This window comes from Phasianus colchicus, chromosome 26 (assembly GCF_987193195.1).
Source record: "Phasianus colchicus chromosome 26, bPhaCol1.hap1.1, whole genome shotgun sequence".
Classification (NCBI taxonomy): Eukaryota; Metazoa; Chordata; class Aves; order Galliformes; family Phasianidae; genus Phasianus; species Phasianus colchicus.
This window is the reverse complement of record NC_143461.1, coordinates 3,807,462-3,931,440: the sequence shown is the minus strand read 5'-3', so window position 1 is coordinate 3,931,440 and position 123,979 is coordinate 3,807,462. Positions and strand designations below refer to the sequence as shown.

General features: G+C 47.9%; 4 protein-coding genes and 1 long non-coding RNA gene across 18 annotated transcripts; 2 read left to right on the top strand and 3 right to left on the bottom strand.

Moving 5' to 3' along the window:
- Nucleotides 1–2,529: 2,529 nt before the first annotated feature.
- SPOP (speckle type BTB/POZ protein) lies at nucleotides 2,530–27,443 on the bottom strand. Of its 6 annotated transcripts, none has more exons than XM_031600832.2 (11): nucleotides 27,066–27,428; nucleotides 26,519–26,768; nucleotides 14,623–14,765; nucleotides 14,119–14,240; nucleotides 12,441–12,592; nucleotides 12,208–12,335; nucleotides 8,677–8,854; nucleotides 8,028–8,083; nucleotides 7,480–7,602; nucleotides 3,944–4,086; nucleotides 2,530–3,333 (listed from the first exon to the last, which is right to left on the bottom strand). In XM_031600832.2, the coding sequence occupies exons 3-11, from the start codon at nucleotides 14,698–14,700 to the stop codon at nucleotides 3,189–3,191; spliced, it is 1,125 nt and encodes a 374-aa protein (XP_031456692.1). In that variant the 5' UTR covers nucleotides 14,701–14,765; nucleotides 26,519–26,768; nucleotides 27,066–27,428; the 3' UTR covers nucleotides 2,530–3,188. The 6 variants fall into 6 exon arrangements, with proteins under 6 accessions (XP_031456692.1, XP_031456693.1, XP_031456694.1 ...); XM_031600833.2 differs by having other exon boundaries at nucleotides 27,304–27,428; XM_031600834.2 differs by lacking the exon at nucleotides 26,519–26,768 and having other exon boundaries at nucleotides 27,304–27,443.
- Nucleotides 27,444–27,446: 3 nt separating this feature from the next.
- On the top strand, nucleotides 27,447–37,133 carry LOC116233754 (uncharacterized). Of its 2 annotated transcripts, XR_016460040.1 has the most exons (5): nucleotides 27,447–27,580; nucleotides 30,193–30,493; nucleotides 31,279–33,697; nucleotides 34,341–34,484; nucleotides 35,976–37,133. It is a non-coding gene; the product is annotated as an uncharacterized LOC116233754 (long non-coding RNA). The 2 variants fall into 2 exon arrangements; XR_016460039.1 differs by lacking the exon at nucleotides 35,976–37,133 and having other exon boundaries at nucleotides 27,448–27,580; nucleotides 34,341–35,328.
- Nucleotides 37,134–37,612: 479 nt separating this feature from the next.
- On the bottom strand, nucleotides 37,613–40,892 carry SLC35B1 (solute carrier family 35 member B1). Its single transcript, XM_031600839.2, has 9 exons — nucleotides 40,678–40,892; nucleotides 40,500–40,603; nucleotides 40,274–40,404; nucleotides 40,008–40,038; nucleotides 39,652–39,809; nucleotides 39,247–39,373; nucleotides 38,798–38,904; nucleotides 38,402–38,555; nucleotides 37,613–38,097 (listed from the first exon to the last, which is right to left on the bottom strand). The coding sequence occupies exons 1-9, from the start codon at nucleotides 40,875–40,877 to the stop codon at nucleotides 38,045–38,047; spliced, it is 1,065 nt and encodes a 354-aa protein (XP_031456699.2). The 5' UTR covers nucleotides 40,878–40,892; the 3' UTR covers nucleotides 37,613–38,044.
- A 479-nt stretch (nucleotides 40,893–41,371) lies between these two features.
- On the bottom strand, nucleotides 41,372–70,271 carry FAM117A (family with sequence similarity 117 member A). 8 transcript variants are annotated; one of them, XM_090125194.1, is made up of 10 exons: nucleotides 70,139–70,239; nucleotides 66,956–67,094; nucleotides 66,443–66,582; nucleotides 49,017–49,186; nucleotides 45,637–45,774; nucleotides 44,990–45,103; nucleotides 44,523–44,657; nucleotides 43,831–44,053; nucleotides 43,392–43,512; nucleotides 41,372–42,890 (listed from the first exon to the last, which is right to left on the bottom strand). In XM_090125194.1, the coding sequence occupies exons 2-10, from the start codon at nucleotides 67,006–67,008 to the stop codon at nucleotides 42,551–42,553; spliced, it is 1,434 nt and encodes a 477-aa protein (XP_089981320.1). In that variant the 5' UTR covers nucleotides 67,009–67,094; nucleotides 70,139–70,239; the 3' UTR covers nucleotides 41,372–42,550. The 8 variants fall into 8 exon arrangements, with proteins under 8 accessions (XP_089981320.1, XP_089981319.1, XP_089981321.1 ...); XM_090125193.1 differs by lacking the exon at nucleotides 70,139–70,239 and adding an exon at nucleotides 69,808–70,057; XM_090125195.1 differs by lacking the exon at nucleotides 70,139–70,239 and adding an exon at nucleotides 69,808–70,057 and having other exon boundaries at nucleotides 45,637–45,771.
- A 68-nt stretch (nucleotides 70,272–70,339) lies between these two features.
- On the top strand, nucleotides 70,340–82,202 carry KAT7 (lysine acetyltransferase 7). Its single transcript, XM_031600841.2, has 15 exons — nucleotides 70,340–70,625; nucleotides 71,981–72,128; nucleotides 73,416–73,592; nucleotides 73,782–74,021; nucleotides 74,599–74,681; nucleotides 74,918–75,007; nucleotides 75,710–75,808; nucleotides 75,963–76,073; nucleotides 76,830–77,021; nucleotides 77,328–77,417; nucleotides 78,245–78,385; nucleotides 78,716–78,809; nucleotides 78,993–79,139; nucleotides 79,612–79,718; nucleotides 80,363–82,202. Exons 1-15 carry the CDS (start codon nucleotides 70,347–70,349, stop codon nucleotides 80,462–80,464), a joined length of 2,100 nt encoding a protein of 699 aa, XP_031456701.1. The 5' UTR covers nucleotides 70,340–70,346; the 3' UTR covers nucleotides 80,465–82,202.
- The last annotated feature ends 41,777 nt before the right edge of the window (nucleotides 82,203–123,979 follow it).

Sequence of the window (123,979 nt, the reverse complement as noted above, 5' to 3'; positions counted from 1 at the left end):
AAGGGGCAGCCAGAAAGAAATCTTTTGGTAAGTAAAAAATATTTGGTGTTCGGATCCTCAGAGAAAGCTGACTGCTTCTGGGTGTAGGGCAGCCGTACATCCCACTGCTGCTGGAGGAGGTCAAGGGATTCATTGAGGCATTTCTCCTTCTTGTCTCTCTTCCCCAGTCCCAGATGAAGGCTGCAACCCTTGTAGGTCAGCACAAAAGCAAGCAGAGGAAGCAGGAGCAAGGAGATAATAGGGAGAAGGAAGCACATGAAAGGCAGCACATTGCGATGAAAGGACTCTCTGTAACACCCTTGAGGAGGGGGAAGAGGAAGAATTACAAGCACAAATGGAGGGCTCAGGCTAAATTCTGAATCTGGACCTGTGGTAGCGGTGCTGCAGTTCAGAAGATCCAGCAAAAATCTCTCCCCGAAACACTGTTTTGATAAATATGCCATCTCCTTGTGGAATTCAAATCTCCAACTGTTCAACTGGCATGGACATCTCTGCAGTAACAACACATGCCACAGATTGTGAGTTAACTTGAATTACATTTCAGAGCTGGGGAGGGGAGGATGTCAGTGGGAGGTTTATGAACAGTATGCTCCATCTCTGATGTTGTTATAACCAGATGGCTTCAGCTGTATCATTTACAATTTAAAAAAAAAAAACAACAAAAAAAAACAAACAACAAAAAAAGCAAAGTTGACAAATAAATCATTAATTCACCTGCAACTGGAGGTGAGTTGCATCCTCCACATATCTTGTATCTCAGACCTTCCATGACAGTGTATTCTTGAAATGCACCTGGCTCTGCAGGAAGGACTGGGACAGACAAGCCTCTGAACAGATTATTTTCCTGCAGGTATCTCTCCATCCTCCAGAGCAGGCTTCCAAATCTGTATCGCCTGCCTGTAAATACCTCTCTCAGAAAGGCTGAGGACACACAATGTCAACGCCCATTTACTTTCTTCCAGGCACGTCTGCTTCTCAGGGAAAGGCTACGCCAGGGACACTCCTCAAACAGCTGGTCATTCTGCCACGACGAGGAGAAAAGGTCTCTTCCAGCAGGTTTGAATATTTCAGTAAACAATGCAGTTACTGCGGTGTAATTAGACATCACTGAAGCACAGAGATAACTTCTGCAGTTACCTGGCAATGAACTTTTCATGTCTGCATGCAATTATAAGCTAGAAATGCCGGTCTAAGTTCTGACAGGTTAGTGGGGAGCATCTCCTAATGACTAAGTGCTTTGCTTACCTAAAAGGAAATGCACGTTGAATCCAATATAAAAGGAATTAGAAGAGTTGAAGGAATAGATGCAATATGGGAATTTGTGAACCAAGAAGAAGGAAGGCTTTACTATACAGATGGTTGTGTATGTTTATGATGAAAGTCTCAGTGGGGGAACTCAAAAAAGGGCAGGGACCCTCTCATGAGTCACCATCTGATAAAAATAGATGGCAGTTAGATTAAAACGTGAACATATGAACGGAGCTCTCCTTCACACAAGGGACAGGAGGCTATAAGAGAAGTATGACAACAGAATGAAAAGTCAGAGACAACTGATATCTAATCTATTTTCTAGACAACACAGAGTTACTTCTGTAATCCATTACGTGCCCTACCTGACCATCTTAAGGTCAGACCAATTTGCCACTGCCGTGACACCACGTATTTCAGTCTAACCTTCCTGGATATCTGGGACTAATGACGACATAAATGGATGGTGTCTTTCCTACCAAGACATCCTGCACTGCTCCTTAATGTTATAAAACAGCTTATTGTACTGTTCCCCCTTCCCACATTTAAGTTCAGGTAAAAGGTTTGGATTACGAGTCAGCTTCACAGCTGCTATTAAAACCAATGTTGCCTAGTACTGTGTTAACACCCACCATGAGAAATCAAACAGTTTTGTATTGCAAATTTGTGTGCAAACTTCCTTACTAAGTCCCATCTGAGTTCCAGGAACAGCATGGCACTAACAGGACATGGCAGCAGAATGGAGGTGCACCTTTTGGGAACTGGTTTTAAGATGAGAAGTGTTCAAACTGAAGCAAAAAAAAAAAAAAAAACCACAACAGATACGACGCAGTACAAAATAGTAATTATTTATATTTTCCAAAAAAAAAAAAGTTAACAGCTATTTTGAAACTTCTTCCTTGTAAGAAGAGTGACTAATAGAAAGGAATAGGACTGGCTCCTATACAGTCGGCAAGTCAGGTACAAACAGTTGTTAAGAATCATTTAGCAACTCAGGACAGGGACTTCTGACGCAGCGATCATGAACAATAAAATTTCTTCTTTTTCTTAAAAAAGAGGGAGGAGGGAAATAAAGCAGGGAAAAATGCCAAAAAACATTTTCCACAATATCTAAAAACAGTAACCGTTGTTCTTATCAGACAGCACGCTCCAAATCAAGGATATTCTAGTCCTTTCAAAACCAATACAGATTTGCCAAAGGCTGCCTTCAGTCTATTCACATCCTCCAGAACACAGTCTCTCAGTCCCCTTTCACTTCAACCTGTCATTTTATAAAAGGTGTTTTTCTTTTTTTTTTTTTCTTTCTTTTTTTTTTTTTTTTTTTTGCAATTAACATACAAGTGCTACTAACAGAGAAACTGATCTTCTTGTTGCTGGATTGCAATAAGGAGTTACACAAATGTCCAGTTTTTAGCTCAGCTGGAAGGACTTAAATTCTCTTTTTTGATATAAATACTACTGGAGCTCCCATCAGGTACTTCCTTTCCAGAACCTCACTGGAAATTCTTTTTAACCTCGCAACGCTCTCTCCAAAACTAAAACGTCCTCTTGCTCCAGGCATCTGATGGTTTGTTCTGTGCTGCCAGACGCAGAGATGTTGTTTTCCCCAGTACCACTGCTGGGTTTATTCTGACATGGATCGGCACCTAAACCGAACCCTGTACTTAATTGACTCAGCCAAGTTGAAGGGAACACACAGACGATGCAGCGACAGGGATTCATTAGGTTGAACAGCCCCAGAGCCCCAGGCCCACCCTCCCCCCTCTCCCCAAGTTACTTGGTGCTGTTTTAAAAAGTCTGGGTGTCACGAAGCAGTCTCTTCCCCCCAACAACAGAGTATAAGCTCCACAGATTTCGCTGTCTACCTGGTGGTCAAGGTTTGAGCAGCAACAGCTGATGCTGCTTCCAGAAAAACACGTGGTGTTGCGAGAGACGGGACTTTAGGATTGCTTCAGTCGCTTACGTGGAGGTCCCAGAAAGGGACACTGTGCAGAGGCCAGAGAGCGATACGCCTCAGCCACCAAGTGAGGATGTGATACTACCATCGATTTCCAGCCCGATGTCTCCATGACATCAGAAGCATGACTAGAAATAAGAAAATAAAGATGAAGTTACTGACCGGAGACAAAAAGGATAACAATCAGGTGTTTTCCATGTGCTTGAGATACCCAACTTTTTTAGTGTACTGTTTTAAGATTGTATGCTGGACAGTCCTTCAACTGTCCAGCATCCAAGAGGATGGCAGTAGGAACATGAAGCTCATCTACTCTGACCCCTCAGCATACAACATTTTTAATCAATACAGAGAAATCGTGTTAACTAACAAAGAATTAAAACGTTTCTGGACATCAAAGCGGCTGTCAGTGACTATCTACTAACAGGCCTGTAGCAGTAGTAGTTGCAATAGTCTTTAAATATAGGGACTAGCTGATCCACTACTACCACCTAAGAGTTCTCAGGACCTTAGGAAGAAATCCAAAATATCTCACAGAGGTAGCTCTACTGTACTCTGAACTGTTCCAGTAGGACAGGACTTATCAGCCCTTAGGGCAATGGGACCTCTGAAATGCCAGATAAAAGAAGGATCACAACGGGACAGCTGTAAAAAACAAAAACTAAAACTGAAAACCAGGAAAATCTCCTCTGCACATGATTGTTCCTGAGTGGTTGCATGCTAAAACAAGAGTAAACTTACTAATTAATGAAGTCCACTGCTTGAGTTTTCAGTTGATCAGCACTATGTAGGTCAGCCAGAATGAGGATCTCAGCTGCATTTTCCACAGACAGGTTACTGCACAGTGCATCCTCACACATCACCTTCAGACGTTCCAGAGCATACTGCAAAACACAAGCCAAAGTGCAATTACAACAACAACAAAAATCTATTCAGCTTGAAGTTCTACTTGTGCTCCTTTACTCTTCAGTAACAAACTACTCTACAATGCTAAACAGACTTCTGACTTCTTCACTTTATTATATGGATTTGAACTGTACTCAAAGAAGTAGTGATCAGCAAAAAAGAAGCAATATGCACCCACCCTGAGGAAAGCAATGGGGAAGAAGCATACCCACCATAACTCTCATCCCAGGCTTCTTGTGTTACAGGTTTGCTGGTGCTGTGTTCATGCTTTGAAATGAGTAAGTATTAAAGGTGATCTGAAATGCTGCCTCAGTGATTTCAAAGTACAAAACGCTAAAACCAAATCTCATCCTCACTTTATTACTGCATGACAGTTATTCTCCAGATTCAGTGGGGACCTAATACTGAATGCTCCATAGGTGTTCCAGTGATGTTTAGGCAGCTTTCACTCAGTTCCTTTGCCATTAATGGTCTGCAATTTATGACCAACCTTGCTCAAGTACATGCTACTAATTAAATACTAAAATGCTACATAAATGCCCCTGATTTCTTGTGGCTATCCATCCTGAAATAAAACATTACAGCCTGTCTGTAAAGTCATAGCAAAAGCCTAACTCTAACTTCACATCCTCAACTGAAGCATTTACACCATTCAATGGTGCATTTACCTCAAATCTTCTTTTTCCTCCAGATCCACAGCTTTGGGTTGGATCAATTATTTGAGAAATTCAAAGGATATGCTTTAGAACAAGAGAACCTCCTAACAAATTCCACACTATTTTCTGCAGCACTTTAGTCAGTATTGAAAGAAGCAGACACACCCAAGATTTTCAAAAAGGTCTACAGTCAGAAAAGTATAAGCCACTTGTTGTCAAGAAACAAAGGCCAAACTCCAAACCTCAGCCTTTTAAAATATTACAGGTTGTGGGCACTAAGAGACTGAGATACTTCTGAAAATCTTGGTATGTGTGATCTGATTATGGAGTTTGTTGTTCTTTGGATGAAGCACAGTACAGAACAGTCTTGATCTCGTGACAACATTTCTTATTTGAGAGAGAAATGCATTTGGGAGTCCCTTCTAATTGTTTGTAAGGCTTTTCTGGACAACTTCAAGATGGCTTGGTATACAAATGCATGTTCTTCACTGTGTGTTGCCACAGTCCAAAAAGATACCAGATTTGTAAGGACTGGTCTGCCAACCTGAACAGAGAGTTGGTAACCAGCTCCTCTGCATGGCGACTGGAGGGCCTGCCATATGATAAGCACTATTACTATTATAAATTAATTTTATATTCTTATTGAGATCTTCATTCTGTTACGATTAAATTTAAAGGAATAATTTTAAATTATAAAAACATCTTTCACTTAAGACTCAGCAATAATAATTACATCAGTTGAGGCATGGCACTCATAACCAGGACAGTTTTCTCCCATCAGAACATCTGAGAAGGCAAATCAAATTTACTTCGTCTGTATCAATAACTAAAACAATTTCAAAGAAGGGGCAAACCATTATGTTACTGTCTGTCAGTAGCTTAAAATGCAGTAAACAAAGCTTAAACTATTCCCTTTGTAAATTGAATATCCTCTTCTATGCATGTACAGTTTTTATTTTGATTTTCACTACAAATATCTCAACTTCTAATTATGTACTTGGGCAAAAGTAGCCATTCTGGTCTCTCAGGTATTGAGATTTCCCCCTCCCCATCTTTCTTAATTACACTAAACTAAAAAAAAAAAGAGGAAAAAAAAGCCCTACCTAATAGCATTCCTACTCCAGAGGCTGAAATAGTATCTCCTGGGTTCAGAAGACGTGTTTTGTTTTGGTTTCAGTCTAATTACTTATTTTCCCCAAGAGGTAGGAGGAACTCAGAAGAAGCTGTTTCAGTCTCTTGAGTAAATATTAGATGCTTTATGTGTTTTCTTGAAAGACTTTTTTTATTTCTGCTTTTAAAAGACGCACAATGAGTTTAAAAGAAAGAAAATCTACATTAAAAGCCAAGAAATTCAAAGTTAAAGCCTACTCTGGCCTTAATGTACTGCTTCTTGCTTACACTTGTCTCAGTTAAAGATGGCATGTGATCTCTCAATCAACACTCTTTAAATATTGAATAAAATATGTGGCAATTACAATAATCAAGCCAAGAATCTGCCTGCATTATTTCCCATTTTAATTCTAGTTGCAGCGGCCTAATAACAACACACGGAGCATTTCACCTTTAAATCAACATTTCTGATGAAGCCCAGGTCCATAGCGACAGGGAATGTAATGGCTGTGCAGTGGTTTGCGTGGAACAAGGTTACATGCATCCACATCTTAAAATCCACCACCCTATCTGGAACCCACAAAAGAATCCAAGGACTGAAGAAGCACGGAGACTGAACTACGCTCTCACCCCCAGAGGTGGTCCCTCCAGGTCAGAGTTGAGGCACAATGGCAGGGCAGTGTGGAGGATCTTGCACTGCTGCTACCCGTGCTGAACCTGTTCGATGGATAAATTCAGGACTTAGTCTCCAGTGCTGTCAAACTGGCATCTTTCACCAGCACTAAGTTCACTTTTAAGAGAAAAAAAAAAAAAAGGAAATAAAGTTTTGGTTATATATTATGAATTTTCACTGGTTAATATGGCTCACTGGCCAGCAAAGCACTCTCTTCCATCATTGGTGCTGCAAAGGGAAGGAGGCAGAGACTGGATAGCTGGCAAGGCACTGTGCCTGCTACAGGAACAACCTTCAGTCAGAGCATCCCTGGAACCTCCCTGGCAAAGAGCCTGCAAAACCACTACAGATTATGCATTAGGGCTTTCTCCAGTGCACCCCTTGTCTCCACAACCAGCAGGGACTGCCACTGCAAAAAGAAAATAAACAACAGGACCTTCCCACTCTTGGCTATCCATCACTTTAGAGCATCTCTTGAAGCTGCTGATAACAGCCAGACCAGAAGAAGCAGCAGGCCCTGTTTGCCAAGACACAGCACCACTTTTGAGATTTGGTAACAAACGTGTTAAAAAAAAAAATTAAAAATTATTTAAAAAAATTGAATTTTTCTTCTCACTTCCAGCTCTTATAGATTATGTTGAATAAAAATGTTTTCTGAAATTTTAGAAAAAGATCTTAAAAATAAGCAATAGAAACTGATATTCCTGGTCAATATATCTGATGATATGCAGCTATACATTTAAGTACCTTAAGTGTATCTATACCACGTTCAGGTTTACTTACAAGCCACAACCAGTTGATATTACAATTCAAAGAAACTGCCCAACCACAATGATTACATGAAAACCTTACTCCAGGAATCAGAGAGCTCTAAGTAAAGCAAGGCACATGTCATTGCTTGTTCTCTGAACGGCCAGAAATCCCAACTGTACCTTGTCAGCAGCTGCCAGCAAGTCATCAGCCATTTTGTCAAGATTTGGTGCCTTCCCCGTGTAAATAAAGCACATCATTTCCTTAAAAACTTCAGGTTCCACATCATTGATTTCAACCCGATTCTGTATTGGAAAAATGAAGCTTGTTAAAATTCTGACAAGATGCTAAAGGTTCTACCCAAGATCTTTCAGTATTCGGAGATTTGCTACAAACTATTCAGAACGACTTAATTAAAAAAAACAAACAAACAAATTGATGGAATAAGAAAAACTCTGAGTAGAACTGTATATCATCTACTTTTCCCTGTCCCACCCTAAACTCTTTCCCCAGAGTAACAAAGGTAACAATTGCCTCCTTGATCCCTTCCTTCTCCCTTCAGGATAGCTGAAGCAAAGAACTGCATCTAATGTGAGAAAGAGAGTTAAGGAGGTGACAGTAATCACAAATGCCAGCTAAGAAACTTAACTGACTGACCAGAGATGTTAAGAGTTGAACAGAGTGTGCTATTCATTTAGCTGTTAAAGTTCTCTCTTCTTAAGGAACTTACCTTTTTACTCTCTTCCATCTCATGCTCAAACATGGCACTGAAAACCGGGGAACGTGCTACAGCAGGGGAGCAAACAGAACAGTTAGAGACAAGCCTTTTGCTCTTCAGGAGGAGATAAGCACAGTCTGCCAACCTCAACAACTGTCCTGCTACTTAATGCAGAAAAAAATCCCACAGCAGATAGAGCAAGCTGAGAATGGCTGGTGAAGCATACAGATTGTGACATTGTGTCATGTGGTCAGTGTAGCTGCATGCTCTGAGAATGGGTATGCAGGGATGTCATGAGGCCTTTCAAAAAAAAGGCCAAAAGAGCATACAGGCATTGAGATATCCTTCTTGATTTGGTAAGAAAATACTCTAATAATCCAGTAACTTCTCCTTACAAATGCTTTAGGGATGCATTATAGTAGACTACAGATACAAAGGACACCTCCTACCGTCCTCTTTGTGTGCAAAAAGCAGGCAATTAAAAAGGAGTAGATATATCTTCCTGCAGCACTTCACAAAACAGGCTTTTACTACAGCTCTACAGAGCTGCAGAAACCTCGTTCAAAGGAGGTAATACAAAAACCACCTCAATATTACGGTATTTCACTTGCTACTGTTATTGTTTCCCATTCTGCTAAGGCCCATCCAACTCAATACTGACCTGCTAGGATGGCTTTGTGAGCCTGGAACTCCTGGCCTGCAACACACAGGCAGCAATCTGTGAAGCGGGAGTTCTCCCAGAGTCCTCCCAGCTCATCTGCCAGGCGGCACTCCGGTACCTTCACCATGTTCATAGTGTTCTGGCCAGAGATATTTACAGAGTCCTGTACCACACTCACCTGCAGGGTAATAAACAAAGAACTCAAACTCCACACTGGAAAAGCAATTTCCTTTCAGGAACTTTTAAACTGTGTGCATAAATTAATGGCATTTTCATGCAGGATCACAACAATTTTATTATGTAGTTTCCTAGGGAAGTAGAATCTTCTTTTTCTGTTCTTATAAACATCATTCTGACCTATTTTTTTTTTTCTTCTATCAACAGTCTGAAACCCTCCCAAATCAATAATGCAGTACAGAGAGCAGTACAAATGAAAATGAAATGTACAGAGCAACCACTGCATCCATACATGCATGCAAGAGCAGTGTCTGATCAGTGCAGGACATTCTGAACATCCCAAATGCTTTTCTGCTTCTGGTTCAGTGGTAGAATTTCAAATTCTTGAGTTCAATGCTTCCAGTGCATTGAAAAAGAAGAAATAAAAACTGAATTAAAAAAGCAACTTCACGTCAAATAAGTAGGAGATTCTGGAGAAGGCTGGTAAGATTCCTGACCACCTGCTCTAAACTAGACATGGCCAGGCAGAGACCATATGCAGCCAAACCAGCTGACGAATAACCTACGCAAAGGGAACAGCTAAGAGTCTATTCAGCAGCAAACCATTATTGTTAAACATGCAGTAAATCATACGCCTTCTGCAGCAGACTCAAATTAGAAGAGATCAGAATGACTAATACTACCCTGTTATAACAAAGAGTAAAGGAACAAGCTGATTGACAAGGAAGCATATGGGAAACCATTTGCTGGATTTGCTGTCAGGTTCAGGTTAAATTTCAGTTCTATTAATAACAATGGCCAGAGGAGAACAATGGGCAGCACAGAAAGCTTCCCAGTAAAGCAAAAGGAGAAGTAAATTATGAAGGGAGAAAGATGACAGAAACACCTTATTAGGGAAAAACTGCTGACAGCACATAGCCCAACTCTTGAGGAAACCCCCAGTGGGTTTCTGAGGGTGGACACTCTTGGGCATTCCCTGAATCTTGTACAAACTATATGACACCCAAGAATGAACAAATACCAGCTGCTGCTTGTCAAAGATCACTACAATGATTAGCCACAGCAATTGAGAGAAAGGTAATATTCTCTGTCATTAATTTGACTGCTGTAACATCTTTTTGCCCTGTAACTTCTAGTAATGGACTCAAGGACAGAAGAATAGATTCAGATTCATTAAAAAGCATTTCTAAGATGCAGATCCTTTGGAGTCAGACCCTGATCACAGACCCACCAAAAAGACGTGCAAACTATCTCAAACCAACAAGTAAATCATCTTCATATATGAAACAAAGTCCGTTACCAGCATTAAAAAAATTACCACGTGGCTTTTCACAAAAGGAGTTTAGACTGGTAGACCTGAAGCACTGACCAGACTCAGGTGTCAAAGCAGCTAGTTTTGCTTAAGCTATTTTCAACAACTTAGCAAGAGAATTCCCAGCTGCTCAGAGGAGGATTACTGCTGTAACTTTGAGAACTCTATTCTTTTTTAGATTCATCAGCCCTTGTTCACCTATAATGCTGGAATATCATTTAAACAGCAAATAGTCATGCAGATGGGATATGAGCAAATCAACCCCATCTGCAGAACAGAGGTGGAAGAATCTTCAACTGTAAGCAAATGAGGTCAGACTAAAAATGATCGACAATGATCAGCGTTCTCTGTCGTGACAGCATCTTCAGCAACACATTATCTGAGTTCAGAGCTGCCCTGTGCAGAGTGCAGAAGGCTTCTTCCTTTAAAGTTCTGTGAAGCAAAGAAGGTGTAGCAGAGTTGCTGAGCAACCTTTTAGTCTATAGAAAACCCCAATATATCTCCAAATAACAAGTGTCTCATCAAGTACTGCTAACAAAACATGCTTGTTGGAAGTACAGATGTAGCAGCATCACTCGGCACCTGCGGCCAGAAGAAAAGTGTTAGGAGAGCATATGGTACACTAGCTTACATCCTAAGAGACTTAAAAAAACAAAAACAAGCTGTTGAAAGTTCTCTCCAAACTGTTTCCAAACAGCATGGCTTTCCCCTCTAATATCACTATATAAACTTAAGACTTTTTATATACACTAACCTATAGAACAAACCAAAATAGAAAACAGAAGATATCCAGGTCAAGTGAAGCAAGCAGTGGGTTTGTTCCTCATCCAGAACAAACAAAAATGCTGAGCTGAAGCATTTGAAGGGAATAATTCAATAGAAAGCAGACTTGACATGGTACTGGCTGCCACCACTGCTGTGGATTTCCCCACTCCAGCATTAATTCTTGAGTTACCACCACAGTTCTGAGGTCTGTGGCTCATTTATCATGAAAGAAAGGCTAACTGCCAAACCTAAGGAGGTGTCACTCAAAGACACTGCTCTCTTCTTCCCCCACATTGCTACAAGTGTTAAGAAGAGCTTCCTCCTTGACAGTAATGGTTTAAACAAATGACTGAACGAATACAAATCCATCAGTAGGTTTGCTAAATTAGGAGTGTGTACGTTTATGATGGCCAGGCAAAGCTACAGAACAAGCACAACAAAACTGAACGACATAACCAAACGGCTGTCAAATGTTGGACTGAAGCAGTCTTTTCAATCCTGGAAGAAAACACAGCAAAAGAAGAGGCACTACTCCCACAAAACACACTGCAAGAGATCTGAAGACGGGACAGTTTTTCTACCTGTACTTTGGCAAGAATCACAGCTACAAGAGATTTTGCAGTTAAAAGACAAGAGAAACAGACACCAAAAGCTCAGGAGACACTGAGTTAGAAAGTTTAGGTTTTCCCATCAAGGCATCTGAACATAAACATCTGTCTTTAGAAATAACTGCATACTCATCTGCAAATAGTGAAGTCTGAGTTTTGTAAGAAGTTGTAGAAAAAACAAACAGGAGCTGTGGTTACTGTGGAATTCATTTAGCTTAGCTTTTTGTTTCTGTAAGATACACAGACACAGGAAAATAAAGAAAACTTGTCCTTTTTACTCAGAAAGCAAGTAAGAGGTATGACAATTTCCACTATACAGCTAGCACTGGTTATTAACCTAAGTGAATTTTAAATTAGGGATGGTTAATATTATTAAATCAGTAGGGAAGTAATAATCAAATGTGCTTAATTTCTACTATTTTTACAGGTAAAAGACATATAAAGTAGCAAAAAAAAAATGAAAGTAAAATGCAATGAAGCACTCACAGAAGAAGCCACCCCAGACAGAGGTGCACACACAAGCAGACACAAATAAAATCTAAGTGTTAAATAAACAGCCACTGCTCCTCCTGACTCCACTGACGCCTTAAAAGCAATGATGAAAAATAAGGTCACATCTACCTGAAGCTAATGGAACTGCTATTCTTTCAGCAGCAGAGGAAGGCTTACCTCACAGAATAGAGTGAGTTTGTCATCAGGAAGAAGTCCATTGGCTTCATCTAGAAGAAAGTCTCTCCTAATAAATTTTTTGAATCCCCAGTCCTTGCCTTGCACAAATCGATACGCTCGCTGGCTCTCTGAAAGAAAGACACAGTGCTTCAAACAACAGCTGAACAACTTGCTTGATCAAACAGCAAAAGACAAACAACCGACCCCTGCAGACAGAAAGTGTTTTTACACACCCATTGCTTTTGTTTCTTCTCCTTTCGCATTCAGGATGGAAAATTTGAACTTTGCTCGAACTTCACTTTTTGGACAGCTCACCAGCAACAGATAGAGGGATAGATAATCTTTACTCTCCTCATCCAAGCCTTTAGGGTTCACACGTAAACACCTGTAGAAGAACGTAGCTGAATGAGAACAGGACCAGCTTTTGGCAGGTCATCCACAGCTTTCAAAGGAAGGGCACTGTGGAATGTTCATGATAGAAATGTACAGTCCTGATTACCAACCACTGAACCGCAAGGAAATAACAGACAGCTAAACAGAGTGGAACTGTGCTTCAGTCAGCCTCAGGCTACATCTTCAAGATGGATATTAATACCCTAGTAATAGTATGGGTAAATCATTAAAAAAAAACCACAGGGCTTGGGAAGAGTGGAGTTATGTATGGGGATGCAATGTCATACACCAAAAACCATCGTGCATAACAACTTCCACAGAAAAATAGCAGAATAGAGGCTAAAGATTCAGAGAAGTGCAAAATTTTCAAAAATTGACCATTAAAATTGCAGAGGAAGCAACTCAAAAGGAAACACCTGATTTCTAGAAGGCTGAAAGCTTTTTTTTTTTTTCCCCAGCTTTGTTTTTGAGAAAACTACTCCTTGGTTAAGAAAAGATAGTAAATGCAGGAAAAGGCTAACTCATAAGCAGTTCTATGATCTGAAACTAGACAGAATATAACAAGCAGGGACAAAAAGAAAAGAACAGGCCAAACAACCAGCAGCTCAAACACACAGTGACAAAAAAAAAAATATCAGAAAGACCAAGGCATGAGAAGGAGATCTGACTTGCAAAGGTTAGAAAATGAAGTAATTTAATAACAAAAAGCAGTCTGAGGAAAGCACAGGTCTGCCACCCAAAGGAAGGGAACACAAATCATATCTCGCACACGCACAGCCCTAAATTAAATAAGGCAGTGGATAGCTTGCTGCTATCTAGACTAAGGAAATTTAAATAAAAATGCTGAAACACTTCCAGGGGGAAAACAGGAAAGGTTTTGAACGACTTTAAAAGAGTAAAAATGTTGTCTTTAAAAAAGCAGAAACTCTCGGGCAAATGGAAATAGAGAATACAGAGATGATAGAAGGAACTCTTGTAAGTCTCTGAATATATAAAAAGCTGCTGAGAAAGTAATAGTAGAAATAGCCTGAAACTGCAGGAAAGAGAATTTAAGAGTGTATGCAAAAATTAGCTTTTTAACACATGGTGTATCAGAGGCTGAAACTGGGAGGCTGAAATAGAGCTTCACAGCCCTGGCTGTAGACTCTCATTGGCTTCCAAGAGAAGTTGGCCAAGACGAACATCAGTCATTTAAGACAGAAAATAATTTATAACAGATTATTAATCTTCCATGCTTTGCCTCTGCATTAAGGCAGGATGCAGTCTCTCTTCTAGCTGCAGCATCTACAACTTCTGATGTCTTCCATTACATGAGGAACATTTCTAAAGGACAGATCCTCACATTTGTTCTGTGTCCAAACACTGTGCTGTATGTTGTGCATCCAAGGAAGCCTGAATTTGCTTGAAGCATCAGGTTGTTTCTTTCTTTTTTTTTTAAACATACTTCTTTGTTACAGACCCCCAAACTCTTCCACACAGTTGTACAAACACAGTGAACCTCACTTCTGTATTCCTTACCATTTGAGTTTATCATTGGCTCCAGATGAAAAGGTTGAGCTTTTGATCACCTCACCCATCTCCTCTCGGCAGAAGCTGAAGTTGTTTATGGTCCACATGTAGGAAAACTTCACCACTTTAATCTTAAAACCGAGAATAAGAGGTGGTTTAGGACCATTCACTTTCACACTGGTCATAAAAGACAAAGGTCTTAGAAGACAAAAACTGAAATCCTGGAAGTTGCACAGAATCACTCGTGTAAAAGTAACCTCTAGACAGGAGGGAAGAGTCTGGAAATAGCTAGCAGCAGTAGCTGGACCACCAGAACTCCTCCTGACACGTCCACACTCCAACATGGGTGCCACAGAACAATGACTTGTCATTGCCATGGTGAATGGCAACGCCCACCGTTACCAAATCCCACATTCTCTGAAAACCCAGGACCTTGCATTTGTTTTGAACCAACCTCTTGCTGCAGGTTCTAATTTGCAGCCTCGAGAACAGCCCAACACAGCGCAGTCTCACCTGAGTGTAGCACCAGCTTTCTGCCACGGGTCCACTCGACATTTCTGCCGGAGGAGGAGGACTTGGCACCCTTGACATCGCCAGTTTGAAGATTAAACAGAATGTCACAACTCAGGGGAAGAAAGTTATGCTAGATCTTCACACTGGGAGAAAAAGAAAGAAAAGAGAACAAAAAAAATGAAACCAAAACTAATAACAAAGAAAAAGCTTCCCGACCTCTGCTAAAACTCACTGCATGCAAGTTAAAGCAATCATGCTTCTCATGTTTTTTTCTCTCTCCCCACACCTTCAGAATAGGTTGTATTATACACCAAAACATTAGGAAGTGCTCCCATATGTTTCCTGAGGTGGCAATATACCACCACTACTTATTTTTTCAATATGCCAGCTCTTCCTAGGAATAAACCCAGCCTGTCATTTCCTCCAAGGAGTCCAAAACCAGGAGACCACTGACTTGATTTGGGATTTACTGCTTACCCTGAGGCCACCACTTGAACTCCATACTCACTCCTCACTTTCATGTCAAGAGTCTCACACCAGACCTCTCTTAAGAAAGGCTCCCCTCAGTCTGCACTTCAGTTTACAGCCATTTACTTGGGTTTTGAGTTATGCTGACCTGCAGAAAGTGTGTGACAATACTGGCACACAGATATAATCCAATTTATAATATAAAAATGAGTGATTTGTTTTGGGGTTTTTCCCCCCTTCTCCTAAGGTTTAATTTCCTTTAGAAAACCACAAATAAGTTCATGTAACCGCTGAAAGAGATACTGACTTTCAGTTGCTTAGAAATACGTATTTAACCCTGCAGAGCTGCCTATTTAATCAGTGAAAATGCATCTCCCAGAACAAAACTTGAGGCCTAACAACTCCCAGAGACCTGAACCCCTGGCACTGATGTCAAACCACACTGCTTCACAGATTTCTTGCACTTGCAGTTTGTGCTGCGGATATGCAACGAGGAAAAGGCTTAAACAAAACAACATTCTAAAAAGGCAATGTCAGTATTCACCTTAGGTACTTGCTGCAGGTTTTATTACATTAAACTTAAAATTACCTCCAAAGAAATTCAATTAAACCACTGTGCCATTCAAACTAAGCCAAAATTAGCAGAGTCTAGATGTGAATAATTGGCTGAACTACCTTTCCACTCGCAACACTCGGTCTTGTCTCCAAAGGCATTTCTTTTTCACCATCTCCAGCCATGGGATTTGGGGATGGATAAAATTGAACTGCAGCACAAGCAACAGATAACCCACCATGTGCTTCTCATGGCTGGGGAGAGACACCCTTCTGTTGGTTTTAGCTGACAGGCAGGAGAGACCCAAGATCCTTCCTTCCCCTCCGAGTTCACAGAAGCACTGAACTCCACACTCAGGCTGTTTTACTGCTCTGTTCCTATCAATCTACATTATTGTACTCGTCTGTTACACTGCACAGGTTTCCCAGTCACACAGGCACAAACAACAGGGACAAAACACAACCACCAGAGGAGAACAGCAACCAGGGAAAGGATGAAGTTTCCTAAGCTCACTGAATGCAACCTGTCTGCACACAGAGCAAGGAGATGCTAAGCCTAAAAGAAAGGTTTGACGAGAAGAAAGATAACTCAGTAACAGAATATGATATTTTTTCCTTTATTTCCTAGAAATATAGTTGCTGCCTAACATACCTAGCCAAAACAGCTCTTGGAATTAAAGCCCAGGGCTCCAAACCTGTCTGGTTCTCTCCTTGCAGGGATTCAGGCACAGCTGATCACTGCAGGATACTTTCCAACAGCTGAGAGTCATCAGCCACGACTGCATGGCAACACCAGGGTTCTGTTCTGCAGTGATGCCACAAAGCTGCTCACCTGCACTGGTGTCAGAGTGACGATGAGCCTGGTTTACTTCCACATCAGAGACCTATAACATCAGGCAGGTTTCTGCAGGAAAACTTTGGTGCACTGAATCAATCAAATAACAAAATTAACACTGAAGGTGATTACAGAGACCTGCTGGAGGCTTTTAACTTTCTCAAACACACCAAATTTAGTGGCAACACCTCACTCCTGGCACAAAAATCAGGGATTAATGAGGAGACATTTGCTCCTATTCTGTGATGGTATATTGATCACGGCTGCTGGAGCACCCTGAGATGCTGAGGACTTTCCTGAAAGCAGACACAACCCTGCACCCCCACAATGTCCAAGGAGCAAACTCCCTAAGACCACAGCCATCAGTCATATAACAGGAAGTCAAGAGATTTTGAAACTTCCTGAAGAAAAATCAAAAGTTTCACAGCTATTTTCTGCATTTCCACTGGGTTTTAAGATGTCTCAAAGCATTACTTCCACCTTACTTCACGGAAGAAGTTTTAGAAAGCTGTGCTCTAAAGGCTGGACAAACGCACAAGCTTAAGACACACAAGACTATTTAATTTCCTATGAGTAACTGTCACTTCTATCTCTGATGTCCTTTCCTCCCAGATGGCTTGGACAGGCAGGTGGTAATAAAAGTTGTGACAGTGTGCTAATAGAATTGCTGCATGCCAGCACGTCATTCGTTACCCTTTTAGAAAGGCCCAAAGGAGACATAGGGTCCAGATTTTAGAGATTTCCTATTATTTGGAAAATACTTCCAGCACAGTGTGTCAAAGCTATCTGCAGACCTTTGGGGAGGCAATTTAATACAGATGAGAAAAAAAAAAAAAAGTTAAACCAGAACATATCCCTAGCTCAAACCATAATAAAATAAATACAATATCCTATTCTTTTGTTTGTTCTTTTTTTTTGTAAAAATGGCAAGGAAAAATTTGCCACTTGCCTTGCTTACCAAGCACACACACAAATTCACTGAACACAGCCTTAGGAGTGTGCCTCAGCAACGTCTGTGCGCCACTCCACCCTCAAACACTGACTAGCTCTTCTGGTATGGACCAATATTAAACACATTTTAAAAAGGAACAACAGCTGACTTAATGCACTCCATGCGTGCAGTTTCTGAAATCAGCAGGCTCCCCCCGGTGTTTATTTGCTCATAACACTTAATGCCTTACCAGTTCACACGCCTTTAGCAACAGCCCGGCAGCTCTGAAGCAGGAGCTGATCAGAAAGTGGTGCAGGCAGAGGTTTTAAGAAGACATTTTGTAAATAGCATGGATATCAGAATTCCTTACGGCCAGGAAAGGCAGGACAGACTTGAAGGGATAAGTATCAAGTCAGGAAACAAAAAAACAAAAGTATTATCTTATGGATCCTTAATAGCCCAGGTACAGCCTGCAAGTTTCTTACTTTCTTGGATATCATCACAAACAGCACTTGTTTCTGGCATACAAACACTGCATTACTGTTATTTTTAAGAGAAGAAAGAGTAAATTTTCACCTCATTTGCAACTACTTCCAGATGAAGAAATTTCCTCTAGGAATGAGAGCTCTTCTCAGGCTCTTCTCAAGCACAACAAATGTCTCGTTTCCACTCTGTCCTACTAATTACCCCCTGACTTAGCAGCCATACCCAGACATCTCAGTTCAAAACTCCATCCGCTGTAGGGATCAGCAGTCAAAACAGCAGCAGAGATTTGACCCAATAGAGCTGGGGATTATCAGCTCAACCAGTAACACTAGACCAGGTCTCAAAATGACTCAGTTTTGCCAAAGAGCACATTAATTTCTTCTCAAGATAAGTTAATTACCTTTTAAGGAACCAGTAGCTTACAATAGAAAATTTCAAGTGTATTCCTTTCCTGAGAGCATTATTCAGTGAGTGTAAAACAAATGTCTTTCAATTAACTGTTTCAAAAACGGCTGTTTGCTTAACAGACAAGCAACATTATCAATGACTATCCAAGAGCAGACCTAAACTGCCCAAAAGCAGCAGGACATGCAGAGAAAAGGAGTGAGACAAAGATAAAAGAAGCAATAAAACAAGTGGGATGAGAAATGGAAGCACAGGAAAAGACCATTATCTTCCTGCATTCTTCACAGCCTTGGGAAGGACAATGGGAAGACTCAATCTGCTGCCATAAAGAAGGAAAAAAGGCAAGTTAACAGAAGGAGCAAGGTGGTATGCAATGCCATCTAAGCAGTGGATGAGGCAGTTTTCAGATTTTAATGTGTATGCTAAAGAGGACACACTTTTCCTGCTTGGAATATCAGAGAGGGAAGCAATGATGGGCTCAGCAAAGCACTCCCAGCCTGCACTAATGGCTGCCAAGCAGCACTGATTACAGCCATCACAGATTACAGCCATCACATCACACCCTACTGCAGCAGGAAACCTTGGCCGGCTCCAAAGGCAAGCTGAAGTCGGGCCCAGGGAAACACAGAGCAGTAGAGGACACTGCTCCTTAAGTGCCATCAACTCACAGCGACACATGGAGCTTTGTGTCAAACACAGTTAGAAAATAACACAGGAAAAATCTCCATCGTAGCAGAGAAATGGGAAGGAACGGACTGGCATTCAATGGAATATGCTTAATAGGCTGAGAAGCCCATAAGGTCTCATTTGGGATGCAGAACACATAGATAACCTGGTCTGCTGGAAACACAGTACAGGAGAACTCTCCCAGAGCTGAATGTCTGTGCTTTTCTCTTCAAGCCACCATTTATCAGTCCCAATTCTGCTTGCAAGCTGCCCCGGTCGTCAGCAGCATTCAGGAACTTGGATGGGCATCTAAACTAAAAATACAGCCTTCCATTTCACTGCTATTACACCAAAGTTATTATTACATCCAAATTCATGAGGTCACAGCAGGGCCCTCTGGACACCGCATGAGAAGATGACTTTGATGCAGACACACACACACCCCTCCACCCAGTTTATTCCAGATAATTCATTGCAAGTCAGTTATCTAAAAAAACAAACAAACAAAAAAACCCGATTTTCTACATAATTAATACAATAATTATAACACAGCAGAACTCAGTTACTAAAACTGCACTTCAAAAGATTCCAAGAAAAAATCCCTTATTTTTGGAATGTTCAATTTTTTTTCCCCTTAAATTAATTCTTGTGTTATAAAGCAAAAAAAAAAAAAAAAGAAAAAAGAAAAAAGTTGGTTCATCTACAGAAGTCATCATTTGTATGAAACTATTAGAGCATGGGAAAGGAAAGAGGAAATGAAACAGGGAGCACTGCCAGCAAAAGGTCAGCACTGTAAGGAGAATCACAAGTTTTACATATATATAAAAAAAATAAAGAAGTACCAACATTATTTTGAGACCATCTACCAGCTGTTGCCCTCCTCTCCAAACATCAGATAAATACCAAACAACCAAAACCAAGGAAGACAGTTGAAGTCAGGGGTAAAAAGCAGCCAAGAGCCCTCCAGATAACCATCTCCTTTTGTAACAAATCCTCCACTTAACGTTTCTGCTCTGCAGTCATTAAATTAAGCTGCAGCTTTGCCATTCTTCTAAGATAGCTCTGTATAGTGTTTGAACAGATGCAGAAAAGCGTATCCCCTTTAATCACACCTCACCCCAACTATAAATTACCCAAAGCACGTTAGAATCACATCCACATGCAGAAGTAATCACATTCTTAAAAGCAAGCAGCCTCCCCTTACTGTGCTTTTCACCTCCGTTCTTCCTCTCATCACAAGACTCGTTAATCCAGCACCAACTTCAGGCTTCCACAACCTCTGAATGGAGCACACGCTTCTGCCTTCTTCATTTTAAAAAGGAAGGTTTTGTTACTGCCTATGAACACTTTCAGTTTAGATGATGCATTGGTGCACTGTACCAAGTAGCAATGAAACATTCCAATGGGACTGCAGGTCTGATCTCCTGCAAGCCACCAAGACCAAAATCCCCACCAAAACCTTTTATTCAGATCAACTTTCCAGCAATATAAACATCTGGTAGTCTTCATATAATGTTTTCCAGTTGCCATCTTGCATTAATATTTCTAAGAGCTCATCAAGATCAACCTGAGCTGGAATACTGTTTCTGCCACTATTATTCTGGAAATTGAGCTTTCAAGTAATAAATGTAGAGATTACAACACGTGGCAAAAACGTGGCATCCAGTTACTGGGTGCTGTCACCTGCTTGTAATTGCAGCATGACTTCAAAATGCTTGTAAGAATTACTTTCGTTGCTAAACATAAAGATTGAGTGAGTGCCAAAGAGCACTCACATGAAACCACCCTTAGAAAACAGTGTGAAATCCCACCTTTTTGGAGATGCCTGAAAATAAAGCCAGCAGCTTGCTTCATTTCAGTAGAAAGCTCATTCCAGAGCTTATTCCTAACAGCTCATAAATAGCACTGCAAACACTCCTGTTTGCCTGTCCTGTTGGGTGATGCTTCTCCCACACGTATCTGTATGGGCAGGAAGAGTCCTTTCCTTTCTTTTTTCACTTTGCTTTTCTGTGAACGGATCAAACATCAACATGAAAAGGCAAAAATAGAGGAAGGAAATGAGGACCAAATCCCAACCTTCCAGTTCCAAAACAGCTTCATTTTCCTCATGAATCAGCACTGTGTTTTCTACAGAACTCATCACACCCACTTCAATAAGGCATGCTGGTGCTGCTTAGCACCACTTTAATAACCTAACTCACATTAACATCAAAACGCTCACAGCTGACCATAAATCACACTGAAAATAACCCAATCACAGCATTCGCCTACACCCCTATTTGAATATCCTCACCATTCAAACCCAGATTATCTAATTAGTAAGACAAAGAACAAAGAAAAATGTTGGTAGCTCTGAGATTCTATATTTAGTATATTTCTAATAGAGGGAAGAAGGGCCATGGGCAGTGCTGTATCTCTTTGTATCAGTGGCACTGGGGAAGCAGGGCAGTGAGGTGCATTCCTGGCACTGTGGTTGGCATTGATGTTCATTTGTGTTTTCAGTGCAAACTCCCAAAGGAAATATCTGGGAACGAACTTTTTGTTTTGGTCATGCATTCTAAGCTGATGTTGGCATAAGCTATTTATGGAATCTTTTAAAAACAAAGGGGAAATATAAAAGTGCACAAAAATAAATTCCCAGAAGATACATAAATTTATTTTCCTTCTTGCAACAACAAGCCACCTCCATAAGCTGCTTAAAACCCAGGCTCACAGAAACCACAGTTACTGCTGCTTCTCATTCCTGCCTGGTTCTCCTTCCACCATTGGAAATAGCACTACAAGGAGCTTTCCCACTATTTCCCCCCATCAAGAGCAAAACTCAGTAAGCTACTGGGTAACATTATCCAAAAGAGAAATATCAGATACCTGCTACAAGAGACAAATCAAATAACAGAAGTTAAGACTTGCAGCTATCAGGCAGCATCGGGACTTCTCTCTCTTTCAGCTCTGGTAAGGTGGGCTCCCAGATCAGACCAACACCTTGTAGAACATTTCAGGAAGCATCTGAATAAATATTTATGACATTTAAACTTGGGCCGTTTCCCTGTAATCCCACTTGCTGAAAAGCAGAGGGCTGTAAGGTAAAATTCACCACAACAGCAATTTTCAACACTTCTCGACTCCAATGCCCATACACACACTCTATTCTTCTCCATAAGCAGCAGCAGCAACAGAACCAGAAGCCAACAGGAAACCTTAAGAAAACAGCCTGCATCTCCAAAGCAGCAATGAAATATCGTTCTCCGAATTTCATTCACCAGCCACAAGCACTTCTAGGAAATTCATCAAAGTGACGTGTGTGGTTTTTAATCACAACTTGTTGAGGTCAGACACTTCTACAAAGATGCAAGTGAGGAAACCAAGGCCCCAATGTGGCTGCTCTCATTTTGAAGTGTCGGTCGGGACAGGCAGCCCCAGCAGCTGCTCTCTGTGCACACAGCGAACACTGTGTGATGCTTCTACCATAAGATAATAGATTCTTCAGAGGGTTTAAAATATATATATGGCAACACTCCGTAACAGACAAAACAGTTCATCTGTAGGCATGATTACAGCCAAGTTAACTGAAAACTTTTACATCAATGCAGGCAGCGTCTGTTCCAGCCTCTTTATGCAGCAACACTTGGGAGGCAGCCAGGCAGCTCCTCTGCATTGCTCTACAGCAGCCCCAGACTGAGGGTGTTTGTCTCCACCTGCTCTCCAGTCTCATCGCTAGAAGCATCTCTGAGCTTCCGTTCAGACAAAGGCAAATCCTCTACTTTAAATCAAAAATCAGAATGAGTTGAAGATTTCAGTCAGGCCTCGCTAGTTTTAAAGCCTAGGCTGGAAAAACAAACTTGATAACCTTGTGAAGGCCCTCAGTGAAGTAAACCACTGCTATATACAATTACCATCTCATTTATGATTTGCTGAGCATATTTCTCCAGCAACGAGAGAAGAATGAGTGCAGAACAGTAACTAAAACCACATTAATTCATCCTGCACCTGATTGAGTGCCACAAGCAAAGTTTTACTTCTTGTTTGGCTCTGAGATCCGGAACTTCCTCTCTAGATCACCTTCATTTCCCAGATTGTTTTGCTTAAATATCAGTACTTGCCACAGCCCTAGAGAGATGCTCACCTGTTGCACACACTTGAGAGATGCTTGTTTATTGAGATAATGACAATTAGTTCTGATGGAAAGGAGGAAAAAAAAAACTACCTGAAAATTATACATTGCTGTTTAAGTGCAAGAAATCTTTTCAGGAACTTTTAGGGACCATCCCAGCACAATGACTGTTACAAGAGTTTAATGCTCAAAGTTCTGCAGCTCCCATTGGGCTTTTCAGACTGATGCTGTATTGCTGTGTTTGCTGTCACACAGGAAAGCATTCCAGCTGTAAGTGAAGCCACGTTAGCTCCAAAGAAAGAGCAGTGATTCACAGAACTCCAACTAGCAGTCAGCAGTTTAAGTACACCAGCATCCAACTACACGCCCTACATAAATTTACACATCCAACACCACAAAATGTTTCTCAATATGTAATAAATTTAAGTGTACTGAGCTCCAAACCTTCCTGTATATTTTTTAGAAACGTTATTACTAAACTTATGAGGTTCTGTAGCATTAAAAATGGTTAAGAACTAGCATATTTTCAAGTGAATATTCTAACATTCTGTATACGAGACAACTAAAAGCATATACAAGGACATTCCTTTTTGCAGGTAAGTGATTTGTTATCAGACATTGGCTCAGTTTTCTAGCACTGACACTAGTTGACATGATTCACTGCCCAAGCTTCACATCAGCCCGATTTAAATGCACGACACACAATGCCACATTGCCAGCAAAAGCCATTTTCCACGTGCACAGCCACCCAAAACCACCACAACACAGGCTCTGAAAGGCCAAACAAGTGATCTCCATTTATCAATTTGAATATGACTTTAAGAGCTGTAAGGGCCAACTACGTCTCATGGAACACAGCAGTGCCACTCCTGCCTGCAGCCAAAGAGCTGACTCAGAATAAAATGAACTCCCAAGTTTTTTTGGGGTGTTTGCTACACAGTCAGTGGTTCTGCATCTTTTGTTGTCCTAAAAATGCAGAGGGGAAAGAAAAAAGCAAACGACATCTGATGGATGCTGCAATATTCAGGTATGCATATCAGCAAAGAGGAGAATTCCAGAATCATTCAACTCCTTCCTTTCAAAAGAGAGTTCAGTAAAAGGACACCTGAGAACAGAAACTGAGGAAGAAGTACTAAATGTACCTACAGATATAGTTTATAAAAACAACAGCTTTTCCTTCTCAAGGGAAGCATATTAAAGTATGAGTACTTTAATCCCATGCTGGTTTCCTGCACTGTTATGTGTTTCCAGATCTTGGGACAAATGCTTTATTTAAGTCTCTGAGTATTCTGCACAAGACAGAACAGAGGAGCAACTCATCACCTGAGAATCAGGAATTGATACCTTCAAAATTCTCTCCATAGAGGCTTAAAGAAATAAAAACCAACATATTTATGTTGTATTTCCTCTCTGTGCCGAGCAGAAAAAATATCAGCAGCAAGAAATAGGAGTAATACAGCACGATCTTATATAATACTCTAATTGTGCAGAAAATTATGCCAGAACTAGGAGGAGAGAGGGGATTTAACAAAATTACAGCAGATACTTTCAAATGTGAGTGTAGGAATGCAACTGATAACACAGCAACAGCTCCTGATAACACAACAACAAGACATCTTTGCCAGCTGCGTGCCGAACAGAAGTAAGGAGCAGGAATTAAAGCAGGTAGTTCCAAGTTTACAGGCCAGCAGCAGAATAGAACAACACCGAACAGAAGGGTGTGCCAAGAACAAAGCTGGGAAGTCCCTCTTATTGTTGAAGTGTCTGGAAAATCACACAGGGCAACGAACTGGCTTCACAGTGGTGCTAATACCAACTCCGTCCAGATATTAACCCCCATCACCCACACCCCACCGGTCAAACTGGCTCAGGGAAAACTAACAGAAGAAATTCTGGTGAATGGAATTGTTCTTAACATTCCTCAGGTCTAATACACCCCACAACAGTGCCAGCACCGATACCATCTCTGCATTAAAGAGCACTTGCAAAAGAAGTAATTTTTTAAGAGGCTCCACTGTGATTTGGGAGCAGTGGTGGCACCGCTCATTGAGACCATGAAGCAAAACACAGCTGTCCTGCTTTCATGCCGTTCATTATCTGCAGTTATTTGCAAATCCTGGAGGTTTTTGGGGAGGCAACATGTAGACTTCCAACAGCAATAAGGATGCTGAGCTTTAAATCAGGATGTCATACTTGGCAGCAGTTTTTATGATCTCAAGGCAGGTACAGTTGTTTTGTATGACTGTCCTCTACTGATACAGTGACAGGATGACAACTCCTGATGTACTCCTGCTTGTCCTGACATCAACACCCATCCATAACAAAGTACCATAAATAAAAAGTGGCTTTTATTCAAGTTACAGTGGAACAAGTGATGTAAGGAAATCTAACCAGAGGTTAGAAAACGTCACCGAAAAAGCAGCAATCCCATTATATGTTTCACATCATTTTACTCATACAGTTTCACTATGTTTTACTAATTTGGCTTTTTTTTTTTTTTTTAAATAACCAAAGAAAGATTTTTGTTTTATAAATCACAGAATGGGCTGGGTTGAAAAGGACCACAATGATCACCTGGTTCCAACCCCCTGCTGTGTGCAGGTCACCAACCAGCAGCCCAGGCTGCCCAGAGCCACATCCAGCCTGGCCTTGAATGCCTGCAGGGATGGGGCATCCACAGCCTCCTTGGGCAACCTGTTCCAGTGCCTCACCACCCTCTGTGTGAAAAACTTCCTCCTAATATCCAACCTAAACCCCCCCGTCTTAGTTTAAACCCATTCCCCCTTGTCCTATCACTAAAAAAAAAAAAAAACAACACAAACAAGAGTGAAATCTCAATGCTTTTACACAGTTTCACACCAAACAACTGCAATAAAGTAAAATAAAAGACCACAAGATTTTTTTTTCCCAATGTGCATTCCTATCTAATAAGCGTGAGTGACAGAAAACAAGAAATCCACCCCCCCCCCCAAAAAAAAAAAGAAAAACAACTCGGGTTTCACAACCAGCTTTGGGATCACCACGGGATTCCCATTCTACCACCATCCATCACCAACGAAGCCGGTGCTTTCTGTGAGCTGCACCACCAGCAGACCCCGCTGGCAGAGGGGTCACACCAGACCCCGCTATCTGCACCCCCAGCTGCCCTCCACGCCTTCCCAGCACGATGATGCTGCACCATGGAGCCCACGAAGCACGCCGCGCTGTGGGCTCTCCCGTTTTGCAGCTGTGCCCCACGCCAGGCCGGGACCTGTCAGCCCTTTATGGCGATACGTTCCAACCTCAGCTTTTCCACTCCTCCCTCCCACCCACTCGTGTTCCCTCACGCAGCTCCCCGCACCCCAGCAGCCGCACAACTTCTCCCACTCCCCCACACGCCCCCCCCCCATCCACTGTCCCCCCCCACAACCCCTCAGCTCCTGCCCCTTCCCTCAGCTCTTACCTCCCAGCCCGAAAAGCCCCTCAGGGCGGCAGGGGGAAGGCAGAGCGGCCCGGCCACGACAGTTGCGGCGCGTGGGGATGGAGACCCCCAGACTCTGCCCCCCCGCTCCGCAGCCGGCCCCCCTAGGAGAACACCAGCAGCTGGAGCTCACTATTTGGCAGCATGTCTTCCTCCTCCGATTGGTCCCGCACGCTCCTTGTGGCTCAGTATTCCGCAGGTCCCCGCAGAAGCGCACTGCGCAGGCGCCGACCTGACGAGCAGGATATGGCCGTTCCCAGCGCTCCCCTGCCGACCGCGCACGCGCACTGCGCTAACCCCCCCACGTCCCCCCCCGTTCCCGGCCACTGCGCACGCGCGCATTCCCACACACAACACCCAGTCAAGAGCCTCGACTTCCTCCTGCGCATGCGCCCTTTGCTACCGCTCCGACTTCCGCGCATGCGTGCCCGACCCCGCCCCGCCTGCTTCGCCCTCCCCTCGTGGTTCACTTTCTGGCAGTGCGGTTGCGCATGCGCTGTATGACTCGGAGTCCCCTTACGTTTCATACCTCACTATTTGGCAAGGAGCCACTCCTGTCGCAGCGCCATTTAAACTGCCGGCGGAGAAGCGGGGGTGGGGGTTGGTAGACCTGGGTGGGTCCCTCACTTCCCAGTAGTACCGCAGGGCCGCCGCAACCTCTCGGAAGCAAGCGGCGAGGGGACGGCACTACCTTCCCCCCGTCCCTGTGGCGATTTCTTCACCCGATTCCTTCAGCTTCTTCCCCCGCACGGCCCCTCCCACCTCACCTGAGACGGACACCACTGCCTGCTGTCCCCTGCGGTCTCCTCATACCGCCCTACACTGACACATCCGGGCTCCCCACTACGCCGCCTCCCAGCGACGTGCCGCCGCCGCCGCGGGGATCACTGCGCATGCGCCGTGCGCGAGACGAGCCGCGGCGCGAGGGGCGGGGGAAAAAGGCGGGAAGGCGTCGGGTGAGGTGGCGCGTGCCGCCCTCACAGCGCTGTGAGGCGATGGCCGCCGTGGCGGCGCGTTGGTGTCAGCGTCGTGCCTTGGTGTTGTGTAAGGGTTCGCTCTCTCTCCTGCCCTACAGGCTTCTTCTGGTGGTGTGTTAGGTTTTAAGGGCTTTGCTTAGAGCTGGTGTGTGGTTTAGTTTTACGTCTTGTAAAATTTCTGCCAGTATCCAGCCTGAAAGTTCCCTGGTACAAATTAATGTCATCCTAAACGGAAGGTTTAAGAAAGGCCTCACAGCAGCTGTGTGGAAAACCTCACACTGCCTGTGCACATGGGGAGTGGGTGAGCTTGTAAGTGTTTTCCAACTTCGGTGTTTCTGTGGTGTTTCTGTGAGGACATTGTGGAGCAAAACAGATACAGCCTGACTGTGAGAAATGTTTTTACCAGATTGCCCAGAGAGGCTTTGCATCTATCTATCTATATATCATACATATACATTTAGTATATTTATTTCACATGCTGATAGTAGTGCATTACATGTTCTCAGACACAGCACCAGGTTCTCCCCAGTATTCTGGTGTGTGGTGAGCACACAGACTGCCAAATGAAAGCCAATGTTGTTAGAAGTGTGTGCTTCTGCACTGAAAAACAGCGCTCCTTTATCAGATATGAAATGGATTTGTGGTACCAAGCGATGAAAAAGCAATTTGTGACTGAAATGAGAGAGGTTTCTAGTTGATTTTGCTTTGCAAAATTCATATATGACAACACTTAAACCAAAAATGTGTTGTCTTTTTATTTCTTATCCCATTCTTGTATGGAAAATGGAGCTTCTCATAGCGCAACTGCTCCTACATACTGGGCTTCCACATTTGTCCACTACTGACTCAGACAATATTGCCTTTTTTATTGCTAACGCTTTCTGCAGCATCCTGGGTTTTCTTGGCAAGTGTCTCATCCAAATCACGACTGGTTTTTGGACCCTGCTTCATTCCTTCATTTCACAAACTGCTGCCTATGGTGACAAAACAGCAGGTAATGCTGCACAGTAATGAAGAAATGCTATAAAACTGCCTCATGGGAAGTACAGAATTGGTCATACCATTCCTATTCTGGATACACGTTTCTCCTAGAAGTTTATTTTCATTCTCTTTCCATTTTTTTTTTTTTTGGCTTTCGGGTTCCTAACACAAACTCTCAATTTCTACTACCGTGCTTGTTCTCCTCTAGCTGAAACATAAAAGGAAATTAAAGCACCAATTTTGGAGAAAATTAAAGGTTTTCCCCCCCTCTGCTGCATTAGATTAGCACTCTGAGGCTGCAGAGCTTTGATAGGAGGTTTTTTTGGGGATATGATAAACAGGAATGTCACCTTTAATTCAAGACTGCCCGTGTGTCACGTAGCAGCAGGGAGGTCAACCTCGTTTGCAGTTTATTACGTTCTTTTGATCAAAGTTCTCTTGTTCCCTGGAAGTGGAAAATTAAACTGGATATCTGTGAAAACAAAGATGTAATCTTACCACTCCTTCATATAAACAAGTAATCTAAGGGTCGCTTCTGACCTGCTGAGTGCAGGCATCATGTGAAGTCACCCTTCACAAGCTCTACCTTCTATCTTTAGCACAATTCAGTGCTACTATTAGCAGACAATTCCTAGGCATAGGTAGTGCTTGGTCCTTGGATGTTTAATGGGAGTAGGTGCATGTGGGAGTACCAAATCCTCACAGGCTTTGGGGGTATTGGGTATAAGTCCCAGTATCACCTAAATGATACAAGACAGGTTATTTTTTTTTTTCAGCATGGAAAGATCCAATGAATACTAAAGTACATAAGCTTTGGAAGTGCTTTGTGTAAACGTGAGCTTGATTTTCATGCGAAGCTGATTAAACTGATGTCCATGAAGGAGTTGTGTGCGAGAATTTTAAATAGCTCCTGCTTTTTAATATTCACTTCCTCTTTGGTTTTAATTATTTTGTTCCTACGTTTTCCCTTTCAATTTACTAAAAATCTAGAAATGTAATTAGAGAGAGGCTGAACTCAGAGAAAGCTGCCAGCATTTCTACATCATGATTAAATGTATCAGCCATCCCTTTAGTGAGAGACCGAAAAAACAGGATTCTCATAATTATCTCCCTGTTATCCAGGAAAGAATCTGCAACACGTACAGATACAGAGTTATTGAAAATGCAGCACTAATTAAAATCTCATATAGGCTTCTGATGATCAGGAGAGTATGAAAACACAGTTATTTAATTATTTCCCATATTTGCTATCTTTGTTACAAAAACAAACAAAACCATTCTAAACAAAATCCATCTCCAGTCGCTGGGGAGACTTAATGAGGCTTTTATATATGCAACAGCCAAAGAAATACTGCGAGTTACTTGATTCACCTCTTCTTATGCTGATGAGAAATCCACGAAGCACATTTTCCACATGCAATGCAGAAGGAACGCTGTGGTGCATTCACAAGAAGTAATGGAATCATTTATTGGCTTAAGGGTACTGTTTGTTTGATTTAGGATGCAAAAAGAATATTGGTATTACCAACTTTATATTATTTCATTATGAAATAGTAATATCTGTGCCACAGCCATTTAAAAATCAAATAGGTTATCCCTCCAGTCTGACTTCTGCTGGGGTCTCTTCTCCATCCTCTTGAAAATGTCACGTTCTCCCCAGCCCAGTACAAAGCTGACACTGTTATTATCTTGTTGCAGGAGTCCAGGCTTTGGCACTAGCAGAACACACTGGAGAACAGTAAGTGCTGATGTGGTTGGTGATGAAAGGAAAAGCTTCTGAGATCCGGGCTTCTTTGAACCAAGCAAGTCTGAGGATTCACCAGGGACAGGAAACTGGGGTTTTTTCTTCTGCATCACTTTTCCTCAAAAATTAATTTGCAATAGAATAGCAAATTCTGAGCTAGACAGAGTCCAGTACTCCAACTTTCCCTTAACTATGAATCAAATAATAATTAAAGATAACGATTCACTAATCCTCAGCGTTGCACCAAGGAGGAAGGTGAGTTGAATATAAATACATATAATGTCTTTAAAAAAAATGTTTTTGAAGTGTAGAGAAGTAGAGCAGCTTATTCATACTGAAATAACAATAATTAAAAATACAGAATTGGGAACCAGCACTCCTTTACATACTGGTTGTTTCACTTTGCCCAACCTTCCCTGCACTTGGCTCCAGGAGCACCCACGTCCCTTGGAACAGGAAAGGATACATTTGCTCTAGCAGAGCTACCATGTGCAAACAGCCCTACAAGGAGTACAAAACACAACCACGAGCAGCACCTCTGTGAGAAACGCCTTCCACACACACACCCAAAGCTCACTGCTTTGCACATTGCCAGTTTGCTTGCCTGCCTTTAAAACACTTTTAAGACAGTTTAACTTCGGCACTGTCGCTGTGATTCAAATCTAGTTTTAATTGTGAGAAAACAAACATTGTGTAAAGAATCTTGACCTCCTTTGGAAAGATTCTGACTTGGAAGCTTTAATTGCAGGGAATCTGTTCGTAGCGCTATTTTTACATGTATTGGAAACGTATCAAAGCTAATTTTTGAGAAGAGTAAATTATACTTTAAAATGCACAATTGTGAGAAAGTGACTCCCAAACGTCTTTGAGTTGGTCCTTTGTTTCTCGTTAGAAGCATCTCCTATCTTCCCTGATGAGCCTGCTCCTGTTTTCGGGGCTGTTTTGCTTTAAGATGCTTTTGATCCTGTATTCATTAAAACCTGATCCTGCTGCTTCCCACCAGCCCTAATGGTCTGTGAAATTATTTTCCTTTCTCTAAGATGCTGTTAACTCTGCTAGCACCTGCAGAGTAGAGGAGCTCAGAACATTGTCGAAACTCTTCGAATTCATCCAAACCACCTTTTCTCCATAAACAATCTTCAATGTTATCACAGCAATCTTCCGTAGTAGAGAAGTGGGAGTGGACTGAACAGAGTTTAAAGTTTTTATCACTGCTGTTTTCCACTTCTGCAGGAACAGAGAGATAATTGTACAAAAGACTTGGGAATCCAGGGTAAGATTCACCCTGTGGAGCACAGAGAGAAAGTATGAATGAGCTTAAAGGGCTCAAATAGCTGGGGAAGAAAAGAAAAGGTGAATCAACTAAGAAAAAGGCAGAGGACAATGAGAAGTGATGTAAAAAGGGAAATGTAAATGTGCGTTTGCAGTCTGGACCTTGTAGGGAATAACAGGTATGGATTCTGGAAGTATCCACAAACAAAGAGTTGTTCAGTGTTTCAGTTACTGAGCTGCCATTTTGTTCTGATGCTAAGTCTGGTTTTATTTTTATGCTGGTGGAAGAGGAGAGCTCTCTCAGTGTCTGGTTTTGACCACAATGAAGGTTAACGTTAGCTGTTACCGTGCACTTTATTGTACAAATTCTAGCACTCTGATTTAAGTGATGCTACTCTAGAACATTCTTACAGAACTAATCAGAGCTAATCAGTTCTTTGTTTATGCCTTCTCATTAGCAGTCCTGCAGCGACTATTACTGCATTAAGTTACTGCAGCCAGAATGGAGTAATGAGTAGTTCAATCTTTAATTTCATTTGAAGCTGCGTTCAGTTATTGCATGGAAAATTGCTTTCTGGAGAAATGATTTCAAAACCAAGCATTCAGAAGTCATGAAGCCTGACCAGAAGTAAGGTTCTCCCTTTTTGATATTTTGGATGTACCGTACATATAGATCTACAGATTGTGGTCTTGTAACATTATCCTTAGACCAGATAAAATGAAGCTCATGTTAAAACTAGGCACTAATTTAAAGCATCCAGCTGATAAAATCCAGCCCTCGTTAGTGAAGATTGTCATTCAATTGTGCTTTTTGTGTTCTGAGTTTTGGATCTCTCCAGATGTGGATGTGAACACTCCTTCCAGCCCAGCTGTTCGTACAGAAATGCAGTTAGCTGCTGGGGTGTCTGCACTGCCACGCAGGGCAGGAAGCAGGGGCAGGATCTGCCCATTAGGATGGGCCTTCTCTTTCTCAGTCCTAAGACCAAGATTTTGTCTTTCCTGCCACGTTCACTGTAAAACAAATTAACAAATTACAGCCTATCACATTCCCTAAATGAGATTTGCCAAGACCTTGGGAGAAAGTCACGCTACAGTTCTGAGAATAACTTCAATCAGAGGAGGAACTTGCACATTTTTTCCTGAAAGCAGGTCCAGCTCTTCAAAGCCGATAATGAACAAGAGAGGCTATATTTGCCTGGAAAACAGTTTGCATTGTTCTGAGAAGTGATTTTAAGAAGTTTAGCTAATGAGTGTCAGGCGATCAAACTGCCAGGAGATACAGACTCAGCTGCCTGCTTTACCCGTGACCACAGAAGATGGAGATAACGATCTCTGCTGTTTAAATGTACATGGGGGCTGTGATTCTATTGCCTTGGAATGTGTGATTTCTCCAGCCTTAAATGCCATTTGCATTTTAATTTTTTTTTTTCCTTAAAATATTTAAAACTGTACACACCTCATTGCGCAGTGACATCCAGCTGTAGCAGATTCAGTCTGAGGTAATTACAGTCCTTCCTGTTCTTCACATGCATCTTCTCACCATTGCTGAAATGCTGTTAGTTATGCACTGTAACTCTAAGTATGAAACGTTATGAGAATACCTATTTCAGACACACATCCACTCCCTCCTGCCCTGACACTCTCCACATGCTAAAATGGGACTCCAAAGCTGGCATGTTTTTCCCCAGTAGATGCCTGATTCTCGTGTACTTTTCAGTCTGAGAAATCCAATAGGAATTCTTGTTTCCTTTGCCAGAGCGCGTGGAGGCCGGCGTGTTAAGCTCACAAAACCACTGAGCCTTAACTGAGTGGCACAGAACAGATCCCAATTCTTCTTAATGTTTACCATTGGGGTGATGGGTTTTTTTTTTTTTAGTAATATCTTTAAGACTGGTAACTCATCAATTTCAAAGCAGCACTGGTAGCTTCATTATCCCTCAAACTGTTGTCATTTAAGCATGAGTCTTTACTATCCTGTGACCAGCAGATCACCACTGTCAAACACTTAATGCACCTCTGAATGCACGTGCACACAGTACATCTAACCTATTCTATATGCACTCTAAACATTATTTTAAAACATCTGTTGATGGAATTGCAGAGGGAACTCATAAAGGCAAGGAAGATGAAAGGAAAAGGAAAGCAGCTGCCAAGCCTTCCCCCTTGTGAACACCGTGTCTCAGTTAGGTATGAAATAAAACTTCACCTTTCTTTGCTCATACATCAGTGGGTTCCTCCTGGAGAGACAACAGGCACAAACACTGCCGCAGTGTTGTCTGCTGTTTATTCTCAGTGTGAGCATGACTCTCGTCTCCCTGGAACCACCAACAACTGACAAGGTTCCTAGGAGAATTCTGGCAGAAATGTTTTTGCAAACATCAACTGCAGAGCCTGTGGTTGCTGCTCTGCACAAAGCTATCTGTGTTATCCCAGGACAAGAGGACAAGCAGGCACACGCACGTTTATAGGCATATGTCTGCAATGGAGAGCTGTCCTGCTGAAGTCATTGCCTTGACGCTTCTAACAACTCCAGCGTAGTCTGCTGAACATCAAAAAATTAAGCAGAATAAAAATGGAGGATTACCTTGATTTCCACATTATACTTTTACTGTAAACCAAGGACTTTGGAAGTACTATTGCTAATTAGGCAAGGACCAATTTTTTGTTGCTTTCTTTTCATATTTCTTGAAAATTATTGAAAGAAGAGTTCCCCCTGCTGGTAACTGCCTGACTCATAAAGGGACACAGGGCTGGGACTTCAGACCCAACGAAAAAAGGCAAGACGGAGTGGCTGCCTAATTTCTCTGACCTTTGTGTTTTGCACTTGCAGGTCTTTTTCTAAGGCACTTAAATTCAAGTCCTACTCGACTGAGTTCCCTTCTCCTCAGAGAAAGGCCACTCATCTGCTAATGAAGGAGCAAGCCTTTTTGCTTTAGTAACTCCTTGGCAAGTCAGCTCCAACTGAAAACATCCAGTGAGTGTTCAGAACGTCTGCCATCTTGACTGCAAAGAGTGTTTACACCTCAGATTTCATTTTGGAAAATATTCCACTATCACAATAAAGCTATTGCTTGGAGCTGGGGAAAGGAAAATAAGTGACAAATCAAACACACCACCCTAAAAAAACCCCAAATTAAATATATTATATTATATATGATATATATAATCATTATGTTATTATTCACTTAGCTTATCTGTGATGAACTGGGAAGTATCTAAAAAAGCAGAGACGTGCAAAGCAATGCAGCGGAACAGGCAAAGCCCAAACTGCTGGCAGAGAACACGGTTGCTGCACTTCAATCCTCAACACCTCTACACTTCCAATGAGTTTATAGCCCATGCTACCACAAAACACTTATCAGCAAAACACAACTGGACAGCAATAGTTAAGTTAAAGATTCCTTTGCATGGCCATACATTAGGTGTTCTGCAGTATCTAGAAAAGCCAGAATAAATTGTAAATGTTTTGTTGATTACTCATCTCTTAGTTGAAGACAGAAAGCCTTTCCTACACTTCATCAGAAATCCGAGCATTCTGATTGAATTTCTGCCTTCTGCCCTCGGGTTGAAGACACTGCCACTGTTTATAAAAAAAGAACAAAGCCAACAAAACAGTTTAACAGCTATTCCTCTGCAAAAGGTGCCTCCAAGAGGAACTAACACTTCTAATAATCCAAAGTAACACAGGATGAAAACTTTATTAGGTAGTAAACCCGGTTCCTTTGGAGTTTCCTTGTATTTATCTGGAGATAGCTGAAGTCAAGCAGGAACACAGAGCAGAAGCCACCAGGCAGGCTTCTGAGAATGTGGTAATCAGTCTGTCACTGGGGAGAGCTATTGCAGCAGCCCTCCTGGCAGCTCAAAGCTGGAGACCTGTTCTGTGGCAGCGCTGTTAAAATCAGCCATGAAAAAAGCCAGTGCTGATTTGAAAATAGCTTCTTGAATTGCTTTTGCAGCCTCCTCTGGGATCTCACAGTACATGAGGTCTGGAGCAAAGACAGCAAGCTGTCCAAGGAAATCCAAAAGATTCAGACTCAGGGTTAGCACAAGAGTCGACTTTAAGAATTTCTTACTAAGATGTGGAGGTGCAGTGAGAACCAAGTTGGAGCCATACCAGGAATAGGCTTTAGAGCTAAAGTGGGTCAAGGCAGCCTGCAGAAATCAGGAGAGAAAATCTCCTTTATTTTCTTCCTTCTTGGCAGGCTGATCCTTACGTCTGTGCTCTGAATACAGACAAGTTGAAGATACTGGGAAAGACAAATCTTGGCTTAGAAAATAGGCCCTAGAAAGCTCCCAGCTTTTTAATTTCTGCCAGTCCTCCAGGCTGCTGTGGCATGGGGAAGAGGACAGACAGACCTGTGGGTCTGAGAAAACATCCCTTGAGCCCACGATAGCTTCTTTTCCATGGTTAAGGAATCATTTAGCAATGCTAAGTCTTATTTTTTCTTTTCTTCTTTCCAATTAGACACCCTTTCTCCTAGAGCTACAGTTAGACTCGGGGTAAGAAGAGGAGAAAAGCTCAGGAAGAGAGTGGTCTAACACATACACAAAAGTAGTTTGGAAGTTACCTCCTTTCACCCAGTCCTCAGGAAGTGACTCGGCTCGAGGAGCTGTAAATTAGGGAGATCACAAACAACAGACTGACAGCAGTGGAGAAAGACTGGTGATATCTCAGTTCCTCAATTTCTGATCACACACTTCCTTAAGAGCATTGGTGACTAAAGAACTACAGCTAATAAGCAATCTACTTCTGTGGAATCAAAATAGAGTCATTTCCATTTCATTTGCAGCAAGCTCTCTAGAGTAGAGTGGTGGTTTGGAAAAGCAGTAACTCTTAGCAGGTGATGTGTCTGAATAATTTTCCTGATCGTGTGGAGGAACATGGCTGAGGAAGTGATTTATACAGCATTTCTCAGGTGTTTGTATTTTGCACAGTGACAGAGGGTTATTCCTCCATTAGATTACTTATTTAATAACAGGAAAAACAAGTCTGCAGAACTGTGTTTCTGCTGATTCTGGTTACTCAATTTGAGAACTGGCTAAATTTAAAAGATGCTCCTCTATCCCTTAGCATCAAGTCCTACAAACAGAGAAAAGATGCCTTTACCACTAAGACAACACCATCATTCAATGCTCTCTATTGCACAGTACAAGTCATTCAATATTTCTGCTCCCATTTATGAAGTGGCAGTTAATTACCTTAAATATACTGTGAAGGATAACAGGGAAGCTGGGATCTTCGTACAGCAGCAGATGCCAGCACAATGTTCATCAAGCATCCATGGAGTTAAATCACAGAAGCTTTTATTTCATGGTTCTCTACTACTGAGAACACATTTGTTTGCTACTTATCATTTGACCTTTAAGGCAACACAAGTCAGCAAGGAGGTGAGAGTGACGGAAAAAAAACCCTTTAATATCCTCAGGTTTAATTCTGCGAGAAATGTGATGTTTGAGTAGTGCTATAGGATAACAAGACAGATTAAATGAAAAACAAATTTGAGGCCAAAAAAGTTGTAAGAAATACTGCAGGGGTGGGGGTAGAAGGGGCTGGAAAGGGAGACTTACAACAGCCGCTCAGTAAAGAGATCAAGATCCCATCTGGAGGGGCAAAAGGCCAAATCACAGAACAGATGGAGACCAAGCGACAGCTGGTGTAAACGTGCTTTCATGTGTAAAGTTTGTTCTGTGGAGAATTCTGCTCTCCAACTCTGAAGGCATCATTATGATAACAGCTCCTCCCCCCACAGCACTGGGGACCCAGCCTGCGCCCAGGAGCGGGTGTCAGCGAAAGCTCACCATGATAGTGCTTAATTAACAAGGGCCCTTTCAACATTTAGAAGCTGTTGTCACACAACCTTGGCACGAGTTTAGCAGCAGCAGAGGTTCCTGTTCCTTCCTCTGCAGGGGGAGATGAAAAGAATTAATTTTAACCCCAGTGGTTAAACAGATTTCCTGTACATTTTTACATATGCCAAGGGTTGCCTGTTCAGAAGGGCTCAGGTGAAGAATACAGTGCAACACATTATGTTAATAGCAGAGTGTCTGACTGGCTGCTCCATTATGGAAAAAAATAATCATACAGTCAACCAGAAGAGAGGGTTATCTTCAACACAGGCATTTAATCTGGGACCTTCCCAGGCTGCACCATGCTAACATCATTCCGACAGCCCTCCTCTCCTTGGAGAAAGCTGTGCTCTGCCTCCCCATCGGCAGCCAAGTATTCAAGTTAAAGTCCTGGAGAAGTGGCCATTGTTTCCTTTTCTTTAATAAAGATATGAAGTTTTTTTTTTTCTGTTAAGGCAAGAATTTCATCCTGCTGCTAGGATCTAGTACTGCACCTTTGATTACAGAAAAAAAACCATAATACTTGATTACAGTTAAAACTGAAGCAATTTGTAATTAAAAAACTAAAACAAAAAATCCAGACATTCCCCTTCTGATTACCAATCCTGAGTCCAGTTTCATAACAGACTTTGAGGTACAAGACAATAAATTAAAAGTTCATTCCAACAGCAGAGATCCACCATCTCCTCAATGCGATGTCTTCTTTACTCCCTTTCCAAATTTGGCATCAAGTCCAAGGCCTGCAAAGAGACAAAACAATCCGTGTGCATGGAAAGGTTCATCAGACAGCTGTTACACAAAGAGCTGTGTGAAAAATCAGCGTTACAGCACTAACTCAGTGATGGCCACTGCAGGTATGGGGAAAAGGAGACCCCACAGCTCTGGTGGATTTCCTGTTCCTCTTCCCCTGCTCTGCTAAGGCTGTAGCACACTCTTCCATCAGAAGCATTCCATACAATTCTATTTTCTGACCAGCATCTTTTATAGCTGCCACCCGCTGTGTGTTAACAAAAGGAAGAGCTCGGATTTGCTGCCCAGACTTACCCAGGAACACCAGGACCGTCCCCACCCACTGCATGGTGCTGATGGGATTGGCAAACAGAATGACGGATGCTAAAATGGTGAAGAACTTGCGTGTTGTGGTGATGATGGAACAGGTCAGAGGTCCGAAGTAAACCACCGTCATGAAAATAAAGCTCTGAAAAACAAACAGGTGCTTTTCATCACAAAAGATACAGCGCGGATCATATTTTCAGCCACACAGCCTAAAGCTGAAAGAATTCAACTCCCGATTACTTCCATATAACCATTTTAATTTTATGGTAGCCTACATGGAAAGCAGTAATAATTAAAGCAACAGAAAGCGAGGCAACTTTGCTCTGCCATCTCCCAGCTGTGCAAACAAACCCCAGTGAAGGCTGCAGAACAAGGGCAGTTTACCTGACCCAGCGCGCTCGTCAGCCCGAACAGCAGGATATTGTAAATGATACTGGGATAACGTTCAGTAAAACTCACGAACTCCCAGAGCTCTCCAGTGAACAGGATCCCTGCAGGAAGGGTTGGGATGAGAAGCATGAGTTATTCACCCAGAGGCAGCCCAAGCATAATCTCAGCCTACAGAGCATAATCTCAGTTCACATTCATAACGCAGCAGGAGCCAGCAGCACGGAGGGCTGCTCAGCACAGAGCTCAGGATGGGGAGTTAAGCTGTGTGTGAAGCAGTGTCCTCTGGTGGGCATCAGAAGAGCTGCACCGAACACCCAGACACTGAATACACAAACTGAAGTTCTTTTGCAACAATCGTTCCAGGTCCTTTAGGGAGCAAAACACGGCGCTGCTCCCACAGGGCGCTGCAGGGCAGGCTGTACTTTGTGCAGGGCGTTCCTTACCAGCTCCCAGGAACAAGGTGGACCAGAGGTTAACATTCAGCATCATGTGATTGGAGCCAGTTTGATAGTGAGCTCTCATGTGGTCCTGAGATACACCCGTCAGCCCATCCAAGGTCAGCGACAGCAACTGACAAAAGGAGACAGAGATATGAGTAAAGCAAAGGAACCTTCAGCTCGCTCCCCTCGTTCGAGACATCCCAAACACCTGTTAAACACCAATGATGCAACCTCAAAACAGACAGAAAGAAAGACATGCATCCTTCAAACTCGATGAGGTGCTCACTGCATGGAAGCATTTCCACATCACCTTTAGGGTATTCTTGCTGTACAAAGCTCTCACTGCTCCATCCTCCCCACAGCTGCCACCAGGCATCTCCGAGCTCCCTGCACTCCAGCAGCACTCACCAGAAGGAGCTCCCCGTAGCCAAAGATGTGGTCGTCACCCCCAGCTCCCTTTTTGGGCTTATACATGAACAGGGCCACGCCTGTGACTATCAGGAGGACGCAGAGGTACTTGGCCAGCGGGTATTTCTTCCTCAGCACAGTCACACCTAAAAGCATGACTGCAAAAGAAGCGACATCATGAAGCCCACATCCTCATGTGGGAATACAGCTGCCCATAGAACAGAACACGGGGCCGAATGGTGCACAGCTGCTGTTCCTGCAACACAGCACTGTTTTTACAGCTGAGCTCCTCGGGTTGGTCAAAGGACACGGGAAACACACAGAAATACACGCAAAGAAGCATTTAATTTGCTTACCTGGAATGGGCTTACAGGATTTGCCTAGGACCTGTCAAAAAAAAGAGCACATTAACCACCTGCATTCCCACCTCCTGCCTGCGGTGTGAGCGCGCTGACCAATGCACCTCCTGCAGGAAAGCCAACAAAGCCCCGCCACAAAGCGACAAAACCAAAGGCTCAGTGCTCAGCCACGGCCTGCAGCCCACAGCCATCAGCAGCAGCTCCCAGCCAGCGAACCGCAGGTCAATGAACGGAGCTCCGTTCCCGGAGCGGCCGACGCTCACCTGGGTCGGGTAGTTGACGAACTGCAAGGCCGAATTGCTGGAAACCATCGCGCCCAGGTAGGAGAGCGAGCAGGCGGCGTAGAGCCAGCTGTGCGTGCGATCCACCCTGACGGAGTCAAAGAAACGGATCACTGCGGGGAGAGCGGAGGAGCGTCAGGGCTGCGACGGAGCTCAGGGCGCTCAGAGCCGCAGGGCGCGGGGAGCCCCGCCGGCAGCCCGGACTCACGCAGCTTGGCGAAGGCGGCGTTGATGACGCACTGGATGAAGACCAGGCTCAGCGCGTACGTGAACTTCTCCTGCCGGGCGCCGTCGCCGTACTTCCCGCGCGTGCTGCAAGAGCGGGACACGGTGAGCCGGCGGCGCAGGGAAAGCCCCGAGCCCCGGGCCGGCCCCGCGCCGCTCACATGCTCTCCTGCAGGATGCCGTAGTAGAAGTAGCAGGCGAAGACGCCCAGGAAGCAGACGGGCAGGCGGAGGCGCTCGGGCAGCGCGGGGCCGCCCGCGTTCGCTCCCATAGCGGCGGCGCGGCCGCTCAGCGCCGGGCCCACGTCCAAAGCCACATCGCGCAGCGCGGCCGGCGGCGGCGGCGGAGCGGGCGGCCTCATACACCCGCTGTGCGCCCGCCCGCGGCGCAGGACCCACCCGGCCCGGCCGCGCCCGCCCCGCGCGCTGCCGGATCCGCGGCGGGGTTGGGGGAGAGCGAGCGGCGCGAGACGTCGAGCGAAACCATCCCGGAGCCGCGGAACGAAACCGTTCGCCTCCTCTCCGAGGTCGCCGCCACAGCGGTTCGGCCGCGATCGCGGCTGCGGGGATTTCTGGAGACAGGCGGCGCGCGGGGCAGCCCCGAGCTGGGGGCCTTCACCGAGCGCTGCTCCAGCGGTGATGCAAGCAGATGTGGAGCGCGGTGATTGGCTGCGCGGCCGGAAGGCGGGGCCCGGGTGGCGTTCCCGCCGTCGCCTGAGCGACTCGGGCGCGCTGTGCGCATGCGCAGCGCCGAGCCCTTTGGCGGCTGGACTCGCCGCGCTCCCCAACCCGGAGCTCCGCTCAGCGCCTCCCAGCGCTGCGGCGCCGTCAGACTCGGGAATATGAAATCCGGCCCCCCCCAAAACACGAGGGCCTGCGGATGCACGAAATAGTTTATTTTCTCCACATAACTGTCAACACCAGCATCTGCAAAAAACCCCTCTAAACACAACGCCAAATCTAACGTTCCTCCTTTAAGCTTTGCAATACATACATAAAATACAAACTTCAAACAGCTGCAAAAATAGTGTCTTTGGAAGAAAATAGAGTTTCTACATCAGATATAAGAAAATAGGCTTCTTCAGTACAACCCAGAGCCTTTGCAACAGAACACAACCAAACGCTGTTGTTAAGAGGCTTTTTACAATCCGTGTCCTCGTCCCATCGCTCTGCTCTCTGCTCTGCAGCCCACGAACCCCAAACCCCCCCGGCAGCCCCAGCCCCGCTGTGCAGCTCTGTGGGCTCAGGGCTGGGCGCCTCCCAGCACTGCAGTTTGTTTCCCATCCCTCCCTCCCGCACTGTGGCCGCAGCACTGGGGACACCCGGCAGGCAGCTCTGCCAATTCCTGAGCAGCCAACATCTCTCTCCTTCACTCCTTGCATTAAGGCAAGTTTTCCTCCCCCTGCGGAGGGCGGCATTTGGTCACCCGCGCTCCCCCCATTCGGCACAGCTGTCTCAGGGCTCCTCAAAGCTCCGGGATTTCAGGGGCTGAAGGCGTCCATGGAGGCGCAGGCAGAGAACGCTGCTGTCTGTGTCACACCAACGCAGATCAACAGCAGCTTCTGCTCCCCCGCCCCTGGAGCAGCCGTGCTATGAGACCCTTCTCCCCCTTCCCACCTCCCCGAGCTCAGCAAGCCCCAGGCAGCGGCTGCAGCAGGGATGAGAAGCGCTGGGGAAGCTCCAGCTGAATCCTCCCGGCTCAACCGCAGAGGCAGGGAGCGCAGCTCCGCCCACCGCAGGGGTGCCCAGCTGCTCTTCACCAGCAAAACAATCATACAGGAAATGACAATTCAACGCAGGAAAGTGCTTTCAACAGGGGAGGCTCGGGGAAACGAGCCCCTCCCGCAGCAGCGAGGAGTCCTGTGGAACGTGGTACTTCACAGCTGCTTTCATCCTTGGCAGCCTGCTGTGGTTTTCAGGCCCAGGGCTGCCCCTTGGCTGTCAAGTCCCAACCTCAAGGCACTGATCTCCATGGGATGGCCGAGATGCACTGAGGAGCCAGAGCTGCTGTTGCTGGCTAACTTTCCCAAAAGCTTCACACAACGAGAGAGCTCTGGAAGACGACGCTCTCCTCTGGCTGCCCACGTTTCCAGTGTTCATAATTGAGCGAAGGCGACTTGGAGGCGTCGCTGAAGTTATCTACAGCAGCGTCCTTCCGTGCCCCAAGGAATGGCGTGGGGGCTGAGGGCTGGCAGGATGTAAACGTGCCCGTGCCAGGGCTGGATGATGCTGGAAAGCCCCTGCTAAAGAGAAAGCCCACGTTTGGGAAGAGAGGCTTCACCAGGCTGACAGGGCAGAAGGCAGAGCCCGTGGGGTTGAAGTGCACTTTGTTCTTATCTGGGCAGGAAGGCTGAAAGGTGTGGTCAGGGCTGGAGCTGAAAAAGACACAGAGGATGTGATCAGCAACAGATGCTCCCCAAGAGCACCAAACTGCCTGCGGCTGCGGGGAGAACACCTGGGGTTGTGTGCTCTTCAAAGAGCCTGACTAAAAGCTGAATCGCTTTGCTGTGAGCTGGGCTGCTCCTCATGCACAGAGCAGCACAATGAGCCTGTTTTGTTTTGAAAGCACACTTATTTACAGGAAAAGCAGCTCTCGTTTTCAAGAGGCTGTGCTGGCTGAGAATTATCTACTGCCTGGGAAGGCAGAAATCACAACATCCTTCCCAGTGTGTCTCAGGGTTAACGTTGCAGCTTTCAGCAATTCCACCAGGATCTAAACCAAGGTTTTGCTGCAGAAGTGTTTCCTTAGAGACTGCTCCCTACTTTCAGAGCAGGGCACAACAGCACAACTGAAGCCTCAGCTGCTCCCACCTCAGCATCCTGCCATAGGACCAACCTCAGCTGAGCTCTCCTCTGCCATAACTCCTCATACTTACGAAGCTTCTTCAAAGGCCCGGACTTTCTCACATCCCTCAGGAGGTTCCCGTTTGAACATGTAGCTGTGGTTGGGCCGAGGAGAGGAAGCAAAAGCCAGGACTGGAGAAGGGCTGCCCTCCTCTACAAGGGATGAAAGACACATTTTAAAAAATTTCTATGAGAATCCAACAGAAGTTTAAGCTAATTCCAAGCATGCTCTTCCAGTACCCCTGTGGGTGCGAGCTAAAACCAAAGCACTTTATCTTTGTAGCTCCCTGCTCATAACCACCATATAGTACAACAGGATAGCACTCACTTGGAGAGTAATTACCAGGACTTAGGAAGTCCATTATTATTCAAGGCGGCTGACATCCCTTCCCACCTCATCTGCAGCTTCCAATCCACCACACAGCCTCCTCATCCTCCCACAGCTTCCCAGCTGCTGGGCTCAGCACTTGCCTTTCTCTTTTGGATCCAACTGCACCTCATCCACAGCAGAGGAGAGTTCTTCTGCCACCAGTCTCACTGGAGTGTGTGGAGAAAGGCGGAGAGGCACAGAAGGGGAAGGAGAAAGCGAGAGACTGCTGCAGCTGCCACTGCTGGGCTCCAGCATCAGGGAGGCATCTCCAGAGTTTCTCGGTGCAGGTGCTGGTGCTCTGTGACCATCTGGGACATCCAAGATCTAGGGAAGAAGCAAAGTCTCAGCAGAACAAGAAGAAACCCACCCCTTTCACCAGAGAAAAGGTGAAGAAGCAGTTGCACCTACAGACAGTATTTTTCAGGGTGCTGGTTCCCAGCAGAGGCTCAGCCACAGACAGAGCAGAAGGACACAGACCCTTCTGCATCCCTTGTAACACACTTCTGCTTACAGGCTGGCTGGGATCACCTCCCACATCTGCATGGTGTGAAGCAGCCTTTGGATGCTGATCTAACACAGTGTCTCAGTGCTGCTGAGATTCCTACTGGCTGATCTCCCACAGCACCAAGTCTAAGGAGGGAAGACAAGAGCCGTTCAGGCAGCTACATGCCTAGAACTGAACACAGAGACCATTCCCATGGCCAAGAAGCAGATACGGGCAGTGAGTGTCATGAGAGAAAAGCATTCAGAGACCATCCAGGAGATTCAGGGTGATCCTTCAACCTTCACTCACCCTCAAAAGTTCTTCATCTCCATGTTCCTTCACAAACACTTCCTCTAGTTCCTGGTTTAGCCCTTCTAGGCTCCTGTGCAAGCAAGGACTGAGCCTCAGAAGAGGAGACGAAGAAAGGAAGCCCGAAGGAGAGTCCTGCAACAACCCAGAGTCAAAGATGTTAGTTGTGACAGCACAAACTCAGCCGTTTCTCAGTTCCATTCTGATGTCAAAGCACTCCAGTGCTCAGCCAGAGCCTTTGAGGAGGCTGACTGGCAAAGACTGACAGAAGAGCCACGTAAATCCACCAAGTGCTGGCCAGAGCACGGGGATCTGCTGAAGCAGTGGAGGAGGAAGAAAAAATGCCCCCCCTCCTCTTTCTCAGACACTGAGCAGAAGTCTAAGAACAGCTGGGATGTCTGCCAGCAGGAGTTTGCACTCCATCTCATTGGGACACACAGTGACAGCAGAGGGAGATGTGAACCTACCCGGAGTGATCCAAGGACAGCGTGGTCCCCCTGCAGCGGGGAGCTCTTCTCCTTTTCTTTGCCACTTCTGCCATTTAGCTTTGTTCGCTGGAGCTGCTGCTTCAGTTTGGCAATCTAGCAAATAAAGTTTCAGCTGCAAAATGAGGCAAGCCAATACACCTCCACCAAAAAAAAAAAAAAATCATATCTTGTCTCTCTCCTCCCCTCTCTCTCAACCCACGAGGGAGTGCCAAAATAGTGACAGTTCCAATCGCACAACAAGCTGCTCTGGCTGCTTCTCCAAGGATGAGCAAAGACTGCCCACAAGGCCTCACCAAAATCTGCCCCTTGGCAATGTGGGCAGTTCCATTGGATGTGGGTTATCTTCCACCTGCAGCATTAGGGCCAGGCCCTGCTGGAACCCACACACACTGTGACACCTACAAGCAATGCACTGAGCTCCAGAGGAGTTTCTTTATAACAGCTGCCTGTGAGATCAGCCTCCTGTCCAAGCACAGCATTAGAGGTGAGAATGAGGGCTAACATCTCATCTCTAATCTCTCATCTACAACCCTGTCCTCCCACTCCCATCCCATGCAAGCAGGAGCCTCCTGCACATCAGCAGCTAACACAGACTTTGCTCAAGTGCTGGGAGTGATCTGTTTTACCTCTCTGCGGTGATCTGTGCTACCCCAGGAAGCAGAACGCTTGTGAGCACTGGAGCTGGCTTTCCCCACTTCTGCATCATGCCAGGACACCGGGGTCTGAAGTGAGGAGAAACAATCACATTTACTGCTCTGAGGCTGCTGGGAGAGTCCGAAAGAATAAAAGTGGTCAACTACTGCTCCTTCACAGCCCTGTTCCAGTCCTCTCCCATTATCACTCAGTAAAGCACTCTGAGATCGCGTTCTTTCAGTACTCACCAAAACCTCACCATTTTAACCAAATTTGTGCCTCTGAAGTAAACTGGACCTCACGGACCTGCATGGCAACAGAGCTGCTCAGCACACAGTGCCTCAATTCCCACGGGTACCTGGCAATGTGAGGCACAGCCATTGCTCCTCACGCCCTGGCGCTGCCTGCACGGGCTGCAGCTCAAAGCAGGGTGACGTAGAGACTCAAGCACTCATTTGTACACAGCAGCCTTACAGGGAGGAAAAGCCTCACCCAGCTGTGAGAACACACAGCTTGCTTCTGAGACCTCAGGCTCCCATTATCGCAGTTCAAAGGCGTAACCAAAAGCAGGGTTTGGCCTGCAGACTCAATGCTGCCGCAGGAGCGCTGGAAGAGCCCAGCTGCCTCTGCTGCTCATGCCTGGCTGAAGGGCTGGCAGCTCTCAGCTGACTCTTGGTGCACAAAAACAGCTCCAGCACACTGCACAGCTGTTTTTTCTAAGCAACAGCTACATTATGAGTATCAATGGCAATCAGAAGGGGCCGTTGATCTGATCAGCCATGGGTGTGAACTTCCTTCCACTGAACTCAGTCCTCCTCAGCGGAGCCTCCAGCATCAGAACGGTCCCAAGGCACATCAGCTGCAGGGCTGCTTTTTCCCAACATCACATGTCAGGCCCTCTCAAAACACCCAGCCCGTGTCCACACTGCCTGCCGTGCTGTGGGAGGCTCTGATAATGCTCCCCTCCTCCATCCTCAGGGACAGGCTGCCCGGAGGTGCAAGGGCCTGAGAACAGCTCCTCTCCAAGCAGCTCTGCATCTCCCCTGAGGCCACTGCGAGAACAGCAGCTGTTGGAAACAGCTCCATAGTCAGCAGGATGACAGAGGCCTCTTCTCTCAAAATGTGTTTTAGTATGTATGTAAACCAAAGGAACAAGGCAAGTTATCTGGAGAGGTACCAGGCTTTCCTTTGGTAACTGGATGCAGGTGACTTCCAGACAGAAATCCAACCCTGCCCCAAGTCACAGGCTCTGAGGCAGCCCCTCTTTGCACTCCCCCCAAGCAGGGTACAACACTCCCACCACAGTGTTTGCTGCCTGGGTCTTCATCCACAGGACCAGTGAGCAGCAGGCATGGCAGCACAGCAGCTGCTTACATTCGGAGTGCAGTGCTCAGTTTGGTTTGACAGAAGCAATCTGCTCAGCCTGAAGCATTACTGTGAGGTCCTGCTGAGCTCAGAGCAGCCTCAGCCGCCCCGTGGAGGAGCAGGCTGCTCCCATAGGAAGTCCTGCAGCTCAGGCTAACCCTACACTTTGAGCACATGGCACATCTGATCTCATTTCCTACCTCAAATAGTCTCTCCTAAACAACTCAGACAGCGTTTGGTGTTTATGCCAGAACATTGTGTCATTTCACATCCCAGCAGATCACGTACGTAGGAAAGCTAAGGAGGAAAGCTAGAAGAGGCAAGACTCAGCTCCATCTCATGTTACTGCTGAAGGCAAGGCTGGGAAGCTCAGCTTCAGCTGCTGGAACAGCCCAGGACGTGAGAAAAACTTAAGGCACCTGAAGCTTCTCAAGCAACAACTCCTTTAACACCCTGCTCTATGGCTGTGACACCCAGAGCACCAAACTACTGCCAAGAAACAGGGCCCAGAAAGGGAGAAGCGATGATTCTTGCAACAGGAAAACCTGAAAATAAAGAATGTATGTGCATCTCGCTCCTTTTCTAGGCAGACTGTCACAGCAGAAGGAAATTACAGAACTTTTTGTACTAACTGTGGCAAAACTGCTTCCTCAGAAAGAGGGGGGAAAAAAAAAAACACTTTGCACAGCAAGATAAAGGCACACGCTGCAGCCATGCACGCTGCTGCCACTCTCCCCCACACTGAGCACCTGCAGTTGTATCTCACTTAACCACCTTACGATAGCAAATCTACAGAGCTCTGCACAACAGCTGATCAGTAGCTGTGGAAGGAGGAAAGTAAACACGTACTGACAGGCAGAGAAAGTCCCAGCTCTGAGAGCTGCTATGCCTGAAAGCATGGAAGGGGCGTCAGCCTCCTGGAGGAACATTTTGTTAGAGCACAGAGCAGGCCACAACAGAGGACTTTATTCCCAGCTTCCACAACAGCCAAGTCATCTGATATACACACAAACCAGTGAAGCACATATGTGAAATGCTGGAGATCACTGCTCCTTTCACTGGCGTGTTGCAAGGTCACATTAGCATTTGCAGATAGCAGAGGAAGGGCTGCAGCACAGCTGGCCCACTGAGCACAGCCAGCAGCTCCATCCTTAGGAGGTGCCCCCACTTTACAGCCTTTCTCCCCAAGGACCAAGTGCAAGGGGAATTGAATGGCTGCAAAGTGCCAGAGCTCACTGCTCACCAATCTGCCTTGAGACAGAAAGGAAGAGTGCATTTCCCTCACTCAGAAATGAAGGTTGACAAATCCTTTCCTTTCCAGAAAGCCCTCTGCAGCACTCCTGGGCACCAGGACTGAAACAAAAGCAGGCAGAACACATTGGGAAAGGACAATGGAAGTTGGAATCCAATTGGGAACTTCCTGCAAACAGCTCAGTAATAAATTGTTGAACAGCAAAGATCAAACAGCAAGTTAACACAGATTGAGTGTGCTAAATAAATGGCTTGCTAAGCTAACGGATGCTCTTATCCTTCTGAATTCCTTCACCTCTGCAGATAGGCGAGCACTATTTGCTGCCATGCAGTAATATTTACAGGTTGCTAAGAGTTCCTTGAGGTCTGGAGCTTTTCCATCCTACAGTAGAGCTGTGCTGTGTTAGTGAGCCCTTCTGTGGGAGCACCCTCACCGTCTCAGCGTGTGGCACACAGCCCATGTGTGTTATATAAGGACTTGGCCCATAGCTGCAAGCCAGAAAAAAAACGAGCAGTGAGCCAGGGCTGGAGCAGAAAGCCAGAGGCCATCTGCCTCCAAACAAGGCCAAGGAAATTCTAACTGCACCGAAATGGAATCATGGAGCTGAAAAGCACAAGGGGAAAAACAGCCTTCCTAGAAAGCTGCAGCTGGATGGAGGGGAAATGCAACTTTTCCTCTCTTTGCCCAGTTTACACCCATTGCAGTTCTGCAGCCCCTTCCTGGCCCAAGAACTTCTTGCACAGCCTGTATCCATACCTGGGTAGCTTTGTCATTCATGCACGAGGCAGAAGCTCCATCAGCATCCCGTGGCCACTGCCCCAGCAGGTAGGAGCCCACGATGGTGTCCAGTGAGGAGGTGCGACGCACGCGGGGCTGCCGGGGCCGGCAGGGTTTCTCTGCAGCAGCAGCAGCACAGGGAACACTCGCTACACAGGAGAGAAGAGAGGAGGACATTAAGGCTTCCAAAGCACAGCTCCAGCAACAGCCATCCCCGCCAGCAAGCCCACGTCCACTGCAAAGATCCCAAGAAGGGAGGGAGCACACAGAACCTGGAAAAGCTCATTCACTTCTTGGAAATCTAAGTGCTAATGAAGGCCCTGAGCTTCCAGTCCTGCAGCAGCAGCAGCTCTGGTGCCCAGGCCATGCTGCTCAGCACAGCACTGCTGCTCCTGGACCATCAGAACCATGCTGCAGAGTGGGTCAGTGAGGGCTGGTGGAGCTCCTGTCCTCCCTTAGCACTGAGCGACAGTGAGATTTTACTGCAGCCCTTCAGTGCCTGCTTGAAACCAGTGATCAGACATTCCAGTCTAAGCCAAAGGAGCTGCTACACGACCAGGTGAAGTGCTCAACAGGGCAACCTTGCTTCTGCATGGGAAAAAAACATCATGATGTGTACAGAGCCCTATTTCTTATTAGCTAGAGCACAATGCTTCAGCTGCAAGAACCCAGGCTCCTCCTGTGGGAAGACCCAGCAGTGATGGGCAGACTGCACGCCTTGATTTCAGCAGAGGAAGCACGCAATCGTCTGCTCCCAGCCAAGGGAGGCCAAGAGAACACCTGCAGAGTTCTGGATCCTGCAGGCAGTCTTGAACACTGACTGCCGTTAGCAGCTGCAGGCACTCACCCAGCAACCAGCAGGAAGGAAGAGCACAACCTGAATGCTGCTGTAACCCAGGGCAGGCTGGCAGGACCCCAGCACCCACCCTGCAGCCCAGTGCCTGCTCTGCCCAGCTTCTCTCTTCTACGAGACCACCCCTCACCTGTGCAGATTTGCACAACAGTACCTACAAACACCAAGAAGGAAAAGCTTCATGTATAGAAGTGGTTCAAACAGCAACACACAGCATAGCTGCCCTTTCCTACAGCCCTGTCACCAGCCCTGCAGCTGAAAGCTGTTATCACCAAACCCAAAAACGCAGCAATCATGAGAGGCAAGTTCAAGCCAGCAGAAAAGTCTGTTTGCATTTCATTTTGATTAGACATGCAAATTACCACACTATTAGAATCAGCCCCATGGCCTCCTGGCAGGGTAGTGAGGCCAGGAGCAGCTCTGCTCCAGGTGTGCTGTGCACAGACATTCTCTCCTTCCTCCCCAAACTCAAGGTAAGGCTGGCAGCGAGTTGACCACATTGAACCCAGAGTCAGGACTGCTCAGCACCACACTGTGTGTGTGCCAAATACCTCTACAGAGGTGTCTCAGCTCTCACTGTTTGGGGACGTGGCTGGGTAAATACCTCTTTTTATCAGCTAAAATACCATTTGAGAAGTGGAATTTGAGTTCTAGATGAGAAGGGTAGGAACAAAAAGCCACGTCGGAGGGCTGGAATAGCATTAGTCCTTGCACCACAGCCACACCTCACAAGGTCCACACAGGATTAAAGGCTTATTGTGCTGGCCCAGCTGGCATCTCAAGACACACTCCCCACTTCCAACAGTTAATAGCCTAAGACAGCTACCACTAATTTAGAAACTTGTTAATGTTTGCAGCTTCCTCTTCAGTGCCCCATCATTCACACCTCCATCCCGTATGGCTGCTGCCCCAGATGCAGCCCACGAGCACCTGGAGCTCAGCAGGGAAACATCCATGGTGCACAGCACCCCATGCACACTACAGCAGCATTGCAGCTCCCGTTAGGAGAACCACAAGGCATGAGCTGGGCTGTGAGCAGCACGCAGGGACAGAAAGGCCGTGCCATGGCTGCAGGGAGCCGGGTGCTGCAGCAGGGTGGAGTGTCCTGTTTGCAGCCCTGAGCTGTTATCAGCACTCTGCACTGAGCTGCACAGCTGCCACCTGGTACCAGTGCTGGGTCTGGGCAGCTCCGCAGCTGAGAAGTGTTGGCTGTGGTGCTTTTGCTTCTCATGTGACAGCAAAGCTGCTGGAGATAAGAGAGCTATCGCTGTGCCTCCAGGAGCCACTGGGCTGCTCCGATTGCTGCACGCATCCTCAAGTTCAGGAGATCAGTGAGAAGCACGCAAGCACAAGCAGGAAGCCTTCAGTATGGAGTTCTGGATCTGCAGGGCCTCTGGTCTTTCCCAGTCACAACATAGGGAGCTCAGAGCTTCCAAAACCATCACCCTGGGCCAGGCCATCATTGCATCTAAAAAGAGAAAGGTCTACAGTCCATTGATTAAAACAATAACCAAAAGGACTCTCCATTTTCCAAAGTCACCATCCAATGAGCAGTACTTCAAGCTGAATCCACAAATGATGGCAAAGAAAAACAGTGCTCCCACTACTGCTTTCTTTTTAGAGTTGTAAAATTTTATTCCTTCCTTTCCTAAATTTCACCCTGGGGAAACCCACCCTCTAACATCAGAAGACTGTTTAGAGATTGAGGGACATGCTGTTCAGACCCTGACATTTTTGGAACACATCCATGAGAAGTCTGTCTTAAAGTGACAGAGCATGAAACAGCCCACATTTCAATACAACCAGCTTTAAAGTGAACCACTGAGTAGTGGGAGCCTCAGCCTCCTGAGTTCTGCACTAACCAGGCATAGGGAATGCTTTGGGATGCAGCTTTCCTCTCAATGGCTTAAGCAAGACCTGTAAGCTTTCCTGAATATTTGTCAGGAAGCATCAGGCTGAAATGGAATCTAAGCAACTGGGTCAATAATTAACTCATGCAAATATCTTCCACCCAACTGTAACAGAAATTACAGCTAATTATTCAAGTTCTGCATCAGCTTCTCTTACCTACACCTTGTAATGCTCTTTACAATGCAGCTCATACCCAGGGGACACTCCTGACTGAGGGCACAATGGTGATCAGCAGTAGAAATGGTGGAAATCAAGATCAGAACTGAAGCTCTGATGTTATAAGCTGTTCAGGTCTCATTTCAGCCTCTCTTGAGGGTGAATCAATCAGACTACCTGACAGGTTGCTGCCAAACAGCACTGAATTCTCAGCAGCAAGCAAGCAGGCCGTTCTATGTGCAATAAAACTTCAAATCCTCTGTTTTGTGCAGCACAGCAATCTGCAGACTGAGGCAGAGCGCTCTGCAGGGGCTCACAGCACAGTCACACCTGACCAGATGGGCATCAAAGCACCAGAGAGCTGAAGCAGCACTGGGAGGGCAGCATGCAGAGAATGGACAGAGCTCCAGACAGATAAGCAGAGGAGACAGTAAATCTCAAGCTTTAACCAGAAATGGATAAGAGATCCAGAGAGGATTGCAAGCATATGGCTACTGAGGGACAAGGAAGGGTCTGGAACCACATCATGAACTGAGTGCCACAGCAGCCCAGCTGGGCAGCCCAGCAAAACCTCTGGCACCCAGCCCTGCCACAGCACTGCAAAGGAAACAATTGACATCTCCACCTCTGGCCACGTTTTAAAGTTTTGGTCCCTTTGTCCTTTAAGAAGATACACAACTCACACTTGTACCAGGATGGGATTTCAGAGCTCTTTGCAATGTACATTAATACAGAAAGGCAGGGAAATCCATCACACCTTCCGGTGAGGAGACAGAAGCTGTGGTTGTACTGCAATCCCCCTCATGACTGTTGCTCAAACCTTAAGAAAAGCAAAAAGCGCACAGCCCTGAGGATAACATCAGATCTGCCTCTGCTTCAGTGCTTCTCCTGCACACGAAATGCTGAGAACAGTGCTGGGAAAGCAGGAGGACTGCAGTGTCCTGCAGCCAAGGGCAAAGAGCACCAACACCTCCAGGCCAGGGGTCTGCAGCACCAGCAAAGGGATCCCAGGCTCTGAGCCCTCCTGGCTGAATGCTGCATCGAGTATAGCTGGACAGAGCTACCATAAATATCACAGTGAGAGATCAGTAAGAGCCAGCAGCAGCTCAGGCTGTTTGGGACAGTCAGAACAGTAGCTCCCTGCCTCGGCCCAGGGACTGGAACTGAAGCTGAGCACCCTTAATGGAGGAAATGAGCTGAACTTTTCACCTTCATCTTAATTCTTTCAAAGTTTGTTTTCCAAATGAGAAAACAATCTGAAGAATTTCAGCTTCCTCAGAGCCTTTGGTCAAAGTGAACATTTCCCCCACTGGGCCAAAGCACTGCAAACCCATCTGCTCCCATTGACAGGAGGGTTGTGTTTCTGGATGGGCTTCTATGCTGAAATTGGTGGAAGATCAGAAGAAAACAGAAGGGCAGGCAGGCAGCCTCTCACAGACTGTAAGGGTGGTTTTGAGACAAGCAAAAACCTGTTCCAACTTCAGATTTTGAGGTAATGCTCACTCTGATCCGGAAAAAGAAAGGTGACCAAGGAGCTGCTCAGATCACCCACATCCCATATCAGAAAAGTGAAACCCCAGCTATGAAAGCAGAGCTGGGGGTGTCTTCCCCCACCCCCCCTTTTTGTTACACCTCTTTAAATCAATTCTGATAAACATCTAGGAACCAAGATCTCAGCGGAAGGCAGGGCCAAGGTGAGGAACCTTTGATTCCTGAGCCCTTGGAAATTTTCCAGTACAAAGTAAAGCAAACAGAGCAAAGACATCCTCAATATTTCTACAGTTACAATCAAGCTGGAAAACAAGGAAAAAGAAGGCTTGTGCTTTATATATGTACAGCTACATAAATCACACCAAGCTGCATGACAAGCCCTTCTCCCTTTCTCTTTCACAGTCATCATTAGGATGAGTTTCAGTTGAGCCTGCAGAACCCAGCATGAAACTATTGAGAAAAGCTCTCATCAGGGAGAAAAAATAAGAATAAAACCACAGGATCTGCTACCCCTTCCTATGGCCTTCCTTGTGCCTTCCACCTGAGGCAGTACAATGGCACAGTTGCCATCAGCTCACTGCTGTACCAGCCTGAATGGCACTGCAGGGCAGCAGCCACAGGACCAAGCCAGGAACTGCACTCAGTAATTCCTGCAGACTGAGAAGATGGCAAAGTGGGAGAAACAAAGGGAGGGCAGGAGCAGCAGCTTTGTGCAGTGGCACACAGGCATCCCAGGCAGGCATGGAAGCAGCCATCTCCCACTGTGCAGACTAACCACACCACCATCTTCAACGCTTGCCTTGTTTCCTCTACAACCGCCCCTGAAAGACCAGGTGCCCTGAATGGCAGCACCACAGGCATAATTTTTAATGCAAAAAGATCTGAGTAATATAAATTCCAAAAGGGAATGGATTTTACAAGACCTGTATCCGTGCACAGACATCTTTTGTATGAGCACAATCACACCCAGCCGACTCGGTGCCATCACCTTGAACTGCACAAGCAATGGGGAAAGTGCCAAGACCGTCCTGCTGCAGTCAATGCAGCTTAAAGGTCTTGCCATGTGCACGCTATTTCAACACCCAAGCTTTGCATAAAAGAGAACTTGCTGCACTTTGGTGCTCAGCATCACTTCTCCAGCAGCACTTGTTTTTTCCTTTGCACCACGTAGTCACACAAGGAAATGTTCACCCCACCTGGAACGGCACAGATCAGTGCCCAGGTTCTTCCAGTTCTTACCCAACAAATGTAAGAACTCAGCTGTGCTCCATACAGCTCTGTGAGACAAACCCCAGCTGATAGAAAGATCCAGAAGCAAACATCCATGTAGGGTAAATGAGCTGAGCGTTCCTCCGGAGCATTCTGCTATAAAAGGGGCAGATCAAACTCACTGCACGGTCCCATCGCTGCTTCCTGCACAGTTCCCTTTAAATGTCATCTCCAGCATTTGAAAGCAGGGATAAAACTTGTTTCACCCACAGAACGTCAACACAAGTCAAGATTAGTTATAGATGTGTCCTTTGTTTCCCCTTTCCCACACCCGTATCCACAGGCTGACAAACTGGGAGCAGCAGGTTTAGATGGAAGGTATGATCCGTATCAGCTGAGGACTGCAATGCCATGAATGGGCTCCAATTACTCGTCCAGAAACTTGTTCTACATTAAACAAAGCCACCTGCAATGCTCCGACCCCAAGCCTGAGCCACGCATTGTGCTCAGCTGTTTTATACCAGCAGTGATTTGATTTCATAGGACAGAAGCAGGATTCTTCCTGGAGAGCACAGCAGCAGGACATCTCCAGGGCTTTCCCATCCCAAATCAGTCTCCACACAACTGCTTTTCCCCACTTGCAGCTCTGCCTGTGCTTAACCCTTTATTTCTATCAGCCTGTTTTCCCACAGCAAAACCCTGAAGGCAAAAGCAGAACTCCTGAGTGATGAATCCCAACGTTTGGGAAAGCAAAGTTTGCAAACTGCCATTGGCACAGCGCAGCAGTTTTTCCATGACAGTTCTCTGCATCCACACTTGAGGGCTTTTGTTTCTTCTTTGGAAAGCTGGTACCCAACAAACTGCTCCTTCTGATACACCTTCCCTACAAGTTCTCAGTTTCACACCAGGCATGTGATACAGACCATGCAGATCTGTGTGCTCCTTGTTCATTTGCTTAAGCACCCCCTTAAACAGCTGCAGGTGTCAAAGAGTGTAAAGGGAAACTCAGGAGCAGATACCCAGACACCACAAACATCTGGAGAGCTATTTTGGTAATGAGAGCCTTCACACACATCCCCAGGATACAGAAACACCAATGGGTACCAATTCCTAAAGCAAACACAGTGAGGTCTGAAGTAGTTACCATATTCAACTAGTAAGATGAGGGAGGCAGAAAGGAGACCCTTACACTCATTATTTGAGGCCTGCAAAGGGAAGAAGAGACACTGTTACCAGCACTGCTCTATCACCATCAAGTAGGCAGCATTTCCAAGAGGTAAACAGACATTTTCCTTCTGCTAAACTTACACTCAGATGGTACTGCCTACAAATAGTGTCCCACTCATCTAGCATGGCTTTCATTCAGATACCAAATAAAGATATTTGGCAGTCTGCTTACTTCAGGATCCATGCAGCAAAACAACTGGACATCTCAGAAGCAAGTTGAGCAGGCAAGCAATGAAATCCCAAGGAGATGAGTCAGCCCAGCTAACCAGCTTCCTGAAAAGCTGCAAGGCACACACAGGTCTGGAGCAGCAGTGCTGGTGAGGGAAGCCTGCTGGCCATCAGTGAGGATTCAGACTCGGAGGGTCACAAGGGGCGTGAATTGGTGCACAGCACTTGTCAGACACTCCTGGAGGACGACCTGCAGTTCTGTTGTTGTCCTTCTTCTTTGCCACACCATCACTGACAAACCTGCACAGGGCTTAGAAGACAAAGGCAGAACCTCACCTCCTTCCAAGGAATCAATTCCAGCACTGCTTAGAAGAGCAGCTGATAGGCAGCTGCTTGTCCAGCCCTGCACCCTCACTTACTCTCATTTTAATGAAGCGTTCTAAAAACTGCTGAACTCATAACACAAAACACGACTTTGCTGTTCTACTGTATTCCATCTTCTTTTTCTCTGCGCATGATCCAATTAAGACAGCTAAGCTTGCTTACCTGCTTACGTTCTCAAAATGCTACGTTCACACATTAAAATGCAAGCTCCTATTTCAATAATCCTATTGCTCTAGAGCTACAGTGGAAAAAGCATAAAGACTTCTGGTTGTCTTACTTTAGAAAACCAGGTTTCAGCTCCGTGATGACGAAGACTGGAGCTCAAAGCAACTCGAGCATGGAGGTCTGAGGGAGGAACTTCCAATGCTTCAGGAGCTTCAATGTGGGCTTGGGAGGAAACAACCCAGAGCACACACAGCACAAGCAGTGCCATGGGCTGCTTTAAGCTTCAGGCTCTCCATCCCCATGGAGCCCCATCAGCCCCAGGGACCACCTCACTTGGGAGAAATGAACGCAGCAGGGACGGATCTGGCCTGAACATGGAGGAAACCAGAATACATACCTACTTCACCACTGAAAGCCAAAGCACTTTCAAGATGATACAGAATTTAAAAAGACAGCAATGCCACAGATCAGAATGCCTAGCAATGAATGTGATATCTTGATTTCTAAGCAGCAAGTCAACTCCTTTAAAAGACTCTCAGCCCAACTTCCTGGCATCCCCCAGCTTCAGCTCTCCCTTTCAACAGAAGCCCTTTGAGAGACTCAACAGCTGCTCCTCGTTTCAATGGGATCCTCTATTATCAGAGCAGCTGCAGGATCAGCTCCTGGATCTCACAGCATCTCTCTCAGCACAGAGATCCCTGTAAAACCAGGCAGCTCCAGAGCAATGCAGAAAGGCAGCTGAGACAGAAAGGGAAGAGGTGACAAAGCAGCACGTTTCCACCCCAGCTCCCAAAAGGTGGGAGCAGAGCTCTCAGATGGTGAATCACCACGATAGCAGTTTTTGGTTAAAGCCTGCCAGTGTGCTGCTCCCACACACGCACGGAGCAAATTGAGGCTTACGACTGAAGCAGAGAGCAATGGAAATTCAAACACTTACAAAACTGCATACGAAATGCCTATGATCAAGAGGAAAAAATCAAGCTGCTACAGCCCCAGCAGTGAGGCACAGAGCCAGGAAGAAATGAAGAGCAGCAATTCTGGTTCGTGTCAGTGGAGCTGCAGCCTTTTTGCCCTGGGAAAGCTGCACGCTGCCGTGTGCAGGCACAGAACTCAGCTCCCACAGCTGAAGGCTGCAGGCAGCCTCCTGCCTCTCCTTTCTTTGAGGTTTGATTTTTGGTAACATCTGAAGCTACCGAATAATTGCCCTATTAGCAGCAAGTTCACCTTCCTTTCAGCACACTGCTGAGAAGGAAGAAGAGCCTAGCACTCAACATTTATTCCATTAACTTATTTCAAGTTTAAATTGAGCAAGTAGCTTTTTAATAGCTCCTCCGATCAATGCAAACCCTGCCAGGGGCACGAGAGACTCAATCCCAAGCAACGAAGAGCACAGTGCTTCGGGAAAGGCTATTAAATCTCATTTTGGGACGGGCTGCAGCACTCCTTTCTGCAGGGCAGAGAAAGCAGCAGCTGCATTCAGCACGGGAGCAGCACGTTGTTTCCCCGGCCGAGCAGGCAAACACCCCTCGCTGCCATGCAGTCCCGGTGAAGGTTACAGTTAAGACCCTTTGGTTGCTGTCTGAGCGTTTCTCGCTGTAATTCACAGCCAAAGGAGAATCCGACCCCCAGGAGCAGTCCCACGAGCAGCTCATCCATATGCACATAAAGGAAAGCCGAAGGCTGAGAAGCGGTCACCAAAAAGTTCTATTTCAATCAGCGTTTCTGAAGTAGTTAGGGAGAAACCTCCACGATGCGACTGAGGATGAATTAGGGGAAATCGAGTCATCGCCGCTGTAACACGGCGGTACCGAACAAAGGGCCGGGTTTTGGGAGCCACCCCCGAGCGGAGCTCTCCCCACGCGTGGGGCCGGAGCTCGGCTTTGTCCCGACCGTTCCCCTGCCCCCTCCCCCAGCCCCCCCCGCAGTCACGTTCTGCTTTCCCCAGGCCTCTCCTTCCCCTCCCTTCCGAGTTTCGGCCCCAGCTCCACGCGCTGCCCCCGGGCCGTTCGGAGGTGACTGTAACGCCCGAAAGACCCGAGCGCAGCCGCGCAGCACCGCCCGGGGCCGGGTGGGGGGGAGGGAGTTGATATTACAGCACACCGCGGCTGCGCCCCGGGACCAGACGCTGCCTGTGCCCGGGAGGGGTCCCCCGGTGCCGGTTACAACCCCCAACACAGCCCCACCGGAGCTCGGTTGGTGGAGGAGGTACCCGCAGTTACCTGCCCGGCCCCCGTCTCCGCTGGCGCCGCGGCGCTGCTGGAGCTGGAAGGGGACGGTAGCGCGAAGCGGCTGGAGCCCCCCCGCCCCGCCGCGGCAGCAGGAGGTGCCCGCGGCACCCGCCATGCCCGGCCCGACCCGCTGCACTGAGCACCCACCGCCGCTGCCACCGCTTTTCAGCGCTCGGGGGCGGGGTTAGCGGGAGGAGCCCGGTGCTCATTGGGTGGCTACGGCGAGGCTCCTCCCACTTAGCAGCAGCCAACGAGGACGCCTCGCGAGGTCCTCGCCGCACGCGCTGTAGCTGTAGCCAATCGAAAACGCTGCCATCCTTCAGAAACGTCATCCCTTTCGTCAGAGCCAGTCACAAACGAACGAGTTCCTCAAGTCCCGCCCCCTCGCCCTCCTCATAGCCACAGCAAAACCAATCACCACAGGAGAACGCCACGGAAATCCCGCCCTACCGCGTGGGACCAATCGCGTGCCCTTCCCAGCTCCCTTCCCCTTCCTGGCAAACACCAATCGGAGCGAGTCGCCAGTGTTTGTGTTCGGCGGCCCGGCGGCCAATCAGCGGCGGGGCACGCTGCGGCGCTCACGCCCCCGGACGCGGTTTCTCTTTCGCCTTCGCAGGCCGCTCCCCCGCACTCACGGCTGGAGGCGCCGGGCCCGGCCCAGACAAAGAGAGCCGGGCTCGAGGCCCTGGCCCAATTTATACCGGTGCTGTTGTGCCACATGCCACCCACCATCCCCTAAACGTACGGCTTTTTTTTCCTTCGTGGAGACTCCCGCAGCTTGCTGAGTGCATGGCCTGACACTGTGCTGCGAACCAGAAAGTAGAGCAACACCCACACCCATGGGGTAAGCACCGTGCTGGCACCCCCACATCTGCCCCGCTATGGGCCAGCTGTGCAAACAGCCAGCCAAGGTGTCAGGCATGCATAGAGCAGCCTCCTGCCTGCTCTATTCCCAACCTTCAGCCCTCAGATCTGTGCTCCTGAGCTGAGCTTTGTGTAAGTTGCTTGCTGTCTTCTTTTCCACCCATGCTCACATTTGTTCTTTGTCTTTCAGCCATAAAAATGTGCTGTAGAAGGAAAATCTAATGCAACTTTTACTGCCAAGTGAATTCGCCATTTTTTCTGTGTGCCTCAGACACCTGAAATGCAGAATGTCTCAGCAGAAGACCTCCCAGGTTGAGCTTAAATACATACACACATATACAGTGGTAAAGCAGAAGCGCTGGGATACAGCAGGGCAGCTCTGCCAGACACAGGTATGGTCATAATGCGGCCTGCTGCCTGTGCTTTGCAGAGCCCTGCTGCTCAGCCTGCTCTTGGGCCTCAGCCCTCTGGGAAGGACTTCAGGAGAGGGGGAACGTTCAGGATTTTTGGGGAGACAATGCAGCTTTGCAGTGCTCAGCACGTGGAAATCTGATCAGGGGCCTTTTTTTGCAAGCTTTGGCTGCTGTAGTGGCTCAGTTCCTTTTGTCCTGGACCTCTCAGCAAATGCAGACTTCTCTCTCTCCCTATCCAGGGCTCTCAGCAGCCAGCCATTACCATCTTTTGACTTTCTGTTCCATAAGGATCACTCCTGATGATAGGTGCCACTTAAATCTCCCCATTATAGGGGAGGTATTTTGGTTGTTATTCCTCAAATAAAAGTCATTATGATTCACCCTTTCTTCTAACCATACCTCTGCCAAACCCACAGCAGAATGCCCACTTTAGGTCCCAGCTTGCACTCCGCCTGCAGTGGGGTGCAGCTGTGGGGGATTAGGGCAAGGAAGCACCCATCCCAGTGCAAAGGGTGGGGCAGATTGGTCCCATCCAGGCTTTCTGGGAAGCTGTGGTATGGCTAGATAAGAGAAGGGGGATGGCATGAGATGGCAAAGTAGCCTGGGCTTTGTGCCAGTCTCTCTGAGAGGAGAGGTTATGACAACAGCAGGCAGTTGGCCTCCCCCAGTGACTATCACAGCAGAGCAGCACTCCCCATCCTCTTCCTGTATCTCTGCTCACAAGGCCGCCTGTTTCTATTTGCATGTAATCAGGCAACAGATGGGAAACTAGACAGTGCAATCTTCTTGCTTCTAGAAAAACCCTGCAGGGGAAGAGGCAGCGAATATTGCAGTGCTTCAGTTGCTGAAGGAGGACAGAACGTACCTCCCGATGGAACCAAAGATGAGATAAAAGCCACAGCTTTGGTTATTAGGTCGTGGTAAACAAACAGAATGCCACCCATCAAACTAATCAGCCCTATCTCTTCTAGCAAGGAGTACTGCAAGATCTGATAACACTCAAGAATCACAGCTGTACAAGGAGGCACAGTGATCCCTGTTCAGGACTGTGTTAAGAGTTGGAGAACATTCCAGAACAGCAGCACCATTAAGGGCAATTCTGGGAGTTAAACAGTTAAACTGTTTTCTGGTGAATGCTTTTATCTATGCATTCCTTCTCTCAACCTAAAATTAAGTTTTAAACAAAGCAAAGGTCCTCAGGTGCCTGCTTTCCCAACAGTTCTTCATATTCCAGCTCCCAAGGCAGAAACAAGGTAAAAATCACACCAAGCAGAACTTCAAAGTTCAGCTGCCATTCTGCATACAGACATTCCTTCATATCAAGGATGCCCTTCCTGAAAATATTTCCTCCCCAAAACACACAGCAGCAAAACACAGATGTTCAGGGGGACATAAAGTATTCTTAAAGGCCAAACAGAGGAACTGTGACTTCTTTCTACTGCAGGCAGTTCACTCAGCCTTCTTCCAGGACTCTCTGTCAGTCCTTCCAGCCTACAAATTCAAATTCACCTTTCGGTTTCTTTGCCACACTTTTAAGGCACCACAATTTGAACCCAATACTTACAGCTGGAACAAAGTAAAAATATTCACTCCTCTGTGTTGTTTTGTTTTAGCATAAAGGTCACACAGCTGTGCCTCTGGCTGTTCTTACCATATCTCATGCTAAAAATACTGCAAGGACTATTCAGATGAAAGTGGTTCAGCACAACTAAGCAAAGCACCATGTTGTCTCAAGTCCAAGTTTTGCTTTCATCAAATGTTTCCTCCAAGCTTTAAAAATCTACATTTTGTTTTATTACATAGGAAGAAGCAAGACATCACCAGCTGTTACCTATCAAGGGGCTGCAACCAGCCAGCTCAGATGAGCTGCACATTATCAGCCAGCTGAATTTGTTTCATTTGCAACAAGATCAGCCCTTGCTGTGCCATTGCTGGGGAGAGATACACCACAAACAAGCGTTGTAAAATTAAAGCTCCTACATTCCTGCAGGCTACGCTCTAGCCTACGCAATGTAGTCACCTCCCAGTAATTAAGTTTCCTAATGATGTGCTGCATAGTAGCAGAAGTAACAAGCTTTTACAACTGCTCACAGGCTGCAGGTCAAGGATCCATCTTATCATACCGTGTCTGTTCACTCCTATTGCATCTGCTACAGCGGTTTCCACAGCTTTTTCTCCTCGCACAGAGTTGACCAACCTCACCACTGGTTAACTCTCCTCAGCTTTCAGAGCCCTGGGCAGACAGTCATTTCATCACAATGAGCAAACACCACAAAGCTTTAGGGTTCTCTTATAGCTATGGACTGACCTACGCAGCACGCTCCAGAAAGCAGCCTTTAATGCTACAGCATTGCCCAGCTCCTCAGCTTACAAGCATGCAGCAAAATAACTTTGTTTAACAGGCCTGGCTTTACCCTCCCCAATTTACTCCTTCAAGTACAACCTACTTCCCACCCCAGAACAGCTACGTGGAAATAACAAGCAGACAGGAGACATGCAAGGCTGAACAGATGTCACTGCAGTGCTGTCATTCTAGTGCAGCGCTCAGGTCCCAAATGAGAGACATTTCTGGCTGTTCGCTACGGGTAGGAGCAGACAGAGCTTAGATTTAAAGTCCTGATCAGCTGAGCATGAACGTGGAAGATCAAAGGGTCATTCAGCACACAAGCTCAGCTTTCCCTCATTGTCCTTAAACAAAATTCCTCTCACTCTAAACCGTGTAGTAAAACGCCTGTCTGCCTCCCACCCTGTCTCCAAGAGAGACGGCTGCATTTCACTACTGGACAGTTTCTGCACTCAAATGTTTTGAGATGAAAAGCCCTATGGAGTAAGATAAATACAACTGCCGTTTATTAAAAGAGTCTAACACATTATTCACCAGACCAGCCAAGCTATTTCACAGTCTGGTCATGCTTGCAGTGAAAACAGTGGGAGTTTTGGGAACAAAGTATAAGCTCTGCTAAGAGTAAGGAGACGTTATGAAATGGATTGCTTTCACTAAGTCATGGAAAGGCAGGAAGCATCTCCTAACAGCATGAATCATCAATAAAACAGAAAGGAAGATTGCACCTCCAAGTATTCATTGACGTCCAGCACTGCCAACATCAGAACAGAGCACGTAAATGAATGCAAGGACCAAGGAGAACAGACAGATGGATACAAACCAGGGAGGCACTCAGAGCCAGGAGAGTAGCTCTCATTTAAACAAATAGTGTAAGCAGCAGTGCCTGGTGCAGGAAGAGCTATAACAAAGCACAACAAACACCTTCAGCATATCCACTGCTGCTTGCTTCCCTTCTACCCACTACAACAGCCTCCTGATCATCCCACTGCTATGACCCTGAAGTCCATCCTAATGGAAAACAGACACAGAAGGAAATAAATTTACTATCTTGTTTGGGATCCTTTCATCACATGCTTGAAGAAGCTTGGACACAGGATTTCTGCTTTGCTTCTTTATCACCATTAGTATGAAGGCATTCAGAGCAACTCCCAGCCTTGTGCCAGGCCATGCACCTATGCAGGAGCTGGCATTACGTAAAGGATGCCAGGACCTGCAATCTACAATGACAGCTCCCACTTACCTGAAGAGATGACCTTACTTCTCCTCCCATTCCCAACCACTTGTGTTCAGAAATTATCAATATAATTTCCTAAAATAATACAAGATGTAAAATGTTAACTACCAAGGAATGACAGCTTGCTTAGGGGAACGTGTTAAAGAATAGAAGGAGAAGCTTTATGTTCTCAGGATAGTCAAGCCCCTGGTTTCTCAGCTGGCAAAAAGAAATGTCAGCAAGGAGAGCTCTAGCTCACCCATCTGCCACTGCCTGGCAAACCACAGCTGCTCAGTCACACAGCACCACCTCTCTGCTTCCTGAAACTGAATTAGATTAGAAAATGTTAGAAACGTGATACAGAAAAAAAAAATATGTTTACATAAAAGGCTGTATTTGGCACAAGGATATAATTCTCTCAGATACCAGGCAGTCCCAAGATGAGCTCCAGAAAAAACACTGCTGAGCCTTTTGAGAACATGAAGCCTGTGAATTTTGAAGCACAGGTAAAGAAAACTGCGTGGTAACAACTGGCACAAAGTAATTAGGAAAAAATGCAGACACTGAAGAAAATAACCTACTTGGCTCACCTCATAGCTCAGTAAGCCAGGAGTTCATATGGGAAGAAACAGTTTTTTGCCATGAATAATTACAAAACCAGGAGTTTTAAAGGAAGTCAGCAGTTCCAGCTGGCACATAAACCTTACCCTAGGAACAGCCATTTTGCTGCACTGCACTTCAAATAGGACACAAGCCCCCAAAAGCAGTAACACTGCTCACCCCAATCTTTACTTATTTGACACTATATTGTTTTCTAGATATAGACACAAAGGACAGTGAACCTTAACATAAAAACAGATAAAAGTGACTGATTCCATCTTGAGACACACTTCCTCCAGTTACATTCCCCATCCATTTTGTATAGGCAGTTTGCATCCATTACTGGAGAAAGTAAAAACAAATTCTGCCCTCACCATACGCACACATGACCCCTTGTTAACATCCTCAAAGTTCTTGCTATAATCAAGTTATTTAGGACAGCTGGAAACTGAGCTACTAAATCTCTGCTGGTTGCCCACAGTACCACAGTCAGTTTCAAGGAAAGAACTGCCCAGAGGCTCAGAAATGCCAAACAGGATTAAAGTTTGGCCTTCACATCCCACATTGGTGCCATGTGCCAGTGACAAACGTTTCTTACACCTGTGGAAGTTTGTGTCACTGGGCTGAACAACATGAGCAGAGTTTTCCTTTAAGGAAGCATGGAGTGGACTTGATTGATTAGGAAGCAAGGCATTAACATCAGTGCCAGGCAGTTGGGGAACACTGCCTAGACTGGAAGGAATGTATTAAAGGAGCAGATCACAAATCCAAAAGCAGACAAGAGTCCAAAAAACACCCTCATTTTGGCAGGAACAGGACAAGGATGGCATAAAAATATCTTCCCTACCAATAGGCTTTGGTCCTGCTAGGGCAAAATGTACTTTTATTGCAACTATTTAATAAGTAGATTATGCTATGAGACCCAGGGGAGGCAGGGAGGAGGGGAGGGAGGAAAGCAGGAAGTGTGGCTATATTCAGCTGTAACTAAGTGTAAAACTTCTGCTTTCAGACTCAGACTGGATCCTTTTTCCGTTACAATTAAAAAAACAACAAAACAGATGCAGGCCAAACTGGCTTGATTTTCCTTCTGTTGCCATAAAACACAGGCTCTACTCAGATGTCTGCATGCCAGAGCCCCTGGGGAAGGAGTGAGTAGGTTTCTGTTCAGGTCAACTAAAGCACTCCTATACAACGACAGCAAGTTGTGTTCTGTAAGGCCTTCAGCTCAATGCACAGTACATGGCTGCAATTCTCCTAAAAGGGTTTTCCTGACTATTTATACCCACAAGACAGCATCCATTCGAATCTAAACAAGCTTCAGGCTTAAAAATAATAATAATAATAATGCCACCCACTCCCTCCCCAGACATACAGTTTGCTAGGCTCCTGTTCTGTTTTATCAGAGAACAGGGCATGGAAGAAATGAAACAGGTCGCTTATCAGCTGCTGAACTGTCTGCAAACAAATCCTCAAAACTGGAGTTTTTCAGATGTGCAACAGCTGGTATTCACGTGGAAGTGAAAAAATAAAGATACCATGCCAACATACAAATCAATTCAGTCTGAAGTGATTTCACCACTATTACTGTCTGAACTAAATCCATTTGTTGCTGTTGGGTTTATTTCTGATGTGTGCTAAGGCCCGGAGGAGAGCTGGTCTCCTCACTGCTGAACAGAAGCCAAGGCTCAGAAAATACCTAGAGCTATGCTTGTTGTCAGCCCAGGTTCCACACCCTGTTTTCTATAAATTCTGTATTTTGCACCTTCTGCCATTTGCATACACATACCAGCAATTAACTCGCTTGCATGTCACTGTCTGTACTTTGTTTAATCCAGTCAATAACCAAATTTAAGCTTCTCACTAGTCACAGTAAACATAATTTAGGCTCCATCCCCTGCTCTAAAGAAGAGCCAAAGTAGATCAGGTTGCTCAGGGACCTATCCAAAAATATAACCAGCAAGCAGCAGCCAGGCTTCAGTTATTTTATAGTAAGAGCGACCCACTTCAGTACAGGCCTTTAAGACACATCAAGCTGGGAGCAGAAATTCTTCAAGCTTTATATCTTGGATCAAGAGGCTCCCTTATGCTGCTCTATTGCCCTGACTTACCACACTCAGAGAACAGACACTGAAGGGTACCAAGTTGGAACCCAAACCAGATCAAAGTCAACTCTACTCACCTTCAGAAGATGTGAACACGAAGTGAAGTGGCAATCTTGGATCCTCATGTCTGTGTGGCAACGCTCCAGAGAGCTGCAGCATGCAATCATGGTGCTGTCTTTGTGTACCTGCAGCCCCCACAGCTGGTCTGAGATAGCACCTAAAAGCAAGGAAGAACTGTTGAAACACAGCACTTCAGATATTTCTACAGCAGATTTCCATCACCCAGCATTTGTCCCACTTGCTCTAAAACATGCTGAAGCAGGTAAAGTAACCCTGTAGGAATGCAGCATAACAAACAGCACACAAAGCAATTAAAGTGAATGCTTTCAGATCTCTAAAGCAAGTGAAAAACCCGAAGCATTCATTCTGCTTCAGAACAATTCCAGCATAAGCAGCCTACCTTGTACCACCACTAACCTAAGCTGGCTACATTAAGATCCCTCAGACAGACCACTCAGTGCCAGAGCAAGCACGAACCAAGGCAAGAAACTGGAAATTTAAATCTAATTTCAACCTATTGATGTTCATACCTGTTCACAAAGATTTTGCATGGGTTTTTCTTTGGTGGGAATTCCCTTCTCATTGCCTATATTTGCTAACATTCAGCAAGAGATCCATCTCTTTGCATAGGACACTTTGATTTCAAAGAGTTTTAGTGAGGATCAAGGCCTAAAGAGACACCAACAGATTCAGTTAGGTTTGCTGTTATCTAACCCTGATGCCATTCACAGCAATTGAGAATGTGTATATACTCAAAAACCCAGGATTTAAAAAACAAACCACACATTTTTGTGTCATTTAACATAAAACTTCAAATCATCAAGCACCTTCTAAACTTCCTTTAGAAGCAACACCAGGAAATTCCTCATTTCCTGCCTGGAACATTCTGACAGTGAAGACACTAAATGTATCTCAAGGACCTTATTAAGGGAATTTAACCCCCAGGAGGCATAAATATGAGTACAGAATATCATTCCTCCTCCTCCTCAACTGATTCCCAATTTGTCCATCTTGCTCGAGTTGTAGTTTGTGCACTGACATCTAGTGGTGAAGCCAACATAGGATGCATCTGCTCCAGTTTCACTGTGCTTTTGCCCACAACAGCCCTTCAACTTCAGCTCCAACAAATGTCGATAATGGAACCTTCCAGTGCCAAACATGGGCACACACATCCTCCACATACAGATCCATCAAAACAATACATGGATTTTTATTTCCACCAGAAGCAGCCTAAATTCAGGAGGCATTTTAAGTAGCACAGCAACAACGTGTTAAATCCCTACTAGTATGTGTACGTATAAATACAGAAGGGGACTTAAAGGCTCTGCCATGGTCATAACACATTTTCACCCAGATGGGGGTGAAGCACTGGAACAGGTTGCCCAAGGAGGTGTGGATGCCCCATCCCTGCAGGCATCCAAGGCCAGGCTGGATGTGGCTCTGGGCAGCCTGGGCTGCTGGTTGGTGACCCTGCACACAGCAGGGGGTTGGAACCAGATGCTCATCGTGGTCCTTTTCAACCCAGGCCATTCTATGATAACACAACCTGACCACTATTTTTCTTATAGCATGAGAGAGTTCCACAGATGTAAAGCCATCATCTCTCATCATTACCACCTTACAGTATAAACACACTGGGTAGTGTAGAGTTACATCAATTCAAACTGCACAGAGGACTGTTTGCATTGCCATTTTAAATAGCAGAACAGGATCAGACCTCATGGGGAACTGGATTCCTGGCTTCTATTCAACGACTGCCACCTCCAGGAAAGTTATTAAGCACCACCCACCTCTGCTTGTCTGCTTTGTTTTTCCAATAACATCCTGCTGATGGTGAGAAGTCCTGCTAATATGCATTAATACTTAACTTGTTATTTTAGAACTGCAGTGACAGCTAGAAGTTAATGCTTTTCTTGTTTTATCCAATATACTTAAAAGATGTAGCCCTCACATGATGCATTGCTTACAGAAGAGGAATCCTTCAGCAACCATTGACAAGCAACTCTTTCACTGGGATGTGGTAACTTGTAACCCTTTGAATTTACACAGGCATCACATTCTCCATTCTTTTCATCCAAGCAAACCTGTAATTCAATTTGGATACTTACAAAGTCCAATTATGTTACTCTGAAACCACCTTTTAAGCTAATTGTAGTTCTTTTAACACAGACAGATTCTACTTAATGTAAGAAAAAGATTAAAAAAAAAAAAGAAAAAAGATGATGCACTCGATAAGCCTTTTAAAAGCTTTTTCATTGCCCCTGACTGCTCTCCATTTCCATTAAAGCCCTTCATCAGTTTGCAACATGATGCACATTCACTCCAGCAAGGTCTCACCAACAGCTATGATGTATTCAGACCAACGCTTCCCTTTTCCATCTATTAAGGAGAAGTGTGTTGCTTTCCTCTATTCCCATTCCTATTGCCCTTTCAGGCAACAGCTTTAGTTGCACACAGATCATATTTTAAACTAAGCATTTCAGGTCAGTCTAACAGCCCGACAGCATAGCACTCATGAGATGTTGGGGTCAAATGCAATTTGAGACACGCTTGAGTTTCTGTCAGTCCATTCCTCTCATGAAGTTGGAAGAATTGCTGCGTTCCTGCAGTGCTTTCCTGCTGCAAATTGAGACACTCAAATCCCCAGATTCCTATGAATAGAGTTGTTCAGGGGATGAGTGTGCAAAACGTTTACACCAAAAGTATCCTTATTTGCCACCAATGCAAATGTTCCCAGCTCACATACCGCACACACAGCTTCCCATTCCTCTCCTTTTAGGCAAAAGCAGACTTTCCGCCTGAGTTCCTCACAGCATCACAGAATGGCCAGGGTTGGAAAGGACCTCAAGATGATGAATCTCCAACCCCCTGCCACATGCAGGGCCACCAACCTCCACATTTCACACCAGCCCAGGCTGCCCAGGGCCCCATCCAACCTGGCCTTGAACACCTCCAGGGATGGACGGGGCATCCACAGCCTCTCTGGGCAGCTGTTCCAGCACCTCACCACTCTCATAGCAAAGAACTTCCCCCTGACATTCAACCTCAATCTTCCCTCCCTCAACTTCCAACCATTTCCCCTTGTCCTGCTGTTATTTCCCCTTTCAAAGAGTTGATTCCCCTCCTGTTTGTACTAAAGGCTGCAATCAGGTCACCCCCCCAGCCTTCTTTTCTCCAGGCTGAACAAGCCCAGCTCCCTCAGGTTCCTCCAGGTTTGCCTTCCAGCATTCCACAGATCCAGCACACCTCACAGCAACAACTGGCAACGAAAGAAGCGTCGTGACTCGCATGACTAAGTGTGACACGGGATTATAGGATTAAACCCCAAGAATTCGATAATCCCTAAAGATAACCATAGCTGCAAAGAGATCACACGTCTGACCAAACGGGCTGAAGGAAAACCGCATCCGTGCTGCAGGAAGCCGAGCTGGGAGAGAAACACACGGGTAAATCTCGACACACACGTACAGAAACCTCCCCCTGAGGAGAAGAGAAAGGTTAACCGACGGAAAGCTCTGAGGAAAGGAGCAGAGGGGAGGGAAGGAGGAGGAGGCCCCGAGCGCCTCAGGCCTGCAGGGCCCGCCCAGGCCCGCCCGCCACAACGAGCAGCCGCGGCCCAGGCAAGGCCGTGCGCAGGGCAGACGGCGGCACCCCCTGACGAGGAGGGCCGGCAGCCGCTCCCCGCCTCCGCCGTAAAATCAACGGGGACTCACCGCCTTTCCTCCACCCAATCACTCCATCACCCCGACGGCGCGCTTCTGCCCGGCTCCAAGATGGCGCCCGCGGAGGTCCGCGGTGCTCGTTGACTTCACGCCCTCGCTCAACATGGCCGCCGCCACCGCCCCGATTCCCGCCTAGAGCCCCTCTGCCCAAAACCAAGATGGCCGCCATCGACTTCGCCGCTGGAATGCCCAAACAAAGATGGCGGCTCCCGCTGGCGTGAGGCTCGCGCGGGGTCACGTGACAAGGGGGTGTGGGCCGTGTCCCGGCGGAAGCGTGAGGGACCGAGCGGGGAGCAGGGCTGGCGGCGGGAGCGCGCTGGCGCCGCCGGAGCAGACGTGCCGTAGGGCGGGCGACACGGCCGTCACCACGGAGCCCGCCGGCACTAACACGGCGGCCACCGCCGCTTCACGAGCCGGGGGCGCCGGGGACCAGGCAGCCTCGCTGCCCCCGCCCCCTCCGAGGATGCCGCGCAGGAAGGTGAGCGGAGCCGGGGAGGTGGCCGGGGAGGGAGCGGTGGGTTCAGGAATGCAGCTTCCCAGCTTTCCCGTCCCTTCCAGTTACCTCTTACGGGTAGAAAACTGGGGGGAAAATAGCGGCCTTCAGCCCCCCGCGCCCGCCCTACTCGCTCCCTCATTGGCTGTCGCAGAGTCCCGCGCAACGCTGATTGGCCGCCCCGCCCGTCACTCATCGCCCCCAACGGTTACCCTTTTCCTCCCCCCCGCCTGCAGCGCGGCCTTCCTCTCGGTTTCTCCCATTGGACAGATGGTTGAAGAACCGGCGGCGTATTGGCTGGGCTGTCTTGCCGGGCTGGCTGCTGATTGGCTTCCGTGGCTGCCCATCTCCGCTCCCAACGGTCACCTCCCTGCGCGTGCCTTGTTCCCCCCTTCCCCCATCCCACTCCGCCCCCGGGGTGGATGTTTCTTTGGGAGCGAACCTCTCAGTGATTGGCTGTCGCCCGCTGTCAGTCACACCCTACCGGCATGCTACTTCTCTCCTCGAGCTCCCATTGGCGGAATCGCCTTTTCGGCCCCACCCACGCGCGTAATGATTGGCTGAGGACGGCGAGTCGCTGTTGAACGCAAAACAAAGCGGCGCAGGGCGGTGTGCGCTCTGAGGGGCTCGGCTGCCGTTCCCGCCTCTTTCCTCAGGGCTGCTCTCCTCACAGAGGCCACGCCTGCGGCCTCAGGTGACTTCAGCCGTGTTCACTGCCTGCCAGCCGTGTTCGCTGCCTGCTGTGCTCCCCTCCGTTGTTTTCCGAGCCCGTATTGCTCTCAGCGATGCACAACCAACGCATCCCCTGGCAGAACCCCTCTGTTTCCCCACCACCCCTCCGCTGTGCCCCACTTCAGGGCCTTCAGGGTGACGATGCTGTTATGGATGACACAAAAGGCTTTTTTTCTCTGGCGTGAAATTATTAGTCTGAATGATTTCTTTACTACGAGAGCGGTGAGGTGCTGGAACAGCTGCCCAGAGAGGCTGTGGATGCCCCGTCCATCCCTGGAGGTGTTCAAGGCCAGGTTGGATGGGGCCCTGGGCAGCCTGGGCTGGTGTGAAATGTGGAGGTTGGTGGCCCTGCGTGTGGCAGGGGGTTGGAGCTTCATCATCCTTGAGGTCCCTTCCAACTCTGGCCATTCGAGGGACATGGTTTAGTGGGAGCTATTGGTAATAGGTGAAGGGTTGGATGATCTTTTAGGTCTTTTCCAACCTTGGTGATTCTGTGATTCTGTGTCAACTCAACATTATCTATCACCACGTGCTTTCCGTGTGGTTTAATAGGATGGCGTGCAAGTTTAAGCGCATCCCTGCTAACATCCTTGTCTGCGTTGTTGCAGAGGAATGCGGGCAGCAGCTCGGATGGAACAGAAGACTCTGATTTCTCCACGGATCCGGAGCATACAGACAGCTCTGAAAGCGACGCCACATCGCGGCGATCCGCCCGTGTGACCCGCTCCTCAGCCAGGCTCAGCCAGAGCTCCCAAGGTGAAGATGTATTTCCTTCAACACACCACTGGCAGGAGGCTCGGTTCACTCCACGTTCACTTTCACAGATTAAAACCAAATGCGAATATGTAACTTTTTTCATTGGGTTTTATTGTATCTTAGTAAAACCCAGTCTTTCTGACTGCAGATTGCATGCATGTGAGGTTGCGTAACGTAAGGATCACACTGGTGGCTGAAAGGAAAACTTGAGCATCCTCAGTTCTAAAAGTAAAGCTGTTTCTATATTATGGGAGGTAGAAATCAAACCCGTTGTGTTGAGGGATGTGGTTTAGTGAAACTATTGGTGATGGGTGGATGGTTGGGCTGGGTGATCTTTGGGTCTTTTCCAACCTTGGTGATTCTATGATTCTATGAACCCATGATTCTGCTTTGCCTGGTTTATGTAAGAACTCTGTAAACTTATTTTATTAGTTAAACATAACTATATAGACAAGCTAGAGAGGGAGCATTTAGGCATAAAAGTTGCTGTCGTTTGCTTTGTTTCTTTGGGGTTTTCTATACAGCAAGGGAAGATGTGTTTTCAAGATTTGCTGATGCAATAAATGTCAACAAATTTTGCATGCTTCTACTTTTACACCCAATTTAAAAAAGGAAGCATGTGTCCACCTCCTCATTTTTAGCTTTAGGATAGCAATTCCTAGGCTGTTAGTTATTAAGAAAATGACAGTAGGTAAATTTGTTCCTTCCATCTGTGCATATGCTGTTTTGTGATGGATTTTCTTGTCGGTAAAAAACTTATGTGCACAGTCATCTGGTGGTTAGGCCTCAAAAACAGGAGGAGGAGTGATTTGGGTTGGTATGTGGGATGCCTATGATATACTGTTAGGATATGAATGCATTGTTTTCATGCAGAATAATCTGTTTTAATGTCTTATGAGCAGCATGTCTTTGTAAAACCATAGTGATGTCCCAAATGTACTTCCATACCAGAAGTAGCTTTGATATTCTCAAGGGTTTTCTAAATGCTGATAGTTGTTATCTAAGTTGCACACTACAAGTGTTCTGGATGGGAGCTGTCTGTAATTCCCAATTGATTCAGTTATCATCTCAGAGAATGTGAATCTAATTCCAGATCCATCAGTGTTTGTAAAAGTGATGATTTAATCTTAGAAGAATATATCATATCTCTGTGGTAATATGCAGTGACTGCACAGAATCCTGTGCTGATACCCTATCAGATGTTGGTGTTATCAGAGCACGTGTGAGGCAGTTCACTGGCATTCAGTGCTTACTGTGGGTGTAATTATGGCATTTCCATGAAATTAGATTCCAGCCCGGTTCGCAATCCGCCGTCATTTGGAGCAGAAGAACCAGTCTATTCCACGAGGAGGGTGACCCGCAGCCAGCAGCAGCCTGCCCCTGTAACTCCAAAGAAATACCCACTCCGGCAGACCCGCTCGTCTGGATCAGAAACAGAGCAAGTGGTTGACTTTTCTGACAGAGGTACGTAGACACAGTGAGGTGCTGAGAGCTTGCAAAATGCTGTTGGAAAGGATATGCAGCTCCGTTCTCTGGACACAGTGTGATATCCTCAGGTTAGAGGGTTTGAGACAGCTATCCAGAATTGCTTTACGTATTTTTTTTTTGAAAGCTTTTTTCTGGCAAATTTGTAACATCTTGATCCTTGTTCAGACACTAAAAATGCAGCGGATCACGATGAGTCTCCACCTCGTACCCCCACCGGGAATGCCCCTTCCTCAGAGTCTGATATTGATATCTCCAGTCCAAATGTATCCCATGATGAGAGCATTGCCAAGGACATGTCCATGAAGGATTCTGGAAGTGACCTGTCTCACCGCCCTAAGCGCCGCCGCTTCCATGAAAGCTACAATTTCAACATGAAATGTCCCACTCCTGGTTGTAACTCTTTAGGTAATTTCAGTTCCAGGATTGATCTGTTGATTTTTTATTTTTTTTGCCTTCCTGTGGTGATATGAAGCCCCCCTCCGTTGACTTATACAGCATAATAATAGGCAGTTGCTTGGAATCAGAAACAGTACTGAGAAGTGGGTATAGAGAGGAGTTATGGAGCATATCCACAGCTATATCTTTATTGTCTAGAGGTGTTCAGGGGATGATGGGATAAAGAGCAAGTTAGGAGAGTGAGTGAGTGAGCACAGGTGTGGGAGGAGAATGCAGAGCCTTGTAGGTGAGGGCATTGATCTCAGACAAAAAAAAGGTTCTCAGTGACAAATGAATGCAGTTATCTAATATACCTGGCTGCTTGCATGGAGTGCAGCTTTCGAGTTAGTGTGGAAAGGATTTTCCTTCTTTGTTCTTATAGTTTGTATCCTTTCTTATAGCCACAAACCATGAAATGTTTTCCTCCTATCACAGTGTTAATAAATGGAGTTACCTCTCTTGAGAAGCCCGTATGCAGTATCTGACCTTCTGGGCTACAGTTATGATCATATGTTAAAAGCTTTCTCTTTTTCCTGATTCCTTACAGGACACCTAACTGGAAAACACGAGCGGCACTTCTCCATATCAGGATGCCCACTGTATCACAATCTGTCAGCAGATGAGTGCAAGGTAGTGAAGTCTTCTGTTTTATCTTCCTTATGCTTTTGTAGAACAAAAAAGACTTGTTTGTGCACAGGAAATAATGTGTTCCACTGATGTCCTTAGCTGTAAGACAGCAGCATTCGTTGTGTGTCAAATAATTTATAAATTACATGTTAGAAAATCTACCTAAACAGAGAAATGGACAATATGGAAGCTCTGATGGTAGTTTGCTGCAGTGCTGACAGAGGAGTTTTGACTTCCAGGTGCGAGCACAGAGCCGGGACAAACAGATTGAGGAGAGAATGCTGGCCCATCGGCAGGACGACAACAACAGGCATGCCACCAGGCACCAGGTGGGCAGTCTGCACGTCGTGGGGTGGCTGCTCAGTAAAGAGTGGAAAAAACTCAGTTGTGTTTCTAGGACAGCAACTTTAACTTGATCTCCCTTCCTTACCTCTTAGTTAAGCTATTGTGCTAAGTCCTGAGATTCCCTTTTGCAATCTCCAGTTTGTTTCAGCAGGGGAAATTCATTTTCTCCCTTCAGTAAGAGCCTGGAACAGCTAGTGAGAGCCAAGAGGTGACTTTGGGCAGTAATATTACAGAGAAGGTTGGAGTTGTTCTCACGATGGTCTTTTCTGTGTGCTTTCATGTGTATGAGCAGGATTTCTGCAGACCTGCATGCCACCATTTTACTCTGCATAATTCCAGCAGGGAAATCATGTTTCTCAATTCAAATGAGGCTTGATTGAGAGTCAGGGTGACTTGATGAGTCAGCAGTGAGCTTTTTTCCACGTGATTAAGCAGTGCATAAGGAATGCACCCTGTCTTGTGGGACCGAGGTGTGTTGACAAAGGCAGAGTACATAAAGTAGAAAAAATTTCCATTTTACTTATCTGTGTTATACCTGAAGTGCTGTCTCGTGCATGCAGGATTTGGTTTGGAGACAACAAACCTGATAAAATAGAAGCCAACACAGAGTTCCTTCAGAAGAGGTGCAGGTGAATATTTGAAGTGCATGAAGACTAATGAAGCTTTCCAACTGGTTTTTTTTTCAGGCACCAACAGAGAGACAGCTTCGATACAAAGAGAAAGTAGCTGAACTCAGGAAGAAGAGGAATTCGGGACTAAGCAAGGAGCAAAAAGAAAAATACATGGTAAAAGCAGCAATTCTTTCATTCCTTTGTGTCTGGAATGAAAACACTAAGTGGTTATCCTGCAACATTTTCAGTTAAAAAAAGGTGCAAAATTCAACGGCTTAGTATAGCAGTGAAAACTCCTTTTTTGTTTTTGTTTTTTTTTTTGCTCTAGGAACACAGGCAAACCTATGGCAATACTAGGGAACCTCTTCTTGAGAACCTGACTAGTGAGTATGACCTTGAGCTTTTCCGAAGAGCACAAGCACGGGCATCTGAGGACCTGGTAAGCCTTCTAGCTCATAGTTGTTCAGAAATGTGAATGGTTTGGGGGTTGTGTTGTACTTGTGCAGATAGAATCTACTGTGAGGTGAGCGCCCACAGCCCAGCCGAGTCAGCAAAGTTAGAGTAGGTATGATGCTGAAATCATTCAGTAGGTTTACTGAAAGTAAATCTGAAAGTATAGGTGGACCCAACCATCTGCAGAGATGAATGCTACAGTGCCTTGGATGAGGAATAATTAGTAACAGCTTCGTTTAATAGGTATATCTTTTCAGTGAGGGAATGGAAGGCTTCACCTGTGGAAACAGCAGCAAAGGTATGATTAGAAATGAAAGACAGAAGGTATCTTGACAGTAACTGGTGACTGTGGAATGGGGTTAAAAACCTTATCTTGTGGCTGAGGCTTCTGTAGATGCTCTTTAAAGCTGCCTCCCATCTCCAGAAATGAACCAAAAGATTCTTTGATGCTTACCAGTGGCAGTGGTATCTGGGATATCTCAAGGCTGAGAGTTAAGCTGTATCTCTCCTTCCAGTTGAGGGAAGAAGTATTTAAAGATGTTTTCTGAGTCCTTCTTCCACCACTAGCTAGTGCTTGTGAACAGGGCTCAGGCTGAATTTACTTGAGAAGGGGTTTGTGAGAGATGTCATTAGGTCACAGACTCGAAGTGAAGGATGTCCTTGAGGGAAATAAATACAGCCTCTTCCTCTCAGCATCCCTTTAAAACATTTTTTAATAGCTGTTCATGTATTTCATCCATAGGAAAAGTTGCGGCTCCAAGGCCAGATCACAGAAGGCAGCAATATGATTAAAACCATCGCTTTTGGCCGCTATGAACTGGACACCTGGTATCATTCTCCCTACCCAGAGGAGTACGCTCGTCTGGGACGTCTCTACATGTGTGAGTTCTGCCTCAAATACATGAAGAGCCAGACAATACTGCGCAGACACATGGTAAGGGCTGGGAAAGATCTCTGATTCCTGAGCTTCAAATCAGACGTGAGCATGCAGATGTTTTTAAACGTTATCACTGCTGTCAGTTCACTTTGGGAGGTGAGGAGATTCTGAGTCATTTTGAAAGAAAGTTTTCCTAGATGCAGGCTTGATTTCTGGTCTGTTCAGTGGGTTACAGAGGCTCAGAAATGGGACCTAGAATTAAATTTAAAAGGTCTGCGTGTTTCTTGGTGTATCCAGCAGCTGTTGTAACCTCTTCTGCCTTTAAAACAGTAGTGTCCCCCTAATTTTGTTTACTTGTCATAGGCAAAATGTGTTTGGAAACATCCACCAGGTGATGAAATCTACCGCAAAGGCTCCATTTCAGTTTTTGAAGTCGATGGAAAAAAGAACAAGGTAATTAATTGTATTAATAGGCCTAGCACTGCTTTTTCTGTAGAGAAACAGGATGCAAATGGCCCTTTCTCTCTCTAATGGTAGAAAGGGTACTGCAGGCTGGTCTGTCCATTCTTATAATTCTGATGTTTGTTTTGTCTGCATTTTCATTGTGGTTATTCCTCATTGCTGTTGTGCACAAGCAGTTTCATCTGTTCTCTTGCACTGTGTTGGATCAATAGCTTTTGGGGGCTTATGCCAGGATCCCTTTCTTAAAATGAATGGGGAGCTTCTGTGTGTGGCCTCAGTACATTGCTATTGCATCTCTCATTCAGCTGAGAACGTTCAAACTTGTGTTAGAGTGGAAAGTAGGCTAACATTGCAGAGGGTGACCTTGACCCTCAATTGAAGGGTAGAAGATGAATCTGCAACCACAGGTTCAGTGCTAGGTAGCAGCAGTCTGTAGGTGTGTCCAATCCTGGAGGCTTCAGAGGGAAGAACAGAAGAACAGATTCACAGCTAAATTTTGCACTGCCGGAAGTTGGGAGGAGGCTTTTCTATTTACCACAGTTGACCTTGAAGCATGGGATTAACACAAACAAGCAGAGGTCCAACCTTCTGTTTCCCTTCACTGAGGATGTGATGTTTTGAGCATTCAGAGATTGGTATCACAAACAGAAATTCCAACCTTGCAAATTTCACCTTATCAAGTTTCTTCATAAATGGGATTGTTCCCCAGTCCAGCTGCTCTATCTGAAAGGCTCCATGTCATTTCTCAGATGATGCAGAACTTTCTCTGTATTTCCCATGTATGTCTGTTTTTGTTCACACTCTCCTTTTGTTTCTAGATCTACTGTCAAAACCTATGTCTGCTGGCAAAACTTTTCTTGGACCATAAAACATTGTATTATGATGTTGAACCCTTCCTCTTCTATGTCATGACAGAAGCTGACAACACTGGCTGCCACCTGATAGGATATTTCTCCAAGGTTGGTTGCTTTCTTCTTGCATATAAACCTGTTAGAAGTGGTAGTGAGAGTGCAAGTGGCTGCTTCTCTTGTACAGCTCCACATGCTGCCATCCTGAGCTTTACATTGTGCACCAAACACCCACTGGCTGATAAAGTCAGATGCTAAGCCAGCCTGGTAGCTGAAAGATGATTGTGTTACTGGTTGCTAGGCAGGTATTTCTGAAATTGCTGCTTTCACCTTGTATTGAATCAGTTGTACAGGCTCGTTCTGTCTGTTAGGATTATGATATAGCCTGTTGTTTGTGCAGATCTAGACTTGTTAATTTGTTCTGTGTATTGATTTTTTTAGGAGAAGAATTCTTTTCTCAATTACAATGTCTCTTGTATCCTGACAATGCCCCAGTACATGAGGCAAGGCTATGGCAAGATGCTCATTGACTTCAGTAAGTATAAAGGGAATCATTCTGGAAATACTCAGTTTGGTATAATGATTTCACACCAGTATCTAACATATCTGTTAGATGTGTAGCAGTTTTTATTAGAGCTGATTTCTTCTCGTTCTGAAGAGTGTAGCAGTCAGGAGGGAGTCGTTTAGGAAGGAGAAATAAATCTCCTTTTCTTTACAGGCTATTTGCTTTCTAAAGTAGAAGAAAAAGTTGGCTCTCCAGAGCGACCTCTGTCTGATTTGGGTCTCATCAGCTACCGGAGCTACTGGAAGGAAGTTCTCCTTCGTTACCTGCATAATTTCCAAGGAAAAGAGATCTCTATAAAAGGTATAATTTCAACCTAAACAAGCTGGTTCAGGAGCATGCCTGTGCAACCTCAAATATGAGACAGGTCATGCTCACTGCATTGATGCACGTGTCTGTGTAGCAGCACAGTTGGTGGAATGTTCCTTTGTTTGGGTATTGCTCCTTTTTAGTCCATCCAACAGCAAAAATAATCCAACTTGATGAGTTCTTAAAGTGTGTACCGACTTCTTCTTATAAAAATATTAAAAACTTTCAAATATTTTACAAGTGAATTGACCACAGACAAGTTGTGTAACAGTGCTACAGATAACCAGAGCAGTCAGGCTTCAGGTCAGGCAGCAGCAATAGTACTGCACATGCCTCCTTAATATCTGCAAGGCATTTTGTGTTTATCACTTCAAATGTGATGCCTAAGACTTTAGTTGAAACTAACTGTCAGACTGTTGCAGTGGAATTTGTTTCTGTTCTAACCTAAACTGATACTGGTTTGCAGAAATCAGCCAGGAGACTGCAGTAAACCCTGTCGACATTGTGAGTACATTGCAGGCACTGCAGATGCTGAAGTACTGGAAGGGAAAACACCTGGTCCTAAAAAGACAGGTAAGGTTTCTTGTAGCTCTCTCTGCACCTTTATTTCCTCCTATTTAGCTGTTAGATTCACATGAACTAATGAAGTCAGTGTTATCTTTGTTTGGTGCTGGGGCTTCCCATTACAGCAGGGAGCACCATCATTTTGAAACGCAGTATCTGTAAAGTGCAGCACTGGCATTCAGCATGATTCTTTAGTAGTGTAGAAATAGGCAGTATAGACTGACATTTTTTTAACGTATGGAATAACATTGTTCATTGTAAGCAGCTTTTGGGGAAATGAATTGTCATTCTTCTCTTGCTCCTCATCATGCCTAACATTTATTGAGGAAATGGATGCACAGTAGTGAAATGAATCCTGAATGTGTCCTGTTTATATGCTCATTAGACAAGTGATTTATAAACCCCCAAAGATAGGACAGTTTCTCTCACTGACGTGCTCTTTCCTGAAGCTTTGTAGCTACAAGTAGCCTTATCAGTGTGGTTGGAAGTGCTTCTAGAAAGTGCTATGGAAGAGAAGTTATTTTTGACATGCTCAGCAGTAATGGAGTGGGCTAATCAGATTTCTGGACTTTGATGTTTGGTGTTGTACTTTGGATAATTCTCTCATCACAGCCTGTTTGTTTTAACCCACCCTTTCGTGCTCTTCTCCTCAGGATCTGATTGATGAATGGATAGCCAAAGAGGCAAAAAGATCCAACAGCAATAAGATAATGGATCCCAGCTGTTTGAAATGGACCCCTCCTAAGGGAACTTAACTGTCTGTCACTCCTGAAGCCAGTGAACCCCAGCAGTAGGAAGTACCCTCGGGATCTCTGTTGTACCTGTTGCTGTTGTGATTGGCTGGTACAGTACCCTCCCAAAAGATCAGCTCCCCTTGGTACTGTTCTGGCCCGGATCTTTTGTGCACACCAGAAGCTAGTTCTGAGGAACTTTATGTTTCGGCCTCAATGAGGTTGCAAGGATTGGATCTGTATAGGACCCAAACGAAGCTCCTAGTAGCACTGGCCCAAGGAGTTCTGATATCTGGTACTGTACCTGTCCAGTCACTGGTCTTACCCTCATGTTCTTATTCCGATGAGGTTGTGTTGTGTCCTGTTACCTGGTTGTTTCTTCCTTCAGGTTCCTTGCTTTGTAAGTAACAGAGGTAACTTCTGTGGCTTTTGAACAAGGTCCAATAACACTTGTTTGCAGAAAGGCTGTTTTCCTACCAAGCTGCCATTTACACTGACTTCAGCATTTTTAACTAGTCCTGTCTGATGGACTGTTCCATTCCATGCATGGAATAATTTTACTAAAGCAACATGCCACCTCTTTAAGCAGTGTTTTTCCTACTATACAGCAGGTCTTCACATAGTTAAGATTGTGCAGTCAGAAGCTTATGTATCTTATAAGTGAGTGGTGTGATTGTTAGTGTTATCCCAGAGGAGTGCAAGCTGACTGCCTGAGAATATCACAGTCTGATAAACTTCATAGAGCTGCTCTTGGTTTTGCTCCTGGAGCTACAACAGTACCACTTCTGTTGGAGACACCTCTGTCACTGCATCCTGCTGCTTGCCTGGTTTTCCTCTTGGAGTTGGTGGGTTCCTTCACACAGAAACAGCCCGTTGGGTATATTTCACTGGAGGGATTTGGGATCATAGGCCTCTTTCTATTGAGGAAGATTTTTTTTTTTTTCCCTCAAGATTGAAGAAATGAAAATCTTCACTACAGATAAATATTTGCTAGCCTTATCCAAACAGCCACAGAAACTCTGAAATCCAAATATCACCAGTTGTTGGATTGCCTACAGTTTATGTTCTGTGCATCGGTGGCAGCTTCACGTAGCTGTGTGGATGGTTTGTTTCTCTGACAGTGCATCCTTGTTTGTCTTTGTAAAACAAGAAAGCTTTTACTTTCTCTGTCCCATCAGCAGCACCAGATGAAACTAACATACAATGGCTTTCAAGTATAACCACTGTCCTTGTGCCACAGGTTTGCTATATGGCTCCAGTGTGATTAAAAGAAGGGGGCACACTTGGAGTAGGTGATGGCAGCATCATGTAGTGCTGATTTCATTGAAACCTTCCAATGCTTTTTTGTTGAATGGTGACTGAAGTGAAGCACTTGCAGCATACCATACCAGTAGGTAGGAGCTGTTTCCTGTTAACCACTGACCCATCCTTGTGTGGAAAAGTTCTCTATTGCCCTTCTGGTGGTTGTCTGCCTTTCTCTGCCTCTTTAAAAAAAGAAACAAAAAGAAAAAAGAAAAAAGAAAAAAAAAAAGATCATCAGTCAATGATGTGTACTTTGTGGGCATTACTGAATTTTGCTGTCTCATGCCCTTTGCTCCTGTATTGTAACTGAATACAGCTACTCATGAAAATATCCAACAAAGTAGATCTGTGGAGTAGGGAAGAAGGCCATTCTTGTACAGAAGCTAAACCCTGTTCCCATGATGTGGTAGAATGTGCTGTTCTTGTATCTACTTCTCAATAAAGCATGTTCTCTGCTCAGGTTTGTGTCTGCCCTGTATTTTCTTGTTAGATATGCTATTCTGCATCTTCAGTTAAGCAAAGCTGCTGCTTAATGCTTCAAGGAACTGATTTGGAACCCATCTTTGTGCCTGGTGGAATTGATTGTAGCAGCCTCGAGGTTGGATGTTACAGAGATTGGTGCCCTGTGTTGTGGATTCACTTGAGCTGGTTCTACATGGGAGGCTGCCAGGAGGAGACTGTGGATATTGCCAGCAGCAAGTATGCCATGGAAAACTAGGATAGCACATCGAGTTGAAGTTCTAAAAATGAAGGATTTACCCTAAAAGTGGTAATCCCTGATTTCTAACCTTCTCTGCTTCCATGTCCAGATCTCCTTGCTCCTTGTACTGTGCAAGGACATGGAGCAGTGAGGTCTTTGATCTTTGGGAAATAGCAGCTGGAGTTCGTTGCTGAGCTCAAACATTTTGAATCTTTGAATTTCTGATAGAAAGTTCCAGCTCCTTCCAGGGAGTCAACTCAGTGGGAGGAGAAGAAAAAAGAGGGAACGTTCTTTTGGGTTCTGAGCTTGCAAAGAAGCAAGGATGCTGTTAAGAGTGAGGCCAACACGTCAGTGGTCGTGGCCTGGGACTCGAAATGCTCAGCTTTAATAAGGTGAACTGAGATGAAGCACCTCTGGGGCTCTGATCTCTTCGAGATATATGAGGAACAGATAACAAAAACCACAGACACTTTCCTGAGCAGTGATGTTTGCTAACTCACATTGAGGCTCCTCCTGTTTCTGCCTTTCCTTAATAACCATTTAATATCAGCAAAAATAATATCATTTAAGGAAATATGTACATATGGGAGTGTGACTTCTACTTGAGCACGGTTTTGCATAATACCAGTTGCCAGATTTACTTTTCTAAGTACAGGAGGATACAGCGTGGCTTAGTTTGTAGATAACTGTACAGAGAGATGTGATGATAAGGGGTTCAGTTCCCACACTGCTCTGCTGTGGGGCAGCCAGCCCCTCTCACAGCTTTGTTTCCCTTCCTCTGCCTGCTCTGTTTATGCTGTGTGTTCTCAGGCTGCCTCCCTGCATGTACAGCCCATAACATGACGGGGTCTTCTCTTGGCTGGGACTTCAGGATCCTTAAGGAATGCAAACACTAATTAAGCAGTGAGTCATACAGAGAGCCATAAACATCGCTAGGTAACTGAGGATGAGGCAGGCAACTGCTCACAGTTTCACCCACTGTTTATTCGTAGCGACTGCAAACTTGCAGATGTTGTATACTATGCTGGTGGTTTGAAGCCCACTTAAAAATGATGATGCTACCAAAAAGCAACGGGTGCTTTCAGAAAATATCCCAGGTGATGCATTCTTGCTCTGTCTTGTCTCGGTTGTAAAACATTTGCATTCAGCCTTGACCTAACACAGGCACAGACTGCGTATGTAATGTCAGCACACTGATAACCCTGCAGTGTGCTTTGCTGTGACAGACCCTACAGATACAAATTCAATGCAAGGCTGAATCGAGAGCCAAACTACTTCACTTCTATTATCCCCCAAACAAAAAACACTGGAATTAAAAGTCGTGCCAATTAGGTAAGACTTTGAATGCCACTGAATGTGAAAGGTTGGAGCAGATGCAGCTTTATGGGCTTTCACTGAAGGCTTCAGGTTCTGTGCCCAGAATCACAGAGGTGCTCTGCCTATCAAACTGCAGTAAGACAGACCTGCCAATGTTCAGTCCTGATGCTTCACATCAAACTCATTTTCTCCTGTGAGCCAGCAGTGCATTGCCTTTGTTCTGGGGTGCAATCTAATGCACCTTTCAGTAACTGCCTATGAGAAAGATATATTTAAAACAATAAGAACTATAAATGGTAGTTCAACAGAGCCAAAGTTGAGAAATGTTTTATGGTGCACGTTTCTGTGCTGTCAGTAGATGACAAATAACCCCGTGGAAGCTTTATGGGTGCAGCAGCAGCCTCTCTGTGTACTGTGATATAACAGTATTGTTTCCTGTTCAGTTTGTTTCCCAGAGAACTTTCCACGACTTCTGCCCCACTGCTTGAATGCCAGCAGTCCTGAAGCCATTTCACCAGCAGCCCCTGCAGCCTTTTCCCTGCTCATTTTGCAGTTCCTGGCTTTCCCACATCCTTGCAAGCCTTGTATCTATCCCAGGTGATCAGTTATGGTCTGCCCATGCATTCTGAAGCCATTGTCTGCCCATCCCATTGGTGTCTCAGAAGTCTCAGGGCTGCTGTGTGTGTGTTAACCCAGCACTTCCATCAGCCTTAGGAAGGGGAATGATTACAAAGGCTCTCCCCAGCCTCATCCCCAAATCCAGGCTCTGGAAGCACAAGGAAAACACAAACTGCAGAGGTGGTGACCCCGACAAAGAACAGACTCTGCACAGGGCTTTCTCAAGGACGGTCACGTTCACTTTTTGCTGCTGCTGCTGCAGCCCCGTGTGGGTGAAGCTGGGATTTTCTCAGAGTCTGCCACTAGAAAATGCCCTTTTGACCACAGACGTTGCTACAGGATTACTTCTTCTGAATTTCTTCAAAACACAAAGAAAATATGGCTGTTCCAGCTGTCAAGCTGAACTTCTGCCCAGTTTAACTTCTGCAGTTTAAACCCCCAGAATGAGAATTCAGAATAGGCTGAGGACACATCATTAACTACTGCCCTGCCTGGGAAGTAAGTGTTATGTGCAACCATCTCACCCTCCGTGCATTGCAGATCAATGAGCGTGCAGCCAGGGTGTGCAACATGCATAGCATCCCTCAGCCCTTCAGGCCTGGTTGAATGATCTAAGACAGCAAACAGGCACAGGGATCCCATGGGCACCAGTCCCAACCCTGCCCTCACTGTGCTGCCCTCATTTGTGCTGGTAAATGCCATTCTGAACCAGTTCACACGACATCTTTACAGCAGTTAGACCACAAAGCCCCTCTTCTTACAGTCTTCCTCCCCCAGACTCCTGGAATATGGGCACGATAGGATTTGTCAATGCAAAGAGGCAAACCAGTGCTTGGTTTTCTTCACCAAGAAGGTCTGTGTGCACCCCAAGGACCCGGCAGGTCGTTCCTGCTGCTCCCCCCCCAGCTGAGCACTGCCAGTTCTGATGGCTTTTCCTTTTTGATGTAATTGTCTGGGGGCAGGATGGCAGGATGTGGTCAGGTCGCAGCCACACAGGATCTGCAGGGAAGGGATTGGTGGTTGATATCCCCATAAAGAACGTGAAAGGAAAAGAGACAGCAGGGAAGCAGGAAGGAAAGGAAGCTAAATATGTCAGATTACTTCAGTTGTTTCTATTGTGACGGCGGTGCAACTGAGCTTAGTTTAAACCCGTGTAAAGCAGTGACTCTGCCCTTCTGTTGATCCAAAGCTGTGGAAAGAACCAGAACAACACCTACCTCTCACACCAGCTCACGGACGAGGGGAAAAGCAGCTCTATTTTTGAGAGCATCCCCTGTAATTAGCTCTGCTCTTTCCCCCTCTCCCCTGAGCTCCTGCCCACACGTCCCAAGCAAACAGCCAACCCCAGCTCTGTGACAGCAGCAGAGGTACAGCAAAAAAGGAGAAAAAAGAAGGCAAAGAAAACATCCCAAGGAAGAGAGCGGATCTCTTCCTGTAGGCTTTGTGCAGAGAAACATTTGGAGTTAGAAGAGAGCTGTTAATTTGGAAAGAGCCGACCCTACAAACAGGAGGGGAATCAACTCTTTGAAAGGGGAGATAACTGCAGGACAAGGGGAAATGGTTGGAAGTTGAGGGCAGATTGAGGTTGGATGTCAGGGGGAAGTTCTTCACTATGAGAGTGGTGAGGTGCTGGAACAGCTGCCCAGAGAGGCTGTGGATGCCCCGTCCATCCCTGGAGGTGTTCAAGGCCAGGTTGGATGGGGCCATGGGCAGTCTGGGCTGGTATGAAATGTGGAGGTTGGTGGCCCTGCGTATTGCAGGGGGGTTGGAGATTCATCATCCTTGAGGTCCCTTCCAACCCTGGCCATTCTGTGATGCTGTTTGATTCTGTGAGCCATGGCTGCCTTCTTGGTGTCACAGCTCCTGCCCAACAGCAGCACAACACTGCTGCATTTGTGCCTTCTTTCCTAAAAAGCAACAGCCTGCCAGTGCTTTGTGCAGGCCAGCTGCTTGGTGTGACATTCGTGGCCACGTTCAGGTCTGGTTGTATTCTGTCTTCTTCTGGATCTACGTGACATGTTCTGTAATTCATAGAAATGAATCAGGAAAAGGTTGAGCTACGTGATGGGATATATAAAGCAGCAAACAACTGAGCTGCATGGCTCTGACAGCAAACATGCATCAGCTCAGCTCAGCGGGGGTGGTTAGAAGGCAGCTGTTGGAACACAGGGAGATGGTGATGACTTTTATTTTCTTTGTGTTCAGTCCCCCTGGTGCTCAGGTAGGTGATGACACACCAGGCTGCTCCACCACCAGTGCTTTTAGGTAGAGGTTAATGAGGAATCTGAGCTGGGCTCACAGCTGAGATAAATCTTTACCATAATAAGAGGAGTAGGAGGAGATCTGTGGGAGGGCAGGGGATTTGTGTGCTGTCAGCCACTGCAGCCTACTTTTACCCATTGGTTGGTCTGAATGATGAGGTGCATTGCAGCCCAAAGCTTCAATGATAGGATGTTCCCTGCATGGCAGCCCTTGGATTTTGTACCTGGGACAAAAAGGACATTGGTGGCTTTCAGCTCTGCTGGATGGTATTTCCCTGAAGCAACACAAACTGCAAACACTGCTTGTGGGAGATTATAACACCATTCCTATTCCTATGAAAAAGGTCTTAAGGAACTCCTCTGCTCCATCTGGATGCACCACCAGAACTGCAGCTCATGGACAAGCTGTGGCTTTGGATGCTATGCTGTATGAACGAACCCTTCACATCAGGTTACAGATCAACCACTGTGCTGGGAAGTCTTTGCTTTGCAGTGGGCTGGAATGGCTCGTGTGAGGCTCAATTGCTCACCACTGACTTTGAGAAGATCGTGGCTGGTCAGTGGGACTTTGTGGTGACTCAGAAAGAAAGGGAACCTCCTGCAGATCTCAGTGAAAACAGAGAAGCAGAGCTCTGTGATGTGAGAGCCTGGGGTGCCCTGTGTGCTGTAGCAGCCTTGCTGGGAGCTCCCAGTTAGCAATAGCTGCTCCCACTTGGCTGCAGAGCAGCAGCAGCATTCATTAATGCTGGCCCAGGCCAAACCAGTGGGAAAACTTTAAACGTGTTTCCATTTCACACTAGAACTCCTGGATGCTTCTCTTAGCTCAGCCATCGCTTGGTTGCCTTCTGTAGGTGCATCAGTGCAGTGCAAGCCTGTCTATAGAGGGATGCATTTGGCATCTAAATGAAGGCAATCCCAGCCTGGGTCTGACCAGGGATCAGCTGCACAGCCACAGCAAGGTGCTGCAGCGTAGTGCAAGGCACACCAGGGCAGAAGAAGACATAGAGGTACAGTCTGCTCTTCCCAGAGTTCCCCCAGCACGCTTCATCTGGCTGTGCATCCTTTCACCTCTGCCCCGAGAGCAGCTTCTCGGGCAAAAGCAGTGCAAACAGGAATCTCTCCTCATGCTTCTCCCACCTCTGGAGATGCAGGCTGACCCTGTGGAGCAGCAGGAGAGAAACAGGATGTCAGTGAGCCATGCTGGCAGCCTTACTGTGCTCCTGACGAGCCAACAGGCTGCATCAAGATCCGTGTTTGCTTTCTGTCCCACTGGGGAGTTTTCCGTGCAGACAAATTAGGTTCTTTCCAGCCTGCAAATCGCTTGCAGTTCGAACACCTCGGTGTGTTACTTAATGCTGGCACTGGAAGCTGGCTGTCAGAAGTCTATAAGCAATCTTGTTTTGATGGGCCAGCCCTTGTGTGAGGAAAAAAAAAACAAAAATTCAGATAGGGAACAACAACAAACTGCTGTGACTAAGCTTTATCTTGGCCAAGATGCCTCTTCTGCCTGGTTTTGTGTCTCAGCCTGCAGAGGATGCAATGCCTTTGTGCTGGCCTGCTGCTCTCTGGCTGTTTTCAGCCATTCCTTTGCAGGCTGGGGCTTTATCCAGTCCTCCTTCAGAGGCAGATTGAGGTCGCTTTACCCAGCACCCGCTTCTCAAGGACCCTATTCTGTTGTCCTGGAGTACAGCTGGTCATTTACACCAGTGGGACAGCAGGTCATTGAGGAGGGGCTTGGTGTTCACACTGCTCCATCGTGCAAAGACTCCAAGTATTAAAACCACTGCAAATCTGTACAGATAAGCCTGCTGGAGAGCAAGATGTAGTGAGGCTGGCTTTGCTCTGGGAATGTTTGTTAACCTTTGACAAGCTCATCTTTGCTCAGAAAATACCTTTAGGCAACACAGAGAGGTGGTTATACACTGATTCTGAACACTTCTTCCTTTCTCCTTTTTTCCTTCATTTAGCTAATTCAATTACATACAGGTAAAGAAATCTGTGGCTCCAAGAAGGTCTGCAGGTGGAAGTACAGAGGGAGGTTTTGCAATTTAGGATCACCTGTTGAATCTCATTGTGCCAGAAAAATCTCCCCGAGGTTCCCATCACAAAGCAGAGCTTTGCTCTGTGGGGCTCTCAGTGATGGGTTTCCTATACGAGTTGAACTGAGATCAGATTTAAGCATCCTAAAACATTTCCCACCCTCCAGAGGAGGGATGTATGTGTTTAAAGCATTGCATTTCAATTCCAGGATTCCCTCCCTGCTCGTGCTCTGCCTCGTTTTCTAGAATCACAGGCAGCTCATTAAAAGCGTTTTACAAGTTAATGGCTTTCGTTCTCGGTTCACTCTGATCATCCATCACACTTAGCAGCACAAGAGGCACTGCACACATGACTGAATCCAAGCAACCGCAAAACTGCCTGGAAATCCCCAGCAAAACGCCAGCGAAGCTCTTTGCTCCGAGAGGGCAGCAGAGGGTGCTGCATCCCCAGGGCACGCAGGGCTGATGCGCAAAGCTCAGAGCCGCTCAGGGCATCAAGGCACCTTCTGGGAGCCGTCCCACTCCTCTTTCATCTGTCCACCGATGTGTATTTTCCGGGCCAAAACTGCAGTTCCCATTTAGTGATGCTTGGCTTGCACGGTGCTTCGCACGTCAGTGTTTGTATCTGTCCCTGCTTTGGGGGAGGCTGGGGATGGGCTGTGCATCAGTAGTCTAAACTCACTGTTAGAGCATCTCCCCGGTGCTCGGGAGCTGGGTTTTCCTCCCAGTTTGAGCAGGTATCTTGGAGGTGACAGATTGCTTCACCGCTGTGTGCTGCAATTGCTCTGCTTATGGGACACGTTCTGCTCTTCTCATCCCTCGCTAGGAAGCAGCATTCACATTTGGGGGTGCGTGGTGTCCCCATAACTCAGGACAGGATGTTTTTTTTTTCCATTGGGGGCTTTCTGACACACTGGAACAGGTTGCCCAGGGAGGCTGTGGATGCCCCATCCCTGCAGGCATTCAAAGCCAGGCTGGATGTGGCTCTGGGCAGCCTGGGCTGCTGGTTGGCGACCTGCACATAGCAGGGGGTTGGAACCAGATGATCATTGTGGTCCTTTTCAACCCAGGCCATTCTGTGATTCTGTATTGCCCCAGATGGGGATGCCAGGCTGGTGCCTCCACTGCCCTCAATAGGGCACTTTTCCCCTCACCCCAGGTGACAGCTGCTCCACCAGCACAACCCAAACCCACAGCTTTCCCTGTTCTCAACTGAACCATGCCATTTCTAAGCAGCAATCCTTGCAGCCAGCCCCATCCCCACTGCTGTCAGTTTCCCAACTCAGCACAGAGAGAATGGCCGAGGCAGGATGTGACCCATAGATGGCACTGGCCTTCCACCACCGCTGTCCTGGGATGCTGCATCTGCCGGACATGAGTAACCCAGCACCACCCACGGCCCTGCAGCTCTTGTGTCACCCTTGGGCGACGGAGGTGGGAGGCCAAAGCCGTCCCCATGGCTGCAGATCCTCGCCGTGCATTGCAGCCTCGTGCTGCGCACCTCGTGAGGCAGCTCTTTAATAACCTGCTGCCTGCAATGTGGGCAAGCAGCAACAGGAGGCTCTCTGCCTCCAACACAGGGATGTAGGGGTCGGTGGGTTCATGTTAAGCTCCTCTGGTTTTGCTGTTTTCACTAAAATAACCCAACCTGCCCCAAAGTTCTGCAACAGCACGCACAGGCTGCTCAGACTTTCCTCCTTCTCTCAGTCTGGATGGAGAATGTTGCAGCTAGAGAAGCCATCTTTCTCCTTTTTACGTCCCTTCTGTTAGCATCTTAATAAGGATGCAGACTTCATTTTGGCACTGGGTGAGCCGGCAGCAAAACGTGCAGTGGGACGTGAGAGTGGTTTGCATTGGTGCTGGGGTCTTGTCTTCCCCCCCGAGCAGCAGACAGCAGTTCTGTGCCCCCAGCTCTGTGCTGGTGTGCCGTGTGATGCTGGGATCTGGTTCTGGCTATGGAAAATTTCAGCCTTCCGGCCGGAAGAAAACCACTAACAGAGTTCAGGAGAGAGCAGTAAAGTGGTGAGGATCTGGAGGGACTGGTTGGTGACAAAAGGCTGAATCAGATGGTGGGGAGGGGCTGGGAGATGCGCAGGGAGAGAGAAAGATTTTCTAGGGGACATCAGCAGGTAACTAATTAACTCAAGGGATGAAAGAGACGGGAAATAGAGGGTGGCTGCCAGATAAAACCACCATCTGCTGAGCTTTCAGTGTGTTTCTATAGCCCTGGGAGACATCCCATCACCAGGGACAGCAGTGGGAAAAGGCCTTGTGTTGACCCAGGGGATGAAACACGTGAAACTGTGATCATCTCTGTGCTGGATCATCAGCCCAAGATTTTAATGACTTGCATTTATTCCTCCATAGATTATCTGTACCCCTCTTTGGCTGCGTGGTCTTTTCTGTTTCAGTGCTCTCACACAGGAGCTGGAGGATGTTTGGTATTGTGTGAGATCTCTGTTGGTAACCACCACCCCAGACTCTTATTCCAATGCAATGTTCTGTTCTTTTCTACTTTTGCTCTTCTGGGAATTACTCCCTCCCATGATCCCACCTCCACTCCCAGCAGGAACACAGCATTGTGTTGGAAAGTTCCTTCCCCAAAGCACTCACTGGGGGATAAAAGCAGAGGGGATCTTATTCTGAAAGCCATTCCTGGGGTATTTGCCTCTCTTATTGACAAAGTGTTTGTTGTTCCCTGCACTCAGTGAGTCCACATCACTGCAAAACGAGCTTTCCAAGTGTCCCCATCTTTCCAGGTTTGGGTTTCCAGGTGTCCCCCACTTTCACCCATTTTGCACCATTGGATCCAGACCCACAATCCTGCTGACTCCTGTTTAGGATTGCACACTGCACCCAGATGTGCCCATTTAACTCGGTCTGAGGGAGAGGGCAGCACAGCAGCCCACACCCCTGCCTGATTTTGCAAATCCACGCTTGCATCCCGTGAACTGGGCACAAGTGCACGAGTGCTCAGCTCTCGTATTGTGCATGCTCTGCTCCTGGGCCGGATGGGATCTCCACCTCCACGGCCTGGTAAGAGTGCTGCAGCATCCGGTCGGTGTCGTGTAAAGCTTCTCTGCTCTTCCCTTACTCCACCACCTCCTCCCACGCATGGAGAGATGCTGCCAGAACGCCAGAGGCGCAGCAGTGGGGAGCCAGGCTCACCCTCCTGAGCTGGGAGATGGGCAGACAGAAAGCCCTGGGATGAGGAGAGCCGAGGCTGCCAGGCAGACACAGACAGTGTGCAGTCAACAGGCAGAGCTTCCGTCCTGCCCAGACGGACAGATGGAGCCTATCAGACTGGGGAGAAGAGATAACCAAGGCTCCTGAGGCAAAGGAAAGGGGATGGCAGGGGGAAGCGCTGCTTGTGCTGTCTTGCTTCTGCTGTGAAAGCAGCAGCGTGGTGCAGTGGGAGTGAGCCCTCCGTGCAGGCTGCTGTCTGCTGGGTGGGACGTGGGCTGGGGAGCGCTGGCATGGGGAGGTGGCTGCTGCTCCCAGCCCAGCTCAGCCTGCAGTGGCCGTACCACCTCAGGCAAGGTGCTCCTCCTGCCTCTGTGACACAGTTCTGCAGCAGGTAGGACGAAACAAATTCCCTGAATTCCTTTGGGGTCTTCACATGTTATTCTTGTGCACGTGATAATCGGCTCCATTTCAATTTGGGAAAGCCAAATGAGCAAGAAGTGCATCCATCAGGATCCTTACTGAGCAGACACCCAGGGCAAGGCCCCGTCCTCCTTGGCCAGCAGCCCTGCAGCTCCCACAGGCATGGCAGAGTTTGGCTTGGTCAGTGGATTTCTGCCTGGGAGTTCTCCCCATGGAGCCGGCTGGTGCAGGAAGCTCTGCTGATGATTCAGCAGGTGATGCTGTGTTTTCTGAATCACTCCCCAGGCGGGCCAGGAAGGGGGAGATGGTGCCAGTGGAGATGCTCTCAGCCAGACCAGATCCAAACCTGATGGCTTAGGTCATTAACTGCCCTATGACAGCTGAGGATGCTGCTTATCCAGAGCTGATAAGAGGAATTGCTGTGTGGCTGCTGTGTTCCATCCCAAGGCAGATTCGTTTCAGCTGGAGGACTGTGAATTTGCAGTGCAGTGCAGGCAAAAGGCTTCAGGGCTTTTTTTCTTGGCCATCCGCTGAGAAAGGCACGTGTTCTTTCATTCATCACCTGTAAAAATGAGATGGTCACGTTGAGGGTTAAATGCTGAGAAAGCCATGCATTAAATATTGGGTTTTGCTTGGGCCACCTCAGAACAAGTCAGGCAGCAGAGCACCTAGGTGACAACGTAGCAGTGGTAAGCAGGAGTTAAACGAGGACATTTTCTCTGTGTCTTTGTTCCTTGGAAGCAGGAGCACACACAATTTCAGGACCTAACACTGTCCTGGCACAATTGTCTGCTCGATCTATAGGCAACATTCACCAGTGATGCTGAATTCCCAATTCCTATTCAGGTGGATGGAATCATATTGGCTTCAGCCAGCAGGGCTGGGGCTGGAATTCTGCTGGGAAAACCCTGCAGAGCACTGTTTTGCTGGGGCAGCTGCCTGGGTCTTCAGCTTTTTCTTCCCCAGCTGTGATGATACATGAATAGAGAACTGTCCTTCATCACCTCTGGCTCTCAGCAGGCACAGGTAAGGCACTGAGCAGAGGACTTCAGCTGCCTCAGGTCCGGCCCATCGTGTTGCTTTTACATTCCCTTGAAAATGGTAAAACATCCTCATGTCCCCAGGAGCAGAGAGCCCAGAGCCTCGGCTGCTGTTAGCAGCAGGGCCAAGAGCTCTGAACTCCAAACACCCTTTCCCTCTGTAATTATGTTTTATTTTTAGGTGTCCCTTCCTTTTACTATTTCAAGCCCGCATCCTCCGCAGAGTAAACCGGAGAAGGTGCACCGAGCCGAACCCGCTGTGTTTGGGAAGCAGTAAAACGAGGCTTCTAAACTGGGAGCAGAGGCGTAGGAGCCATTGGCCAGGGCTGGCAGGGAGCCCTGGCACAGCACAGACCACAGCTCTCCCCATGCAGGCGAGGGGGCTGCAGCGGGGCTGGGGCTGCAGCGGGGCTGGGGATGGAGTTGGCTTGCAGGAACGATGTGGTCTTTTCTTTTTGGAGCAGGTTGACGTGTGCCCTGTGGACCTCGGCTGGGTCTGATCTCAGGGTGACTGGAGCTGAAGGACCTGGTTTTGGTCCTCCGTGTGCAGAGATCCATGGTTTTAATGATGGGCTCTGCTCCATCTTCGCAGCGACTGTGGTTGTCCCAGCTCCGCAGAGCTGAGCTGAAAATGGAACTTCTCTTTCTTTAAAGCCACTTGCAAGTCCTTCCATTTTGCATTTGTCTTTATACGACCTGGTAATGTGAGCTTGCTGCATCCACTTTGTAGACTGATTAACACTTTGTGGACTGATTAACACGTTGACAGTGACAGAATGTTTCCCAAACAGGACCATGGGAGCTCCTGCCTATTCACATCCAAGCCCTGGGGGGGCTTTACCCATCCATCCTTCCCACGTCCCCACAGCAAGGAGGTTCATTTTGCAATGCTGTCACCACCAGCTGGTGGTAGGATGAACCTGACTTCTCCCTGCTGCTCTTGGCTAAGCCAGATGTCTTACAGCGCATCCTCTCAGGGCTAATAAATGGTTATTTAGCACAGATCTCTCCAGAGATGTTCTCAAACAGAGTCACTATGTCAGCCCTGGCTTCCAGAGAACCCCTGGCTGCTCAGCTCAGCTGCAGGGGCTCAGTGCTGGAATCCCTCCACTGTGTTTTGCTGTGATGTGGCACTGAAACTGGGCACAGCAGGAATGGGTCAGTGGTTGGACTCGGTGATCTTGGAGGTCTTTTCCAACCTTTACGATTCTATAAGTTCTGTCCACCCCAGTGCTGATTCCACCCTGCTTGCTGAGACAAGGAGAGAAGGGGAAGGGCTGCTGAGCTGCCTTTGCTTTCCCCCCAAGCAGCATTCAGGCTGAAGCAGCCCCTCACTCTCAGCACCTTGGGAGCTCCCCACCCTGCAGCAGCCTCATCCCGAGCAGTTTGGATGCTGCTGCATCTCAGCCTGGCTGCAGCTCTGTCCCACTGAGCCCCAACCATCCCACCCTGCTACCAGTTCCGGGCTTTGGAGCAGCACACAGACAACAGCAGGGCCTGGGAGAGCGGATTTACCATCGCAGATGGTTTCAGTTAGCCTTCAAGACACATTAAAGCCAGCGAAGGTTTATATTTAGCCGGTCTTCTTTAAGAGGAAAGCCTTTTATCCTCCTGGCTGGTCATCCATCAAGCCCTTGGGAGGGCGGGGTCGTGTCTCCAAATAGATCCCACGGACAAGCAGCCACTGTGAAACCACATTTCCTCTTGGGAGGGCCCTCCAGAGACGGGCGCTCTGCGGTGCAGCCGTGGGTCGCCAGCCCTGGGCTGCTCACGGGAGCTGGCAGCAGCACAAAACGGGGGCAGGGATGCAGCCAAAGCCGGGCACCGTCTCAGCATCGTGGCATTTCAAGTGCCTCGCAACCCCGAGTCTGAGCTTCTTGATTCTGCAGCCCGGAATGGAAACTGCAGCTGGAATGGCTGTAGGCAGAAATTAACGTTTGGAGCTGAGCTAGGGGTGGATCCAGCCGCTCCTGGGGCGTAAAGCTCTGCTCTAGGGCAGCAGCTGCGCTGCTGTGATGGAGTCCAGTGGGATGTTCCTGCAGGTGGGGGTCTGGTAGCAGGGCTGCAAGCTGGCTGGTCCCAGCCTCACTGGCATCACGTTTAGCTAGAAGCTAAAGGGAAGGTGCTGACAGCAAGAAAAGCTGAGTAAGGAAATGCCAGGATAATGAAGTGCCCAGATAATGAAGTGCCTGGATAATGAAATACCCTGATAATGAAATGCCAAGCAGCTCTGCTGTAAAGGGTCCCAACGTCCGAGCTGCACGTTTTGTCACTTCTCACTGCAGCCTCTCTGACAGCTCTGTTGCATTTCTGGAGCTCCAGGTAGCACAGATGCATCCCTGCAGGGTGGACCTTCAGACCCAGTGGGCACGGCGTTCCTCTCGGAAGGTTTGTGCCCTCCTGGCATCGCTACAAGAAGCTCCCGGCGCTGATGCTTTAGCCATGAGTGGGAAAAATTCAGGGAAGGAGAAACCTGCAGTCAAGGACAGGAAAAGTTCCTTGGCTGGGAGCTCCTTTTACTCACGCCAGTATAAATTTTAGTGGATTTACTTCAGGTTTACATTGGCATGGGTGAGTGGGGATTTGGCCCCTGTTTCTGCATTTCACAGCCCTTGTGAGAGCATGAGTGCATTGGATCATCATCACTCCCTTGGCTTTTCTGAGGTCTGCGTGTCACTGATGTTGTTCTAATTGCCACAAATGGATCAGGAACCCTGGACCGTCCCCCTTCATTCCAGCAGTCACAGTTCCCAGCAGCACATTGCTCTGCCCCAGCACCAGCAAAGGGCAGTGGTGTTTCAGGCTCTGCAGATGCTGATGCCTGGAGGACATGGGGTAAATCACATCTGTGGGGCAGCAGGACCCATCTGGAGCATTACTGCTGATCCTAAAGGGCTTCCATCCCTTGAGAAACTGCCCAGGCAATCGGGAGGGGCTGTGTGTGTGCAAGCAAAACCAGTTTGGAACTGGAACCAGTCTGAGATTAAGCCATTTCCTTTGCTCTCTTTCCAAGAATGAACTTTATTTTTCCAGTTGATCTGAAACGGAATATTGGGATGTTTTCTTATTTTTTTTTTTTTTTTTAACTTTTGTCTGGATGCTCTCCCAGAAAAACACAGAAAATGAAACATTTAGTTTTCTTCCCAGTGAGAAAAATTCTTCTTTTCTGGGAAGAGGTGCAAGGGTCGGACCAGAGCTCCGGTCATCCTTGTTTTGTGAGGAGCAACTGTGGATAGGAAATGCATCTCCTGGCCACACAGAGGCTGTCTGCTGAGGAAGGCCATGAGATGAGGACATTAGGAAATGAACATGCCACGTTCTTGGTGCTTGTGCCTGGAAAATGTGTTCATCCATGACAGCTCTGCACGCTTGGAGCCCTCTGGATTGCAGAGCCTCTGTGCTTTGGAGAGGAGAAAAGGGACAGTTCACACAGCGGAGGAGATGGGGAGATGCACAGGAAGGAATGCGTCAATTTAACTCTCGCTGCATCAAGCGGTGCTTTGGTTCTGGATGTCCAACACCAAGCGGGTGCTGCATGGAGCTGGAAGGAGCAGCTCTGTGTCCTGGGGACCACACAGGGCTGCGGTGATGCTTCCCCAGGCAGCGCCGGCTCCTTCCTGCCCTGGACTGATTTGCCAGGGCAGTGGAGAGGAAGGGGCTGACGGTTCTGTTTTGCTCCCCACCTCCACTCCCTAGCTTTGAAGACCTCCCAGTAAGTAACCCAAGCCCAGAGCTGTGGTGACAGACTCTGCTGGGGAGGATCTTGCAGTCTCTGAGGCTCTAACCGCCCCAGAACCACCTCTTCATCCCCACAAATTACAGGCTCCTGCCTGCCCTGGAGAGACGAGCAGGCACCATGCAGACAGGAGCTCACGTCAGGAAGTACCCAAGCAGATGCTCAGGGGGTTTGTTGGTCCCTCCTGGGACCCCCAGAGCAAGGAGGTGGGAGTTTGCCTCCCTTCTGCCAGCAAGCTGCAGCCCTGCAGGCTGTGCATTAGCAGATGTGCAGCACTGAATTCTCTTGTGGTTAAGGGATCATGTTGCATTCAAGATTCAAAGCTCAGCTATGGACTCGAGGTTGTCCCCATGCCCAGTTCCCACCTGTGAAACAGAGTAATAATGCAGCTTCTGTCTTGCTGTAGATCTGGATGAGGGGATTGAGAGCACTCTCAGTAAGATGGCATTGAGCTGGGAGGAAGCACGGAGCTGCCTGAGGGTGGGAAGGCACTCCAGAGGGACTTGGATTGGCTGAAGCCAACTGAATGAGCTTTAGAAAGAGCAAGTGCTGGGTCATGCACTTGGGTCACAACAACCCCACGCAGTGCTGCAGGCTTAGGGCAGAGCGGCTGGGAAGCTGCATAGAGGAGAAGGATCTGGGTGTTCAGGTTGGGTATCAGGAAAAAATTCATCTCAGAAAAGTGGTGAGGGATCAGCATGGGCTGCCCGAGGCAGCTGGGGAGTCCTCATCCATGGAGGTAATCCAGAACCATGGGGATGTGACACTTGAGGACAAGGTCAGTGGGCATGGTGGCATGGGTTGGGGTTGGGTTGGGTGATCTTACAGCTTTTTTCCAACCTCCATGACTCCATAATTCTATGATCCCAAGGCCCAGGTCTTCAAACGTGCTCAGGCTCCAACTTCTCACTGCCTGTCGAACTCAAAACGTGCTTTCCAAGGATGTGGATCTGAGTTCTTCGGATGGTGGCTTTCCCCACTCTTTATTGCACAGTGGGCACTTCCCTCACTAAGCAGCAACTAACAGCAGAAAATTAACCCCAGTAAATAATAACACAGAACCAGTAGCTTTGAAAGCAGCAGGAGGCCTGGCTGGGCGTGCAGTGGGGTGGCAGTGGGTTCCTCTGGAGTGAGAACACACCAGAGACAAGCTGAGATGCTTCGCTGAGTTCATCTCAGGTCCTTTGCAAGCTGCCCCATTCACTGGGAAGCTGGGAGGAGTGAGGAATGATTAATAAGGGCAATGTCCCAATGAGGAGGTGGAGGAGGGCTGCAGATGCTCATAAATACTGCCCTGCTTGTCAGAAATGCTGTTCCTCTGCTTTCATTGCAGCCCCTGATTTATGAGCTGGGCTGAATGCCAGGCAGGAGGAGATGTGTGTGCCTACACGTGTGTGTGTGTGTGTGTGTGTGTGTGTGTGTGTGCACACCTTCACATGGCACACTCAGCAGCACACTGCAGGAACCCACTCAGATCCCATCACTGAGGATTTGTAGGATGCCTTTGCAGGCTTCGTTTGGACAATGTTCTCACTGCAGGGTTGGATTCCTCTCTGCTCTCAGCCTGCCTGCCCATCTCCTGGGCAGCATCCCACTGCCCATGCGTGCTCAAGGAAACGTAGGAAGCACAGTTTGTAGGAAGCACGTGCTGCAGCTGCATCAAATCCTTCAGCTCAAACTGCTCTTCCCCAGATAAGAGAATATCCTGGATGCTACGGCGTTCTCAGATATCTGAGAGGTTGTCCCAGTCTGTATCCACTCTCCAAGTCCGGTGCCGTTGTAAAGTCGTTGTAAAGTTGTAAAGTAACCAAAGAGAATCACTGAAAGATGCTGTTTTCAGTTGGTGTCAGGGAGGGTTTCACAGTGGCAGCAGAGGCAGGCAGACACTGCACAATTGGGAAAACCCTCTTGGTTTTGCACCAGCAGAGCTGCATTGGCTTGAGAATTGGATGAGCTTCACGACTGACAATTGCAGCTCATTGATTGCAGGAAGCCTGCTGGCCTCAGCGATGGGCAAACATCAACTCAACAACCAGAAACGAGAGCTGGGCCTTCTTTGTGATGGAGTGGCTCCAGGCACAGAGGTGTGCAGAAGGAACACCTGAGTAGGACTCACCCAACAAAGCTGAGCAGAACGCAGGGCAGCACCACCTGCTGACTCCAACCACACGAAATCCACACCAAGAGACGTCCAACCTGCCACATCCTTCGGTAACACGTGCTAGTTTAATTACCTGCTCTGCTAATGATTTGCATAGTTATATATTCATAAAATGCACTCCCCATTGCCGTACAGTTGAGCAAGGAGCCTTTTTCCTTCGTGTCCCCCTGGGCTCACCCCCAAGCACGTTTCCTCCGTGGAGAACAGCCCACCAGGGCTGGCAATGGCTGCTCTGAGTGTCACTGAGTCATCCATATTCCCCTTTCTGTTTGCCAATGCACGTTTTATTTAGCAACGGGCATGACTCACCCACGGGATGATGACAGTGGAGAGATGGAGTGATCCTGGCTGTTCATGCTCGTTTTCTTAGGGCCGAATGCTTCCTCTGCTTCTTTGCTGACATCACGGCTGCAGTGTTGGGTTTGCCATTCACCATCGCCCCAGAGGGGGATGGATGGATGTACTCAAGGATGCACACAGCGATGCGGGGGGAGAAGGAAGCATCTCACCATGTTTCTATGGCTGAGCCTCAGCCAGAACTGTGCAACCTTCGTTACAAAACATGAAACTGGGCTGAACTTCTCCGGTTTCAGGTTTCACATCATGCTTTGGGATTCGGCCAGGCACCTCAAGTCAGGACTGGGGGATTTTGAGGGGTGACTTCCAGCAGCTCTGGCATCGTTGGAGGAATCCTGCAGGTTTTCACGTTCTCCTTATGACTCCCATTGTTGGACATCAGCCTCTTAAATGTGCTCCTTCTCTAAAGCGACATCAAGCCAACAAGATGTGAGCTGTCTTAGGGCTGAATAGCTCTCAAAATCCAGATTCTTGCACGCATTCTGCTGGAAAAAAAAAAGGGGGGGAGGGGGGATCTATCAGTAATTAATTTTATATTAGCAATCAAACACCCAGCACTGATTTGACATTTTGCCTGGCAGACTGATGGCATCAGGTTGAGTGGATGGGAGCCCACGTCTGGATGTGATTTGTAGCTTTTAAACAACAGAGCAGTGTAGAGTTGAGTTGCATCCACCTCCGAGGGCTCAGGAAAGACTTCCATCAGAACTGAAGCATTTTCCTGATGTGCATTTGTTACAAGATGCTTCATTTGGTTGTGTTGCATCTGACCTCACTTTACTTTGGTTTTTATATTTAAATACCATTTTCAGCACCTATTCTATCGATAGCTGTGCTTTGTATTTGCACGTGTTGCACAACAGCTCCATTTATATCACGTTCTGATGTTATGAAACGAGAAACATCCAAGCAAAGTAATTTTGATACCCATATTTTTTCAGAGCTGGGTGACACGATTTGGTTTGGGTTGTAGTTTGGAGAGGATGAGTTTGACATCACATCCCATGCAATGGAAATCTGGTCTCCTTCACCAAATGCAAGCTTTCTGGGTGCTGCTTGGATGCAGTGGGTCTTCACTTCGGAGCTCCTCCTAATGTCTGAACCCCAAACGCTCCATTGAATGGTAATGGTGTCTGCCCCACTGCCCCCACAGTAGCAGAGCTGTGTGGGAGCTGCTCCTGACATCACAGACAGGAGATCCCCACCTCCACCGAGCACTTGGGATGACAGGCACAATGCACCCATATCTTGGTTCTTCTTGACACTACGAGATGTGCCTGCATGGCTCCTGCCCTCCCTCCCCAGACCCTGCACTGCCCTTTGATGCCTCTCTGCTCTCAGCTACTTCAAACAGCCCAGGAGGGTGGTTCAGCCCCCACTGGTAATTACACCCTACTGCAGCTCGCTGGTGCTGGAGCCCCTTTGAAGTGAATTTACCACCCAGCCTCCTCACCAGGAGCCACACGCACGCACATACCACGGAGTTCAGCCTCCCTAGCAGCTCTGCCCTAAGGGCCCTATGGGAAGGTGGGAGTGGACGGGGGACAAGGAAACAAGATGAATGAGGGCTTCCAAGAAAAAAAGAAAAGAAAAGAAAAATCTCGTAAACCATCTCCCAAATATTTTATTAACCCTTCGAGTGGCCGAGCACGTCCCAATGGGGTCTGTGCATGTGCAACCAGGTGTTTCTAATCCTGAGCAAAACCAGACCATGTCAAGAAGAGGTTCATCAGTTGGAACTGTTCATCCATTGGAGGGAATCAGGAATCTCTCCCTGATGCTGGCAGTGATGAGCTCCATGCCCAGTGCTGGGAACCTCCCTTGGATGGACACACTTCCCATCAGCTGTGCAGGCAAAGAGCTCCTATTGCTTCCTCGTAAGCCTGCCTGGGGTTTGACACTGTGACCGTGCAGGTTGTGATGCTCAGAGATCCTGATTGCCATTAGCAAGCTGTACCCCTACTTCCATTTGTGGTTTTGTCGTATCGTTCCATTTACTTACCCCAAATATTTGCATGTCTGTCCTGAGCAGAGTCTGAGGCTACATCGTGTTGTTTTCTCTGCCTGCCCTTTGGAGCAATGGGCTCTGATTTCACCCTCAGTGGTGCAGAATTGAGGCCATCTAAACCATCCAAACCTGAGTTTGATGCAACGGGCTTTTCTCTGCAGGCAGCTGAGCTCCGAGCTGCAGTGTAAATGCAAAGAGCAAAGGAAACCCAACCCAGGATGCCCCAGCCTTCACCTGAGCACCTTTAGGCATGGCTGAGCACCACTGGCACCTGTTTATCTGTGGGAAACATTGAAAACCAACCACGACCCACGGACTCAACGAAATTGGAAGCAATGGCTCAGAAGCACCTGGCACCAGCTGTTCCCAGAGACAAGAACTGGGCTCTCGTTGGGACGTGGAGATGTTCCATGCTCTGTCTGACCAGACCCCACCACCCCCCTCTTGCTTTGTTTGGTGAAGATCACAAACCTGGCTCTTTACCCTCACTTTGGCTGCAGCAGAGCCTCTCCCTGATTACAGACACAGACCAATTTCTTTTGGCTCAGGAGCTGCTCGGTTGTGCCCTGGCAGCCCTCCTGGAGCCACAGAGACAAATGCACAGCCCTCCTCCCCGCTCACCACCACCTTAATCACCAAGGCTGCCATCAGCAGCACTCAAACATGCAATTGTCTGGCAGACACACCACTGCTCTGAGGCTGCTGAGGGGCAGCTGGAGGGAGCAAAGGCAGATGTGGGTGAGCTGCAGCCCTCTGGCTTTTCATCCCCTGCAAGAGCACAAGTAGCACCACGTAATGCAGAATCGCCTTTGGAAGCAGCTGGCATTTCAGCAACCTAGCTTTATCCCAGCTATTCCCATTAAGCTGGGACTGCTGGGGCAACTCCTCGTAATTTGGCTTTTAAAGGACATCATCTTCCTGAGACTGCGGCCGAAGGGTTTGTTGCACACAAAAAAGAATGGCAATAAACTCAAACATTTTGGTGGACATAATGTGGAATAGCAAAATAGTTTGAGTATTGAGTAGAAGGGCCGTGTGGTCACAGTCATCTTCCCATCACCTTTGGGATGGGCTTTGTAGCCCTCTGTTTGAAATTCCCAATGCAGCCATGCATAAAACAGGTCCTACCCAAAACAAAAGGTCCCACCCCTCCCATTATGACAGCAGAATTTGGGGAGTTTTCCCACCAGTGTTAAGGCAAAGCTGGTGAACCCCTGTGTTCCTTTGAACTGCAGATCTCTTTGTGAGCCTGGAACCGATTTGAATTTGTTTTTGTAAAACCAAACATCAGCAAATTGATCAACGGATGTCTTCCCATCATCCTGATCAGCACTGTCCAAAAATACTTCAATGTGTGCCGGCTAATAATGTCAGTACATAAAGGTAAGCTAAAGCCAAATCCTGGTTCCTTTGAACATGGACATACCCTGAACTGGGCTGAACAGCTTGGGGCCATCCCAGCTTGTTGTATTTTATTTGCCTGTGCAATGAGTTTGCTTCCTTAAAGGAGAAGCTCCATTGGGATGAGACAAAGTGGGAGTCCCCTGCTCGGAGGAGTGGTTAAAGGTCTACGAAGTGAAATCCGCCTCAAAGTGGGGTTTTGTTGCTCACAACACGAGAAGGCACAGAATGCAATCATCAGGCACGCATCAAAACAACAAAAGGGAGATTTGCTCTCCTGTTCCTGCTGCTGGGATGACATCAGTGCATGAAATCGATAAGCGTGCCACTGAGGTTGGGAGCTCTCGAGGACTGCTTTGCTTATAGGCAGCAGCAGGATCTGTGCTTGGCTCTCCTAGGCATCATTGCAACATGCCACTGGCTCTCATGGATGGCACTGAAGCAAGAAGGGTGGCATCCATTGTTCCATAGTTGGGACACGCTGCCAAACAAAAGGCATTTCCACAGCTATGGAAAGAAGCTCTTCGTTCAGGGGAATCATAAAGTCAAGTCAGCAACACGTGGGGGAGGAGAAAGGCAGGGCACAGGGATTGCAAGAGGGGTTGGGAGGCAAAACAAGGGCAGGGACGCAGAGGGGTGGAGGTGATGGGAGCCTGCAGGGTGGAGACAGGCTTAGGCAGCAAAACCACTTCCAATGTTGTTTGCTGCACTTTGCACACCTGAGCTTTTAGGAGCCTGCTGCTTGCAGGGATAGCTGTGGTGGCGTGTGGTGAGCCAGGCACTGCAGTGCAAGGTCTGCTGATCCCCCTTCTGATCTGATCCCCGATCCCAAACCTGCTGAAATCCACTGTGAGTGTTCCACCTCTCCTTTTAGCTCGTCCTCAGGTCAGCTCTCTTAGTTTGCATTCCTCTGTGTGATGCTAAAGGAAAAAAAATATCATAGAAGCATAAAGGTCAGTGCAGAACTTCCTATGCTCCAGTTTATGGCCGTTTCCCCTTGTCCTGTCCCCACAGGTCATGGACAAGAGGTTGGCCATATCCATTTGTCTCCCACACTTAAGATATTTATAAATATTAATCAGATCCCCTCTCAGTCTTCTTTTCTCAAGGCTGGACAGCCCCGGGTCCCTTAGCCTTTCCTCACAGGGAGATGTTCCAGGCACTGCACCATCTTTGTGCCCTCTCTGCGGGATTCTCTCCAGGAGATCCCTGTCTGTCTTGTACCTGGATGCTCAGAACTGGATGCAGTACTCCAGGTGAGGCCTGACCAGGGCAAAGCAAAGGGGAAGGATCACCTCCATTGCCCTGCTGGCCACACTCCCTTTAATGCACCCCAGAATCCCACTGGCCCTCTTGGCCACCAGGGCACACTGCTGCCTCATGGCCAACCTGTCACCCACCAGGACCCCCAGCTCCTTCTCCACAGAACTCCTCTCCAGCAGCTCATCCCTGATACACGCAGTTAAACTATGCAGATCACTTAGCCCAAACCCCAATAGAGCAGGTTCCCAAGCACGGCTTGGTTTTAAACACTCCCAAAGCATCCTCGCACCACTGCTCCAACCCAGAACCGTGGCAGTGTGCGCACACAGCATACCACAGGGCCACCCTTTGACACAGAGAACAAACACACAGCCAACCCAAAAGCCACCCAGCTCCCCCCAGCCCACCCTACACCTGCCCAAAGACCCCCATCCCCAGCAGCAGCCTCCCAGCCCCGCTCCTTTCTGCTGCTCAGCTCCATCATTGCTTGGCAGCCCCGGGACTCCTCGTGCCCTCAGGGGTCGGTGGGGGTGCGGTGAGCCGGAGCCGCCCCGCGTGTTTATTTGGTTCCCCGTTCTGTGGTTTTCCAAAGGTGCCTGCAGGTCTGCAGGAGGAGCTGCTGCGAGAGGAGCCTCACCCTGTTCCCGGCTCCTCCTCGGGTTCTGTTGGTGCCACAGCCGTGCCTGGGTGCTGGGTTTTGTCTGCTTGTGTGTGTGAGAAAAGCACGAGCAAAGCGTGCAGAGGCAGAGGCACGCAGCATTGCCCCGCTGCAGGCTCGCAGTTTGGCTGTGCAGCAAACGGCAGCGACTGCCAGGCAGCCTGCAATTAACCGCGTTCCCACCACCGGGTTTTGAAAGGTTACAAAGGAAATAAAGGACTCTTGGGTGTCTTTAGGCTGCCTTGGTAATTGTGAGATCTCTTGTGCAAAGGTGGCAGGGAGGGGTATCTCCAGAGATGGGCTTCGGTGCAGCTCTCCCTGTTTTGTTTCAGGGAGGAGCTGGCTCTGCACGGCCACGTTTGGGCTTTCAAGCAGAGGGCCACAAAATCCCATCTGAAGGGTGATGGGAAGATGCCCTGCTGGGAGCACCAGCACTGCACCAACTACTGGGACAGTTGCTCTTCATCAGAACCAGATTTGGGGCCTTTGCCTTTAACCCCGACTGCTGCCCTGGCACTGATGCTGTTCAGAGCAGGCACTGTGCTCCATCTGGCTTTTTTTTTTTTTTGCAATTTCAGCAGCATGGGATTGTCATTCCTGAGTACACAGAATCAGGGAACCATGGAATCACAGGTCATAGAATCGTTGTGTCACAGAAACACGGAAGCACAGAACCATAGAAACATAGAATGATAGAATGGTAGGATCATAGAGCCACAGAATCAAAGCATCATAGAGCCACAGAATCATAGAACCATAGAACCAGAGCATTATGGAATCATAGAACCACAGAATCATAGAACCAGAGCATTATGGAATCATAGAACCACAGAATCATAGAACCATAGAACCACAGAATCGTAGATCCATGGAACCAGAGCATTATGGAATCATAGAATCAAAGAATCGTGGAACCATAGAGTCACAGAATCACAGAGTCGTGGAATCAAAACATCATAGGAACACAGAACCATAGAATCTGCAACCATAGAACCATAGAATCACAGAATCACAGAACCACAGAATCATAGAACTATTGAACCACAGAATCAAAGCATTATAGAATCACAAAATCAAAGAACCATAGAACTATACAGTCACAGAATCATAGAACCTCAGGACCATAGAACCATAGAATTGTAAGCACCATAGACTCAAAAAATCACAGAATCAAAGAATCATAGAACCATATAGTAATAGAACCACTGAATCATAGAATCACAGAATCAAAACATCATAAAATCATAGAAACATAGAATCACAGAACCATAGAATGATAAATCATAGAACCGTAGAATCATGGAACCATGGAACCATAGAATCAAAGAACCGTAGAACCACAGAATCACAGAATCACAGGATCACAGTCTCAAGGCTTTACAGATATTTGTAGCCCTACTGAACAAACATCACACCCGATGGGTCTCAGTGCCTCTGGCTACACGGAGGATCTCCGCTCTACAAACTGCATTAGCAGAGCACTGTGATGCGAGCTGAATCCTGCTTTGCTGGCTCAGATCCCCCCAGCAGGTTGCACCTAAAAAGACTGGAATGGCAAAGAGGAGAGTGAGATGATCTGATCTGTTTTGATCCAGTGCCTGCATGCTGATGTGGGGCTGCCTGTGCTTCACATGACCTGGCAGGAGCCACTGTCAGCTGCTCACACTGGGCATTTCTGTGCTGTTTGTATGAATAAACATGCAGATGCATTCCTGGAGGAAGCTCAGCGTGGTTGGGCACTGAGCTTATTGCTTGAGTCGAGGTTTAATTTGCTGTTTCTATACATGGGCACGCAGAACGGGGGAAAGTTCAGCTTGGGTGGACATTCTGAGGATGCTGAGATTTGCAGGAAGCCAAATCAGAAAGCAAACACTTCATGGGGATGAGGGTGTGAGCAGGGAAATGTCGGGGAACCCATCAGTGATTGAGCAGGAAAGCATTTTCCTGCGCTGAAAAGTAGGGAAAAAAACTCAATTATTTTACAGCTCATCTTTTTCTTCTTATTTCCATGCGGTTTTATTGCACACAGACCTGCTGAGTGCCTGACCAATCCTTTAATCCCCGCTGCTCTTTGCTATAAATCACCATTAAGCCAGAATCAGGCACGAGAATCAAAGCAGTTCTTCGGTCTTTCAGCATTTTGCAGGACTCCCTGTCCACCTCCCCGGGCTTTACACACCCTTTGCCTTGGATGTGGGATGGGACCCGGCTTACAGAAGGTCCCACAATTTGCATCCCGCGTTCCTGCAGCGCCTTTTGGCCGCTGAGCGCTGCGAGGATTTACGAGCTGAGCTGTGGTCTTTCAGCAGTCAGAACAGCGTCAGTTTTATGATCCCCACTTCAGAGCCGAGCAGAAGCAGCAGCTCTGCTCCGTGTCACGCCGTGATGCAGAGCCAGAATCGCAGCCCGGCGACGCATCCCCATCCCAAACCACTAAGTGACACCCGCAGGAATAGCTGCAAACAGGAGCCAGGTGACCCCTCTGCTGGCATCCCCTGCAGCCCAACATCCTGACTGCCAACCCTTTTCCTACCCCACGCTCCCACCCACAGCTGGAAATAGTCGGGCAGCCCCGAGCAGCGGCTCCAACCACCGCAGCTCCTCCTCTCCCTGCAGGAGGACATCATTCCTGCCTGCGAGTCGCTCGCTCTTTTCATTTTCTGCTCGTTGCTTCAGCTCTGCCCACTCCCAAAGCAGGGCTGCTTTTGGCTCTTTCATCCTTTAACCCACAGCCCCGGCAGCACGGGGGAGAGGGGAAGGGGGAGGGAGAGCTGAGGAAGGCGGTGATGTGGGGCTGATCCCGTCGGTGCAGCATCGGAGCCGAGCTGTGCTCTCCCTGGTGGGAAGCAAAATGACAGAGCGCTGCTTCCTCGCAGGCTGCAATTTCACCCTCCCGTTGCGATATTCGCTGCAGTTAATGAGCACCCTGCCTGCTCCGTGCAGGCTGCTGTGGCTGGGGAACGTGTCAGCCCAGGGAGAATGGAGCTTTCTAGGATTTGGGGAGCTCTGGGGCTGGGGATTGGATGGGAGATAGGCCAGATGTGACCCGAAGAAGTGGAACTCAGAGCTCTCCAAGTCCCTCGTGGCCGATGCTCCGCGCTGGGCTGGCGGTGATTCATCTCCAAACTCAGCTTTGAAGTGCTGCAGCACGGCAGACACCGGTTGTGCACAGCAGCCCCGTGTCTGCATTTCATCCCAGCTCTTTGGGAGAGCTGCGTGGGGGCCCGCAGACTTCAATGGGAGCCTGCTTCATTTTGGGAGACTGAGAAACCCAGAGCAAAATCCTACCTCCATTAAATTTAATGGCAAAACACCCCTTGACGCGGCTGGGTCGAGGATCCTGTCCTGTTATTTAGTTCTTTCTTGTGCTGCCAACTCTCACATCTCGTGATATTTGCCAGTTTCTTCTGGAGCCAGGTTCTGGAGCGGTGCGATGATGTGGGGAGTTCGGCTTTCATTTGAAACCAAGAATTCTGTTCCCAGCCCTCATTACGGCGGGGCGAACCTGAGAAGCGTTAAAGGCTCAGAAGCCAGGAAGCAAACACAAAGGCTGCAAGAGACGTTCTGATAAAGCTTTAAAGCCCATCCGTGGTTTGGGGGCACAGCTTGTAATGTCGCAGTGCTGCTGGGCTGTCCTTTTGGCTTTTGGCTTCCACCTCTTGCTCCAATGAGGGCAGATCTCAGAGCTGATGCATTAAGGAAGGCTTGCAGTGATTTTGACACAGAAGGACACACATCAGGACCTGGAGAATTGAAGCATGAGATGAAAGTCCATGCTGGTCAGCCCTGTGATTTAAGCACCAGCTCTTTCACATCAGTTCCATTTGTCAGTATTGAAGTGAAAGAGAACTGCTGTGGACACAGAGCTGGAAGCGGGATGGAAGCATCTCCAGCCTCGCCTCCGAGTGTTGTTAATGATACCATTAATAGTAATTGCTTATAATTAATCGCTTCAGATTTGATCACGAAGATCGCCTTGTTGGGAAAGGAAGAGGAATGCACCTTCCAGCTGTAGTGCTGGGGATGTGCAGCAAGAAAGCCTTCAGCTGTTCCCAGTTCAGAACGCAGCCTGCAGGCAGTGCCCTGCAATGCTCCCTCGTTTCATTCCCCTTTTTGCCTGTGGTTTCCCCACAGCTCAGTCCCAGCCTGCTGGCAAGATCAACAGGGGCACTGAGATGGGTGATGTGATGGACAGTGGGGTTAATAATGCAGCATCCCTGGGACAGAAAGACCCCTGGCCTGGGGGGAGGTGTCGTGCACTGCTTCCTGAGTGCTGGGGAGTGCACGGGGCTGCTGGTGGGGATGGCACAGCTGAAGGCATGAGGAAGTGGCTGGGACAGCTGACAACTCGGGCAGCCTCATGTATTCCAGGCATCTCCTGCTGACCTTCACCTTCCGATCAGTGTGTACAGCAAGGCTGGCCTGGAAACTCCCACCTGCATCACCACTGTGCCCACTAAACCTCATCTCCGAAGGGCTAAATTTATAAGGATGTCACACGCTCCTGTCCCTGCCAGAGGTGCTGTGCTCATGGGTTTTATTCTGGACTCAGATGGAGTCCTGGATTTCAGCATTCAGCCCTGCACGCTCTGATCTGATGGCACAGCTGGGGTCCCCTCCTGGAGGTGCTGTGGCACTGAGGGGTCAGTGGGCACAGTGGGGTGGGGGGGACCTCAGAGGTCTTTTCCAACCTTAAGGATTCCGTGACTCTGTGCTGCTATCTGAAAATGAATTTTGCTGGCCTCAGTTCTTAAATCTGTGGATCCAGAATTAAGTCCATCAGAGCGACCTGATGCCATAGAATCTGAGCATCCCATTCCACATCAGCAGCACCAGATGTGGTGGCAATACCTCTCCTCCAAAGGTTTGCTTGGAGCCTCTAGAAGCGTTTGCTTGCGAGGCACAAGAGCAGAATGGGGTATTTGTTGAATATGGGAAGAGATGATGAACCCTGCAGAGCAAAGCAGTGAGATACCTGAACAGGGAAGGCAATAGGAAGCTCTTCCCAGATTAGGGATTCCTATGGAGCCAGTGCTGCAGATCGACAGGACTATAAATCCTACATCTGAATTTGAGTCAGAGAGGGAACACTGGCACCTCTTGAACATGTTCTGCTGCTGAAGGGGGTTATTTAGGTCTCTGCCACCCACGATGTATGATGTGAAAGACATCACCCAGGTTCCTGTGGAAACATTAAAAGAAACATGGGGGCTGGCTCGCTCCCGCTGCCAATTACGATTTAGCTGAATTGCATTTGCAGGTAGGTGCAGGTTTGGGAGAGAGGGAGAGGGAGAGTGCAGTCCTGGAATGAATTCCTCGTAGCTCAGGGCCTCTTTGCAAATCAGGGGCTGACAAACCCTGGGGGGGTGCATTGCTCTGCTCGGGTTTTGCCCTCCCACCAGAAGGGCTCTGATTTTAGCAGTGAATACCCACAGCTCAGCCCCGCAGGCTGCGTTTGGGTTCTGCACGGTGCATCATTGGCCAAAAGGGGAACTTTGGGAAAATCTGAATATCTGACACTGGAAATGAGGGTCAGACCCTCCTGTGCTGGAATTTACAGGGAGGGATTGTCCCAAGGATGGAAAGCCAGCATGGACCCAAGGTGTGGGAATGCTGTCCTCTCCTACTGATACACAGCAAAGGACAAAGAAGGCAAAAGCAGAGAAGCAGAGAGGGAGCCAGAAAGCACAGCCAGCTCCCCGAGCCCCATTCCATCCCTCCCACTGCTCCCCTCTCAAATATTTGGCGTTCCCCACTGCTGCCATGGCGCTGAGAGCAGAATGTTTGTGCAGCAACACGAGGGCTGTGGGCTCTGCTGGGGGCTGTGCAGAGGAACCCGTGGCCCAAAGGGATCCAGGAGGGAAGTGCTTGGGGGATCGGTGTCACTGCCTCCAACCCATATGGGCTGGGAGAGCAGCACTGGGCTGAGGTGGAGCAGAGCCAACCCTACTGCTGCAGGGAAGGTTCTTTGTGAGCTCCAGAAAGGAAAAAAGGAGGGTGAATGAGCTCTGAGGGTGGGGATAGGGCCCAGGGCCTGAAGATTCCCAAGCAATAATGTCTCAGGTGTGTGTATATATATATTTATATAAATATATGGGAACTGCTCTGAAGGTTGAATGAAGGTTCAGGGCTTTGCAGACAGAGGGATGACCTGCGGTTGCAGTGTTGGCGTGGATCTCAGAAAACCTGCTCTCCTCTCAGCTGCAGGCAAGTTATTGACTTTTTTTTTTCCCTGCCTCAGTTTCCCAAACTTCTCCTCATGCACTGCAAGGAGGAAAAAAAAAACCAAAAAAACACACACACACACAAAACAACCTTTTCCTGGCAGTTTCAGATTCTGTATTTTGGTAACTCTGGGCACCGAGGAGGCAGAGGGCTGAGGCTCAGCCTGCCCACTCCTGGAGGTGGGAAGGTATTAATGCTTTGCTCAGTCACACTGCAGTGTCACAGAAGCAGAAGGGGGGATGTCCCACGAGGAGAGCAGCCACCTCCTCCCCACCAGCAGGTTAAGGGGTCAGGCAGGGCCAGCACATCAACAGGATAGAGATATCGTTATTTCAGCCAGCCTTGGAAGGTTCTTTACCCCATCTCCCCTTTCTGCCTCCATCTCTTTCAGCCTTCAGTGGATGCCCAAGGTCCATCTCTTCACCCACAAACCTACCCAGCAGTGACATGCTCTGCCTCTCAATGCTTTTCAGCACCTTTTCCATCACTTTTTCACCCATGGCAGAGCCAGGACCTCAGGTTCACCCCTTTGCACGCCCCACCGCAGTGACCTTCCTTTCCTTGGCCACCCCCTCGTTGGCTTTGCACGGCTGCAGGATCTCAGAGCTGAGCACAAAGCCCACCAGTGCAGCTCTCCATGAGCCCACGTGGCTACCGCACAGGGACAGCGCCGCGTCCTGTCATCCTGGCTCATATTCAAACCAGGGAAGTGGAGAAACATCTCCAGGCTCATTCCCATTCCCTTCAGCCATCTGGTCCTCCGCTCTTGGAGCCTTCCTGGCCTCAGGAGGAGCCCAGCGTGGCTCTTTGTGGGATCTTCCCTCTGCCAGCCCGTCTCCGCTTTCATCCCCGGTGCCATGCCCGCCTCCTCATCCCCTTTGATTCCAGGACCTGAGGAGCAGACCGGCTCGGGGAATGTCTTGTCAAGTCCACCTCCCCCTCCTCCTCCTCCCCAGAGGCCTTCTGCATTGTCTCCCTGTGGTGCAGACGGAGCCCGAGAGATCAAAGCCCCAACCGTCTTTTTTTAGCTCCGGGTGGAATGCGCGGTGCCTCCTGCTGCTGCTGCTGTCCCGGCTGAGCGGTGCTCCCCGTAACTCGAGCCTCCCATCCCTGGGGGTGAGGGGCTGACAGGTGACACGGAGCCGCTGCAGCGGGCAGAGCCTCGGCAACAAGTCTGACTTTGCACCGAGAAGCTCTCCGGCAACAGTTGGGAGATGTCTGCGGTTAGCATGGGATGTGCCTCGTAACAAAGAACCTACCTGGATGGAATTAACCCTTGCAACCTTTTTTTTTTTTTTTTTTTTTTGTCCTTTCTCCTTGTTGGAGAGGTGTAGAACCTCTTGTTGGGGTTGCAAAGAGTTTTTTCTTCCTTTTGACTTTCCTTGTGCCCATCTCACAGCTCCGTCCTCCTGCCCAGATTTAGGGGAGGTTTTCCCCATCCCTGGAGATGTTCCAGAGCCATTTAGATGGGACACGGTTTGTGGGCATGGTGGGATGGGTTGGGGTTGGACCTGAGGTCTTTTCCAACCTTAAGGATTCTGTGATTCCATGAGTGGACACTCTGGTGATGGGCTCTGATGGGTGAGGTCTTTTCCAGCCTTGAGGTCTTTTCCACCTGCTCTCAGGTGGGTGGGTGGTGGGCAGCTTTGCTGGGGTGCAGCAACACCTCCATACGACCTGCACTGGTGGGCAACTGCAGCTGGGACCTCAGAGCACGTGCTGCTGTCATTTGGGTTGTTCCCATGTTTCTCACTGCCTTCTGCTGGGAATCACCTTTTGGAAAAGTTCATGGCCCGTTTTGACCTCGAGGGTCGCAGCAAACCAATAGTCCTGCCACGAAGGGCACAGCCTGGGAGGGAGATGTGTTTGGTTTGTGGTTGATAGCTTCTTTCAGGCACACTGAAGCTCAGTTTCCACACATGCTCCATGCAATTTTTTCCCAGCCCCAGCACCGTTCTGGGCAGGGATTGCTGGCATCTGTGCACTAGCAGAGATGGGATTCCTAAAACCCCAAAGCCTGGGGCAGATTTCCTGTGCCTCCGTTCCTGGCAGGGAATGCAGCGAGCTGCCAGCAAAACTCAGATAAAGACTTTGCTCAAAGGGGTTGTTCAATGAATAAATGAAAAGGAAACAGCAGGAGGAGATGGGGAGGAGGTAAATTCTCTGCCCTTATCGCACCTTGATTAACTGAGACCTCAGCCAGAGAGGAGCGTACAATGAAGCAATCTCGTGTGTTTATTAAGTTTATGCATATTGTTAGGGCGTTTTTCTTGGAGTCAAGTCATTCCTCTGACACATTCCCTGCAGGATATCAGGCACGGCATCTCTCCTCCCGGACCCCTTTGTTCATCCTGTCTGTTTTGACTGAGGAGCTCTTTGGATGAGGGCTGTCTCCAGCTCTGGGCATGCACGGAGCCTGGCAAGGTGGGCAGAGCACTTCTGAAGCAGGGAAGGAGCTTTGAGCTGGAACAGCTTGTATCCTCCACCCAAAGGACTCTCAGAGCTTTTAGGCGCTCCGCCAGCACGGCGTGGCAGATCCTGCCCCCAATTCCTGCAGTGGGGAAACTGAGGCACACAGCAGCACTCTGGGGCCGTGTGCTGATCCTGCAGCTGAGCAGGGAATGCAGATGAAGTCTCTTGCCTGCTGGGCTCGTGCTTCAGCCACAACCCATCTCCCTGCCCAAGGCCCTTTCTGTGTTCAAAGTGTTCCACAAACAATTGAGGTCTTTGAACTCCTCCTCATCCTGGTTAGTTTGAAAGCAGAGCAGGGAAGGAAACACCTTCCCAAACTTAGCCCCCAGCCAGCCAATACTTGCGAGCGCTGCGTTTGATTAGGCCTGGGGAGCAGTAATTTGGGCTGAGGTTTGTACAAAATCCTTTCCTCCCCAGTTAGAAGGCTGCTCCCGAACCATGCGAGGAGCAGTGCCAAGCTTGCTCGTGGTTCATTCATGCTCACAATTCATGCTTACTATTCCATCACAGCCCCCTCCTGCACTCATGTCATCCCCAGACCCCACTCCCCTCCCCCAGCCTTTCCCATTGCTCCTCCAGCACCACTCCGTGCCCTCCCTTCCCACCGTGGCTCCACCAACCCAACTGGGGCCTCTCTGAGCTCTGGCTGTGATGTGTGACTGCAGGAGCTGGGGGTGGCTGCCTGTGCCCATGCAGGGTGTGTGACCCCCATCCTCAAAGGGAGGGGAAAAGTGCAGCAGATCAGAACAGGACATGCAGGTGGCACTGCTGGTTCTGAGGCCATCAGATGTGTGTCGCCTTCAATTGCTTTGGGAAATCTTAATAACAGATGACCCCAGCCAAAGGAAAATGCTGGAAATAAGGGAATGTTGGCTGTGAAGCCATGCCTTGTTAATTACTGAGTACCACGTGGCTGCTTTTTGCAGGTTGTCTTTCTGTAACAACACAACTCCGCATAAATCCGTAGGTATCATTGCACGAGGTGTGCTCCGCTTCCATTTCCAAACCCAAAACCAGATTGTGAGTTTTCTGCTCTCTCCTCTCAGCAGCAAACATGCACAGGGCTGGGACGAGCCCTGCTGCTGGTTGTTATCAGCTGATGATCCTCTCCCATGACTTTCCAATAGCAATAACGACTGGGATGCTCTGGAGATGCCCTCGGGCCCCTGAGTGTGATTTATCTTTTCATCTGCATTGACACAGCGGTCAGAACCATGGAATCTTTATTCTGAAATGGGATTTTGGTCTCTGTGAGGACAGTTGTAAACAACACGAGGTGATGGGGAGGGAAAGGTGGGATATTTAGGAGAGCTCCTGGCGCCTTTTCATTAATTTAATGTTAAGAAACCTTCAATTTTTAGTGTAGAAAGTTGCAATGGACTCACAAAGATGCCTCCCTCCACCTGATCAGACTGCTGCTATCCGTGTCACTGTGATGCCAATGGGACCAGAGGCAAAGAATCGTGCTACTGAAAACTTCAGCACCCATCTAACTCCAGCTGCTGGGGAATTATTATTAGATAGATATATTTAAGGTCTAGCATCTCAGTATTTCTTGCCAACATCTTACTGGGGTGGCTGTGATTCTTGCTGGCACAGCACCGGGTGCAGTCTGTGGGTGCAGAAGGGAACATGTGGTGCCTTGCTGCTGTCCCAATGGAGTCTGGATGCTGAGCCCCCTTCACAGCCCCCTCCCATCCGTTCCCCATTGCCATCACACGGAGATATGGGCTCAGTGCTGAGCGTCCCATCGGACGGCACCTGAACTGTGCGGGGTGACAGGAGGGGAATTTTGCGGGCGGTGACGGAGTGCAGGGAAGGCAGTGCTGCGGGGTGGCAGCCCTTGGCTTCCTTGTGGGTTTTGCAGCTGGATTTGTCTTTCCTCAGCGCCTTAACAGCTCCCAGTCCGTTTCCCACATCCGTTTCTTCCGCATCCTGCTTCAAGGAAGGGCGTGAGGTTCGCAGGCACCGCAGACCCCGGCCCCAGCACCAGACCCCGATCGCGGCTATTAACCCCATCAGCCTCATTTCTCCCCCCGTCGTGGCACTGCCCCGTCCGACGGTTCCGCTCCCACCTCCCGGGTCCCGGGGAAGGTTTTCCGATCCCATAGCGATGTCGGGACGCGGTTCACCGCCAGATGGCCCCGTTCCGCCGCGCTGCGAACCGGGACACGGCCGGGTTCTGCGGGGATGGGATGGGGTGTGGGGGGGGTGGGGGATGGGATGGGGAGGGATGAGGAGAGATTGGGGGGATGAAGGGGGATAGGATGGGATGTAGTTGGTTGCAATGGGATGTGATGGGACACAATGGGATGCAGTGGGATGTAATGTGACACAATGGGATGCAATGGGATGCAGTGGGATGTAATGGGATCCAATGAGACACAATGGGATGCAATGGGATGCAGTGGAATGTAATGGGATCCAATGGGATGCAATGGGATGCAGTGGGATCCAGTGGGACACAATGGGATGCAGTGGGATCCAATGGGACACAATGGGATGCAATGGGATGTAATAGGATGCCATGGGACACAATGGGATGCAGTGGGATGCAGTGGGATGTAATGGGATCCAATGAGACACAATGGGATGCAATGGGATGCAGTGGGATCCAGTGGGACACAATGGGATGCAGTGGGATGTAATGGGACACAGTGGGACGCAGTGGGACATAATGGGATGCAGTGGGATCCGATGGGACACAATGGGATGCAATGGGATGTAGTAGGATGCCATGGGACACAATGGGATGTAATGGAATGCTGTCGGATGCAATGGGACACAACGGGGTGCCATGGGATGCATAGGACACAATGGGATGCAATGGGATGCAATGGGGTGTAGTGGGACATAATGGGATGCAGTGGGATCCAACGGAACACAATGGCTTGAGGAGCTTCATCCAGATGAAGGAGATCTTGTTTGGTATACGTGGAATTAGGGTCAAAAATCTCAACAGCATCCCAAAGATCTCTCCAATATCCTCTTTCAGCTGCTGCTGAGCCCCTCGATGGGCTGCAGCCCTCTCCAGAGCTGTGCACCCATGGGACCTTGCTGAAGGATCCCACTGCTCTGGGTACCTTTGCATCTCCTCATGTGCCCAAGAGGCTGCAGGAGATCCCACCCAGACTGAAATCATTCTGCAGGAGGGTCTCAGTGAGCAGCAGTGTAGTGCTGTGATATTGGGGACCCCGAGGTCTGAGGGTCCCTGTCCTGTCCCCAGGGAGGTCACACTGCAGCAGTTGGCTCCAGCATCTCTGGTTCTGCAATCCCAGAGGCAAGAACCAGGACAGGGGACAGTGAAGGCTGTCCGTGGGCAAAACAAACCCTTCCCATCAACACTGCAAGCCAAATAAAGCCACGAGCGTGGAGTTTTGGATCATCCCCCTGGCAAAGCAGCACCCAACCTTTGATTTTACTGCGCAGCCCTAAAGCAGCACCTGTGCTGTTCCCATTTGTCAGTGCTGCACAGAGCACTCAGACCCCAGAGCTGCCCAAGGGACAGAGCCTGGCTGGGTGAAAAGGACACGGGGCATTCTGCCATGCTGCTGTGTCATCTGCCTGGCTCCGGCCGCGCTCATGTGGGTGGGTGGCAGAAGGAGGAGGCGTGCAGCTGGCAATGGGGGGAGGTAGGGGAGAGCATCAGCTTGGATCTCACTAATTAAGTCCTTGGGGAAAACGGGGAGCATAACATTATCTGGCAGGAGGCAGCGGTGGGTTCGGCAGGTGCCACCTCTGCTGGGAGTGCCTGAAAGTGAGGAAAGTGACTTTGGTTTTGCTGCTCCTCTCCCAGCAACCAGAGGGACCAGGTCCATCTCAGTTCTGTGCCCATTTATGAGCTGTGCGTTAAAGAATGCGAGCAGAGTGACGCTGACGTGTGGGGATGGGATGTGGATGAGGGCCATCATGTCTTGGGGTTTCTGGTCATCCTTGCTTCAGGAGAGGACTGCAGGCAAACAATGTTTGTTTCTGTTCTTCCACCTTGGCCTTGAGCCTTTCCATGGAGAAGAGCCACCAAGAAATAAATCCAAAACTGGAGATGATGGTCTTTGCAATCCCAATTCGGATGCTTGTCCTTGCTTTCGGGACAGACACTCAGAGAAGCCTTCTGACCCAGAAGTGCAGCTGCACACAGGGACTGTAACCCATAGGAACACTCATCCATCCCCACTGACCTCCCCTGCAGGTTGCAGCTGTTGGGGTGGGGGATCTGTTTTGCTCTTTTTTCCCTTTCTCTGGGGGATGGTTTCCTGCTTTCTCTTTGGAATAAGCATTTGCCAGCCCTTCTCGGTCCTACAGAAAGGTGTGGCCAGAATCACCCTTCTACCCCCTCCACATCTCCTTTCACATCCCCTTGCACTAAGTTCTTTACTATGAGTAATTAATTAATATGAGTATTAAATGTGGAGGTTGGTGGCCCCGCATGTGGCAGGGGGTTGGAGATTCGTGATCCTTGAGGTCCCTTCCAACCCTGGCCATTCTGTGATTCTGTGGTTCTGTGATCCCCTTGCACGTCCTCTTGCACATTCCCTTGCAGACTCTGCCTGAGCAGCTGTGTTCCTGGGACAGCACATGGAGATGGCATTGAGAGGGGACATGGGGACGATGAGCATCCCAGGACTTGACCCTTCTCAGGGCTGTGACAGCAGAGCTGCTGCTGTTTGTCACACCGCTCCGCAGTGGAGATCCATGGATGTATCAGCAGTGTCAGAACTAACTTCTGTGGGTGATTGTGAATACACACGGAGTAACCTTTCTGCTTCTTCCCCAAAGGCCCCAGAGCTGTGCCAGATGCTTTGGAAGGTTGGGGATGAGCCCAGCTGAGCGCTGCAAAGCAAGGGCAAGCATCCGAATTGGGATTGCGAAGACCATCATCTCCAGTTTTGGATTTATTTCTTGGTGGTTCTTCTCCATGGAGAGGCTCAAGGCCAAGGTTCCCCTCTGGATGGGAGCTACCCAATCTGATACCTTCCTATTCCCATTCTGAGCTGTATTCCTCTGTTGGCTGCATGGGGCTGCTTGAGGCAGCTCCACCACCCCATTTTCTGGGTCATCCTCTATCTCAGCTCCAGCACAGCACCACTCATCAATACAGTTCAGAGCAACTCCGGGATGCCAAAGGAGGAGATGACACATCCAGGGACAACACAAGAAGCAGCAGCAGAGCTGAAGCCAAACTTGAGCTGTAAGCATTGACTGACACTGTCACAGTGCCTCAGTTTCTCCATGTGTTACAGACCCCTCGGAGGGACCTCCTTTGGGAACAGAACCTCCCAGAGCTCTGAGACACGGGCAGAGGATGCAGCTCTGTCTGGAGTCATGTTTCCATTCCTCCATGGGGGGAGAACCTCAATAGGTGGCCCCATTGGGGTGGAGCAGTGCTGGAGAGGTGCGAGGTGCTGAGAGCTCCCAGCAGCCGAGTGAGGCAGAGTGAGCAAACTCTGTGCTGGGGAGCAGAGCCAGGAAAAATGCTCTGATCACTGCGTGTTAAAGCTGTGTGGTGCCGAAACCCTCATTAGCACATACAATCCTAATTGTGTTGTTTGCATGTGCTGTTCTGTACTTGCCTTTCTAACAACAAGGGAACTGACAGGAAAAGCAATAGGGATGCCCACGGCAGTCTGGGCTTGGATCAGCTGCAGAGATTTTGATTTCTGATAAGGTGGAGCCGGGGTGATTTATACCCCCTCCACTTCCTTCCTTGTGGGATGAAGACATCCCGGAGGAGCCCTCTTCTTCCCAGGACATTCTTGGGTGATCTCATCTTGCTCTGCCCGTGCCTGTGCCGGCACCAGCAGAACCGATGCGTGTGCTTTGCACATGTGCCCAGCTCAGTGGTGGCAGGGAAACTGAGTCACAAGAAAATTACCCACGGGCACAAGGGATACCCAGGGTATGTCCAAGGGATCTGAGCCACTCTGAGCTCCATGGAAACCCAGCTTGGCGACTTCAGGTGGGGTATTTGGGCAATCTTTCTGCTCCACATTGTGCAGCAGGAGGCAAAGAGCCTCCCTTCAGCTCGTGGCATCCATTCAGCTCAACGTGGTCGTGACACTTAGGATCTGAGCACAGGCTGGAGGTGGGAGCCCTCTGTGACCCTGAGCGCTTCCCTGCCCCTTTCTGCTCTGCTCCTCGAAGTGGGGGTGAAGGGGATAATAATATTCCCTTTGTGTAGCAAGGCTGGAAGCCCTGCAGGGCTGGGCTCTCTCCGAGCATGTCTGTGCAGTGCTGAGCGCAGTGGGGCTTGGAGCTGGGTGAAGGCCCCCCAGGCACTATCCTCATATAAATAATAATGAAGCATGGCGAGAGATAAAGTTGAACCGAGAACACCAGGGTGAAAACAATGCATGGGGCTCATTAGGAGGCAATGGAGCCCCAGAGAAGATTGAGATTGAGAACGATCTTCCTGATTTCTGACTCATCTTAAAATACAGAAGGCTTCTTCAGCTTCACAGAACACTGAGATCTCGGCTTCGTATCGCTGCTTGAATGTTTGTCCTGGGGTACATCACTCCAATGTTGTCTTCCCATCTTTGCCAAATTCCCTCTGAGTGCTTCTCTCTTGGATGCGCCTCTGTCTGGAGATAGGCAGGATCAAAACCCACGATCAAACTCCTCCAAAAGTCCTTACATCATGTGTTTTCTTACGGATTTCAATCATCCCAACTGTACATCTGCACCACCACCACCTGGGGATTTTGTGTTACACCGTCCCTGTAAGAGCCACCCTGGTGCTCTAAATAGCATTGGGACATCAGAGCTCTGAAGGCAATCCCAGCTGGCCGTGGTGTGATGGTGTCTTGGGATCATGGTGTCATGGCATTCGCTGCACAGAATCTGCTGCTTTGCTGAGTTTGTGGGGTCTTCTATCAGTGTCAGCATCCCAGTAGTGAAGCATTAACTGAGCTTTGGGCTGGATGCAGGGATGCATGGCCCGTTATTTGCCATGGCTGTAGGGCACGATGGTCCCACCAGCTCCATGTGTCAGAGCAGGTCGTACACAAGGAGATGCTGTTGGTAACATTGGGATCAATGGAACAAGCAGAGAGATTTCTTGAGAACCAAACAAGGGCTTTTTCGATGAAAGCAAATGCACCAAAATGGTCTTGCAGGGCACAGCGATCAAGAAAGAGACCAAAAAAGCTGATGAATTCGGATTGAATTTGGCAGGTTCGTTTGGAGAAGGCAGGAGGGAAAACCTGGGGGAAGTTCAAATGTTTCCTTTGTTTCAAAAAGATCAGAAATGAAATTAAATGGGTGGGGGGGTTCAAAGCAGTATTATGATTTCTAAATATATATATTTTTTTTTCAAGGAGAAAAAGGCAATGAAGCAGCTTCAAATGGTTATGCTCCAATACAGAGAGCGTTTCATTTTTTGTTCAGCCAGCAAACGCATAAATCCAGTACATGGACTGAGCTGCAGGAAGGCAGAGGGGGCACATGACCATCTTCTGCTCAAAGGTAACGCAAGAAACAACCAATGCCTCTGCAGACAGCAAGAGTTGAGGCCATAGGGTTTCCCAATGCTTGAGCTGGGAGCCTCGTGGCACAGCCAATCATGATATACTGGAATATCCAGCCAACGTAGAGGTGGTTGAGTCATAGACTCATTAAGATAGGAAAAGACCACCAAGATCATCTGGCCCAACTGTGTCCATTTGGGTGAGGGGAAGAGCTGGGGCGGATGTGTTTGAGGGCATAGAACAGCTGGAAGGACTTGTGAAGGAGGCAGCTGCCTCTCCTGGAGCTCTGTAGACCACTTGTGTTGTGCCAAAGGGTCGTCCTCCCAACATCTTTATCCATCTGTGCATCCTACAAGAGATGGAGAAGAGCTCCCCTTGGCTGGGAGCTTTGAGATGTGGTCCTTGGTTGGGACCAAGTGTTCGTTGCTGCAGTCTTAGGGCTGGGGAGTGGGTTCAGGGCTGGGCTCAGTCTTCCTACCAATCTTACCCACTACAAACCACTCTGAAGCATGATTTCATGCCATTCACAGTTGATTCACCAAGGCTCCAAGCCTGCCAGCCACAAAGCCACCTCCATCCTAAAGCCTTAGCATGATCTCAAGACATAATAAATGCAACCAGGTGGGTTAACCTGGGCTTAGCCCTGTACTGACATCTCAGAGCATGCATGTCCTGCACCAAACCCTTCATGTCGTGCATCCTCCTGCATCCCTCAGTGTATCTCAGCTCTGTGCTGCCTGGGCAAGGGCTGTGCTTGGAGCTCCTCCACCGTGTCCCGTGCTCCCCTCTCCTCCTCTCTCACATCCTCTCCTCTTTCCCAACCTCTGGGCCGGTTGTTCCCTTCTCCTCGCCCCAACAGCCCGTCCCCATGCTCCCATTCCGGCAGCCCCAACCTGTTCTTCCAACCCACATCGTTCTGGCACCTTTGGGATTTAGGAGTGGTCTGGCCCGAGGCCTTCCCACTTCACAGGGCATCTTGTGCCCTGGAATGTGGCTCAGCTGGCTCTCGGCTCCCTGTGAGCCCAGGACTGCACTCCCGTCCCTGCTCAACTGCGGCGGCTGCGAGAGACACCGAGCCTCGAGCTGGGAGCCAGGGGCACCCAGTTGGTCTCCCCGTCCCATTTCCAGAGGGATGATGCCCAGAGGTTGGGGCTCAATGGGAGATGGGAGTCTCAGGCTCAGGAGTGCTGACAGAGCAGCTCCGTGCTGCAGCCCAGGGGAGCGCTGAGCTCTGGGTGCTGCTCTAAGTTTGTCCCCGTTGTGCTGCTGAGCTACTTTAGGGCTGGTTTGTGTGCAAGGAAAAGGCAGTTTCTGCGTGACCACATCAGCAGAGCACTGGCAGCCCTTGTAGATAGAAAGGTCTGAGCTGTAGGGTGGATCAGGTCAGCACATGGGGTTGATTTAGTGCTCCCAGCAAGGCGCTGCAGAGAAATTCCCTGACGGTGATGCAAGGTCAGGTCATGGAAACCTGCACAACTTTTCATCCTGCTGGAATGAGGAGCAGCATGTCAGCTCCCCCGGGGCCAGGGTGGACACCAGGGGCTGCGGACATGGGGTGCTGTGGCTACGGGGTGATGTGGGCATGGGGTGATGTGGGCACAGGCTGCTGGCACAGCTCGGAGCGGGGTGAAGGTTTATGGAGGTCCCTGCAGGGACATGGCAGTGGCACTGCTGAGGTGGATGGTGAATGGCTATTGCAGAGTCTGGAGGGTGGTTTGGGTGGTAACAGAGCCCAACTGGTGGAGGGCTGGAGGGCCTGAGGGCTGCTGGCTCTGTCCTGTAAAGCATCAGAGCAATGAATAATGGCACAGCCCAGCCCTTATGTGTGGTTTCCACTGGGGAAACCAGGACACAATGAGGCACGATGTTTCCATCACGAACATCCACCTGCTAACAGAGGGATGCTGAGATGATGGATGTGAGGAGGAAATTCTTTGCTCAGAGGGTGATGAGATGTTGGCACTGCTGCCCAGAGCTGTGGGTGCCCATCCCTGAAGGTGCCCATGGCCACGGATGGGACCCTGGGCATTCTGAGATGCTGAGGGGCACCCAGCCCATGGCAGAGGGTTGGTGCTTGATGATGTTTAAGGTCCCTTCCAACCCAACCCTTCTGTGAATCTATGATCAGCACATTCAGCTGAAAAGCCTGGCTGTCAGCAGTGACAGGGTCTGCAGGGATCAGACCTGTTTTTTTCTCAGCTCTCACTCACCCTTCAGCACTTCGCCACAATATCAGCAGCAGGAACTGCCAGATCCTGGCTGATAAAGATCTCCTCTCCTAATTATTCAGCAGACCACAAATCCAGCCTTTGCTAAGCCCCTGAGAAGTACACTGGGCCACCTCTTCTGCCTGCTCTCCATCTTCCTCCTTCTTGCTTGGGTGGGCAGATGGGGCTGAGCTCAGGGCTTTGGGTCAGTAATGCCATTTCCCACTGTCATCCCAGGGTGCAGCCAAGGAAAAAGACCACAGGGTGAGAACTTCCCTGTTCCTTATGGGATGGATAGGGTGGAGAGGTTCAGGAGGGAGGGCTTGTGCTCCTGAGGTGGAACATTGCATGCCTGGCTGGGGGTTTGCACATACCAGCATTAGAGGTGTGCAAAGCACCGACACCTGTGGCTGCCATTCTCCTGCTCGGATTCCTTCTCTGCAGCCTGAAAGGGAAAGGTAATGTGAGGGCAATTAATGGCATTAGCTGCTGAATGTGGAGCTGTTATTTGTGTGTGGGGTTAAGTACACACCAGCACAAAATCACTGCGAATCTCTGTGCATAGAAGGCAGTTTGGTGCTGTGCCCAGGTTGGACTCAGCCCTGGACTTTGCTTTCCTGCTCTGATGGAGAAGGGATCCACAGGGGGGTCAAGGGGGTCCGGAGGGATCCGGGGGGATTCCCGCTCCATTGGTCCCATGCC

What these genes read in the sequence shown, in the direction of transcription:
- SPOP (XM_031600834.2), bottom strand. Translation starts at nt 14,700, where the DNA reads ATGTCAAGGGTGCCAAGTCCTCCTCCTCCGGCAGAAATGTCGAGTGGA. An exon ending in GCCAATGATAAACTCAAATG is followed by an intron (nt 12,593 to 14,118) that starts GTAAGGAATACA and finishes GTTCTTCTACAG; the next exon opens with GTGTTTACGTGTGAACCCTA. An exon ending in TGCTGGCAGCTGCTGACAAG is followed by an intron (nt 4,087 to 7,479) that starts GTACAGTTGGGA and finishes TGTGTTTTGCAG; the next exon opens with TATGCTCTGGAACGTCTGAA.
- SLC35B1 (XM_031600839.2), bottom strand. Translation starts at nt 40,877, where the DNA reads ATGAGGCCGCCCGCTCCGCCGCCGCCGCCGGCCGCGCTGCGCGATGTG. An exon ending in CACCTTGTTCCTGGGAGCTG is followed by an intron (nt 38,905 to 39,246) that starts GTAAGGAACGCC and finishes CCCTTCCTGCAG; the next exon opens with GGATCCTGTTCACTGGAGAG. An exon ending in GACGGTCCTGGTGTTCCTGG is followed by an intron (nt 38,098 to 38,401) that starts GTAAGTCTGGGC and finishes GTCTCTTTGCAG; the next exon opens with GCCTTGGACTTGATGCCAAA.
- FAM117A (XM_090125194.1), bottom strand. Translation starts at nt 67,008, where the DNA reads ATGAGAAGGGAATTCCCACCAAAGAAAAACCCATGCAAAATCTTTGTG. An exon ending in TGCAAAATCTTTGTGAACAG is followed by an intron (nt 66,583 to 66,955) that starts GTATGAACATCA and finishes CCTTGCTTTTAG; the next exon opens with GTGCTATCTCAGACCAGCTG. An exon ending in GCACAGATCACCGCAGAGAG is followed by an intron (nt 45,104 to 45,636) that starts GTAAAACAGATC and finishes TTTATTTGCTAG; the next exon opens with ATTGCCAAACTGAAGCAGCA.
- KAT7 (XM_031600841.2), top strand. Translation starts at nt 70,347, where the DNA reads ATGGCGGCTCCCGCTGGCGTGAGGCTCGCGCGGGGTCACGTGACAAGG. An exon ending in GCTCAGCCAGAGCTCCCAAG is followed by an intron (nt 72,129 to 73,415) that starts GTGAAGATGTAT and finishes CCATGAAATTAG; the next exon opens with ATTCCAGCCCGGTTCGCAAT. An exon ending in TCGATGGAAAAAAGAACAAG is followed by an intron (nt 77,418 to 78,244) that starts GTAATTAATTGT and finishes TTTTGTTTCTAG; the next exon opens with ATCTACTGTCAAAACCTATG.